General features: G+C 32.6%; 14 protein-coding genes, 1 long non-coding RNA gene and 1 pseudogene across 37 annotated transcripts; 3 read left to right on the top strand and 13 right to left on the bottom strand.

Annotated features, from left to right (window-relative positions):
- Positions 1-31,370: 31,370 nt before the first annotated feature.
- On the bottom strand, positions 31,371-34,750 carry LOC111308345 (uncharacterized). The gene is made up of 2 exons (XM_022906668.2): positions 33,307-34,750; positions 31,371-32,819 (listed from the first exon to the last, which is right to left on the bottom strand). Exons 1-2 carry the CDS (start codon positions 34,372-34,374, stop codon positions 32,427-32,429), a joined length of 1,461 nt encoding a protein of 486 aa, XP_022762403.2. The 5' UTR covers positions 34,375-34,750; the 3' UTR covers positions 31,371-32,426.
- Positions 34,751-36,784: 2,034 nt separating this feature from the next.
- Positions 36,785-40,979, bottom strand: LOC111309084 (serine/threonine-protein kinase PEPKR2-like). 3 transcript variants are annotated; one of them, XM_022907933.2, is made up of 5 exons: positions 40,603-40,979; positions 40,096-40,194; positions 39,059-39,993; positions 38,159-38,455; positions 36,785-37,424 (listed from the first exon to the last, which is right to left on the bottom strand). In XM_022907933.2, exons 3-5 carry the CDS (start codon positions 39,798-39,800, stop codon positions 37,060-37,062), a joined length of 1,404 nt encoding a protein of 467 aa, XP_022763668.2. In that variant the 5' UTR covers positions 39,801-39,993; positions 40,096-40,194; positions 40,603-40,979; the 3' UTR covers positions 36,785-37,059. The 3 variants fall into 3 exon arrangements, with proteins under 3 accessions (XP_022763668.2, XP_022763667.2, XP_089604233.1); XM_022907932.2 differs by having other exon boundaries at positions 39,029-39,993; positions 40,603-40,976; XM_089748107.1 differs by lacking the exon at positions 40,603-40,979 and having other exon boundaries at positions 39,029-39,993; positions 40,096-40,235.
- Positions 40,980-42,168: 1,189 nt separating this feature from the next.
- Positions 42,169-45,177, bottom strand: LOC111308346 (Tetratricopeptide repeat (TPR)-like superfamily protein). Its single transcript, XM_022906669.2, has 3 exons — positions 44,862-45,177; positions 44,516-44,771; positions 42,169-43,534 (listed from the first exon to the last, which is right to left on the bottom strand). Exons 1-3 carry the CDS (start codon positions 44,894-44,896, stop codon positions 42,641-42,643), a joined length of 1,185 nt encoding a protein of 394 aa, XP_022762404.1. The 5' UTR covers positions 44,897-45,177; the 3' UTR covers positions 42,169-42,640.
- A 450-nt stretch (positions 45,178-45,627) lies between these two features.
- LOC111308348 (purine permease 3-like) lies at positions 45,628-47,842 on the bottom strand. Of its 3 annotated transcripts, none has more exons than XM_089742613.1 (4): positions 47,705-47,842; positions 47,401-47,495; positions 46,415-47,188; positions 45,628-46,170 (listed from the first exon to the last, which is right to left on the bottom strand). In XM_089742613.1, exons 3-4 carry the CDS (start codon positions 47,156-47,158, stop codon positions 45,847-45,849), a joined length of 1,068 nt encoding a protein of 355 aa, XP_089598739.1. In that variant the 5' UTR covers positions 47,159-47,188; positions 47,401-47,495; positions 47,705-47,842; the 3' UTR covers positions 45,628-45,846. The 3 variants fall into 3 exon arrangements, with proteins under 3 accessions (XP_089598739.1, XP_089598737.1, XP_022762405.1); XM_089742611.1 differs by having other exon boundaries at positions 47,678-47,787; XM_022906670.2 differs by having other exon boundaries at positions 47,593-47,732.
- A 1,274-nt stretch (positions 47,843-49,116) lies between these two features.
- On the bottom strand, positions 49,117-54,030 carry LOC111308349 (2-oxoglutarate-dependent dioxygenase 19-like). Of its 2 annotated transcripts, none has more exons than XM_089748118.1 (4): positions 53,895-54,030; positions 50,604-50,839; positions 49,607-49,907; positions 49,117-49,512 (listed from the first exon to the last, which is right to left on the bottom strand). In XM_089748118.1, the coding sequence occupies exons 1-4, from the start codon at positions 53,967-53,969 to the stop codon at positions 49,264-49,266; spliced, it is 861 nt and encodes a 286-aa protein (XP_089604244.1). In that variant the 5' UTR covers positions 53,970-54,030; the 3' UTR covers positions 49,117-49,263. The 2 variants fall into 2 exon arrangements, with proteins under 2 accessions (XP_089604244.1, XP_022762406.2); XM_022906671.2 differs by lacking the exon at positions 53,895-54,030 and adding an exon at positions 50,951-52,884.
- On the bottom strand, positions 53,013-55,285 carry LOC111309085 (RING-H2 finger protein ATL54-like). Of its 2 annotated transcripts, none has more exons than XM_022907934.2 (2): positions 53,895-55,285; positions 53,013-53,428 (listed from the first exon to the last, which is right to left on the bottom strand). In XM_022907934.2, exon 1 carries the CDS (start codon positions 55,082-55,084, stop codon positions 53,921-53,923), a length of 1,164 nt encoding a protein of 387 aa, XP_022763669.1. In that variant the 5' UTR covers positions 55,085-55,285; the 3' UTR covers positions 53,013-53,428; positions 53,895-53,920. The 2 variants fall into 2 exon arrangements, with proteins under 2 accessions (XP_022763669.1, XP_089604260.1); XM_089748134.1 differs by having other exon boundaries at positions 53,013-53,496.
- Positions 55,286-62,454: 7,169 nt separating this feature from the next.
- LOC111308070 (acetyl-CoA-benzylalcohol acetyltransferase-like) lies at positions 62,455-63,807 on the top strand (annotated as a pseudogene).
- Positions 63,808-66,965: 3,158 nt separating this feature from the next.
- LOC149519939 (uncharacterized) lies at positions 66,966-68,472 on the bottom strand. The gene has a single exon (XM_089748157.1). The coding sequence runs from the start codon at positions 67,498-67,500 to the stop codon at positions 67,093-67,095; it is 408 nt and encodes a 135-aa protein (XP_089604283.1). The 5' UTR covers positions 67,501-68,472; the 3' UTR covers positions 66,966-67,092.
- A 114-nt stretch (positions 68,473-68,586) lies between these two features.
- Positions 68,587-69,261, bottom strand: LOC111308350 (uncharacterized). Its single transcript, XM_022906672.2, has one exon. The coding sequence runs from the start codon at positions 69,144-69,146 to the stop codon at positions 68,754-68,756; it is 393 nt and encodes a 130-aa protein (XP_022762407.2). The 5' UTR covers positions 69,147-69,261; the 3' UTR covers positions 68,587-68,753.
- A 1,321-nt stretch (positions 69,262-70,582) lies between these two features.
- GCH (GTP cyclohydrolase II) lies at positions 70,583-75,802 on the bottom strand. 4 transcript variants are annotated; one of them, XM_089748150.1, is made up of 8 exons: positions 75,653-75,802; positions 73,821-74,217; positions 73,490-73,711; positions 72,756-73,078; positions 72,455-72,584; positions 71,894-72,190; positions 71,306-71,379; positions 70,583-71,214 (listed from the first exon to the last, which is right to left on the bottom strand). In XM_089748150.1, coding segments are annotated over exons 1-8 (1,497 nt in total). In that variant the 5' UTR covers positions 75,706-75,802; the 3' UTR covers positions 70,583-71,213. The 4 variants fall into 4 exon arrangements, with proteins under 4 accessions (XP_089604276.1, XP_022763670.2, XP_089604281.1 ...); XM_022907935.2 differs by lacking the exon at positions 71,306-71,379; XM_022907936.2 differs by lacking the exon at positions 71,306-71,379 and having other exon boundaries at positions 70,991-71,214; positions 71,849-72,190.
- A 10,276-nt stretch (positions 75,803-86,078) lies between these two features.
- Positions 86,079-89,862, top strand: LOC111309088 (dicarboxylate transporter 2.1, chloroplastic-like). Its single transcript, XM_022907937.2, has 4 exons — positions 86,079-87,090; positions 87,367-87,680; positions 88,548-88,996; positions 89,539-89,862. The coding sequence occupies exons 1-4, from the start codon at positions 86,290-86,292 to the stop codon at positions 89,652-89,654; spliced, it is 1,680 nt and encodes a 559-aa protein (XP_022763672.2). The 5' UTR covers positions 86,079-86,289; the 3' UTR covers positions 89,655-89,862.
- Positions 89,863-90,467: 605 nt separating this feature from the next.
- On the bottom strand, positions 90,468-90,999 carry LOC149519940 (uncharacterized). The gene is made up of 2 exons (XM_089751841.1): positions 90,864-90,999; positions 90,468-90,684 (listed from the first exon to the last, which is right to left on the bottom strand). The coding sequence occupies exons 1-2, from the start codon at positions 90,986-90,988 to the stop codon at positions 90,468-90,470; spliced, it is 342 nt and encodes a 113-aa protein (XP_089607967.1). The 5' UTR covers positions 90,989-90,999.
- A 72-nt stretch (positions 91,000-91,071) lies between these two features.
- Positions 91,072-93,817, bottom strand: LOC149519941 (uncharacterized). 3 transcript variants are annotated; one of them, XR_016330173.1, is made up of 4 exons: positions 92,989-93,816; positions 92,101-92,310; positions 91,903-92,006; positions 91,072-91,775 (listed from the first exon to the last, which is right to left on the bottom strand). It is a non-coding gene; the product is annotated as an uncharacterized LOC149519941 (long non-coding RNA). The 3 variants fall into 3 exon arrangements; XR_016330167.1 differs by having other exon boundaries at positions 91,072-92,006; positions 92,989-93,817; XR_016330158.1 differs by having other exon boundaries at positions 91,903-92,310; positions 92,989-93,797.
- A 5,189-nt stretch (positions 93,818-99,006) lies between these two features.
- On the bottom strand, positions 99,007-101,602 carry LOC111309089 (14-3-3 protein 6-like). The gene is made up of 4 exons (XM_022907939.2): positions 100,942-101,602; positions 99,882-100,004; positions 99,581-99,697; positions 99,007-99,396 (listed from the first exon to the last, which is right to left on the bottom strand). The coding sequence occupies exons 1-4, from the start codon at positions 101,425-101,427 to the stop codon at positions 99,337-99,339; spliced, it is 786 nt and encodes a 261-aa protein (XP_022763674.2). The 5' UTR covers positions 101,428-101,602; the 3' UTR covers positions 99,007-99,336.
- Positions 101,603-102,346: 744 nt separating this feature from the next.
- Positions 102,347-104,782, top strand: LOC111309091 (small ribosomal subunit protein eS6-like). Its single transcript, XM_022907940.2, has 6 exons — positions 102,347-102,441; positions 102,544-102,608; positions 102,831-102,888; positions 102,986-103,094; positions 103,426-103,698; positions 104,223-104,782. Exons 1-6 carry the CDS (start codon positions 102,436-102,438, stop codon positions 104,459-104,461), a joined length of 750 nt encoding a protein of 249 aa, XP_022763675.2. The 5' UTR covers positions 102,347-102,435; the 3' UTR covers positions 104,462-104,782.
- Positions 104,783-104,932: 150 nt separating this feature from the next.
- LOC111309090 (2-carboxy-1,4-naphthoquinone phytyltransferase, chloroplastic-like) lies at positions 104,933-108,717 on the bottom strand. 12 transcript variants are annotated; one of them, XM_089748196.1, is made up of 10 exons: positions 108,670-108,717; positions 108,475-108,578; positions 107,668-107,917; positions 106,764-106,867; positions 106,605-106,676; positions 106,357-106,495; positions 105,740-105,778; positions 105,563-105,673; positions 105,379-105,443; positions 104,933-105,105 (listed from the first exon to the last, which is right to left on the bottom strand). In XM_089748196.1, exons 4-9 carry the CDS (start codon positions 106,808-106,810, stop codon positions 105,405-105,407), a joined length of 447 nt encoding a protein of 148 aa, XP_089604322.1. In that variant the 5' UTR covers positions 106,811-106,867; positions 107,668-107,917; positions 108,475-108,578; positions 108,670-108,717; the 3' UTR covers positions 104,933-105,105; positions 105,379-105,404. The 12 variants fall into 12 exon arrangements, 7 of the variants coding, with proteins under 7 accessions (XP_089604322.1, XP_089604303.1, XP_089604307.1 ...); XR_016330210.1 differs by lacking the exons at positions 104,933-105,105; positions 105,379-105,443 and adding exons at positions 105,870-105,936; positions 106,048-106,175 and having other exon boundaries at positions 105,519-105,673; XR_016330208.1 differs by lacking the exons at positions 104,933-105,105; positions 105,379-105,443 and adding exons at positions 105,870-105,968; positions 106,048-106,175 and having other exon boundaries at positions 105,519-105,673.
- Positions 108,718-117,795: the final 9,078 nt, after the last annotated feature.

A 117,795-nucleotide genomic window follows, 5' to 3' on the forward strand; every position in this document is an offset into this window, starting at 1 on the left:
TAAAATATAATTAAATTTCATATAATAAAATTTAGGAGCTTTGAATTGACAATTTTGAATTTTAATACCTCGTCAAAAACATTTTCTTTCCATAGCATACACATATTGTTATTATTATTATTTTTTGCCCATAACATATTATTACATTTATAGTCTTTATTAGAGTGAAAAATGGACACACTTAAATCACCAAAATCAATGAAAAAGAGAGAGACAAGGAGAGTACGGCAATGGGCAATAAACACAACCCTCCAACCAGAAGATGATGGAGATAAGGATGAAAGCATGGTCTTTCAATCTCAATCCAGTGAAGTTTAGAACACATGATCTACTTCATAACTTGGTGTTCAATGGGGGATCGATCAGGTACTTGCCAATGTAAAAAAAATGTACTCGGGTAAAGTTGTCAAATCCTTGTATCAATTACTCCGAGTGGTTCTATTCGCACTTCAAACCCACTCAATGCATTTCAAAAATTTTATTATGGATTTATCTTTTAATGAAATTATTTAAATATTTATTAGTTAATTAATTTTTTGTTATTCATATCATTTTCTTTTTCTCTTCTCTTCGTTTCCTTTCTAGATTAGCAATAATTTTCTTCTCTTCTTTTCAGCAATAAATTATTAATTATATTGTTGTCAAAATTTATAATATCTTAAATACTACTAAAATGAAAAAAGAATTTTAGAAAAATAACTGTAGCAATAAAGATTTGGGGATAACAATTGAATAAACTGATTTTCGAAAATGAAAGTCCCAAAATTTTTAAAAATTTTTGAAAATTTATTTTTAAAATTTTTTAAATATTTTAAAACATTTATTTTCGAAAACTTTTAAGAGTTTTTAAAAATTCATTTTTGAAAATATTTATTTTTAAAAGCTCTTAAAGGTGTTTGAACATTTATTTTCAAAAATTTTTTTAGGATTTTTACAAATTTATTTTTGAAAATTTTGAATTACACAAAATAATGTATTTAAATATTTTGATAAATTTTAATTTTGAGTATAAAATATAATAAATAAAAAATAATGAAATGTAATGAGTAAATATTAGGATGCAAAAAACAACCATCATTACCTTTCGGAGAAAATTGTATGCAATCTATATTTTTGGCCACGCAGAATGGTTTTACAATTAAACAAATCTCTATTGCAATTGCATGACATGTCAGATTTTGGGGATATTAAATCACTTTTATTTTTGTACACATTGGTCTTTTGTCGTGTCGTTACTTTGCGGTACAATTTTAAATTTAAAAAACAAATTTGAAATTTCTATAAGGCTCTAGTTTTAATGGTATATACCCTATGATTAAGGGAGAGATGGAGTAAGTCTTAGGAATGGATTTGGGAACATTCCTGCAAATTAACAAAAGGAAAGGAAGTGGTCCATTGATGGAACTGCCTTTGTGCCATGAAAGGGAGAAGACATACCAGCTCCGGTTCCATTACCGTACAATGTGTCTTTTACTGTATTTAGTGATTGTGCAATTGCATGTTATATACAATGATATAAGTAATGTCTTTAATTTGTGGACCAATAATTCTTTGTTGCTGTTATTTCTTAGTTTATAATTTTGGGAAATTAATGACTGCTTCCTTAATTTAAACCAATTATATGAATATCCAACTAGTTCGTAATTGTAGCATGCCATGGTACCCCACAAATTTAAGAAATTCCAAGAACTCGTATCTATAAAATTATTGTAACTTAAGAAGAAGGAAAGATATTATAAGTATCAAAATTTGAATTCTAAATTTGTTAAATATTATATTTTTAAAATAATTTTATAAAATTATTGAATTAAATTTTAAATTTTCTTCGTTCTCTTTCGTTACAATAATTTTTTTTTCTTCAAATTTGTCCAATAGTTTATAAGAGACTTGAGAGGCGAAGCAAATAGATATAGACCTAGTTTTGGCTTAATAATTTCACAAGTTATGGCTTAGTTTTGGTGATGTGATATGTTGTTCTCCCTAAATTAGTTTTTGATCAAAGCCATTCGTTTATTATCTTCTTTTTTCTACATTCTGTTTTACGTTATGTTTGGATAGATATTAATAAAAAAAATGAAAGAAAAGAAAAAAAGAAAAGTTTTTTAAAGGAAAAAAAATGATATATGTATCATTTGTTTAGATAATTAAAATTAATAAAGAAAAGGAAAAGAAAAAAAATTCTAACAACCATTGTTTGTATAAATAGTAAAAAAAAAATTCAATATAATTTTTTTTTCAATTATAACCTTTTTTTAAAAATAAAGTAACATATAATATATAAATATATCTTTATACTACTTAACTTTTATAAACAAATCTTTTTAAACAAAATTGAGTATATTTAATACAATAAGATGTATTAGCTAGTAATTAATTTACTCTTAATTTTGTGTTTAATTTAACTTTTTTATTTATTCTAATAATAATTTGGCTTGTTTTGTTATTAAGACTTGAAAAATAAAAAAATATTTATAAATTTTGATGTTATATAAAATACTTATAAAAAAATTATTTTTGTAGAAAGTGTCAATTACATAATCAAATCTAATAATAAAAATATGGCTATAATAGTCTTTTTATAAAAATAAAATTTTTTCAACTTTCTTTTCTTAGCTTTTCCTTAAATTAAGGTATTAAAAAAATGAAGATTATAAGGGAAACTAAAGGTTATTGAGTTTTCACCTTTTGTTTGTTCTTTTAATTAAAAGTTTATCCTTTAAACCAAAAAGTTTTTTTGTTTCCATTACTTTCCTTTATTTTCTTTTTCTTGCATTTCCTTTCCCTTAATCCAAACATAGTGTTAATTAATTAAGGCTATATTTTTGGAACTCTAAAATAATAAAAAATTTATTAATAATACACTTTCATTTTGACTATTCGAAAAGAGATTTAGCGTTAGGACTAAGTCATGGTACATAAGTAGAACACAAAATATACACCAAGAATTTTATTGTCTTTTTTTCTTCCAAAAAAAATTCAAAAGTATATGTTAATAAATATGTATCAATAACATTATATTAAAGTTGTCCCTTCCAATTTTTGTCTCAACCATTTGGAAATTGGTCTTTCAATTTTTAAACAAGTCATATTAAGGGTTAATTAGGATTTAATAGGTAATTGTGGAAGTAATATTTGTAATTAAGGTTAACAATGTTATTATACTGTATACATTTAATTTTATCCAATTAATTCGAACTTATTCGATTTTTATACATGATTTGAACATTTCGATTTAAGGCTCAAATTTATTTATATATATTTTAGATTTAATTACTTTTATTAATTTGAAAATTATAAAAAAAAAAAAGAAAAGAAAGGTAAAATATCAAAAACACAAAAAAAAAAATGCAAGGTGAGAATGGATGGTTGAATTTCAATTGCCAAAGCTTTTCGCCTTTGCTTTCTCTCTATCCCAAAATTAGCATTGCTAAGTTTCATTTCCAGCTATCCTCTATCTTTCCCTATATTTTACTCTCATTCACTTTCAACATGAATTCAGTAAAAACACTTAGCCCAAAATGCAACATACTACATCTTTCAAAATGTAGCAGTTGCTGTTACAACAACACTCAAAAAGCACTAGTGCTTAGCAAATACTTGAAATATCTTATACGAGGAAAAAAAATTCTTCCCAAAAACCATTCAACTATGAAAAAACTCATGGTAAAAAATCCCAACTCCCATATAGCCAAACTACTCAGAAGAAAGAAACGAGCCTAGACTCATTCCCTATCACCTACTAACAACACCATTCCATAGCCATCCCTCTCAGGCACCAACAATCACCATCACCCAAACAACCAAACCCACTTACCAACTGTGTTTGGCTTAACAACTGAACCCCTTACCAAAAAAATAAAACCTACCTAAGTCACCCTCAAACCCATAGAAGTATCAAACCACATTACCGTTTCACCACCATTAAGTGACTAATGGCCACCACCAACCCACAAGCTACCTTACCATCGCAACATAACCCCATTACTAGCCCTAAAACTCTAGCCCTTTTATGGACTATGACCTATAAACAACACACCAAAACAAGTTGAAACCCTATCCAAAAAGACCAACCTATTATCAAAACCTTCATCTTAAAGCCTACCACTAAAACTATTCCCCACAACCCCTAATAGTTGATTGTCAAATGCCCTTTTCCCTTTGTAAGCCAAAAACGTCAAAAAAAAATCCACAATCCTCAATTAAAGAACCTATCAAAAAACTACTAAATACAAGCAAACAAAGAAAAATAAATAAAAAACATAGTCCTCATTGAGTGAAAAACCTAGCTTTATAGCAACTAAAGGATATCCATTTGCATGAGGCAAAGAAAAGCAAAAAAAAAAAAAAAATCAATTTCACCTAAAAAAAAAAAGAAGGAAAGAGGTAAACAATGGCTACCTCTCTTTGGTTGATTGATGAAAATGAAAAGAAGGAGGAGGGCGAGGAGAACATCATGTTTTATTTTGAGACTGATCAGACGGTAAGTAGGGGCTAAACGAAAATTTAAAATTTTGAATTTCAAGTTCAGTTCTAGAACTTTAAAGGGTGATTTAAAAAATTTGAGTTGAGAATGTGAAATTAGGGGTTAAAAAGAGTTCAGGGCTAGTTTCTGAAAGAGAAAACACATCGGCCCACAGTGGCGATAACAACGAGAAATAGTGATGGCAACGTTAGAGGTAACAGAAAAATGGGTTTGGTTTCTTCTAAACAAGAAAAGAAAGAATTTCTTTTCTAAAAAAAGTGGGATGATGAAATGATGTTATAAAAAAAAAGCCTTTATAGGTTGTTTAAAAAAAAAAAGACGGGTTAACCTAACCCTGTTGCTCAAATCGAACTGACAGATCTGATCCGTGATCGACCTAACCCAACCTCCCATCTAATCAAATGATTTTTAGGCCCTCTGTCATTGTTTTTTTGTCTTGGTGTTGACTTTAAGCTTTAGCATCAAGATTATTCGATATAAGTTCTATTTTTTTACTATTTTACATGTCCATTTATATTTGTCTCTTGCTTACATGAATTGAAATAAAAATTGTATATTTGAGGAATTAAAAAAATTATGCATGTTTATTTTAATGTTATATTTTTATATATAATTTTTGCCAATGGAATAATTATTATCATTGTTGAAAAAAAAGGAAAATGTGTTTTAAGAAAAAAAAAAAAAGATTTTGGAAGCCTTGCCTAGATGTTGGAGAGAATTCAAAATCATGTTTTAAAAAATTTAATTTCACCTAGATGTTGGGGAATTAAAGAATCAAAAATTCAAAAAATTAATTAAGTCAAATTAAATTAAATTTAAAATATAAAGTAAAATTTTCATAAGTAAATTAAAAAACAAATAAAATTTATTCTATTTTTAATTTTTAGAAAGGAAATGGTAATAAGTAAATAGGAATAATATATATTGTAGACACCCAATTGGGTCCGGGCCCAGATCAATTGGGCCTGACCCAAATGGGTAAGGCCCATTTCAATCCTGTATATTTTTTTTTCTTCTTTTTTATTTCATGTATTCTATTATTATTATTATTATTATTATGTATATCTTTATTTATTTATTTATTTTTATTCAGATTAGATTTATATGTATTTTATTTATACAGTTATATATTATTATTATTTTTTTGTGTAATATATTTTTGGGTTTATCTTATTTTATTTGTTATTTTTTTTTTTTAATCATCTGTTAATTCTATCTTCTTTTTCCTGAATTATCTGATATTATTTTTAATTTTTAATTTTTGATTTTCTTTTCTAATTATCTAGTTTTTTTTTTTATTTTGATTTTGGAGGGCTGAGATTGAAGGCTGAAGAATCCCATTGGAAGTGGGAATTCAATCAAAAGAGTCCAGTGGGATTCAAAGATTGAATTCCCGTCCAAGGAGGAATTGGGATTGATCAGAAACTCCTGATCAATCCCTATATAAAGCACCTCCTGGAACAGTTCAGAAACACAGAAAAATAGTAAGCAAAGCTACTGATTTGAGAGAAAAGGAGGCGTATAGGAAGCTAGGAAAAGTTTAGGAGTGTTCTGGGAGTGAGAAAAAATTTTTAGAGATTTTTGGCGAAAATTTTTTCTGGAAATTTTTGGGAAATTTCCAGAATCCGACGAAAATTCCGGCGAAATTTGAATTTTCCGATGAATATTCCGGCCAACCTTGAAGTTTCCGGTGACCTACCCCGTTTCCGGTGAAGAATCCCAGAAACCGGCGATCTTCCGGCCAACTTCCGGCGAAAATTCCAGATTTCGGTGACATTTTCCAGAATCCGGCACCGGTGTTCTTTGGTTTTTAGAGAGAAGGGAGAGAAAAGGGAAGAAGAGAGAGAGAGGAAGGAGCGTTCTGCCGAAAAAACGAAGGGGATTACCTTTTATACCCTCCCAAAACGACGTCGTTTTGGCCTTAAGTAACCCAGAGGATCCGCGCGTTTTGCCGAACCCGACCCGACCCGGGCGTCGACCCGCTTTCTGACCCGCGCGTGCCAGCCCACTCCGAGCCGAGCCGAGCCGAGCCAAGCCGCCAAGCCGCTCCCCCGAGCCGTTTTCTCTTCCTTGAGCCGAGCCGAGCCGCGATCCGAGCCGCTCCAGGTTTTTTTTTTTTTTTAATTTCTTTGTTTATTTGTTTATTTTATTTGTTTATTTGTTATTTATTAGATTAGGTTTATGTAATATTCTTTTTATTTATTTTTTATTATTTTATTTTCTTTAAATAAAAATAAAAAAATTCTAAAAAAATATTTTTAGGGAAAAGTTGAAAGTATCAATTTTCCTTAGAAATAAATTTCCAAAATAAAATATTTTTAGGGAAAAGTTGAAAGTATCAATTTTCCTTAAAAATAAATTTTCAAAAAAATATTTTTGGGGAAAAGTTGAAAGTATCAATTTTCCTCAGAAAAAAATTTCAAAAAAAAAATATTTTTAGGGAAAAGTTGAAATTATCAATTTTCCTTAAAAGAAAAATAAATTTCCAAAAAAAGTATTTTTGGGGAAAAGTTGAAAGTATCAATTTTCCTTGAAAATCAAAATTTCAAAAAAAATATTTTTGGGGAAAAGTTGAAAGTATCAATTTTCCTTAGAAATAAATTTTCAAAAAAAGGGTTTTTGAGGAAAAGTTGAAAGTATCAATTTTCCTTAGAAATAAATTTTCAAAAAAAGGGTTTTTGAGGAAAAGTTGAAAGTATCAATTTTCCTTGAAAATCGAAATTTCCAAAAAATATTTTTGGAGAAAAGTTGAAAGTATCAATTTTCCCTAAAAAAAAATTCATTCTTTCCTTCTTTTCTATCTTAATTTTGATTTTGTTTTTTTTTCTTTAAATAATCCGACGACGGAGCCTCTGCAAGTGAAACAGTAGTTTTTCTTGCATACTCTTGAGGTGAGAGAATTTTCTCAATTTTCTGCTAAAAGTATTAGAGTCAATTGAGAAAATTTCCAATAATTAATTACTTGGTAAAATTTTAAGGCTTTTGGATAACACAAATTTAAGCTGGTACCATCTTTTGATGGGCGTTGTGAGGGTGCTATAACCTTCCTCACACGTAACCGAACTCCCGAACCCTGTTCTGGTTAGCAGACCTGAACCTATTCTTCTAAGGACCCTTAAACTTAGGTGTTCCCTAAAAGGACATATTCTTTAGGTGACCAATCGCACCTAGATAAAAAAGATTGGTGGCGACTCCCTAAAGTCAATGTCTAGCGATAGATCCCCGGATCTAGACGTTACGATAGCTTGGCGACTCCACTGGGGACTTTGAGAGTCAGGCCAGCAAATAATTTGTGTTATCCAAAAGCCTAATAAAATTGAACCATTTTTGTATATATGTGTTATTATTCATTCCTGTTTATTTACCTTGTTAATTATGTCATTCATGTGCATGTGCATAACATGAGCTCTATACCCGAGCTCCGTCCCTCTAGGAGGGAGTAAAGTACCTATTGCTTTCGTGAGGTCTAATGCCTCCGCAGTGGCTAGCGAAATACTCCCACTCAAATTGAACCTTTTCCGCTTGTAGCCTGTAATGGGTGAGGATTAGGGTGCCTTACTAGTCTGTGATGGACAAGGATGTAAGGAACAATTTGAGGACCTTTAGACTTTGACCCTAAAACCACATATAGTGAACCTTAATAATGTCTAACCTATAGATAGAGCTATCACTCTTCCTTTTTAGAATTGACCAAAAGCATAGGATTCATCCCTTTTACTTTGTGTGATGTGTGATGTGTAAAATTACTTAGTTTTGTTCTTTTTCTGGGTATACTAACCTTTTTCTTATTTCTTTTGCATTGGTTCATACGCATATCATAAGGTTGCATAAAAGAACATTTGCTTGAAAAACGGTCTTCAACAAATTTTTTTCATGGACACCAATGAACGCCTAGTTTGCTCTTCATCAGTATTAGCACCCTGTGGGACACCTAATGAAGTAAGGGCCCTATCAGAAAAGACTCAATTGAAGATGGGAGATTGCTTGCCAATTGGGTATGAGTCTACTCTGTCTCAAGAAACATCTGTCCTCCTCAAACAGAATAATTTAGAAGATTTGGTTGACATCTGGAAAAAGATGAGTCTGTCAAGACAAGGGCAGTTTTGTCAGAAGCATGGGCATATAGCACACCTTCTAGCAGTGGCTGTTGATGATCAACTAATTAGAGCTGCAACACAATTCTGGGATCCTGCATACAGGTGTTTTATCTTTAACGAAGCTGATATGACTCCCACCATAGAAGAATATTCGGTCTTATTGGGTTTGCATCTAAAGACTCCTGACAAGATATATGTCAAAAAACATAAGTCAGGATTTCGTAAAAGTCTGGCTCAACTCATGGGGATAGACAAGGAAGTTGTGGATTTTCATACAAAGAAGAAACAAGAACAGGTTTGCTTACCTTGGAAGTTCTTTCATGAGTTTCTGATGCAACACATCAATGAAGAACGAGGGTTAGACATATTTGCCTTGGCTATATACGGACTGGTAATCTTTCCAAAGGTTTTGGGACATATTGAGATAGCAGTGATTGATTTCTTTGAGAGTGTGATCAATGGCTGTAATCCTTCAACGGTAATATTAGCAGAGACTATCAGATCTTTGAGTTTTTGTCATCAGAATGGAGGGCGCTTCATAGGATGCATACAACTATTGTACGTGTGGATGAAAAGCCATTTTGAACAAAGAAATGGGGCTTTCTCAAAGATTTATGTCCGTAATCGCTTTCCGATCAAAGAGTTCTGTGAAAGTGGGTGGTCAAAGTAGAAGTCTAAACAAGAATGGATAACTTTCTTGCAAAAGTTGGAAGGTGCCAGGGTGAGATGGTTAGCCCCATGGATGAATCGAGAGCCTATGTTATACCAATGTGGAGATAATACAGTGGTTCCACTTCTAGGTTTATGGGGAGTGACGAATTATGCACCGCTCTTAGTGAGGAGACAATTGGGAGGAGAACAGTTTATTCCTATGACTTATGGGCTTCATCAGTTAGATTTCTCTTATAGTGAGCCTAAAGCATTTCAGAGGATGAATGGGATGATCAAAGCATGGAAAAATCCCCAAAGAGTGAGTCCTGGACCATTCACTGAAAAAGTCACTCCAGGTTACTTGGTTTGGAGAACAAAGAGAAGACAGGAAATGGTATTCACTTATGAAGTCTCTCAACCACTGACAGAAGAAAAGCTTGAAGAGATACCATCAGAGTTAGAGCTGGCAACAAAAGAGTTTGAATTTGAAAAGATCAAGTTAAAGAAAGAGATTCAAGAACTTCAAGAAGAAAAAGCCCAGTGGAAAGGTAGAGCTGAAAATTATGAAGTTAAAGTTCATAAGATTGCTAGAGAACGTGATGCAGCTACTGAAGATCTAGCAAGGTTACACCAGGAGCATAAGAGGCTATGTGTGAGAGAAAGGGCCAAAGGGATAACCATTGTCGAGCTGACTGAGGAAAACACAAGACTGAAGCAAGAGTATGCCGAATTAGAAGAAGAAAGTACTGAAGCACAGGCAGAAATTAACATGCTAAACAGTTATTTGAGCGGGCTAAGTCAAAGGTTGGATGAACAAGGAGACCACATTGCTGCATTGGTTAGAGAACATAGAGAATTATCATACCAAGTCTGGTATGGTAAAAGAGAGAACCTAGGGAGGCAGAAATACATTGAGCACTTAACATCCCAAATTCATAAAGGGGTGCGTAAGGTAAGAGAGATGGTGGAAGAGGCAGAGGCATTAAGACAAGTGGTGGCCCCAGTAGGAGAACATGGACAGCGTCTCTTGAACTTCATAGAAGAAGCCAAAGCTCAGTATGAACAGATCAAACAATTTTATGGCTATAATGCTAGGATGATAAACTTAATGTAGACCAAAGTTTTTTGGAATAAATGAAATTTTTTAGTTGAATACCGTTTTGAGGCAAATGTTCTTTGCATACATGCATTTCTCATTCATTACATTCTCATTCATTGCATTCTCATTCATTACACTTACAAAATAACCATGTGATGATCATGCCAATTTACTGATTCTAAGATATGGTACTCAAGGTTCCAGGATAGCTCCGTCTAGCGAAAATCCTACTCATCGATTCAACACCAGATTCAGAGTAAGGCAAATGGAGCAGGAAAATTCCCAAAGATTTGAAAAGATAGAGAAAGCCCAAGAGAAGATTGAGGGTGAGCTAAGCAAGATTCTGGAGGCTCTTAATAATATGAATAAAGGAAAAGGAGTTGAAGGAAGTACAAGCCAGCAAGAAGTGGCTGACCCATTGTACCCTCCAGGTTTTGGCCCACCTCAAGCTCAGTCTGCTCAAGAGGTCCCACCACAACACTTCGCATATCCAACATATCCTGGAATGCCATCAACTTTCAACCCCGGGCAGTATAATAGCTATATAAATCCTGTCTTCACTGAAAAGGCAGTAGAACCAATTCCTGATCTAGATGATTTAAAAGAGAAGGAGAAGGAAAAGATGAGAGTAGAGGCTGAAGAAAGTTCCAAGATTAGCATGCTAGAGCAAAGGCTAAGGGCTGTGGAAGGATTTAGCTTCTATGGGTCAGTAGATGCCGCTGGGCTCTGCTTAGTTCCTGATGTGGTTATCCCCCATAAGTTCAAGGTACCAAAATTTGAAAAATATGATGGTACAAAGTGCCCCAAAACCCACATCACCATGTATTGCAGGAAGATGGCAGCTCATGCACAGGATGAGAAACTCTTGATGCATGTTTTCCAAGACAGTCTTACTGGCTCTACGGCCAGATGGTATGTTCAGCTGGACAGGACTCGCATTCGCTCGTGGAGTGATATGGCACATGACTTTATCAGTCAATACCGACATATCATCGATTTGGCCCCAGATCGTTTGTCTTTGCAGAATCTGGAGAAAAAGGCAAACGAATCTTTTAAAGAGTATGCCCAGAGGTGGAGAGATATTGCTTCTCAGGTACAACCTCCTCTGACCGAGAAAGAAATTACAGTGCTATTTGTTAGCACTTTAAAACCTCCCTATTATGAAAAGATGATAGGGAATGCAACAAAGAATTTTGCCGATATGGTAATTTCGGGAGAAATCATTGAGAGTGCCATCAAGAATGGCAAGCTAGAAGGGAATGAAGCATCTAGCAAAAGAATCCCAAAGAAAAAAGAAACTGAAGCTCAGGCTGTGAGCTTTGATAGACAGCAACTTAGGGGTTATTCGCCCTACCCCCCACCAGAATATCTACCCTATCACCCCACTGTAAATAACACTTCTTTTCACCCATACCAACCACCATACCCCCAAACCTATCAAACCTCTCATAGACCCCAAAACACCATGTACAGTTCTAACATTCAACCTACCCCAAAACCACAAATTCGCCCAACTAACCCTGCTGGTGGCTCGCGGGAGCAACGAACCACTCGCGAAAGACCTATTTTTGACCCTATTCCCATGACCTATACGGAATTATACAAGGAGCTCTACAATAATCATTTGATTGCTCCAAGTAAATTGGAACCCCTCAAGCCACCTTACCCTAAGTGGTATGATCCCACTGCCCACTGTGACTACCATTATGGGATTGCTGGTCACTCCACCGAAAATTACACTACCCTGAAATATAAAGTGCAACGGTTGATTAAGGATGGGATGATCTGCTTTGATACTGGAGGGATGACTGCACCAAATGTTAGTGGCAATCCTTTGCCAAATCATAATGTGAATGCTATAGGTGAAGAGCATGAGCGCCAGGTGAAGAAAGAGGTGGTAGATATTAAGACACCTCCCGATCAATTGTTTGATGTCTTACGAAAAGCAGACATGATACAACTGGTAAGTCCACATAGTTATCATGGAGCATATATAGCTGGTACTAGTTGTAAGTATCATAGTGGGGCAAGAGGCCACTCCATTGAGATCTGTAAACAGTTTCACCGAGAGGTGCAAAAACTTTTGAATTCATATCAGATGAAGGTCTACGAAGAAAAAGAAAGCTTGAAGAATGCTGAGGTGTGCATGACTGATAGGCCTGAAAAGCTGTTTCCCAAACCAGTAACAATTCGGTGTGGAAACAAACCAAAATCAATCATAGACAAGCTCCTCCCTAGGCCGGTAACTTTTAAAGTCCCGACTCTTTTTCCATACAAAGATGATAAAGCTGTGCCCTGGAGATATGGATGTGACACTGTAGTGCAGGGGCAAAAAGAAAAGGTCTCCAAAGCTGATGCTTCCAATATTACTGGTGTAGGAGGCATTACTCGAAGTGGGAGATGTTACACCCCAGAAATGCTAGAGAAGGCTAAAAGGGAGAAGGCTAAAGAAGGAGAAAGACGAAATAATCCAGAGATAGAGCCTGAAGAAGATCAGCCAAAGCCAGTATCAGAAAGGGAGGTTTGTGAATTCTTGAAGCTGGTAAAACATAGCGAATATTCAGTTGTGGAACAGTTGAATAAAATGCCAGCTCGAATCTCATTGTTATCACTGTTGCTGAACTCAGAGCCACATCGGAATGCCTTGCTGAAAGTGTTGAATCAGGCATACGTGGCACATAACGTGTCTGTTGAATATGTGAATCACTTGGCTGGAAACTTAGTCATGCCAAATCACATTTCATTCAGTGATGATGAGATTTCTTTGGAGGGAAAGAGAAATGCTAAGGCCTTGCATATCACAGTAAGGTGCCAGAGCCATATCATAGCTAAAGTCCTTATCGATAATGGTTCAGCCATCAATGTCATGCATATGTCAACTTTGGCAAGGCTACCCATCGACTATTCTCATATGCGAGATAGTCAGATGATTGTGAGAGCCTTTGATGGGACCAGAAAAGAAGTCTTGGGAGATATTGAGATGCCCTTACAAATTGGGCCATGCACCTTCAATGTAAAATTTTAAGTGATGGACATCTCTCCTTCCTACAGCTGTTTATTAGGAAGACCATGGATTCACATGGCAGGAGCTGTGCCCTCTACTTTACATCAAAAGATCAAGTTCAATGTAGAAGGTCAATTGGTAGTAGTAGTTGGGGAGGAAGACATGCTGGTGACTCAACCATTGAACACTCCATATGTAGAGGCTGCTGAAGAAGCATTGGAATGCTCCTATCGATCTTTTGAATTGGTCAATACTGTAGGTGAAAGATTCCAAAATCAGCCTTTTTCAAATATAGTGGTGAGCTAAGTCATCAATAAAGGCTGGTGTCCAGGATTAGGGCTAGGCAAAAATTTACAGGGAATTAAAGAACCTCTAACAATAGCAGACAATAGCGATAGGGCAGGCTTAGGCTATGAGATGGCAGAGTGGGAAGTCAAAAGGAGGCCATCAAGAAAGACACCAAGACTAATGTTCATCCCACACTTGTATGAAACCTTCAGACCTGGAGGATTCATGAACCCAGATGCTAGAAAAAGTGTGGAAGATGATTTTGCCCAGTTAGCCATTAATGCTGTTGAAGATGAGGTGAGGGTAAATCAAGAAGTGTGGGTTCGTCTCTGTCCACCAGATTATGAGCTGAACAATTGGAGTGTTATCGAGATGCCTTCAACTTTTGATTTAGATGCAATGTAATTGTAGCATCCCAATAGCTATTGCCCAAGGCATTGGGGTGATCTTTTTGTTCGGGCCATTCATCATTTATTATTTTTAATAAAGTTAGGAAGTATGCATTTTCATTCATTTCTTCTTGTGTTTTCATTATTTCCATCTTCCCAAACACATCTTGCCAACATATCCCATTTCATTCAATTGCAGGTCTTTAAATGAACATGAGGATAATCATGATAACAATCAAGAGGTTAGCTTTGAGAATTCAATTAACACTGATGAATTTGATAATGAAGAGAATTTTGAAGAATATGTTATGCCTCCGGACCTAATGAGGATGATTGAACAAGAAAATAAGCCGATTGAGCCCCATCAAGAGTTAGTAGACTTAGTGAATCTGGGAGATGTAAAAAATAGGAAAGAGGTCAGAATGGGCACTTCACTTTTATCTGAAGATAGGCAACGACTGACAGACCTACTCCAAGAATTTGTAGATATATTCGCTTGGTCTTATCAGGATATGCCAGGGCTGAGCACAGAGATAGTGGAGCACAGATTGCCTCTAAGGCCAGAATGTAAGCCAGTCCAACAGAAACTGAGACGAATGAAGCCCGAAATGCTACTAAAGATTAAAGAGGAGGTGAAGAAACAATTTGATGCAGGTTTTCTACAAGTGGCTAAGTACCCAGAATGGGTAGCCAATATAGTTCCAGTTCTTAAAAAAGATGGAAAAGTACGAATGTGTGTGGACTATCGGGACTTGAATAAGGCTAGCCCAAAGGATAACTTTCCTTTGCCTCATATTGACACACTAGTAGATAACACGGCTAAGCATTCGATTTTCTCCTTTATGGATGGTTTCTCGGGGTATAATCAGATAAAGATGGCTGCAGATGATATGGAAAAGACTACTTTTGTGACCATGTGGGGAACTTTCTGCTACAAAGTCATGCCTTTTGGGTTAAAGAATGCTGGGGCAACATATCAAAGGGCCATGGTAACACTCTTCCATGACATGATGCACAAAGAGATCGAAGTGTATGTAGATGATATGATTGCAAAGTCTTGTGGGGATGGAGATCATGTCACCAGCCTCAGAAAGTTATTTGAGAGGTTGAAAAAATTTCAGCTAAAATTAAACCCAACCAAGTGCACCTTTGGGGTAAAGTCAGGGAAGTTGCTAGGCTTCGTAGTCAATGAAAGAGGAATTGAAGTCGATCCCGACAAGATACGAGCCATCCAAAATTTGTCACCTCCTAGCACACTAAAAGAAGTTCGAGGTTTTTTGGGTAGATTGAACTACATTTCTCGGTTCATCTCTCAGCTTACCTACAAATGTGATCCCATCTTTAAGCTTCTCCGTAAAGATAATCCTGGAAAGTGGAATGAAGAATGTCAAATGGCGTTCGATAAAATCAAGCAATATTTATCGAACCCTCCAGTATTGGTGCCACCTGTTTCAGGAAAACCTTTAATTTTGTACCTAACTGTATGTGAAAATTCAATGGGATGTGTGCTGGGGCAGCAAGATGAGGCTAGTCGAAAGGAGAGAGCTATTTATTATCTGAGTAAAAAGTTCACTGAATACGAATCCAAGTATTCTTCATTGGAGAAAATGTGTTGTGCATTAGCGTGGACTACCAAAAGACTTAGACAGTACATGCTCTATCACACTACATGACTCATAGCGAAATTGGATCCCATTAAGTACATCTTCGAGAAGCCTTCTTTGTCTGGGAGAATCGCTAGATGGCAAGTAATGCTCTCAAAATACGACATTATATACGTGAGCCAAAAAACAATAAAAGGGGGTGCTATAGCAGAATTTCTTACAGATCGTGCTACTGAAGAGTATGAGCCGATGAAGCTAGAATTTCTTGATGAAGACTTGATGACTATTTCTCAACTGGAAGAAAGGGAGCATGGAGAAAAATGTTGGAGAATGTATTTTGATGGAGCTGTCAATGCCTTGGGGCATGGAATTGGGGTAATTTTGATTTCTCCAGAAGAACAGTACTACCCTGTAACAGCGAGGTTAAATTTTAATTGCACAAATAACATCGCTGAGTATGAAGCATGTGTTATGGGCCTGCAAGCTGCTATAAAAAAAAGAGTGAAAGCACTGAAAGTGTTTGGAGACTCAGCTCTAGTTATATACCAGTTGAAAGGAGAATGGGAGACGAGAGACTCAAAACTCGTTCCATATCATAAGTATATTCTAGAGTTGATGAAACAATTTGAAGATGTCCAGTTCGATCACTTACCTCGAGAAGAAAATGTGATTGCTGATGCATTGGCTACTCTGGCTGCAATGATTCGAATTAATGAGGACATTGACATTCAGCCCATAAAGTTAGATGTTAAGGATATACCAGTGTATTGTTCTAATGTAGAGGGGCAAGAAGATGGAAAACCCTGGTATTATGACATCTTACAGTATGTCAAGGATCAGCAATATCCAGTTCATGCAACAGAAAATGATAAAAGGGTCATCCGAAGATTGGCTATGAGCTTTTTCCTGGACAGGGATATCCTTTACAAAAGAAGCAAGGATCAAGTACTATTGAGGTGTGTAAATGAGACTGAAGCGAAAAAAATCATTGAAGAGGTACATGATGGAATATGTGGGGCACATACTAGTGGACATATGATGGCAAGACAAATTATGAGAGCGGGATATTACTGGTTGACGATGGAGAATGATTGCATTGACTATGCTCGTAAATGCCATAAATGCCAGATATATGCTGATAAGATTCATGCTCCGCCGTTTGCTTTACATGTTATGGCACCACCATGGCCATTTTCAATGTGGGGCATGGATGTCATTGGTCCAATTACCCCAAAGGCTTCTAACAGGCACAGATTCATTTTTGTGATGATAGATTACTTCACAAAATGGGTAGAAGCAGCTTCATATGCAAATGTGACACACTCTGTGGTTTGCAAGTTCATAAAAAAGGAGATCATCTGTAGATATGGACTTTCGGAGAAAATCATTTCAGATAATGCCAAGAATCTGAATAGCAAGATGATGCAAGAAATATGTGCTCAGTATAAGATCAAGCATCATAACTCGGCACCATACCGTCCAAAAATGAATGGGGCAGTTGAGGCAGCCAATAAGAACATAAAGAGGATTTTGGAAAAAATGACCGAGACTTACAAAGATTGGCATGAGAAGTTGCCATTCGCATTGCATGCATATCGAACGTCAGTTCGTACCTCTACTGGGGCAACCCCATTTTCGTTGGTTTATGGGATGGAGGCTGTACTACCAGTGAAAGTAGAGATCCCCTCTTTGAGAGTCTTAAAAGAAGTTGAGTTAGAAGAGGCTGAATGGATTCGAGAACGTTATGAGCAGTTAAATTTCATAGAAGAAAAGAGATTGACTGCACTGTGCCATGGTCAGCTATACCAAAGAAGAATGATGAGGGCTCATGATAAGAAAACTCGACCTCGTTGCTTTCGAGAAGGAGAGTTGGTTTTGAAAAGAATTCTCCCAATCCAGCACGATAGTAGAGAAAAATGGACTCCGAATTGGGAAGGGCCGTATGTGGTGAAACGGGCCTTTTCGGGTGGAGCGTTGATATTGACTGAAATGGATGGAAATGATTTACCCCATCCTGTAAATTCTGATGCTGTGAAGAAATACTATGCTTGAAAAAAAATGAAAAAATGGAAAAATGAAAAATGAAAAAATAAAAAAAAATGAAAAAATGGAAAAATGAAAAATGAAAAAATGAAAAAAAATGAAAAAATGAAAAAAAAAATGGAAAAAAAGGAAAAAGTGAACAAGGAGGACTCAAGGCGAAAACCCCAAAAGGGCGGTTTGAGTCATAGGGGGTTTGTCTAAGTTGAAAACCTGAAAAGGCGGCTTAGATAAGAAGAATACAGCATCGAATCTGAAAGTCTGCTGATATGGAGGTTAGCAAATTCAGAAGAGTTCCAAGTTGTTAAATACATCAGAGGGTTGAGTTTTCAGAAAAAACTTTGAGATATGTTATCATGATTATCTTATTGTTCATTTTGGGCTTTGTCCCCCATACCTATCCTTGTAATTCTTTCTTGGCCAAAGTTTACCGACATTTGCTAATAAAGAAACATTTTATTCTTTGCTCCTTTTTCTGATGATTGTTTCCCTACCATTCATATCCCTTTCTTCTTAATACCCCATCATGGAAGGAATGTGTAAATGCATTCTCCCTTTCTGAGTTGAAAATAATGATTGATGAATGAATAACAACATAAAAAGATTTTTACATTACATTGAATAAATCGAGAGTGATAAAGGCAGAATCGAGATGTTCAGCTCCTGATTAGGATATTGAATTTGGGAAGAGATTTTTTGTTACAGGAAGAATATGAATGGAAGAAATAATTAAGAGTCACACTGGTTCGATCTTAGAAGAGCAGTGCAATTGGATCCTTGAGGAATCAAAGGGCTTGACACCCAAGAAAGAAAAAAAAAGAGCTTGAGAAACTTGAGTACCATACATTGAACAGGAATTGATTGACCAATATTTGCATAGCATGCATTGAAATTCATATGCATTTGCATAGCATACACTACTTTCAGGAAAGTATAGTGTACAAATTCAAGAAGCAGGGGTGTTCCAACATCCCACATGAAAAAAACAGATATGAAAAGACTTTGCAAGTTTGAGAAGAAACTTGTCAGGTAAGTTCCTAATCCTTGAAATAGGATGTCTCTTGGTATCGGGGTTGATTTATAAGACCTTTGGGCATAATCTCCTGAAATCCCTTCAAACACAACTTTCAACTCCTTCGGACATGATCGTCTAGGAGTATTTACTTTTTCAAAGTTCCGTTGCCTCTGTTTAGAGGAGCAATTTATTTTTCAAAGTTCCGTTGCCTCTGTTTAGAGGAGCAATTTATTTTTCCAAAGTCGTGGTGCCTCTGTTTAGAGGAGCAATTTATTTTTCCAAAGTCGTGGTGCCTCTGTTGAGAGGAGCAATTTACTTTCCAAAGTCCGTTGCCTCTATTTAGAGGAGCAATTTACTTTCAAAAGTCGTTGAGTCTCTGTTTAGAGGAGCTTCGGCCAAAAAAAAAACAAAAAAAAAAACAAAAAAACAAAAACAAAAAAAATCAAAAAAATCAAAAAAATCAAAAAAATAAAAACAAAAATAAAAAAAATCAAAAATAAAAATGTTGAGTTGAGTCTTGATTGGGTGTCTACGTCTTTGCGCAATTTCTGTTTCACAGAAAATGTGCAAAGAGGGGCAGCTGTAGACACCCAATTGGGTCCGGGCCCAGATCAATTGGGCCTGACCCAAATGGGTAAGGCCCATTTCAATCCTGTATATTTTTTTTTCTTCTTTTGTATTTCATGTATTCTATTATTATTATTATTATTATTATTATTATGTATATCTTTATTTATTTATTTATTTTTATTCAGATTAGATTTATATGTATTTTATTTATACAGTTATATATTATTATTTTTTTTTTGTGTAATATATTTTTGGGTTTATCTTATTTTATTTGTTATTATTTTTTTTTAATCATCTGTTAATTCTATCTTCTTTTTCCCGAATTATCTGATATTATTTTTAATTTTTAATTTTTGATTTTCTTTTCTAATTATCTAGTTTTTTTTTTATTTTGATTTTGGAGGGCTGAGATTGAAGGCTGAAGAATCCCATTGGAAGTGGGAATTCAATCAGAAGAGTCCAGTGGGATTCAAAGATTGAATTCCCGTCCAAGGAGGAATTGGGATTGATCAGAAACTCCTGATCAATCCCTATATAAAGCACCTCCTGGAACAGTTCAGAAACACAGAAAAACAGTAAGCAAAGCTACTGATTTGAGAGAAAAGGAGGCGTATAGGAAGCTAAAAAAAGTTTAGGAGTGTTCTGGGAGTGAGAAAAAATTTTTAGAGATTTTTGGCGAAAATTTTTTCTGGAAATTTCTGGGAAATTTCCAGAATCCGGCGAAAATTCCGGCGAAATTTGAATTTTCCGGTTAATATTCCGGCCAACCTTGAAGTTTCCGGTGACCTACCCCGTTTCCGGCGAAGAATCCCAGAAACCGACGATCTTCCGGCCAACTTCCGGCGAAAATTCCAGATTCCGGCGACATTTTCCAGAATCCGGCACCAATGTTCTTCGGTTTTTAGAGAGAAGGGGGAGAAAAAGGGAAGAAGAGAGAGAGAGGGAGGAGCGTTCTGTCGAAAAAATGAAGGGGATTGCCTTTTATACCCTCCCAAAATGACGTCGTTTTGGCCTTAAGTAACCCAGAGGATCCGCGCGTTTTGCCGAACCCGACCCGACCCGGGCGTCGACCCGCTTTTTGACCCGCGCGTGCCAGCCCACTCCGAGTCGAGCCGAGCCGAGCCAAGCCGCTCCCCCGAGCCGTTTTCTCTTCCTTGAGCCGAGCCGAGCCGAGCCGCGATCCGAGCCGCTCCAGGTTTTTTTTTTTTTTATTTCTTTGTTTATTTGTTTATTTTATTTGTTTATTTGTTATTTATTAGATTAGGTTTATGTAATATTCTTTTTATTTATTTTTTATTATTTTATTTTCTTTAAATAAAAATAAAAAAAATTCTAAAAAAATATTTTTGGGGAAAAGTTGAAAGTATCAATTTTCCTCAGAAAAAAATTTCAAAAAAAAAATATATTTTAGGAAAAAGTTGAAATTATCAATTTTCCTTAAAAGAAAAATAAATTTCCAAAAAAAGTATTTTTGGGGAAAAGTTGAAAGTATCAATTTTCCTTGAAAATCAAAATTTCAAAAAAAATATTTTTGGGGAAAAGTTGAAAGTATCAATTTTCCTTAGAAATAAATTTTCAAAAAAAGGGTTTTTGAGGAAAAGTTGAAAGTATCAATTTTCCTTGAAAATCAAAATTTCCAAAAAATATTTTTGGAGAAAAGTTGAAAGTATCAATTTTCCCTAAAAAAAAATTCATTCTTTCCTTCTTTTCTATCTTAATTTTGATTTTGTTTTTTTTTCTTTAAATAATCCGACGACGGAGCCTCTGCAAGTGAAACAGTAGTTTTTCTTGCATACTCTTGAGGTGAGGGAATTTTCTCAATTTTCTGCTAAAAGTATTAGAGTCAATTGAGAAAATTTCCAATAATTAATTACTTGGTAAAATTTTAAGGCTTTTGGATAACACAAATTTAAGCTGGTACCATCTTTTGATGGGCGTTGTGAGGGTGCTATAACCTTCCTCACACGTAACCGAACTCCCGAACCCTGTTCTGGTTAGCAGACCTGAACCTATTCTTCTAAGGACCCTTAAACTTAGGTGTTCCCTAAAAGGACAGATTCTTTAGGTGACCAATCGCACCTAGATAAAAAAGATTGGTGGCGACTCCTTAAAGTAAATGTCTAGCGATAGATCCCCGGATCTAGACGTTACAATATATATATTTGTATAAGAATGATTAAATTAGTTGTTTTAATTTGCATTTTGTATGATTTATTTGTCTCGTGTTGCAAATTAAATATAAAATTGCTTAGAAAAAAAAGAAATTGAAAAACCAAATTTATTTTGAAAGTTCACCTAGATGTCGAGAATGATTAAGGAAATTCAATTATTAATAATTTTCATTTTTCTTAAAAGTAAAAAAAAAATTGAAATCCAAAACTTTGAAACTCCAAAACCAAAACTCTAAAATCTTGAAACTTTAAAATGAAACCATATTCCTAAAAATCCACTAAGACCCTAAATTTAACCTAAACCCTAAATTCGACTCGCAACCCCAAATTATCACCTGAAAATCATTCAAACTCCAAAAACCTTGACCTAAGCCCACACCTAAAACCATCCCAAAATTTTAAGAATATGTATAAAAATCTCACATAAAGTAATTTATTTTTGAATGTTGCCTAGATGATGGGTATTAAGGAAATTTTATTTCATTAATTTTTTTGCACAAGTCCTTAACTCGTAATAATAATAAGAGTAAATAAAATAAAAAATAAAAAATAAGATCTTAAATATAAATAGTTGCACCTAAACTCTACCTAAAGGTTGGGGAGTCTGAGTGGTCCCATATATTTAGGAACCAAATTTCAAAATGACATTTCAAAATGACATTTCATCATCATGCATATCATCCATTGGCATATATGTATTTATTTATTATTACTTACATTCACTTCGCATGTTTATGCCTTTTACTATTGTTTCTTAGTTAATTGTAGCATCTTAATTTTTTTTTTTACGTAAAATGTTTTTTTTGAAATATATTATTCAAAAAATAGATTTTTAAATAAAATTAAATTAACATCTTAAGGGAAACAATTTTTGGTATTTTATCTAAATGTTGAAAGGTCATCAACAATTATCATCTACGAAGAATGTTATTTTCATTTTGAGAAATGTTGTAGTAAATCTTACGTGAAAAGAGTTATCTATAAATTTTATTTAGACATTGGAGAATTTTAAGATAATTCTTTAAGTTAAAGATTTTTTTTATATTCCTAAATAAAAAATTTTAATAAAATTATTTTCTTTGTAAAAAAATGAAGGGAATTATTATTAAATTTCAAATTGAAACCTTTTTATCTAACCCCGAAGATAAAGCATGATTAATTGATACCAATTTTCATGGCACCGTGTGGGATACTAATCCCTCCTCATACGTAACTAACTCCCAAAATCAATTTATTTTTATAGACTAAAATTATTTTTGTGATAAACTTTAAATTTGTTTCATTGCTTTATTAAAAAGATAAACTTTTGAGTGCTAATTATACTATAAAAAAAGATTGATGTTGACTCTCTTTATTTTTCTTGTTTTTAAAATATTTTCATCTAATGGTTTCAAAATCGTTATGATAGCTTGGTGACTCGATGTTTTTTTACGAATCAAGCCAAAATTAATCGTTATCTAAAGTTTTAGGTTTAATGGTTCTAGTTGATATTTAATTTTAATTCACATCATTTTAACTCTTTAAAAAGATAATGCATGTTAGTTATATCCATGCTTTGATTTTGTCATTTTTTTCTTTACTTATATTGGTTAATTTGTTATATTTCTCCATACACTTTGCATAGATACTTGCCTGCATAAGCTCTATACTCGAGCTCTATCCCTATTAAGAGGAAGTTAAGTAGATACACTTTTGTGAGGTGATAACCTTCGCATTTGCTAGCGAAACACTTCTACTGAGATTTAACTTTTTTCGTATGTAGCTTATAATAGATGAGGATTAAAGTGCTTTACTAGTCTATAATGGACGATAATGTGATAAACAATTTAAGAACCTTTAGATGCATAAATTTCCAACCTAACATATAGTAAACCTTAAAAGATTAGTTTTAGATAGAGCTATGTCAACCTTCTTTGTAGAAATTACCCAAATTAAGACACATAGGAAACACTTCAATACAATCTTTATTTAGAGGAACAATACTGCAAGTAAAATTGATTTCTTAAGAGAAAGAAATAAAAAGATAAAAAAGAAAAATAAAAGAGAAATATTTTTTCAATAAATTTTCTTTTGACAAACAATTCGATTCGTCTAGTGATTGTTTAAAATTTACATCTTCAAAAAAGGTTTTCTAAAAAAAAGAGATTTTTTAGTTTTTCCAATAAAAAAAAAACAGCACCAAAAATTTTCAAAAAGGAAGGTTTTTTTTTAATTTCTTTGTTTATTAGCTAAATAAAGGCATAAGCATGGAAAATTTTGGAATTTTGGGCATTTTATCTGCTTGTTTTTCTCTAGGAAATATTTTTTTGAATTTTTATTTCTTTTTATAGAGAAAGGGGAAAACAATTATTTTTTATTTAATCTTTTTACAATTATTTCCATCATTTTTTGTATTTGGAAACAATTAGGTTGTATATACACTTCATTTCATGCATAAATATCTGAATAGTTGTGTCAATTTCATTTGATTTGCATCACATGCATCATACTCCATGAAAACATACTACATGTTAGTGTATTGCATTACATATAAGGTTGTTTCATTAGTCATATGCATAAATCTCATTACTCATGTGGTATGTCATTGTGTTTCATGCATAGGGATTCATAAATAATATGATTTTGATAAAACTTGCATTGTACAAATTGGTTTTATAAAACTTGCATGCACATTTACGGTGATATGGTTTTTGCCATTCATGCCTTGCACATATAAAAACCCATTGTCTTAAGCATATTTGCACTTTACAATATTTTTCAGCATTAATTATCATTGCATCATACATCTATTGACATATCATACAAGCTTGGTTTGATTGAATTTTTATTTCATTTTATTTTATATTATTTTATATTCATATTTTTTAGAATTTCATAAAAGGGTAGACATTTGCTTGGGCTCATATCAAGAGTTGAAAATATGGAGAATCAACTAGAGACATGAATTAGTGCTCTAAAATGCAATCAAGAGAAATTTGGACACGATATTCAAAAAATGAAGCAGTAGCTTGCCAAGTTAACGAAAATGATTAAGGGATTCAAAGAGCTTAATTTGGTTTATCCTTAGAAGTTTTCACCAGTTTCGGGCCAATCAAGTTTAAAAAACTTATAGAGTTATGATTAATAGATTACTGCTGAGTTCAATACTTTTTTTGAACATACAAAGGCCATCAATGGTTTAAGTAACGATCAAGTTTTGGACAAGGTTATGAAAGGAATGAATGATTTGATTGTACAAATGATCGAGATCAAATGTTTGATTTCCAAGATAGAGCCACCAATTCTCATACAACTTTCACCAACTATTTCAAATTCAAGTCTACACTTAAACCCTCTTTATGTCTATTTTCAACCCTATTTTTGAGTGCCTAAGGCTAGGCCCCCAAGTCTTATGCAATCTCAAAGAATTTCATAACTAGACTCATATCTTCAATCTACCATTCTCTAACCACTTGTTTGACCAATTTTTTCAATCTAAAACTTTGCACCACATCAAATACTTGTGGTTCTAGCTAATTTGTTACCCAAAAAATTCTCAAAAAGAAGAAACACATATAGTTAGATTTTATTCCTATCCCATATGGAGAACTTTTTTCCTATTTGATTCAAAAATAACTTGTTATCTTCGTGCTTTCAAAACCTTTAAAGCCTCTAAACCTTAAATAGCATAATTCGAATGCAATATGTGAATTTCATGAGGGAAATATGAGGCATTCCATTAAGGATTACAAGGCTTTTAGACACAAAGGTGCAAGCACTAATAGATGCAAAATAGTTTGATCCAGCAATAATAACGGGTTAATGATCTAAGGATGACAAGAAATGGTTTGTATGATGGTTAATATTGATGAAATTTCTTCTTAAAAAGAAAAGATCTTCAACAGTAGGTTGCTAAGGACATGAAACATTTTGCAAAAAGATAGTCTTTAATTTTTTTTATTTTATGGATGTTTACAAAGAATGCTAAGGACATGAAACATTTTGTAAAAAGATAGTCTTTAATTTTTTTTATTAAAAGATAGTCTTTAATTTTTTTTATTTTATGGATGTTTACAAAGAATGCTAAGGACATGAAACATTTTGCAAAAAGATAGTCTTTAATTTTTTTTATTTTATGGATGTTTACAAAGAATGATATTTTGTTTTAAATACAGTGTTGTCCTTTTAAATTTAATCATATGGATCATGATTTTGAAATTCCCTAACTCTTATTTCTATCCCAATTTGTGCACATTTTATTGAAGGTTTTATCATTCATTTATTGTTCAATCATTCGATTATTCATTTATTTATTCATACATTCGCATATTTACCTAATGAAACCCAATTCATATAAGCTTTAGAGAGAAAAAAAGTTTTTTTTAGATTAATTTTGATAATTTTTTCATAAGATTGAGAGAATATCAAATTGACAGGGTCATATAGCCTAGATGGATGAAATAGAATGAGAACAAAATAGGATGTTACACAAGGTAAAAGGTGTAAGGCGAATGAAAATGATGAAAAAACATTTTCAAGGACAGACTTTCAATATGAGTCATTTGCAATCATGTTTGACTTAAGGTATAAATCTTTTTGATCCCACCAACATTTTTAGTTCAAAACCCTTAGAGAAGAAACAATTAAAAATGACATGCGATCTAGATTCATAAAGAAGTATAGTATTTTAGAAGAAAGAATTCAAGGTGTTGAAAATGGGGTAAATCTTACAATGCAAAAAAACTATGTTTGGTTCTAGATGTGGTCATTCACCTAAGTTCAAGGTTCTAATATTTGAAAAATATGATGAAATCGAATGCCTAAAATACATTTAGCTTGATGTTGTCACAAAATGGTTAGGTATGTTTATAATGAAAAATTGTTCATTTATGTTTTTCAAGAAAATTTGACTAAGGTAGCAACTTATTGGTATTATAGTTTGAAAAATGACCAAACTCGCACTTGAAGAGATTTTAAAGTAATACCAGCATATGTTGGATATGGTCCTTGATCGATTGGCCCTTTAAAGCATTAAAAAGAGTCCCAATAAAAGCTACAAAGAGTATGCTATTAGATGGAAAGAGATGGTATAACAAGTATGATAATTTCTTACTAATAGGGAGCTGAATTTCTTATTTATGGATATCCTTCCTTTTCTCTATTATGATAAGTTAATCAGCAATACTTTATTAGAGTTTGTAGATTTATTATTTACTATGGATAGAATTGATGATGGGATAAAAAGAAAAAGAATTATGGATGTTAATGATGAAAATATGAGAGCTATTTTTGGTGAACAAGCCCAAGAAACAATTGTTGAAGGGCAAAGTGAGAAGCATTTACGTGATACAAGAAAATCTTATAAAAGCTTATTTTCATTGGTCGCCACATGTTAATAGTCTATCCCAACCTTTTTATAATTTGACTCTTTATGCTAGTAACTTGTTTCAACAATTTTACCCTTATGCCTCAATGTCCTGTTCTTAGACTCATTTACCACAGAGATTCACAGAATAAAAGATCAACTTAGATTGTCTACAAAATCGTAAGAGAATGAGAATTAAAATATACCATTCACTTTCAATGTCTTACACAGAATTTTTTTCTCTATTTATCAATAGTCATATGATTTTCACAATTCCTGCAAAGCTTAGAAAGCTTTTTTACCCAATGAGATACGATTCTGGTACTAAATATGAATATCATGACGGTGTCAAAGGACATTCAATAAAAAATTACATTGCTTTCAAAGATACAATTCAGTCTTTGACTGATACAAATCTTGTAAAAATTAAAGAACTGAGTAATGGCTATGACAATTTACGATGATGGAATTAAAAGTCAAGATCCTAAGACCAAACGCCAAGTAACTGCATCTTTTTGCTTGTATATAATTTTAAGAACATTATTGATGACGTGAATTTTGAATTGGCTTGAACATTTACTTTGCATGAATAGATACAAACAATGCAACATATTGTCAATATGGTCATTTGAGGGTTTTTTTAAGTTTTGGACTTTTTAGGATTTTTTTTTCTTTTTTGTTAGAAAAATAGTAAAATAAAAAATTTGTTGGATTTGAATAAAGCCCCACATCATTGATTTTCAAAGCAATAAAAGAGGAAAGTGTCTTGAAAAAGAAAAGGTAAGAAAATTTCCTTTTGAGTGACAAGATTTTCGAAGGGATTGGTGACTATTATTAGAAATGTCTTATACGATACCTTCACACTTCTCTGCGAACACTTTCATGTTTCAAACCATTTGTATGATTTCACTTATCAACTATAATCCTTTAAAAGACACGAACGTGGATTCGTGAACCTTATTTTCACTTGATCATGTTCCTAAGTGATGAATAATATAACAATTGATTTGAAAAAAAGAAGAGAAACTTTTTTTATTTCTAAAAAAAATTTAAACTCCATAATTTTTTTCTTTTTTTTAATGGTGATTGGTGACTATGCATGCCAGAACAATCCAAAAAAAAAAAAAAACTTCATCCTTGTCTCTAATATAAAGATATAAGGTATATATACTACCTTAACTATAATAATTTGTGACTTAGCAATGCTGACAAAATATTTCTCTTTTGAGACTTAGAATGGTAATGTTGAAACAATAGTCCTTATCTTACTTGACTTACGTTTGAATTTATTTGAGACAATTGTGTTAACGTGATTTGTTTCATTTTTAAACTGAGTTTTGAATGTTGAACTTGAAGTTGCATGTTTCTTTTAAAAAGAATTATTGGTTTTTCAATTTTTTATGGCTTGAACTTCAATGTTTTTAATTTTTTTTTTTTTTTGGCTTTAAAGTTTTGTTTTAAGTATTTATGTTCAATTCTCAATGTATATATTTTTTAATCTGATCTTTTTTTTTTGTTATTTGTAATTGATAACAAATTGTTTGTTTAGAGTTCAACACTGGTCATTAGTTAAAGAATCCTCATTAAAAGGATTCAAGAGGTATGAAAATTTTTTAATTAATTTTGGTCATTCTTCTATGTGAATGCCTTTTACTTTTAATATAAGCTATTTTTTCAATTAATAATGAGGTGCTGGCTTTCTTTTTTTTTTTTGTAATTAGTGATGAAAGTGTGGTTTTGCTTTTTAATTTAAAGAAGATTTAATCTAAACTCATTAAAATTGATGTTCTTTTGATACATGAGGTTGTTAGATGTTAGTTTCTTTAGTTTCCAAAATTTATTAGAAGTAAGATTCATTTGATATATTAGGCAATTTTTGAAGTTTATTTTTTCATTTAGCTTTATGGTATTTCAATTTTTGTTTTTATTTTGCTTTATATGTTTCTAGGCTAGGATTTCGTGTTTGCTCTTTGAAAAAGATTTAAATTTGAGTTAAAGGTGAGTCATAATAGTTTTAGAGTTTTAAGTAAAATAGACTTGCAAAATTAGTAAAAACCCATTTCATTGGTTTAAGATTTTATGAAGTCTTTATTTTTGTCAATCTTGTGAGTCTTTTGGCAACAATCGGAGTTATTGATCTATGTTGAGTTGCAAATAAGGCTACTTTTCTTTTGTTGAATTGCCAAGTTTCAACCATTAATAGAAAGCCAAGTTTTTTGTGATCCAATAATGATGACAAACAAACTATTCTTCAATGTATAAATTTGTGAAGTTATCATTATTGACATCAACTAATGTAAATATTCAAAATATAAATAGTTACATAACTTTTTTTCTCCTATACATTATTCAATATTTAAATTATTGATACATAGCATCATTTTACTCTAGCAATGAAGCATAGGTTTGAAATCTAATATCATTAAAAGCTATCATTTAATTATTAAAAATTGACTTTGAAAACATGTTGAAAATAAAAATTTATGTTATTTTGATAATTTTATGAAATAAAGTTATTTTCATTGCTTAAACGATTTAATTTTACTTTGTTTTTGATAAAATAAAATTATTTTTATTCTTAATGTGCTTAATTTATCTTTTTGTAGAAAATCTTAAAAAAAAAATAAGATCACTATAAAATGACATGGAAGCAAGTATCTTTTCATTGGCTAAGAGATAAGATTTGAATGCTTATGTAACATAATGACTTAATAAGGAAGTTTAAAATCTGTCTATATTTAAAAAAAAAAGAAATCCAAACAACTTTTGATTCTCTTAGCATATAATTATAACAAACTAATAAGATATGATTTCAAAGAAAACAAAAAAAACATGTACCACATATAGTAACACCTTTTTCTTTTCCCCCACCTTTTGTGTTTGCACCAGAATATATTGTTTATTGTCTCTGTTATTTAAAAGAACATTTTCTATATTTCAAGTGGATCTCCTTTTAGTAAAAATAAACAAAATTTATAGGTTTTCTTAGGATTTTTTACCCAATAATCAATGCTAGCTATATCTTTGTCACTTAAAAAAAAAAAAAAGCAGAAACATAGATACACAAAGCGTGTTTTAAAATTTTTTGTTCATGTTATATAAATGGTAGAAAATGATATTGAGAGCCAAAAATACATTGGTTGATTTCACGATGTCCTCAAAAAAAAAAAAAAAAAAAGGGTATTATTATCAAAATTTTTTAATCAAATGATTAAAAAAAAGTTACAAAAGATTACAAAATTTTTATATTCAAATCCAAACAACACCTTCAAAATAAGATTCAGCTACTGCCAATCACTCTCTTATTTAGCACCCAATGATTCTTTATTATTGCAATTCATTATTGTTGAAATGGCGCCACCAATTGTCACCCTCAGCAATATTTATTGGCTTTTGACTTTGCGTCATCAAATTTATGAATGCCGAATTATACCCAGGGATTCAGAGCCACCCAGGATTGGACTCAGGCTGAAAATTGGGCAGGGCAAGAATGACCGATGGTGCAAAAAGAACAATATTTAATGACCTGACCTTTCCCTCTCTATAAATAAATAAATAAATATATATATATGTATTTAACTCAAGCATTTACATGATGGATTGGAAATTATTTTCAGATTTTATATTTAAAGTATTAATTTTAAAAAAATTTTCGATTTACTTGTAATTTTTTTATTTTAATATTTATTTAACTAAATAAATATTATTTATATAAAATTCTCTGAATTTATAACTTTCAAACACCAACTCGAAATCAGTGACTATATTTAAAGCATTATTAATTCATACGTCATCGGTATATCACAAACTGTCAGTCTATCACATCATTATTCAAATCAAAGCTGCTTATGTTGAATCATCAGTGACAATCAGTAATGTGAATTATTGGATAAACATAAAATAAAAAAATGGTACAATTTAATTCGTGATGCATAATTTATTTGAATCTTCTAAATACATCACTCAAAAATTTTTTTTTTACATCTCATCATTTTTTTTCAAAAATATTTATATATAAAATGTCAAATTTATTTTTTAGTAATTATAATTTTACTATCTTCTTATTTTTTTTTCATTTTTTCATTCTCCTTTTTTTTCCTCATTCTTTTTCTTATATCCAATCAAATATATTTTTTATATTTTTGAAAATGAGATTTTTTTAAAATGAATTTTCAAGAACCTTAAAAGCTTTTCAAAAATTGATTTATGAAAGTCTTTAAGATTTTTTGAAAATGCATTTTTGAGAGTATTAAAGGTTTTTTGAAAATCAATTTTTGAAAATTTTGAATTTTGTAAAATTTATTTCGTAAACTTTAACCTATTTTCGTATGCATTTAAATGAAATAAAATAAAATAAAATTTGAAATTTTACTTTTAATCAATAGAAGATTTAAAAAATGTAATTTTAGGGTTAATTTGAAAGACTTATAGTTAATTTAGGTTTGAGATTGAAGAAAGAAAAGAAAGAAAAAAAATATTGAGGGTATGAAAGGAAAATTGATTGTTGAGCAATAGGATGTATTTAATAAAAATAAAACATTTAAATTTAAATTTAAAATGTGTTTAATAATAGGATAATAAAATTTCTTAATTTATTTTGTTTTATCCATGTATAAAAAATTATTGTCCGAAACAGAAAATTTAAGCGTGTGAAAGAACGTGATGGAGAAGTGGAAAGTGGGGGCTGGAATCGAGCCACGTATACCTCCATTCTCACCCCACATGGCTGTCCCCCTTGGTTGTTGGGGATTGGCCAGATATGGACGTATTGAAGCCTTAACCGTTAACTCAAATCCTGAACAGTCTATATACCATCAAATTAAAAAAAAAAAAAAAAATCCTGAAGTGGAAGTTTTTCTTTCTCATAAATTTAAACTAAAACGCTACAGACATTCTCAATTTCTAATTATATGAAAGCTTTCATGTTTTCTAAAGCTCCGCTTGCAGTTTGTGAGGTGTCTTTGGACGGTGCCTGGGAAGATTGTTTACTCGCCTTGCTTGCTTGTTTCCATTGCAGCACAAATTTCAATTCAAAAACAATACGCAGAAAAGGTTCAAGGACCCACCCCCACCTTCTTTTGTTGGACTTGAGAGTGTAGAAAAAGAGGTAACATCTCGACTGATGGCCATAGCCCATATACAGATAGATTGCTTTATTTTAGTAGGGTCCACTGAATTTTGGAGGGTCCATTTAGAGTTTGATTATTTTCATGGATGAGAATGCCCTTTCTCTCCCTCTCATGAATCATGATGGAAAACAATTTTCCCACTTTTTCCTTTTACTTTTTGGGTCTCTTGATGAATGATATTTTCATATTTTGGCATTTCATCATTGTTAGGCTTCTCACAAACTGGAGTTCGGTGGACCAAGCTGACTTGAGCTGAGACTGACTGTTACTTCTCATCTCAGAGTTTTTCTTTGTCAATTGGAGTGTGATAATGAGATCCACTGGAGATCAGACCTGAAAAGGAAAAAGGTCCACTTGAGATTGGGCCGACTGAATCAAATGGATTTAGGACAAAGTGCTTGTTTACCAAAAAAGGGAGTGCTTGAGGACCCGAACTTGTTCTTATTGCATATGAACGAGGATTATTATTCATAGGAAAATCCCTATACATGAAAATGAAATTGCAAAAAAAAAAAAGAGTTGTGGAGTATAAAAAAACCCAATTAACTACAATCACAAGTTTTGACGGAAGCTGATTCATGTTTTGAAGCCTCTTCTGACTTATTTGTTTGAACCTCATTTAGAACATTTCTAGCCCACTCGGCAAAGTGGGTCTCATTGTATCCAATTCTACCACTTTTGTAGAGTGACATACAGCGCCGATCACCATCTGAGTAGGGGCAAATTTCTCCGTCGGGGTCTCTCCATGCGCCACGGTGCCTCATCCCGGACCAACTAGCCATCCAATGATACACGTACTGGCCTACGCCAGCAAGTTTTAACCATCCTTTGGGAAAGAATTCCATCACGCTGCTGTTTCGATCCATTAGGAACATGTTGGTCAATTGCGCACCATGTGGTGATATTAGAATATCTGTTAAGCTCATTAGCTTCACCTGGATCAAACACCAACGCTTTTTCTTATCACATGAACTTTTTGGATTCATTTGAAAAAGTAAAAATAATTATTTGTATTGTCATTTTCCTTTAAAAAAAAACTATCCGTTTAATTATAAGGTGAAGTTTATAACCAAAAGACGATCAATGCCATGCATGTTACAAACATGATTCTTGTATCACATACGATTGAATCTTAAATTGACCAAAGCTGAATTTTGTTAGAAAGTGTTGGTGGGGCAGTGGGGGAGAGTATGCCCCTCAAAACACCCTAATAATTCGTTAGTAATTCTTCATTCAGAGTGATACCATTAAAGCATCTCTCTATTCTATACCTTATTTGCATAAGATTCCCTTGAGTGGGATTAGCATGCAATGATGGAGCCACATCAACCTAAATATCCCACTAACTTATTTTAATTGGTTTCAAATGTGTAACGCACAAAAATTTAAAAGAATGCATCGGAGGGCAAAGAAAACACTAACCTGTTCACAAAAGGTGAGATTGTTGGAGTAAACCACCATTAACCGGCAGCCTTTTACTTTCTTGCACTCCTTCTCGAAGATCCCAATCACAGCTGTCACATTCCTGAAAGATCTTGGCCCAGTCCTCATTAGCAAGGTCATTCCGATGTCCGGCTTTTTTTGGTCAACCCTCCTTTCCAGGCTCACATTACAGAACGCCCTAGCCTTACACCTAATAAGATCATAAACTTCCATTCTTCTCTCCCTTGACATCCCTCCCTCGTTGTGTCTCATCACAGCAGCCTTTTCAAAGCAAACTGGCTTATCATCATCTTTAATTTCGTTAAACCCTTCAATGTACGGAACCTTGCCAAACGTAGCCTCCATCAGGGTGTTTAACCAGGTTCCCATCTTGAACCTGAGCTCACCCCAATGGTACAGGATCCATCTAGTGGGAATTTCACAACTATTTTTTCTATGCCAAGCAACAAAAGGTACCACAGCCGACAGACCATGCCATATGTTATCGTAATTGTAATGATTGTAAGATACAAAAGTCAGGCCTTTCATCAGGGTAGCATTGGAAGGAAGAGCTTCAGGCCATGCCAAAGCATAGTAGTTCCAGGAGCCATCATGGTTGTCACGGCCGTTCAGGCAGAGTAAACGACCTTTGGAGGATTCGGATGGAAACTGTTGGTATTGAACCTCACCTTCCTCGCGAATGTCATACAATGAACTCATAAACCAGGTGTGGCCTTCAAGGGCTTTGTTTGCATAACGTAGGTCTTTCAGCGGGAGAAAAGTGACGGAATCGCGAAGCTTTTGAGTCATAGACTCCAGGTCCTTGGTGCAGTTGGGTAAGGCTAAGGTTTTATTGATGACTAATTTTTGCCATTGTTGCAAGAGAGACCATGAAGTCGAAGGGGATGGTGGTGTATGGAGTGATTGGATTTGTAAGAGAATTAAAAGGGTGACACAAATGGCTAGGATGTAAAGGGAGAGTTTGGGAGAGTAAAAAGAGAATGGCAACAAGTTCCTCTCTTGTTTGAAGCTTTTAGGTCTATGTGGTCCAGGACAAGATTTGTTCATGGCTATGAAAAGAAAAAAAGATGGAAATGCAAAGATAGAAAGTGATAATCAGTGAGAAGGTCTATAGTTGATGGTTTGAAGACTTTGATCAGTTGAATGGAAATTGGTGTTCTCTCACTCTTAGAGAAACTGGTGACATATCAACATTCATATCCCACATGTTCTTTCTCTCTCTCTAAGAAAAGAAAATTTATATAAACATAATATAAAAAAAGAAAAAGTAGCTATGAAAATTAAGGAAAAACCCAACTTTTCAAATTCCAAAAATGTATAGCATATATAGGCCAATCAGAATTTTTTTTGGCCAGAGTATCAGGAATGGGTTTTTACCTAACTGAATTCTCATGTGTAATGTTTATAATTTGTATGGAAAATTCAATTCTAATAGTCTGATGCAAAAGTTGATAAGATATAATGCAATTTAAATTATTAACAAAAAATCCAATAGTGGAAATTAATTTCCCACCTGCATGCCATTTTCCAGTGCTTGACCTCGGAAGAAGAAAAAAAAAGCACAAAAAAATATTAAAAAAAAATAAATTCCAGATTTTATGGCAGGAAGCAAGATGCACAGAGATGTGTAAAAGATTAAAAGCTATTACTCTGAAACATATTTCATTTGTATAATGTGTAGGTCACGTGGGTAAAGCTTATTATGCTAAGCTTGTTTTCAGTGATTTGTATAATTTTAATTGTGTTTGCGAATAGAAAATAAAATAATTACTTATAGAAGACAGAAAGCAGTGAATTACAGGGGAAAGAAATCGAAAGAAAAAAAATAGGGCAATGGACATTTTCTCATGGTTAATAAAATGCATAACAATACTGTAACCCCTCTTCGAAATTTTTTTTTTATTAATATTATATTTAATTCCCTTTTTAATTTTTTAAAGATAATATAGTTAGAAAAAAAATTGGAGGATGGAAATAGGGGACTCTGAAAATTAAGGATTATTGGTTGAAAAAGTATTCCAATCCTTTGTTCTGACACATCGTTGTTCACTGACTATATATACAACATAATGTCTGACAAACTGAGAATGCATCATACATAAGTTTTTACTAAAAACAAATGATATAGAATGTAAAACTGAAATGAATAACTAAAATCAAGCAGGTTCTTTACGTAACCAGCTGCAGACCAGATGCCTAAAAGAAAACTAATTCCGTGAAGTTGTATGAAAAATTGAGAAGATTCCAATGAGCATTGAAATCTGAAGTTGCTTCGCCTACAAATCATTTCAAACTTCTATGTTGCTACTACTTCTGGCTGTCATCTGACTCCTTTTCACGAGGGTATGCAAAGTCAACGAGTAATCAGAGCATTCAGTTAATCTAGTAATCCATTCAGTATTGGAGCTTGTTTATATGCTGGCAAAGCTTGATGAAAAAAATATATATACAATTTTCAAGGTTTTCTGACTAAATCAATGAAGAAATAGCATTTTTTGACCATTTAAGCATTTTTCCTGCAGGTTGAGGTGTGGGGAAACTGGAGAGTAACTAATTAAACCAGTGCAGTAAAAATAAATAAATAAATAAATAATCCACCCTGCAGCTGTGGGTCGAGAGATGGAAGAATGGAGGCATAAATTATGGGTTGACAGAATTATGTGGAATCTGAGAGGCAGAGGCAAAAGGAACAAACTACAGATATTCATCCCAAAGACACATGTAAAGTACAAAAATCATGATTGATACATAAAATGCTTGAATATAATAAAATGATAATCATTTTATATTATATTTAATTTATATTTAAAAAATATAGAATTACAAATCCCAAGTGGATTGTGTTACAGAACTTGCTTGAGTGCATGCGAGCAAAGGACAAGAAAGATCGAAACCAAGACCCTAAAGACATATACGTCACCCAAATGTGCAGGACAAAGCAAAGGTCAGGTGCAGAAGTATATCCCAAGATGAGCAGCCTTGTGCTGGATATGAGAACTGCTTGTTGAAAGATTCTAAAACATTTAAGAAATGTGGTGCGGGCAGTCGGGTGCATAAAGCTTTGTATCAGCTCGGAAACAGGCCAAGCGCGCGCGGGCACGTAAGATTCTCCAAGGGCCAGGTGCGAGCATTATAGCGAACACTGTAATGCCCAATCAAAATCTCCCAATCCGTGACATAATTATTATCTTAGTATAACATAATTCATTCCTCCTAAAATAAAAAAAAAAATTATTTTTAATTTATGAGATTAAATTTATATATCTTATTATATTTTTAAAAATTATATAAATTTTGAAAAAAAAAATTTAATCAGTAAATTATTTTATCTTATCAAATACAAAATAATATAATATTATTTAATATAATCTTATTTATAATATATTTTATCATATCTTATCATAATTTTGTGTTTCAAATATATCATATTACCGGAGAAGTCTGTTAAAAAAAATGATTAACTAAACTGCATGCCCCTTACAAGGCAGCATCCATAAACTTCAGTTTCTATTGACATAGCAAATCTGCAAATCATATTCTTCCAGTAGGTCAAGTTATGCTAAAGCCAGATAGCAAATCAATCACATCAAAGTTATACAAATGATTTCCTCAAAAAATAACAGACATTCAGGTCAAACATCCTACCAATTAGACTTATCATAACTGTCTTTAGTATTTGCCATCCGGTTAAACCTTCGGTCAGCTTATTATAAGCACTTTTGAGCATTGGACTCAAAATGCTGTACAGAGGTTGTTGCCCTTAATGTTAGAAGAACACTCTTGTTGAACAGGACCAGTGGGGCCACATAGCCTGGTTCTTTTTGGTTCAGATATCCTCACGCGAGAAATTGAAACAGTTAGAGCATCAACCAACACAGAGTCCTGCACTTCTGGCCTTGTAGATGAACTATCAGATGACAAAAACTGGAATGAATCATCATTGAGAAAGCCACTGGGTATTATCTTCCTTCTCTTTGACACTACCCCAGGTGAGACAGTCAGTTGTTGGGAAGTCAGCCTTCCATGGTTTCTCATTTTTGTCTTAAAAGCAACCATCTCCAATGTTGCTTCAGTATGGAACAATATCCATGGATGCCCTGGAAAATTTTAGTCATAAATACATCAAGAGACAAAATACAGAACTTGGATATTAATTCATGTTTTCTTTCTCTCTTTCTGCATTTAGTTCCATCTTCACAAAACTACAAACTAAATAAGTATATAAACTCTTAGATAATTGCTCCATTTCCCATGGATATATGCACAAACTACAGTCAAATCTAGTGTGTACGGATCGCTTCAAAAGTACCTCGTACTTTAATCAAAGATGTGGTTAAACACAGATTAGAGAGCCTTCCTGCGTTTTGCATAAATTAGTTGATGCCTTTTATCAGATGTTTTCTCTATGTAGAACATGACTGGATGAACAACTGAGCAGCTGGTCTATTAAATTGGAGATCAGAACAAGTTCCTAAAGTAAGATGAGGTGAAACTCTAAGGCAGAAATTAAAACTAGTGGCCCAGAAGACGTTGAGAAGTTGACTTAGGAAGGCAATAATCCATGGATGCTTCAGTAGCATTTACCGTTTGTGGAATCAGGACTGCATGATAAAGCGTGAATAGTGCATGAAACTAAATTGTCTCTCATAAAACAGCCACTAATGAAATGTTTATAAGTGTTTTACATTTATGTTTAGCAGATCAATGAACCTATTCTTGGCAGAGTCACGCTTCAATGCATTAACTGCAGTGTTTTCTACAACTAGATATCTATATTGTGACATGCAGCCTCATATAATTCAGAAAAGTATTGAGAATACACTATGCTTACTTAATACTTCATCAGCGGTTAACCTTGCTGAAACATCTCTTGTCAGCATATGGGCAACCAGATCCCGTGCAGGTTGAGAGATGGACCTCCATGTTCCATTCTCAAAATCAAGGTCAACATTCTTAATAGCCTCAAATACTGAATGCAAAGTATCACCTTGGAATGGAAGCACACTAACCAAGAGAGCGTGAAGGAGGACACCAGCACTCCAGATGTCAACTTTTTCCGAATAATTGCCCATTAAAACTTCTGGGGCTGCATAAGCAGGACTCCCTACCACACCTGTCAAGCTCTGACCTAGAAGAAAGAAAGCAAAATGTTCATTTAGAACTACCCATAAGTGACTGCTGTGATAGAAACACTATAAAACTTAAATGGAAAGGCACCCTAGAAGAGAACACAAAAATAACGAACCACTATTAGACATAGATGAGACAACACACATTTCAGTTCAAACAAATGCACTATTACGTTATGTCGTTTCACTAAAAAGGGGGTCATGCTACAAAGCTGATCATCATCTTAAAAACTTCATTTCCTAGGGAGAAAACTTTGGATGTCTTATTTTTGCAGTTTAGCCACTTCTCATATTTTTATAACTTTCATTTTAGTTTCAAATCTAACATGCATGTCAACATACCCTCAAATTCCAATATGAATTGAGTTAAACCCAAAGCAGTTGCATGCTTGATTTATCCAACATTTTATTTTTTGCATCAATCATGATTCACCACACTTAATCTACTGCTGGACTCAAAGTGGTTCAACTAAAGGAGCAGATGTCAGCAGATGCTGTAACTAGTCGGAAAATAAACATAAAAAATCCACTATAAATTTACAAGGTTAAATGGTCCACACTCCAGAACATACCAGTGAAAGAAATTTGAAAAACAAAATTACCATTTGACATCCTCACAGCTAATCCAAAGTCAGCAAGTTTCATCTGTCCAGAAGCTGTGAGAAGGATATTTTCAGGTTTTATATCCCGATGAACGACACCTATATCGTGGCAATATTTGATAACTAGAACCAGTTCCTTGAGTATATTAGCAGCACAATACTCTGAATACCGCCTCTGTTTAGCCATCTGATCAAGCAACCGCCCCCCAGAGCAGAGCTCCATCACAAGAAAGAAAGATTTCAAATCCTCATATACCGCCTTCAATGTCACAATACCAGGATGACCAGAGAGGTGTTGCATTATCTCCACTTCCTGATGCACAAGCTCCTCACCCTTGCGTAATACTTTGCATGCAAACTCTTCGCCATTCACCTTACTTCGACACAATACAACAGATCCAAACTTTCCACTCCCAATTGTTGCACCCAAATCATAATCTTGCTCAATATTAGTTTTACGACCAAATTGAGTTGCTGCATCAATACACCCAATTTTCCTCTTAATGCCCCTATTGGGTGGTTCCAAAGATGCACTCCCACAAGGTGGGGCAGTGGCAATTCCTTTAACTACACTCATAACGGAGCCAACAGCTACTTTTATTTCATCTTCCTTACACTTCTTTTTCTGCCTTGAATAATCTTTCAGCGACAAGTGAGACCAAACAACTGTAACAGGAGTAAAAGACCTGCGACATGATGGCAACACTTCCAATCCCTTTCTCTTCTTCCGCAGGGCCTCCATTAAACATTTCAAGGAAGACTACTTCCCAACATTCCTAAATGTTAAAACTACTAGCAACCAGCAAGGTATTGGATTCACCAAGTCGATAACATAACTCCAAAATTTCTCAAATCTAAAACTGAACAGCTGAATTCCTTTCAGCAAAAATTAAGTAAAAACTGCTCTATCATAAAGTTAAATATTTGAGCACTTCCTGCATTTCCAGCAAAAGGTATCAATTAGATGACACCATTATTCTATTCATTTAGATATCAATTAAACACAATATCAAGAAGCCATTTAGAAAAGCTTAAACCTTAGACACCAGAAGCCGCTTGCTTTTCGTCTTTCGACCCATATGAACAGACATATAAAAAATTCTCAACGTTGATCGGCTTGGATTTGCAAATACAACCTGATAACATGAGAAATCAAACAATTCATGAACCCAAAAATGACTAAAGAAAAAGAAAAGGCAAGCAACTATCAAAGGAGGGAGAGGATTAAAAAAAGCTTCTTTTATTTGCTGTGAGCTTTATCATTTTTTCTTTTTTTTCTTTTTTTGTGAATGAAGATCAGAGGAACAAGAACCGATAGTTTTTGGACTACTAAAGAATTAATAAGATCTATCCCCGAATTCCCTTTACAAATGTTAGAAAAAAAAAGAAGAAGAAGAAACCCGGAATCTGCAGAAATTTTCTTCCCGTTTCCTTTCTCATCAGCCAGAGAAAGGAAATGGGAAGAAATGGTTAACTGATCAAATCACATCAACCCCAAGGCTTTTAGTTCAGAGAGAGATAATAACAGTAAACCCTTCACTCACCAGAACGTAACACCAAAGGTGCAAAGAGGGTTTTCTCAGGAATCAAACAGATTTCTATGAAAACCAAATACTTAAAAAAATGGTTGTTTCTTGGTTTTGATAATATGAATAATAACAGAAAATTAAAAAAAAGAAATGAATTACGTTCATGGAGAGGAAAGGTGAGGGAAAACAGAGGGGAATGAAAATGATGTGAAGTAGTACTAAGGGGGGTTAAAAGAAGAGGGTTTGATTGGAAGGGAAAGTTTCACGCTTTGAATGCTACTATTTTCTTCTTTCATTCTTCCTTTGTGTCTAAGCTGACCGAAGAAAGACAGAGAGAAAAAAAAAAGAATAAAAAAGAAAAGCACGTGAAAACAACATTTTGCTTCCACGGTGTCTGGTCTGGGTCATGCGCGCGTCTTTATTAACTGCTAATCCAACAGCTTCTTTTTACCCACACCATATCTAGCTGAAGTAAATAGTGTAAAACAGTACAAAGTAAAAAAGAAAAGAAATCTGACTTTATTTTGTTTTTACAGCCCGTTCAGTTTTCCGTTGCTCCTTGTAAATCCAACTCAAAATTTGCACCCCCTCACCCCCAAAAAACAAAAATTCAAAGTAAAAAGAAAAAAATATTCTTTTAGAATGAATAAAATTTTCTTGAACTTAAAGTAATTACTGTATACTATTTGGACAAAAAATTTTAAAAATTAAGATTTGAATGAAGTAACTATCTCCTTTATCGCTTACTCTTATCGAAAAAATATTACTTATATTATAGTTAATTAATTATAATTTAATTTTATGTAAGGTTTATAAAAAATTATAACTGTCCATTTTATCCATTTTCATATAATTTTTTAATTGTAAGTGATTAATTATTGTATTGTAATAAAGAGAATTATAAATAAAATGTGTCAATTTTTTATTAGGATAGAGATTTTTCAAAACTTATTAGATTAGGACTGGAAACCCAATAGAATACCCAAGTTTTTAATACATAATTCACAAAATTATAAATGTGAAAAAAAAAAAAGAAATGGAATTTATTGTGAAATTGTGAAGATGAAGCCTTCCAACAACAAAACAGTGTTTAAACAAGAGTTTTGGTTGATCCAACATGCAATTGCTCAACGCCCATTTGTGTCAACGGACACAGGGTTCCTATGTACAATTTACGTTTCCTCGCGACAAGCATTCTCTTGAATTATTTAAGCAACAAAGAGTTGATTTTGTTCACAAGGCTTGTTTTCAACTCTCCATTGGTTTTCCACAATTCGTGGTTGACTTGGGTCACGTTTCATTGTATTTACGATTTTGGGTTCTCAGTGAAAATTTTGACTCGACCAATGCTGCCTTATAACGTCGAGACGTTTAAGAGGCAACTAGCTTATTTCTTTGGGTTTGGGACATACGATATAAAGCGTATCTTTTGTGTGGCTTCCTTTTTTATTACCTCAAAATAAGATGGCGTGTGAAATCCACCAATTCACACACACACAAAAGGAATAGGTGCTTTTGCAAATTCTAAACGCCAAATCTCGAATAATCCATATTCAAGATTCCAACATAACTCATTGGTAAGTCTAGAAATTCACATCAAATTAAAAAACAAATTATAGTTTCACAAGCACTTAGATATGAAGGGGCAATGATGAGAAAATAACTTAGGCTCTGCAGGGTGTGTGCATTACATAAAATATAAATACATGATCAAAACAGACAGCAGCTGCAAACCCCCTGTTTTCTATTTTCTCTTCATCCATCAGTTATTAAGATAAGCGTATGAGAGCCCACCTTACTGTCAATTATGAAAAAAGGCAAATAGTTTGCTTTCGAGAATCTGTGAATCCTACGTTTCAGAAAATGGAGTCGAAAAAAAAAATACCAGTACCAATAATTGGCCATATCTTGGAACTGCAATACAGTCACCGAAGAACAAGGCAAGTCTGCAAGAATTTCAAGCATGCTTATTTTTTTTCTTCCAGAAGTCCAGCCACCATGGAGGCGTTCTCACAAATTTTCTTTCCTATCCACATTTAACTCCAATAGATTCCTAGTCCTTTGTGGGACTGCAGTTTCTCTGAATCAGAAGCAAATGTAAGTCATTGGCTTTCTCAGTCAACCCAAAATCTGCAAATGCACTCAAAATCCTATTACAGGCATAGATATCAAAGTCTGTGGTGGTGGATTGCTTCCATTGATCAATAACCTCTCCCACTTCTTTCAAATGCCCAAGAATCGTATATGAAGAAAGAATGCATATGTAATTTCTGCTTGTCATTTTCTGTTTGGTCATTCTTAGAGATTTCCATATCTGATCAATTTTATCTTTGTTCCCCAAGCCTGCATACAGCATAACAAGAAAGTCATAAGTTATCCACTCCCTTTGTGTGATGCCCTTCTCTGTTTCAATAGGAGAGCTGGACTCCGCATTTGCAAGACGGCTAGCGGTTACATAAACATTTACAAGGTTGATATATCTCATCCAACCATCATTGCAACTAGAGTCAAATCTCATTTCATCCAGAATCCTTTTAACTTGATCTATGTTTAGAGCTGCAGCAAAAGAACTTATCCAAAGATTGTAAGTAAAGATATCTGGTGCAACTTTCTGTCTTTTCAGCTCTTCTACAACAGAAGAAACCTTCTCCACCTGCCCAACTGACATGTATAGAGTCATGATCTCATTGTACGTAAGGGCAGGAAATGACAGATCTGACTCCTTTATCCTCTCATAAAGTTCTTCCACCTTTTCAGTCAATTTTGCCGCAGCGTAAGAGTGGAGTAGAGCAGTGTACGTTTCACTAGTCTTTGCAGTCGGAGGTAAGTCTTCAAAATAGCGTTCAGCAGCATCAATGCCAAAAACTTTTGCCATCAAGTCGATACGAATTGCATAGTCAGTATCTGATAATTTGTACTCTTCATGGCTAACCATCCATTCTGATATCTGCAAGTATAAATTGGTAAGACAAGAGAATTAACCACGAATTCTAACTGAGAAATCAAGAGCTGCACAAACTATAAGGCATAAACATTTTCATACAGATGCAAGGTGAAACTTTGTTTCTGATATTCACCATTTTGATTGCAATCAACTAAAAGATATTTTAGAAAAGGGGAAAGAAAAAGAAACTAGCCCAGATTTTGAAGGTGCAACTCAGTAAGGAATACCAAGAATAACAGGAAAAAAGATTTGAGATTTCCCTAGAATCTAGATACATAAAGATGTTGGACCTTTGTATTTCAGAATCTCAAAGAGTCACCCTCAACATCAAGAAAGTATTCATCATTACCAAATTTCACTACATGCTCTCTTATAACTGAATAAACACCTGAAATTAATAAACTGGCTCTCACATAACGCCATAGTAGTCAATTCAACTTACTGAAGCAGAGAAAGTGAAGAAGTCTGAAAGAAAAGAGGTAATCCGAGTCTTTTACAAGCAAGCCTAGAAAGAGAGAAGACAAGACTCAAGTATTCATAGTTAACATGACAAGAAACTCACTGCTGTGGTACAGCTAAACATCCCAGCTAGCGACTTGGTGAGCTTAATGAGTTGCTTCGACTGTACACGACACAAGATTAGCCAAAAACATTTATTAAGAAATTCTCTCTCCCGTCATGTGTTTATCAACAGATTAGACCATACCCTAGCTGATAACATTCCTAATCAATGGATTACAGAGACAACAATTGGCCAATCCCAATTACTGAAACCTAAGGAATCAAGCAGTATATCTCTCATGCCAGAATTGATGAAAGTTTCAATAAGGATTTTCAAAGTGAGTAAGAATTACTAATTTCTATGGGTAAAACAAAGCCGCCCCAACACATAAAAATCTTCATTTCATTTTAATTAACTTTAATTACTGCTAAAATATATATATATATATAAAGGATATTTAAAGAAGAAAGAAGGAAAAGAACCTCGAGAGCATGCTTGAAGCGCTGGGATTTTCTAAGGTCTTTAGAAATTTGGCGGAGGTAAGAAATGGAAACTGGGTTGCCCTCACCCACCCATTTCTCGATTACGGTAGTGACGCTCCGCTTCGGAAGCCTCAGCCGAAAAATGCGGCTTCTCAGATCATCGGTTTCCGAATTATTCGGATATTCGTCCACGTATTCAGTGGTGGCGGTGCCCGACGACAACAGCCTCGACCAACTGCTGCAGTTGCTGCCTCTCCTGCATATACATAAATATATTTCACAATTTAAAAAAAAATAATCTGAACTGAGAAATTGTTAAGAAAGTAAGAATAATAAAGATAATTACCATCTGAGACTAAGAAAGAGGGAGCGCGACGCCATCGAAAATTTTCCACAGAGTACAGCCAGGGTCTTGTGTTAAATACTCGGACTACTTTGGCACTTGGCTGTGTTTGGTTCTCCTTTTCTTTTCCTTCCCTTTGGGTGCTTTTCTCTTATCTCATTTTTTTACTAGTAAACTTCAATCATCTTAACAAAACGATTTTGAACCCCTCCCCCCAAAAAATAAAAAATCTTAACAAAATGATTAAAGTACATTAGTTTTTTTTCCCCTAGTTTTGTTTTGATAAGTTTTTGTTGTTGCAAACTCAAATCTTGTGTACAAAAAAGGAATTATAAAAATATGAGATTTAATTATATTGATTTGTATTATTAATTTTAAAAATTAATATATAATAATTTTAAATTTTAAATCTTAAACATTTGCGTCCTTTTTTTTTTTGTTCTTAACTTTAAATTAAAAAAGAAAAAACCTATTAAAATAATCCTTCAACACTTTTGTTTGTTTTTTTGTCTTTTCATTTATAGCAATTATATTCACTCATTCATTTATCTTTAGCAACATCCTAGCTTGCTTAATCATTGGAGATTATTTTTAACTCAGTTCCTTCCTGCCAATTCCTTTATACCATGGATTGATATTACCCTGATTCACCGCAACAGTAAATCAAATAAGGAGTTTAGTGTTGTACTGTTATATCATCAAAATACCAGACTTTCAACCGCCTCATCCAAAAGTTTGATTTTCAAAGTTATCAAAGATCACAAAAGGATTTAGGACATCCAACATAAGCTTAAATTATGGATGAAATATGAACAGCAAATGATACATGGTAGAGACAATTGGTTTAATTTGATGCAATAAGGATAAAGCACATGTTTAGTGTCACGGTCTATATTAACTTATAAAATATTGTTCGTTTTAATTCATAAGGTTTCACGATTTTGTCCAACCAATATGAGATTTATGGCTACTTTTAAGACCATGACACTCAGGCCATTTCTATTTCTGAAGCTTGATTTTTCTTCTTGTTTTCTTGGAACTCGCCATAGAAGTAATACAGAGATCCCCAAAGTGATAAAACAAGGGATATAGCTTTTTCAACTTGGAACTTTTCATGGTAGAACAATACAGCTAAAGATTCTGTCACAGGAAGCAAAGCCCCAATTATTATACCAGAAAGCAATGAGGAGCCGGAGAAAATCACTCCAACAGCTCCCATGAAGAAAAACTGCCATAAGATTGCATTCAACATGAGTACCACATAGTATGTTGATTGTCCTAGCTCATATTCACTTGCCTCTCTTGGAATTGCCTACAATAAGCAAGAGAATTAAAAAAAAAAAAAAAACTTAGCAATATGAAATCAAACATGATAAAGAATTTTTCAGGGGATGAAAAATTTCCCTGATCTTGATAGGAATTGGACATACACTCATAATTAGGGGCATATTTCCTATTAACATATAGCAATAGAAATGATAGGGAAACACCACTGTTAATGATTCAAATAAAGTAGTGTGATAGTGGTCTATTTGAGAGAAGGAAGGAGATATGACCTTGAAGTCTTTGTGAAAGAGCATCCCAGTGATGCAGAAAACAGTAGCTGAAAACGACATAACCATCTGCATCTCCATCACCAAAGAGTAAGTGATGTTCTGCTTTGCTTTCTTGTATGTCAACTCAATGGCTGGCAACACAAAACCATAGAGCGCTGAAGCTCCAAGTGTCATTAAAAACCCCAAGAAATATTGTCGCTTGGATACGTTAGCTGGGCGATCTGAACTTGTATGAAGTGCAAGAACTACTGCTCCCATAGTCAACAAAAAGATTGCGTTGATTGTAAAAGATGTGAACTTCTGCTTAACCAATAAAAAGGCAAATCCAGCAGTGAAGGCCAATTGGGTTGAAATTATAAGAGCTATGGTAGAGATAGGGAGGCGAGCAACCCCATAAGCATACAAAAAGTCATCCACGCCGGTAAGAAGGCCTAGAAGAACACTAGCCAGAAATATAGGAGGTTTTATGAAGAAAACCTCGGTCCCAGGGCCCCCCATTCTTCGACGATACAAGTATGAAACTACGAGGGGCAATAGCATAAATGGCCAGCCGGCAGTTTCTAAACAGCTTGATATCCAAACTCCCTTACCACCTTTGAAGAAGTAGAGCCGCATTATAAGGGGGCCACCGACATGTCCCAAGCCTAACATTGTGCAATTCAACACGAGCAACGATCTTTTCAGCCCTTTGCTCATCTTCTCCTCTTTGTAGGGTACTTGGTGGTTGATAGTTTGAGTATCCATCTTAAGACTACGGTTTATGCTTCACTTGATCTGCATAAGAAAGATTGCGTGAGAGCAAGTGAACATATATATGGTTGATATACCAAGACATGAATGCTATTTTTGAAATAAGTTATTCCATTAATTCCCTTTCTCAATTGAGGGAATGAATCTAGTAAGCAAGAATCAAAATATAATGGATGCAATCACAAACACAGTTAACTAAATCAAATTCTACTTATCATCACCATGAACAAGAATACCTATCTATAATCATCTCTTCCACATACGAGATCAAGATGTCATTCCATCATCAGTGACCATCTCTTGGAATAGGAAACAGGCAATATCGGAAATTCTACAAAAAGATAAACGGTGTAACTAGTAAATTACGCAGTAGTAAAGACAGAAACCTTCTCAAAATATTGTCAATTTGTCAAAATTCATTGGCTTACCGTTCCATCATCAGTACCAATGCAAGCAAACAAACACATGCTTAGAGAAAAGACACAAATGAATGGTATGAGAAGCAAATATTACCCTAAATGGGTCACTTATTCAGCTTACACTGATCAGAACTTCTGAAACTGCCAGGGAGCTTAAGTTGGACTTTTGAGACCTCTAAACCTGATAACTTCCAAGAAAAATATGTGGAAGAGATTCACATGGACGGATTTATAATTGGGGCAGTGGGGCAGCTGCCCCAAATGAAATCCTAAAATCACTTTTAAAAATATTGTGGAATTAGACAAAACTTTATTAGTTTTACATTTTGCCCTCCCTAGGTTCAATGATAAGAAATTGGATTGTGCTGAAGCAATTATTTCCATTCCTCCCAAGAAAATAGTGTTTTTGTTGAACAATGATAAGAAAAACATAGTAATTTTGATCATGAAAAACAGAAGAAGAAAGAACAAAATGGCATTACGTTAAATAGAGAAGAAGACAATGACCCATAATCAGAAAACACAAACCGAGGCTAATTCTTAGCTACTTGAAATCTGAAACAATGAAGTGCCTGACACGTCCGTGCTGACTGCTGAGCATTGAATGACTAGTGACCCAAAGGATTCTTTCCCATAAAATGGATTCGTAAAATTTTCTTTATTATTTTTATTTTATTATAATATATAATTATAAATCCTGATTTTGGTTACTATCATATTATTTTTTATATCTATTTATCTTTATATATATACATATATATACATATATATACATGTGTATATATATATATATAAGTGTTAATAGCTTGTGACTTATTGATAATGTATTAAATTTTTAATTTTGTGATCAGAATTTTATCATTCACAATCTCAAATATAAAAAAACAAAAAATAAAATTAAAAAATTTTAAAAGTGGTTAACTTTAATACCCTAGACAATTTATTAAATTATTGATCTTATTATTGATTAATTATTTATGAATTTAATGATTTTGTTTAATAGGCACCTATTGAAATTGAAACACAACATGTATTATTACTAAATAATTATTGTCCGCAATTCTGTCTCTATCTATGCCAATTTGCTAGAATATCCACTGCCAAAGTATCACAATCACCAGGTGAATTCTTGAATCTTTAGAAAATTTCCCGATCATCTTCTGTCATTAATTATATTCTAGCATTTATTATAAAATTGTAGAAGCATAAATAACATCTATAATTCTAACTTTCTTTTTTTTATCGTAAACACCCTTCCAAGTTCTGATTACTCCTAAATGAAGTGAAAAAAAAATTCCAAGATTTATGCAAGAGGTCGATTTGGATTCTTGCATCTGGAGGAGAAAGAAAGTTAAGTAAACGTCAATTATCAGATTATTTGTAGTAAATTTACACTTTCAAAAGCTGCAAAATTAAAAAAAAAAAAAAAAGGGTTTCCAACTTTATTTATGCCTGGTTTTATTTGGTCGATGATTTTTACTGTAAAATTTTGAATGAAATTTTTTTTTTATTTTAAATTCATCACTAAATAAGGATCCAACAAATCCATGAATTTAAAAAAAATAATAAAAATCATATATTAACAAACACAAGTACTTAAACCTGAAATGGGAATAAGACCATGGAAACAAGCACAACTAGTCCAAACGATCTCACAAACACATGTACTAACTAATGGTACTAATAAATTCGAATATTTTCCAAGAAAGATTTGCCGTCAAGCGTGTTGCTTTGCTGAAGCTCCACATAGTCTTGATATTTGATTGCCCTGTATGCCGGTGGGTTGCTCTCATTGTCCACAAACTCTGACGCTGGGCTAACAACTTCATCTAGTGCCGGTCCATGCTGCACAGCTATGGATATCCTTGTAGCTTTGTTGTTCACCAATGCTCGATGCATTAAACTCTTGTACTTACCATTACTCAAAATCTTTGCCCCATGAACAAACGATTCATATAAGAACAAAATGAAATAATTAAAAAAAAAAACAGAAGTTGAAGATGAGAATTTGAGAGTAGTGCACCTCAATATGATCACCAACGTTAACCAGAAATGAATTGGGGATGGGATCGACGGTGACCCATTTCCCCTCGTGCAGCACTTGGAGGCCACCAACTTCGTTTTGCATTAGGAGGGTCAATAGACCATGGTCTGTATGGAGGGGTACCCCTATTGTCAGTTCTGGCTGTGGACATGTTGGGTAGAAGTTTGCCACCAGGATTTGAAAACCATTTTCCAAATTCAAGGTCCTGTCCTCTGATATTCCTTTCACTAACTCCCTTGCTACTTCCCTGACCCTTTTGCTGTATTCTAAAGCAATTTCACTACGTTCATTGAGAAATTTAAAAAAAAAAAAAAACCTTGTATCAGTCAAGGTTGCTTTTGCTGCATATTGCTTGAATAAATATAATGGCATAATTAACTTTAACTTTTAGTGGGAATTACAAAAATATCCACCTCACACCAGAAAGGAAAATAAGAGGACCATGTAGAAGGCAAAAGAATCCAGCTTAATAGCAGGGGAGGATTTGGTACGTTGGTAATGCGTACTTGCTAGGCTAGTCATTTTTTTCATCATGATTATTGATTAACCATCACTATTAGAGGTGGCAAAAGCTGATCTGACCTGAAAAACCTGTCCAATAGATCGAATCTAAACCCAACTTATCTGATTTGAGCAAAAAAGTTAACAATACAAACCTGATTTGATTCGAATCCAAACCAAACATGAATCACTACTCATGAATATTATTGCTGAATTCTATATTATAACCTCCTAATCGATTCCCAAGTTTTCTTCCTTGTTTTCGCATTCTTTAGTCAACAATTTGATATAAAAGGTTGGGAACTAAACGTAGCACGATAGTCTAGAAGGAAATGGGGTGCTGGTATTCCAATTCCTGAACTTACATATAATATACATGCATGTATACTGCTTTTCTTACCTCTAAAATTCATTCTAAACCTTGTATTATGTTAACCGATGAATGATCGAGTCATGAAGCTACGTAGGATAATACCTGAAGGAAGGTGGCTTGCTAGGTGAGTGGAACTTAGGATGCACAAAGACCTTGAGAAAATCCCTCCAGAATAAAACTTTATCTGCTGAAACATTGAAACTGGTACCACACCTTATTGGGTCCAGCACATGTTTTGCTTCAAATTCTTGTTTCTCGTCCTCCGTTAACTCGAAAAATCCTTTACTCGCATCAATTATTGCCTTCATCAAACTCTCTGGCACCCCATGATTGATCACCTGACATCCACAAAGTTTAAAACCAAAAGCCTAATAAATGCTACTACCATATAAATTAAGGATTTTATATAATATATGTAAATCATGTTCCTCTATATATGCCACATGTACCATGAAGAATCCCCAGTCTTGACAGACTTTCCTGAGTTGTTGAATGATTTCAAAACGCTCATCAAGACCATTGGAAGTGAGAAGAGAGAAATCAATGACGGGGATAGCGTCCTCATCAGGGTCTGAAAATATTATTTGATGATCATGAGGACTTGCAAAATTGGAGATGTAAAAGGTTGGAATTGAAGCAAGACCAGGCAATTCAGCTAGTGCTTTGACACTTGTTATCTTGGTTGGTGGGTGATTAACAGATGCTTGTAAGGATTGGGGAACATAGGGAACCGTCGCGGCCATCCAGCCAGAAGACAGGGAGAGGAAGGTAGACGCCCGAATTGGTGTATTGCAAAATTTAAGTGGAGGATTTCTTTTTACTTTTTTTTTTCTGTTGCAAAAAGATGAATATATGTTTTTTTTTGTTTGACAAACTACACGAATAATTGTGAACAATTTGAGGAAAAACATGAAGTATATCATACGGTAGAGAAATATGAAATGTTAAAAAAATGCCAACCTGATGCAGGTTAGATAATTGCAATCCAATTAACTTTGCTTTAGAATAGAACCTGGCCAATATGCCCTATCCAATGGGTCCGCCCAATATTATATTTGGCTTATCTCCTCAACCACTAACAACATGCAATTTGCAGGACCCGCCGCCAGATTTGCTTAGATTCTACTTGGATTCAGTACTGCAGCCTTTCTATCCAATTCGACAATATCTTTTTGTCGAACAAAGCAAAAGGACGGAAGAACTGTTTGGTCATTGCCCAAGATTTGGTTATCAGAGCAGGTCAGGCTCCTGATCCGCTTTCATGGAAATGATAGGTCAAAATATACTTTTCCGGTTAACAGAATCATATCGTTTAAAAGGTTTTAAATCCATTAAGGTTCCTCCAAATGTCTCAATGTTTACATTTGTAAACATAAAATATTCTGTCTTATACTATATAGAGTTACTAATTTATTTGATCAACTGATTGGCGGATCGATTGGGCGTAGTCCTTCACAAAACCACATCGAACGTAAGCCTACAACGTTCAGAAATGGTCCAACTACTAGTACAAGATTAGAGAGCATCTATTTTTCTTTCAATTTCATCGTCTCCATCCCTGTTGGCTGTAGCAACCAAATGGAGATACGATCTTTTACTGTGTTTAACCTCTATCAAGTTGAAAGCAACTCACAGTATAACTCAATGTGATTGCTCATACATGGTTGCATATAGTTTTGTTTTTGTACTTGCCATGAATTTCTTCTACCTGGATGCAATTATGGAGAGTAATAATCCAGTTAAGGTTTTGAGTGGCAGTACTCTAAACTTTTTGTTTTTTGAAAAAAAAGCGCTTTTTGTTAAATGTCTTCAAATTTCGAGTTGAAATCTTCTCAATGATTTCATATTCACAAAAACCGACGTTACAGAGTCAATGATGATGTGGCACCAGGACACTACATTTTAAAGACAAATTCTTTTTACTTTTCTTGTCGTTTTCAACAGCTAGTGCTGACAAATACGAATCTGGTGACATTGAAGCCGAATCCAGTGGCCACGATTTGACGGTCTTAATCCGGTCAGAAAAACAAAATAATTTTGTAAAACTAACAAGGAACAGTGGCTTTCTTTTGTTGCAGGTAATTGCTCCTATACCCCAACGGCGACAGAAAAAGAAATTGGGACAGGAAAAGTCGTATCTCATTTTACTTGGCCATTTATTTCATAGAATAATGCTTCACCTCCTGCTTGGGAGATCAATCAATGCCATGATCAGTTTATTTGTTTATGATCACCTAAAGAACGAGTACCTGACAATTCAATGTAGGGTTTTTCATTTTTCTATTTTCTTACTTCATAACTGGAGTGTTTTGCTAATTTTGCTTCCCAAAGACTTTAAACTCTTATCTACTTTGGACAACATGTGAAGAATGACTTGCAGTTCCTTGGGGGCTCCTCCATTTCCTTGACAATTTAGAGGATTAAAATTTTCAATTCTTTAAAATTGCACTTGAGATACACTTGAGAGAGATGAGATAATCATAACAGAGAATCATGTACTGGACTCAGTAATTAAGCTAGGGATCAACCATTTATATTGCCTTAGTCACTTTTCTCAACATGCCGGAACTTCAGAACTCACTCCTTTTTCTTCTGCGGACGTCAACGTATTTCCTAAGGGAGTTGGACAATGGACTTGAAACTCATTGGTTTCTGTAAATAAACCCTTTTTTTGGTTGATAGATGTAAATAGACACATTTAAACATGAATCATAGCATGTTTTTGAAAAGGGCATTATTTCATGCTTCATTCTAGTGTCACAGAAAGAGATCTATGCTAAAACAGGAAATGGTGGACATATATCCTCTAGAACGCAACAATTTTCCACAAGGGAAAGCATACTGCCTTCTGATCCTAGGCGGCATAACTTTATCTGATATCCCCCCAGACCAGGGGCTGATTCCCATTGATAATCTTCAACTGAAACCTTTGAAAGATTTGAGTAAGATTTAAGACTGAAGCAAGAATGTCAAAGGCTCATTTACACTGATTCTCCTGGCAACATATAAGACTGATGCTAAAATTGACATTTCTCTTGTAGACCCAAAACAATTTGCCCCTCTCCATGTCTACTGACATGTAGCAAGGACAGCAATCTTTAAACATGAAGAAAACATAATCATTAGTCACAAAAGTTTTACTTACATCTGCATGTTTTCTACAGAAAAAGTGATGCTGCAACAAGCACAACAACTATCCACTTCAAAACATGATCCTCTTTTTGATGAATCTCATTTCTGTGTATTATTATACAAGTTTAGCATCATTTATATTTATCAAGGTTATTAATATTACAGTCTTTCCTTTTTTTTTTTTTTTGAAATAAAAAAGGCTTATAGGAAACCCTCAGCTTGTTGAGAGTTCCCAAGACATCTTAGATTCAGACGTCTCACCTGAAAGTGGATACACGCAGCAACGATCAAAAGCTTCTCACAGGAGGATTTGTGTTGCGGCTCTTGTTGTTGCATATTGGCAACGAGAATTTTCCATTGCAAGAATATGACCTCTTCATGAAAATTTGCCTATTTTGCAAAGACCTACCGATCGAAGAATGACACATCAGTCTCAGCAAACCTTGATTTCCTGCAGCTCTCCTTGAAACAATTCTCACGCTCGATTCTTTCCCCTTACCCAATTCATTATCTGAATTGCCAGTAGATCCCTCTGGAATACCAATAGCAAGAGCCTGGTTGATCTGAGAAGCTGCCAAGGAATCCAAAGAAACCGATCTTCTCAATGGTTGAATCCCATCATCTGCTCCTGAACTTTCACCTTTATTTCTTTCATGTTCAACAGCTAATTCTTCTTCCTCATCTGTTCTAATCCTTATTTCGCTTGTTCCACCATCAGTTTCTCTCTCAGGTTCTCCATCATCTTCCACAATTACCGCTTGGGTTTCCTCACTTACTCCTGAATCTTCAGTATTTCCCTCAGAGGATGAGGGTCCTTTATTAGCAGTGTTTGAGACAATAGGTGCCCGGCACATAGGACAATTGGTATGCGATCTAAGCCAAGTATCAATACAAGGAATGTGAAAAGCATGACTACACTTTGGCAACAGCCTGAGAGTCTCATCTTCTTCAAACTCATTCAAGCAAACAGAGCACTCTGTTCCTTCAACAAGACCCTCATCTCTCTTATACTTACAAACCGCGATGGAATTAATGATAGATGGTTGCAGACCTACGGTGTTGATGTACCAGATATGATGGTCAACGATGGGACCATGATCTTCATCAAGGAATTCATCACGGGTTTCAGTTGTTTCAGGCTGCGATCTCCTCCTAGCATTAGACCGGCGTCTAGAGAACCTGACATAGTAAACATAATAGCATAGAACCAGAAAAGCTGTGGCGAGAACTGAAAAGGTTATGACCAACAACTTGGTAGGTGTCTTTGTATGAGGACTGGGCTCATAAACGTGACTCGGAGGAGGAGGAGGGTATAGGTCTGTGTAAGGAGGGTAGTAAGAACAGTTCTCGGGACAAAATTGGTAACATGCTGGATCACATGATTGGTAACAAACGCCACAGTAGGTTTCATTGCCATAATCAGATAACAACTTTCTATGTTGAAAACCCATTTAAGGGAACCAAAGATCAAACATCAAAACAAAAGCCAAAAAGAGAAAAGATGCCAGGAATCAGGAAGGAAGAAATCAAAGAGGAGAGAGAGAGAGAGAGAGAGAGAAGGGAGGGGGGGGGATTCCCTTGTTGGGTGAAGGAACAAGAGGAGAAAACTAGGGGAGGGGTTGGTGACTTTACAAAGCAGCTTTGGTTTATCGAAGAAAAATTTTGAATAACAAAACCAGAACGGAGAATAGAATAGAATATGACTTTTTCTTTTTTTTAACTTTTCTGCGTTTGTTTTTGACTTTCTTGGTTGCCATGGCGGCCGATATTGAACTAGCAGCAGCATTAATGAGTTAAGTTCACATTAAGTCCAGTCTCAGCCTCTTTTTTTTTTTTTTTTCACCGCCTCTTGCAATATCTAGTTAGTCATATGTATAGATAGTTTAAAAATAACAAAAGAGAAAAATACTTTTAGCTTCATTTCATTATTGCAATTATAATTTAATTTTTAAGTAAATTTATCAATGCATTAAATTAACTCGCAACATCAATTGAATCAATCATTTTAATATCAATATAGATAAAAAAAATTTGAAAAATTATCTCTTATTGAAAAAAAAAAGGTAGAAGGCTGGCATAGATTTTATTAAAATAAATTATAAATAATTAATACACTAATATAATAAATAAAATATGTGATTATAATTTTTAATTATATTTGTGAAATTCAAAAATTTTATCCATAACATATAAAATAATAATTCAATTTTTTTATGTCAAAAAATTAAGTAAAAGTTGAAGGGGACACTCTCTCCTTAGAGAGGGGTATTGATAGTCGGATTTATCATTAATGGTAGTATGGTTGAATTGTTTTCAAGTCTAACATGCCCTTTTTCCGTACTTCTTTTTCTAATAAATTTTTCTCTTTTTTTTTATTTTATTACTATAATTTATCAATTTTATAGTAATATCAAAATTTTAAATCATTTATAAATACATTAATGTATTATACAAATAAATTCAAATTTGGATTTTTCCTGTCATCAAATTCAATTTTGAATTTTTTTTGACCTAAAATAATTTTTTCACAATCAATGGCTACCTTTTGTCTTATATAATCACCTTACCTCATTGTTATAAACCACCATATATCAATTTATTATAAATATGATGAAAAGAAATCTGGTGAAATTATTTGTTTTATGTGCCCTCATAACATACCAGCAAAAATTTCCTTTTTTCCACAGTAAAATAAGCAACAAATCTCTTTATTCAGAAAATATATTCAAAAACTTATTTATAAAAAAAAAAAAAAAAAGAAAGCAGCATTATTCTATTTGTATGACATAAGAAGAAAGGAACAATTAGTTTGGTCAACAAAACGAGTTCAACCACAATCTTATGGATTCAATTTTTAATTATGCTACAAAAAATAAATTGAAATTTGAAAATCGCCTTAAACTTAGAAAATTAATGCATGGTTAAAAAGTCTTAAATTCCAGATTTTATAATGAATATAAAACGACCATTTAAGACAAGTGGGTATTCGTTTTTCTTCCCTTCGGACTAAAGAAAAGATTAAAAAAAAAAAAAAAAGAACAGTCTGTAAATCTTTATTTTGATTAGTTACAACCATTTAGTCAACGATGTTAAAAGAATTAATTTTAATAAATAAAAATAATTAAACAACCAAATAATGCTTATTTATGATAATGCAATTTAAAATAAAAAAAATATTACAAATATTTAAATCTCAAATTTAATAAATTTCACTTTTTAAAAATAATTATATAAATTAATTACTTTAAAAGAATAAAAATAAACCAAATTGACGTTTATTATTGTTCAAATCTAATCTTCATTATTACTTGATTAGTTGATTTTATTTATTTTAATTAAGTTTTTTTAAAATAAGAATTGATTTGAGTAATTACACCAAATTCATTAGATTTTTTTTATTATGTGTTAAAAGTAAATTATTCTTTTGATTAATTGTTTTAATGAATAAAAATCTTATGTTTTAAGACTGAGAATATTCTATCTTTAACCTATATATTTTCATGCAATTTTAACATTATAATAAGAAAAATATAAAAGAATAAAACAGTTTTATTCTAAGGATTTCTTTATGGTATCAGAGCACAATCTGAACTTTTGAAAATTTTTACTCGGAGTCCAACATGACCAGCAGAAAGGAAAGTCTAGTGTCGAAGGTTATCTTTAACCTTAAAGCTAGCGTTTTTCAATCACTGTAGAACATTACTACTTCTATTCGAATAGACTTTTTAGCATAAAAAAGTAATTTTCTAAATGTCTTGAGTGTAAAATTAGAGAAATTAAATTCATAGATTGTGGATTCAATGGCTTCAAACTATATAATTGAGGATGCATCTGTATTTAATAAATACAACCCATGTCATAAAAATTTCATAGTTTGAATTACTGATGGGTCACTTTCAAAAGTAATTAGTAAAGGTTCTGTTATTATTTCTAAAGAAATAACACTTGATTCTATTTTATTTGTCATAAATCTAAGTTGTAATCTATCATAAGCAAACTTACAAGAGATCTTAAGTGTGTTACTAAATTTTTTCTAAATATGTGTGAATTTTAGGATTTTGATTCAAGAAAGATGATTAGCAATGCTAAGATGTATGCATGATTACTCTATTTCCTAAGAGCTAATGATTCTGAAAAATAATATCAAAAGACCTCTTGTGTGGCTTCATCCTTCAGTAATAATAAAGATAGTATTATTATATTGTAGTGCTATCAGTTAGGTCATCCAAATTTTTGTACCTCAAAAGGTTATTTCCCTCGTTGTTTAATCAAAATCCTAACAAATTTCAGTGTGAAGTTTACAAACTATCCAAACATATTTGTATCACATATCCTAATCAGCCTTACAAATCATCCCATCCCTTTTCAATGATACACAGTAACATTTAGAGTCATTTCAGAATAAATAATATTACTAGTTTTAGATAGTTTGTCATATTTATTGATGATCATACTAAGGTTACTGAGGCATTTCTTATGAAAGAAAAATCAGAAGTGAGTCAGCTATTCTAAAACTTCAACAATATGATCCAAACTCAATTCAAAACCAAAATCTAAGTGTTAAAAACCAACAATAGAAAAAAATACTATAATTCAATTCTTGGATCATATATAATAAAACATGATATAATTCATCAAAGCTCATACGTTGACACTCTTTAACAGAATAATGTTACTAAAAGAAAGAATCGATACTTGTTAGAAGTTATAAGATCCCTCATAAAGGCTACCTATATACCTAAGCATTTTTGGGTTGAGGTTGTTCTTACTGCTACATATCTTATAAATAGAATGCTCTTTACAGTCTTGAAATTTCAAAGTCCTTGCCAATCTCTTCTTAATTCGTATCCTCATTTTCAAATTATATTGCCTATTATCATTAAAATGTTTGGATGCACTGCATTTATTTTTACCAAGCAACAAAACCAAAGCAAATTAGATCCCAAATCTATCAAATGCATATTTCTCGAATACTCCCTGAATAAAAAATGATACAAGTGTTACTCATCAGTAATAAAGAAATTTTATCATTCTATGGATGTTATCTTTTTTGAAAATCAACCTTACTTTCCCAAAATTGCCATTTATGAAAAGAATCTAATCACACGGGAATATCAGCTTTAGGAAGATCCTATTATTGAACCACTAAACACTTCTTAAACTCATTTTCACGTCCAAAACATCCACCCAGATCCTTTAACTCTTTTTTAAGTCCAAAGCATCCAACTAGATCCTCTAAGCCCAAAGTTCACATAAAGAAAACAAACAAAGAATTTGATTATCTATTCAGAAATATAAAAAACTCAGACAAATATAGGAGAATTTGTACCTTCAAAACAAAACCAAAAGTCTGAATCGATTTCAAAGATACTTGAAACCAACACAAGTAACACTCTTACTAAATTTGATTCAATTGAATCTTTTGATAATCTTGATGAATAAATTGCTTTAAAGAAAATTGTAAGATCATGTACTCATCACTCAATCCGTAATGTGGTTTCTTATAAAGGTTTATCACATAGTTATCAAGCTTTTGTTACCATGCTAAACAATATACAAATTTTCTATAATACCCATGAACCACTAATATAACCAAAATGAAAAATGACTGCTTTGAAAAAAAATCAAGGCCCTAGAAAAAAACAAAACATGAAAGATTTCAGAACTACCCAAAGGAAAAATATCCAGTTTGGTGTAAATGAATTTTTACTATCAAGCATAATACGGATGAAAGTATTAATAGATTCAAAGCTCACCTTATTGAAAAATGATTTATTTAATCTTACGATATTGACTACGATGAGACATTTTCTCTGATTGCTAAACTTAATTTAATATGGGTATTATTATCATTGAAAACAAATCTAAATTGGTTATTGCACCAACTAGATGTCAAAAATGTATTTCTTAATGGTGACCTAGAAGAAGAAGTTTACATGGAATCCCTCAAGGATTCAAAAACCAAGATAATTTTGGTAAGGTATGTAAGCTTCAAAAGTTTTTATATGGTCTCAAATAATTTTCATGTGCATGGTTTGATAGACTGACAAAAGTGGTAAAAAAGTATAATTTTTCATAATGTCAAATCGATTACACCATGTTTGTCAAACATTCACTTAAAAGAAAATAATCATTCTTATTGCCTATGTGGATGACATTATTCTTATTGCAGACTATATTGAAAAAATTAGCAACCTAAAGAATATCTTATCCAAAAAATTTGAAATCAAAGATTTGAAACACCTCAAATATTTTTTTCGCATGGAGGTAGCTCGCTCAAAGAATGGCATCTCTGTTTCATAGCGCAAGTATGTCCTAGACTTACTAAAGGAAACTAGAATGCTTGGATGCAAACCTACTGACACCCTTATGAATACAATGAATAAAGTAGGAATGGAAGAAGGAAGTTCACAAACAGATAAGGGCATATATCAAAAACTTATTCAGAAACTCATCTACCTCTCTCATACATGATTAGATATCGATTTTTTAGTTACCATGGTAAGCAGATTCATGAACAACTCAACCGAGGAACACTTAAGGGCTGTGTATCAAATCTTATAGTACCTAAAGAAAAGTCATGGCAAAGAATTATTTTTTAAGAAGACATCACATCGAAATGTTGAAGTTTATACTGATGTTGATTGGGCTGGATCCGTTATTGATTGAAGATCAACTACTAGTTATTGTACCTATGTATAGGAAATTTTGGTTACTTGATGAAGCAAGAAACAACCTGTGGTGGCTAGAAGTAATGAGAAAATTGAGTTTAGAGCTATGTTTCATGGCATATATGAGGTAATTTAGCTAAAAAGATTGCTAGCGGAGTTATGATCTTTGCAGAAGAATCTATGAACATATTCTACGACAAGAAAGCTACTATTAGTAAAGAATCTTATTCATCATGATAGGACTAAACATGTGGAGATTGATCATCACTTCATCAAAGAAAAGATAAGGGAAAAATTATTAGATTAATTTATACTCCTACATGCTTCCAAATTATAAACATACTCACTAAAGCTCTGTCTCAAAATAACTTTGAGAATCTTAAGTCCAAGCTAGCCATGATTGATATCTATTATCTAACTTGAGGAGTGGTGTGAAAATATAATCTTTATTATTACTTAATTAGTTTACTTTATTTATTTTAGTTAAGTTTTTTAGAATAAGAAGTAATTTAGATAATTACATCAAATCTATTAAATTTTTTTTATTATGTATAGAGAGTAAATTACTCTTTTGATTATATGTTTTAATGCATAAAAATTTTAAATTTTAAAATTGAGAATATTTAATCTTTAGCTTATATCTATGTATAAAATTCTAATATTATAATAAAATATATTAAAAAAATAATAACTTTATTCTAGAGATTCTTCCTATTACAATTTGCATCGAATTGAAATCAAGGCTTCAAATGTAAGTATGGACTTATTTCTCGAAATAGATTAATGAATTGGCCAAGTGAACGAATAATGACGAAGTCAAATCAAAATTTATTAACGAGGGTTCTTTCTTCAACGCCTTCCTTTTGGTCATCAATGAGTTCATAACCCCCTGAAATCAACCTGCAAATTTGTGAGATTTTTGAAGAGTATATCTAACTTGAGGATTATTCATCTTAATAAAATCAGGGGTTTCCGATTCTAAATACCAACCATATTCTAAAAGTTTTTTTTTTCTCATTTACCCTGATATTATCAACACTACTTCTTTATTATTATTATTATTATTATTATCCAATAAACCATAACGAGTGCCTGACTATTGATAATAAACATTGTTACTTTTTTTTAATGTGCATTCTAATTTATTATTCCTTAGAAAGTGGCATATATTTGGTCAAATAATTTTTCAACTTATAGATAATAAATATTTTTGATCGATAAAGACTAAAGAGGATCTCCTTGTGCTGTACATGTTGTAAGTGATTTACAGCTATTAAGATGAGAGCTTGACATGGAGGATCAACATCTCCTTCAATTGAGATGATTTTGGTGTATGGCTGACTATTGCCAGCATGGCTAGCTAGGCCTGAATGGTGGTTGAAAAGGTTCCTTCAGGAATATGATCCACCCCTGGCCAGGCCCACACTGGGTAGCCAAATGATTTGATTATTTTTAATTTAATATAGTGTTTTGAAAAATAATAGTTAAAGTTCGTTTAACAAAATGGGTAAGAAGAATATGTATTCAACTTTTTGAAATTAAATAATAAATTTTATTTTAATTTAAGTTTAAGATTTTCAAATTAATAAATGTTAAATTAGCTGCCAACTGTTCCACCACATATGTCAGTACAAGCAAACATATGTTTGGCTTTAAATATATAGAAACAACTTGCCATCGATCTTTTCTCCTAAACAAAGAAAGTAGTCCAGATTTTGTTTTTGAATTAATAATTTTGATGTATACTTGAGATAGCGATTGAATTTAAGCAGGGGTGAGCTTGGACGAACAAGTTGTTTCTCCAAATCCAAACATCAAATGCTACTTCAAATCATAGTTTAAGTGTAACAAAGAGTAGAAAAATCCCCTGAACGCTTCAAGTTAAATTTCTTTAGTACGTTAGGAAAAACTAAGGTTGTTGAAACTGGTTTTAATTTTAATGCTTCGGAATGAAGAATTAGGTGCTTGAAACTGAGCCAAATCACTAATGGTAATGACGTTAGACCTAGGATCTTTAACTCCCACGTCTCCAATCCTTGTAAATTAAATTCAAAAGTAACGATTTTGAGACTCAAAATACCGAGAAGGAAACAGGGGATTGCCGCCATTACAAAAGCATTGCTTTTGCAAGGGAAAATTCCAGTTCAAAAATGGAAGTTCACATCCAAACACGAAAGTTGACAAAGCCATCAACTCCAACACCAAATCACCTTGGAGAATTGAAGTTATCATGTTTTGATCAGATTGCTCCTCCAACATACGGCTTATTTGTTTTCTTCTTTCCTGCTGATTGCTCTATCAGCACATCCAATAGAGATGAAAGACTAGAAAATTCACTGTCAAAGGTACTAACCAGCTTTTACCCTCTAGCTGGTAGAATCGATCAATATAGGAACGCCATTGATTGCAATGACCAAGGGGCTGAATATTTGGAAGCTCAAGTCAATGCCAATCTAAATCAATTTATCCTGGACGAGCTAGGCCCTAAATTGGTGAACCATTTAGTTCCTTTCCCGAATGAGCTAGTCTTTACTCCCACAGTCCTGGCAGTTCAAATCAACAAGTTTTGATTGCCGTGGTTTAGTTATTGGTGTCAGTCTTTCACACAAGTTTGCTGACGGATACACAATATTTACCTTCACAAATGAGGGGCTACTTGTTGCCGCATAGGTGTAGATAGAGTGAAATGTTTAAGTTTTGAAACTGGATCTCTTTTGCCTGCAATATATACAGCAAAGCATAAAATTCTAGTTACAGATGATAATTCAGAAAATCTAATCACAAGGAGGTTTATTTTCAAGGCAGCAGCTATATATGCTCTCAAAGCCAAAGCCGTTGCCTTGGCTGGTGATTCAGGACTTAAAGCCAGCAGCCTTCCAGGGTGCAGCTGTTGATTGCCCTCATATGGAAGGCGCGCATTGCTCTGGCTCAAGCAAAACGCAGGTCATTTATTCATTACAAATCTTTCCTCTTTAACTTTCGTGGGAAAACAGCCATACCTACACCACCAAATGCTGGAGGCAACCTATTCAGGAATGTCATTGTCCGATTTACAGCAAATGAGAGGAAGCTGGAGTTGCAACTTGGTGAAACTAGTGGGAAATGAACTAAGGCATGCTGCCAAATCTTTTGCAAAAGCAGAACAGGCTGAGGATTTGTTCTTCTCCGCAACAAATTCCTCAAGAGAGATCCATGAAGAACTAATCAGAGGGAATACAGATATTTGCGCCCATACTAGCCAGTGTAAATTTCCCTATTATGAAGCTGATTTTGGTTGGGGAAAGCCTGGTTGGATAGCGAGTGTACACAAGCCTGTGGAAATGGTTTTGTTAACGGATACCAGGTCTTATAGTGGAATTGAAGCATGGGTAACCTTAGAACCAAGTAATATGCTTCAATTCGAGCAAGATCCTGACAATTTGGCCTATAGTTGTAAGCCTGTAGAAAACCACTCAGTAAGTCACAACTTAATCATAGACTACAGTATATTAAAATCAACCTAGAAGATTTTAGCCAATCACAATGCTAATGTTATAGTTCCTTGATTTGAAGAAGTTTTTTCCTATTTGATACTATGTTAAATGCCATATTGTCCATTGGCATAATATCTTTTAAAATGAGAAAAAAAAAAATCGGTTCAATTTGAGTTTAATTTGATTGGTTCATTCAGACATACTTAAAATATATCATCTAATAAATTTGAATCTAATACCTGAAATCATTTTCTCTATCCATAAGTTTTTGTTCCTTTTTGTGTAAAAAAAGAAAAAAAGAAAAATTAGGCCCAACCCAAAAGGCCAAAAAGTTGAGTTTAAGAACAAAAATCCCAAAACTTTCCAGAAACGGGTTAATTATAAATAATTAAAAGTACGAAACTAAAATGATAAGATATTGTTATTAGCTAGGGAGTTCATATATCAGTCATGCAAAAATACATTGTTATGACAGTAAATGTTTGGCTTGCAAGGAACAACCGACATGCTCAGCAATTTCGTGTTTTTGCTCAATTCTGGAAGTAAGAACGTTCAATACGCAATCCATGGGTTGCCTTTAAGCTTAGTTGAATCAGTTTTAACTTGCAACGAACAGGTCCAAGGCTTATCCTTCTTTCAGGTACAAAGCAAAACCTGAGTTGACCAAATGTCCTAAAGGCTTAGCATCCCTTGGAGTGCTGAAATACTTTTTCGGTTTTTTTTTTCTCCTTTTTAAAGCATTTTTCAGTTTTAAACTAAATTGGCAAGAAAGCAGTCCCACAAGAAAATGGCATTGATAATTTGATCAGGGTTTGTGATGGTTAAAAACCTGCAACGAAGCATATAAGTAGCCATATATTGATCAGCTAACAGGTTTGGTGTGAAATAAAATTGGAAACAATACAAGAGGTCGGTCTGCTTCTTACAAGCCGCAAAATTGCATTGAATTGCCACTTCTTCATTAAAAATCTGAGTTGAGCAATATCTCTCCAGGTTTCCACAATCAAGATGCAGCCATGGCTAAGCCAAAAGGTTTCCCTATGAACCAAGGGCTGGGATTCATCAGCACCAATATAGGAATATGGAGAAAACTTGATGCCAACATATAATTAGTCATATAATCTTCCTGAATTTCTATTTTATCATCAACATTAAGTAGTTAATTTGTGACATTGATTAAATAATTCTCCATTATGTTTAACTGTAGTACTACTGCAAAGGGTGAGAGAGAGAAGGATAGCCCACCAGCGGCTGGTTCAGGTCCTCCAAAGTTCAACTTCTCCCTCTGGTATGAACTTGCTTGAGTTGTGATATTCAATGTTTCAAACCCAAAGAAAACGGTTACTATCATTAGAAGACAAGCATAAAGAAAATCACCATTTTCATGTAGGGCAAAATGCCTTCTGGCCTCTGTGCTGAGTTTCCTGCCCTTCTGGAAGGAAAAATGGGCAAAATTGAAGAGGATTCAAGGTAAAAATTATGCGATAAGTTAAAAAAAAAAAAAATTGCTTCCATTACATCTCAAAAAACTTGAGACAAAATTGTTAAGATTTGGTGAAGAGTATAGAATAAGAGTCTTACAGCATTTGATTAGAATTGGTGAAAATATAATATAGTTATCAGATTTATCTGAAATTTTGAAATGTATTTTCAGGAGAATCAGAGCTGGTAGTAGTACAGGTCGAAAATGTAGCGGGGGTAGTGGAAAAGGTAGCAACCGCAGCAGAGAAGGTATCGGCTCAAGTGACAGAAAAACTTCCAGATGATAGCAAGCTGCAAAAGGCAGCTGTGGTGGTCGAACATGTTTCAGAAAAAAACAGCCCAAGATGCTCACGGCACAACATAATTTCATCCACCAGGTAATGCCTTGCCACTTCAGTTATCTCTTCCTGCACTGTAAGTTACTTGGTATATTAAAAGGAAAATAATTAAAACCTCTGAACAATTGCTTTGCAAAACTCAATGGTTGAACCAGCATAAATATATGAATTCTTTTTCAAAAATTTTGATTGAAGATGAGATGTCTAATATGCAATTGCTTGTGTAAAAGCAAAACAAAAGACATGTAAATTAGAAATTATGGCATTTTGATTCTATAGAGAGGCTGGCAAATGCATTAAGCCCTTTGTTGATTGAAACATATAGCTTGAGGCAATAAAGCATGACGTGGATGGCTTGGAGTAATTGGTTGAACCCATTGTTAGCAAGATCGTGAAGCAAGGACCCAAGAAAAGTAATCCATTTACAATTTTATTTGCCATTTAACCCCATCTGAGACAGAGTCATTGTTTTGCGCCTATGGCTGGCTGTGGGCCATTATTATGTAATTATTATATTTGATATGATATTATATAAATTATATTTAATTATACCTGAAATAAATAAAAAAAATTATTTTTAAATATAAAATATTATTTTTAATATAATTATAAAAATAATTAAATATATATAATTAAATAATTAATTAAAAATAATTTTATATATATTAAATCGGATCGAATTTATTTAAAATCTAATTCAATTTATTATTATTATTATTATTATTATTATTATGACTGGACTTAAAACTCAATTTAAATTAAAAATCAACTTTAAAATATGGAATCGAATTGAAACTATTAGACAGTCATCTCTACTTTTAACCAATACCATAACGCAAAATAAAAAGATGTGTTTCTTCTGATCCTTGTTTATTTCCTTGGTCCAAGTGTGGTCAAGATCAACCCAACATCATCGTTTTTCGTCTCACTGGTGCAAAGACTCCAAATTCCAAGTTTCCCCGGTAAATGGGTCACGGAAAACATGAATCACGAAAAGCAATGCTATCTGTCTGGAAAAGAAACTAAACAGACAAAAGATAGTAACCTTTGTCGTGCAAAACGTTACATTGTACTTTGGTAAAAGCTGTCAAAGATACCAGAAAATCCAAGAAAATCATAACTGAAAAATCCAAATCCAAATGGAATCCGTATCTTATAAAGAAGGGAGATTGATCAAAGAGATCATGTTGACTCCTTTGAATAACAACAAAACTGTCCGTTACAGATCCGCTCTCAAGTGTAAATTAAGCCTAATCATGTTGTTTAGTTTGATAATTTAATATTTTTAATTAGCTAGATATTAAGAAAAACAAAAGCAATTAACGATAATGATAATTTAACAAAAATAAAATGAAGCCAAGCAGAATGTGTCAAACCATAAAATAATCGGCTGTATCTAAAACCAAGCACTCAAAAAAATAGAAAGAAAAATACTAATGAAGGCAACTACAATAATGAACTCTTTGTAATCGAAGAAAACCAGCAATCAGCGACTCTACATGACCAAAACTAGAGCCAGGAGACAAAAGGCAACGGACCCAGTGGTAGAAAACCCGTTGAAGACGGCAGCGTTCTTGGCTGGCGCAGGAGCATCAGATGGTGGCATGGAAATCGATGAAGGAGGTTTAGACACAACAGGGGACTTAGTAGGGGGAGAGTAGACAACGGGAGATGGTGTAGTAGCCGGTGGAGTAGTCTTCATTGGTGAAGGCGCATGAGCCGGTGGGTAGACGGAATGAGTTGGAGCATGGGATATTGGAGGATGGGCCATTGGAGCATTGGCTGGAGGGATGGATGGAGAAGAACTTGGAGGATGAGCAGGCGCCTGGGATGGAGATTGTGCGGCACCAAAACCAAAAACCAAAGCCAATAGCATCACGTAAACAATGCTTAAACGAGCCATAATAAAGAAGAAAACAAAACCAAACAACAGTGGAGAATGGAATTAAAGAACCCTTAAAAAAGTTTACAATCAATTATTATTAGTAGGAGTTGTGAATGCGAGTGTAGAGAAGAGTTTGATAGCCTTTAAATACATAGAGGAAAGGGAGTGGTGAGGGTTTAAATTAGACTCGACGAATTTGTGTATTTGAATTGTATAAACTATTAAAATTTATATCTATATAAAAATATAAAAAAAAAATTATTTTATTAAATTTAAATATAATTATTATTAAAATTTTAAATTATATTATTTTTATATTTTATATTTATATTGTATTATTATATTATATTTTAAATTGTTAAATTTAATTTAAATCTAATTGTTGACGAATTTTTAAAAATGATCGGGATTTGAAGGTCGGTAGCCTTGTTAATAGAAATATTTTGGCTTTAACTATGGTGAGCTCAGGGAGACGTGGGTTTTTGGATTTTCGAGCTTTTTAAAGGGTTGTGCTTCATCCTGCCATATTGTTAATGTTAAAGGCCTTGTGAAATTGGAAAGAAATTAGTAATTACCAACAAATTTTGGAAACAAATATCATCAATTTGATTTAATTAAAAATTTACGGCGGGACCACTTGTAATTGATGGAAAGAACTTCATTGACCGGTTCAACTTTGAAGGTTATATGGAAAAACAAGAAATTCATGCGAAAAATATTGTAAATTATTAGTAAATTTGTTTAATTTATAAGTAAATTGTAGCCCTATACATTTTTTTTATGTTAAATTGGAATAGGATACACCCAGAAAAATACTTTTTAAAAAAGTTATATTTTAAATATTAATATTAAATAAATAAATTATTTTTTAACCAAATTTGATATACAAAACTAATAGTTAGAATTCAGTCTGAACCAGTTCATATTTATTGAAATTAAAATCTCAAAACCCAATCATTAAACGCGCGAATGCGAACAAAAGAAAATTGACTCTTGGCGTTTCTTTCTCATTTTTCATTTTTATTATTATTATTCATGTTGTTCGTGTGCAGAGTAATGCTGAGTTATTTGATTCAGCAGAGACTTTATGAAACGCTTGGAAAATGAGATATAACTTGGAATATTATTGCAAAATTTATTTTATTAGATTAATATATAACATAAATTTTCTATTCTATGTAACATATATTTTAAAAAATAAAAAATAATAAAGGAAACAAAAAAGTGAAACACACTGATCGTGAATGGAGGCCCGCTGTTTACTCAAATCTCTACATCATTAAAGCGGCAGTGATCAGCCCAAAAACAATGGATCCTGAGCCAGAAATTCTGTTCAAAACGGCGCCGTTTTCCGAAGGCTCCAGAGCCACAGATGGTGGAATGGAAATTGAGGACGGAGGGTTTGCTGGAGCAGCGGCAGAAGGCTTTGGAGGGAAGTTAACAGTAGCGGGGGATGGTGCAGCCACTGGTGGAGTCGTGATCGAAGGTGGAGCAGAAACCGGTTGCTCATTCGAAGGCGACGGTGAAGAAGGAACAGAAGCAAAGACGGGTGGAGAAGTTGATGGTGGCAGTGAGCTTGTCGAAGGTGCAGATGCAGGGGATTGTGCCATAGCAGAAACCAACAAAGACACAAGGAAGAAGCAAAGAATGGATGAGTTAGCCATCGTACTGAAATGGAAAAAGAAATAAATCAAGAGAGAAAGCCCACGAAGAGATTAGATTGGTTTTGAAACTGGATGAACTTTTGAGTGCTGATGATCAGTGCAATGCGAAGATAATGAGAAAACGAAAGAGTATATATAGAAGGAGGGATCAGGTGTGGCAACTCGGACGAAATTGCGAAAACACGGTTTTGGCCTTTGCGGTAATTGCGGAGAAAGAGTCCAACTCCAACTAGGTTGGTGTGTTTTGATTCGGTTTCATTCGTACGCGGTAAGGTACCGTTGTTTCTTTTCTGTTTCATTTGAATTTTCTTTTTTTTTTTTTGGTTTCACATTTGTACTGAGGGGTAACCGTTGTTAGCCGTTGGATTCTTTACGATTCGTTGTTGTAACGGTGTGAATTGGCAGATCGAATGGTTGAAAAAACTTACTTTAGAAGATTGGAAATGTGCAATGGTAAAGTGAGAGTTGGGGCCACTAATTTCGGGGTAACTTGACTTGTCATGATGTAAAAACACGAGTTTTGTGTAGTCGGAGGCAAGATACACGGCACGTTCCCAAATCATAGCATTTGGCATATATGGGGCAATTGACCAGCACCACACCAACATATTTTCTAGCTTTTAAATTTATTTTTTATGAAGTTGTTAGTACAAAATAAATTATAATTATATTCAAATATTACATATAAATATTAATTAATAAAATAAATAAAAATAACAAATCTATATATAATTAGATAAATTCATATAGGATGAAATTTGATTATTTTTTAAAAATATTTCAATTATTATATTTTTGTCGAGGTATTTTTTGCTATTAATAAAGTGACTGATTGAGTCACTCCAGCGTTAGGGTCGAAGCAAAATAGCAATGCTATTGGAACGAAGGAGACAAAACGAGAGAGAGAAGAGAAGCCATTACCGTTAAAATTTTAACCGCTGTATTGGTTCATGCATGGAACGTTTGGCATTTGCTTTAATTAATTTTAAAGAAAGGTTAGGGGGTTGCTTTGCGTTAGCATTGGTGCTTCTTCTACTTTGATTTTGTGACTTCAATGACGACTTAAAACAGCATTCCATCTTGGCTGTTGTTGTGGGGTATCCTGATGCAATCCGAACCGTTGAAGTTTTGGTTAAATTTTTTTTTGTATTTGCAACGGTCGGTTCGGAAAGATTTGACGGTTTTTATCTGGTCATTATATTGTCACAGTTTATTTATACATGTCTATTAAATAATATTAAAATATATTTACAAAATAAATACTTATTAAACTTAATATCTCAAATTGAATATTTAAACATTTGAATTTAATACGATTTATTATTCTAATAACTCAAATTCAATCTCGATTCAAGAATGAAAAATGAAGCTCTTCAACTCATTTATATTTTGTTATTATTAACATAAATGAGAAAATGTAAAAATGAATGGAAATATATACTACAAGCTTTATTTTTCTTTTATATTTTATTAACACAAATCAAAATTACAACAATGAGAGACATAATTTAGAAGCTTAACAAGGTCAAGCAGTTCCAAATTCTAGGAATAAACTTGTTTTGTCCAAATTTACACGTTATAGAAAAAGAATGGATGGCTCTTCCTCGGTATGCATAGGAAACCGCATAAATTTTTACTATAGCATGCCAAAGCAAACATTAAATTTGAGATAGAATTTTAAAGCATAAATCTTCGAACCTTTAATCAAGTTCAGAGCTGATGTTCTCTTCCTATTGTCATGTCAGTTGTAATAAAATCATGTCGGCAGTTACCAGCATCTAATGCAAGCCGGATGCAGCATGTCTTAAGATTCAGATGCAGCATCCGCTGCAATCGTGTTACCGTTGCCGCCAATAATGAGACTGTTCAACCTGCCATTAAAGTCTAAGCCATAAACGTGGCCCATTTTAGCGCGTTTCGTCTCCAAGTATCTCTTATTCTCCTTTGTAATAGGAGTTAGTAGCGGAACCCTGCCTGCAATTGCTAATCCATAACCCTTGAGTCCACTGTATTTGGCAGGATTGTTTGTCATCAGTTTCATCGTTCGCACACCCAGGTCCCTAAGTATCTGCAAGGAAGAATCAAATTGTGAGTTTCAGGAGCTTCTTTGAGAGGTAGAAGAAAGTAAAATCCATCATAATAAAGCAAAACAGATGCACCAGTCATATGGTAAATCCTTTAGCAAGCAGCAAACCAGGGCTCCGATCCTTCCCAATTTATTATTGCAAACTTTCTTCCACATGATGTCATAATTGAAGAAAAAAAACAACTATCTGAGTTCCAGCTTGCAACAATTCTATCATTTTCTACATCTAAATAGCTATGCAACTCATGAAGGTTCCAACTTAACATCACAAGTATTTTGTAACCAGTAGAATTTACACAAGCTCCATGTTAATTTTAGTAATAGCAGAACCTATAAAATGATTCAATGATCATATCAGTAAATATTTACCCACTTTTTAGTTTCAAAATTTTCTTTGTTTAGGGTTGATTCAAGGTAACATGACAAACCCTTGGGCCAAATTAGGTCACAGGACTAAACTAATATAGTAATGAGGCACAGCAGAATTAGAAAATTATGTTCATTTAACTCAAGATGGCAGTTGGTGACTACAGAAATAAAATCATTGAATACAGTTTCTCAAGTAGCACCTGGATGCGTTTATCAGAGAAAAAGGGAGAGGAGAAAACAGATGAACCTTTTGAATGCAACTGAATTAGGTATGGTTTTGAAGAGGATGTACCTGTGCACCGATGCCATATTCTCTCGAATCCACAGGCAATCCAAGCTCCTCATTTGCTTCAACTGTATCACGACCAGCATCCTGAAGATTATAGGCACGAAGCTTGTGGCCCAAACCAATACCCCTGCCTTCATGCCCACGAAGGTATACCAAAACACCCCTGCCAGCAGCCTCAATCTGTTTCATTGCAAGGCCAAGCTGATTCCCACAGTCACATCTAGCAGATCCAAATATGTCTCCTGTGAGGCATTCCGAGTGGACCCTCACAAGAATATCTTGCCCATCTCCAATCTCACCCTGTTTACACCATGGAAAAGAATCATGCCATAATCTTCAGGGAAGGATCTTAATCCAAGAAACATAAAGTCTAAAGGAATATACAGAATGGTGCAACCTTTGATATTTATGGAAAAAGAATAGAAGTGTGCTCATAATAAATTGAAATATTTCTGACTTGATGCAGAATAGGAAAAGTATTTATATAGGATTTATATAGATATTAAGGTAAATCAGGTATATAGGAAAGTAAAACTAACTATAAGTATGTGGGTACATTCTTACCTTTACCATTGCTATATGCTCAATCCCATCTAATATTGACCTGTAACAATAGGCCGTGAATGGCCCCCACATAGTAGGTATCCGTGCAGCACCAGCACGATCAATTAATTTATCTCTCTTTCTCCTATACCTGTAAATCATAAGCAGTATTAGAAGTTGTTCTTTACTTTATCATTCTCAAGGAGACTCCATATACAATTGATAATAGTTTTGTCAAGAATTAAGTTTGGGCAACCTAACCATAGAATCCATGAAAAATAAGTAGAAAGCAAAGCTCTGCATATAATACTCATTAATTTACCTGATTAAATCAGCAATGGATATAATTTTCAAGTTCTCCCGCTCAGCAAATTGATGAAGCTTTGGTAATCTAGCCATGGATCCATCATCATCTACAACCTCACAGAGAACTGCAATAGGGTCCAATCCAGCTAGCATTGCAAGATCAACAGAAGCTTCAGTATGCCCAGCTCTTTTCAGAACACCACCTTCCCTGTACTTCAGTGGGAAAATATGACCTGGGCGGTTGAAATCCTCAGGTTTGGAATCTTTAGAAGCGAGGGCCAATACCGTTGTTGCCCTATCATGAGCTGACACCCCAGTTGTAGTACCATGTTTTGCATCCTGCAAAATTGGTTTTAATGCAATACAAAAGTTGAGAACCATTGGAATTGTTGAACTAGATAGTACAGAAGGCATCTTTCTAGAACTAAAATCAATGCATCCCTAATCATATTTCGTTCTAACTATCATAAAAAATTATTCAAAATGGTAATTTGAACTTATCAAAAGTTTATAGGCAATCATGATAATCAATATGTTCCAGTTATCCAACATTTTCAGCATTCATACTCAACCTCCAGTTGGGGGCTATGATTTTCAAATATGTTCTGCTGCAGTAAATACAATTGGACAATAAAAACAATGAATCTGAAATATACATAAGATACAAACTTATTTCTAAATAAGCTATCATTTCATTAAAATGAAATTATCCATGTATCGAACTTATAGATATCAGATAAAATAACATACTACTGTAACTGTGAATGCAGTGCGGAGTTTCTCTTCATTTTCCCTTTGGTGCACCATCAAAGGAAGCTGCAACCTATCCAGATCCTGCTCTTGCATGCTCACACAAACTATCCCAGTTCCATGCTTCACAATAAAGGCCATAGCCTCAGGTGTCGCCAACTGAGCTGCCATTATTAGATCTCCTTCATTTTCTCTGTCCTCATCGTCTACAACCACTACCATCTGCAACAATAATTCAGATTAGTAAAGGAAATGACTAACATGCAGAAAAATAAACATACAAGTATTACCAGCTCATGGGACAAAAAGAATCCCAAGCAGAAAAACTAACCTTGCCTTGGCGAATGTCCTCAATTGCCTCAGGGATGGAAGCAAAACCTTCAGTGGGACGATCCAAATCAAACTCATCATTGTAAATGGGAAAACCATTACTTATAAGAGCAGTATCTGCTGCAAGAGTTCCAAATGCTATTGCATCCTGTTGTGCTTCGATCCCAACTGAATTATCACTGAAGAGAGTACCATTTGTTGAAGCACCATTGCCATTGGAATAAGACAGGAGGCTGCCCTCTCCAGATACAAGTGCAGCTCTAGTTTTGCCAACACTTTTAATAACGAAAGATGATCTACTACCCAATCGTATCAAGGCCAAATCAGATGTGTATCCATTTGCAGAGAATAGATTTGTGCTGTGTAATCCATTAAAGAATTTGAAGCTTTTGGATGCCCTGTGCACAAAGAAAGGTCACTATGAATTGCATACAATCGAATAATACGATAATTGTACAGACTGTATAAGGCTTTAGATATCAGTCAATGTGGTTGCGTCTGGACAAAATCTCTCCAAATCTTACCTTAAAAAAAAACCTTTGGCATTAATTTGACCATAAAAAATGAGTTAATTACACTTTTGGTACTTAAACTTTGAGAAAATGTACAAATTGGCATCTAAAAAAAATAAAATGTACAGTTAGCACCCTAAACTTTCAAATAATATACAATTTGCACCCTGAACCGTCAAATTATGTAACATATTAACCCAACCTCTAATCTCGTTAACCATATCAGCTAATATATGTGGCTTTCAACAAATATTATCAAGTTATGTGTTCATCACACATACTATCAACATATTTTTTTCAATATAAAAAAATATATATTTTAATTTACCTGAACCTTAAAAAATATCTAGGATTGGTCAATCATTTTTTGTCACGAGACATTCACATGAAAGTTTTTACAAAATATTTAACACTTTTATTTAACATATAACATGCATATAACAAAATTATACTAGTTAGATACCAGATAGGCAAGTTAAGTTAACAATATTAGAATTTGGATTAAAATTATATATTATTTGAAAATTCAGAGTGCAAATTATACATTTTATTTTGCTAGATACCAATTTGTACATTTTCTCAAAGTTTAGATACCAAAAGTACAATTAACTCAAAAAATCATAAATTATAGCTAATTTGATCACCTTAGGCAGAAATCAAGCAGACTTGGAACCTTGAAATGCACACAGAAAAAAAAAAAAAGAACCTTAGGAATAATATAGAAATTCAGTGTAATTTTCTGAAAATCGCATACCAAACGAATCAAATGTGAAATAGCAACAGAAACTCCTTTATTAAAAAAAAAAAAAAAAAGGTTTATATTCAAACAAGCCCTGTATAGGCTGTACTTTCATTTGGCTTGCTAAAGTTGGACCTTTTATGTATTTCTTGTTGTACCCGTTTCTTATCAATCAAACACAAGGACATTTCAGCATTCAAAGAAATAGCAAGTAAAATCACCATTTTGATTTCCAGCCAAGGCTAATTCTTGATGCAAAGACAGGAACTTTTGGTCAAAATGGCTAAGGCTTAAGTTCATATTTAGCAATCTCTTACAACAACTTTGGGTTGTTTAAAGACAAAAGTCAAAGACCAAATCTTAGTTAACCACAGCGTCTGTATAATATTGATACGGAAGCATTGACTGGTAAACCTTGAAATTTGATTTAGAAAACCAAATAACAAATGTTGCAGCAAAAGAAATAACAAAGAAGACCCAAACGAAATTTCGCTTAAGCGAAAGGATTCCTACGTGAAAGGCAAGAATTTAGATACAAACTATCCGAGCAAACCCATCAAAGAAATAGAGAAGATAGCTTACTGAGGTCGAGAAACAGCTGCTGTTGAAGGAGAAGAAATGTTGAAAGAAGCCATGAGCAGCCGGAGAAGAAGCTAAAAACCTAATGGGATTTTCGATCTTGCAATTGTAAATTGTTTTTTTCTTTTTGTGGGTGGGGAGGGGGGGAGGCTCTTTGTTACGTTTATGTTGTACTAGTATTTATAGAGTTAGGAAGCAAAATGGATGAAGCAAAGCGTAGGCAGGAAGCAGCGGCGAATTGAATTTGTGTAGATGAGATGCTAACCGCGGGTGAGCTAGCAGCCAGTCTTTGGTAGGTTTCTTACTATGACTGGTCAACGGTCATTGACAGGCTGGAATTTTTGTAGTCTTTTTTTAAAATTATTATTATTATTATTATTATTATTATTATTATTATTATTATTTACATAATAAGTGAGATTTTGTAAATCTTGATTTTTAACCTTTTATGTTTGTTAAGCAATAAATTATTTAGCACTTTTTTTGTTATTAAAAAATTTTTACAAATGTTTTATTTTTTATTTTGCTCTTAAAAAAGATAAAATCTAAAAAATTAATCAATTAAGATAAATTTTGAATATGATAAGAATTATAATTACATACATGATTTATAAATATTTATAAATGTTAACAAAAAAAACTAAGTTATAATTATTTGTAAATTGACAAAAAATCATAGTAAAAAATAAATAATTTGATATTAAAAATTATAATTAAGTTGTCTTTCAATTGTTGACAAAGTAATAACTCAAATGATATAAATACTCATTAAATTTTTAAAAATTACGATTTCGACAGTATTTAATAATGTAATGTTGTTTTTAATTGAGTTAAGTAAATAAAAATTAAAAGGTTAATGATAAATAAAAAATTTCAGAAAAAAATCTTTTAATATGTCAAACCTTGTAATATATGTTATAATTTTTTTTTGCCAATTTAGGTTATAATTTTTGTTTAATGTGTATGAAAATAAACTAATAACATGAGAATTATGTGTGATTACTTTAAAAAATAAAATAAACATAAATCAAAGTAGGAAAAAGGTAGAGGTTTACACTTTACATGATCAAACTAAAGAAGACAAATTCAATATCATCCCTCAATCTTGTGGGATGAACAGTGCAATTCAATAATAATCACTTTGTCAGTACACCCTTGGGCTTGCCATCTCTGGTTTTTGCTACATTTTTTAAGAAGATAAGTTTTTTTTTTTATTATTATTTGGAATACTCATGTATTGATAAAAACTAAAACAGCCAAAAATGGGTATAGCAAGTTGGCAACGTGACATTATGGTAAATCAAATGCCATCGTATCCTTACGTTGGAACTTGGAATAGATATCGATACAGAATTTTCTTTTAGGTGTTAAATTATAATATATAAAAAAATTATTAATGAATTTATTTAAGTGTTTATTTATAATATGTAAAAAAATTATTTATAAATTTATTCGTTTTGTGATAAAAAAAAAGATATTCAATAAAAATTTTGAAAATGATCATTAAAAACTTTTGTTTCAAATTTTTTATTATTTTAATTTTAAAAATATCCATACATATTTTACCTATTCACATGAATTCGAGTTAAAACATCTACATTGTAAAAATTTTATTATAAGGTCATACGTAAACTCTTTCGTGTGTCACGAATTTAAGAAAAAATCATGAATTTATATCGAACATAAAAAGAGAGTTATTAGGGTATATAAGAGTTCACACCATCTCTTTCTTATAAGACGACTTTTGTATGATAAAACTATGAGATCAGACGGTTAAAGCGAATAATACCTCACAAAGATGTGAACCGTGACGATTAGGTTTATCTGAGACATCGGATGAATGGATGTGCGGATCTCAAAGCAGCGTGGGTTCAAAGCTTAAGTCTCGACCCGTGATAAGTGGTATCAGAACCAGTCTTATACCGTTCGATACACGTCGAACGTCTTGAGAGAGATAAACAGGATGATCAACTTTCGTGACGAGGACGTCATGAGGTTGGGTGCGAGAGAATGTCATGGACCTAAGGAGGAGTCTTGAATTCACATTGAACATAAAAGGAGGGTCACTGGGGTATATAAGAGTTCACACTATCTCTTCCTTGTGAGGTGCCTTTTGTAGGACAAAACTGTGAGGACCAGAGTGGACAATACCTCACAAGGGTGTGATCGTGACGGTTAGGCTGATCTGAGACACCGAATGAATAGATGTCCGGGTCTCGAAGTTCGAAGCTTAAATCTCAACCCATGACACGTGTACTCACAAAGTCGCAACCAATCCGGTGATCTCGTTTGAGTGCATTGAAATTTTAAAAAATTTTTAAAATATGTATTATTTGAAAAAAAAATTAAATCGAACACCCGCTGACTTAAAAATATTGGGATCATTAATATGTAATATTAAAAAATGTTAAAATTTGCAATGGATTATTATAGAAATTTCAAAATTTAAGAGAACTTTCACAATATTTATAGATAGTAAATAACAGAGCAAAGTCACATGGCTTTGGTCTTTAAAATAAAGTTATTTTTGTTTTTATCTTTGTTTTTTCAAACCTAGATAAGGAAAAGATTTATCTCTTATACTTTTCCCAATTTATAATAAAATAAATATAAAAAACTTTTGACAATTTCTATGTTATCAGTTTATTACGAAAGCAAAACGTGAGAAAGAAAACAAAGGAGAGAGACGTAAAATGGAAAACCATTCGTTACTTGTGACCGATCATAAACCATTAAAAAATGAAAAAAAAAAAAAAAAAACCAAGTTAAGAAGAAAATAAAAGTGTGATGGTTTATTTTTGGTGTAGTTAAACAAAGGTCAATGGCGAGAGAGAATTCTACGCTTGAGGTGTGTGTTTAAAATTTTTAAATCTTAATTTTCATCTTCTTTTTTTATTAATAAATGCTTGAATAATAAATTAAAATTCTGCAATTTTCTATTATCATTATAACTTAAGTTTTATTTGTGTTAATAGATTGATATACTTCAATATTTGATATAAAATGTTGGATTTTTAATTGAATTTGAATGTTTGTGGTATAGTAAATTAGTTACTTTATAATTTAATCACAATTAGATAATAAATTTATATTTAATATATTATTTGTACATAAATTTTACATATTATTAATGAATTAAATGATGTTATTATATTAATAAGTAATTATCAATTTTTAAAATAAATATATAAAAAATTAATGAATTTAAATATTATTTAATTTATTAATAATATATATAATTTATATATTAATAATGTATCAAATATAAATCATTAAATTATTAGGTGAATGAATGTTAGATTGTTAGATGAGTTAAGTTAATAAATTTAATGATTTAGTTGTTTTGTCTTTTAAAAAATACAAATTGTTAAGAAAAAATAGAAAATATACTTCAAGTACTGTTACTCTGTAATTTAATAATTATAATTACAATGTTTCTAAAAAAATAATTATAATTAAATATTTTAACTTTTCTAGATAAGCTTTTTTTAAAAAGAATAAATTAATACCAACTAATGAAACCTTTTGATGATGTTTTCTCGATTATGTAATAATCATATTATATTATCAAGATTTATCCTGTTAAAATCTCATAATAAAATGATTATGTAATTAAAAAAAAGTTGAAAAAGGAAACAGGCAAAAACAAAAAGATAATGACAAAGTAGGTGATGAAGCTGGGTAACCTGAGAAGGAGAGGGAATCAGGAGAGAAACGATGGGCTGAGAATTGAAAAGTAGCATGCCCCACCACCAATCAACTCCTACTACAGCACGCGACCTTTGAGAAATGCATTCCTCCATCCATTGAGAAGTTGTAACATTGGCGTCGCCCAAGGCGGCTGTTAGCCACCACTTTAAGCTTCCCGTCCTATTTCCCTGAACCTGCTTAGATTTAACTGTTTTCACGTTTATTTCACCATTTTCCTTGACTTTGACCCATTCTTTTCCTTCGAACTGTTGACGAATGGCCTTGAAAGTTAAAATAAAACATTATTTATTAGTGGTTATTTAAAGAATCTGATTAATGGGTATATCGTTTTTATTTTAATTGAAATTATTAGGAAATAATTTTTTATTATTGAAATTAAAATTTTAATATTTTATTAAAAGCTCACACATTTGTTGATAGAATTTCTTATTTATAAACAATTATTTAGATTAACAAAAAATTTTCTTTCATTTAATGTTATTATCAACCAATTAAAAGACAGACAACACATTAATTACAAAAACTTGTCATAGATATAAATTTATTGAGAATTATAAAATATTTTTATTAACTCGATAAGTTCTTATACGTGCTTACGTGGCTCTCAAAAAATAGAATCGTGAGCCATCTCTCCGCCGTTGAGGTATGGATAATGATGTTACCATGACGTGTTTACTAGGGAATAGGGACTGAGCCCGTCAATTTTTTCGAAGGGGTCCAATTGAATTTTATATTTAATTTAAGTTACATCAATTAAAATCTAAGACAGATTTATATTCACAAATATAGTTAATTATTTAACCTTTGACCCGTTAATTATAATTTTTTATAAATATAGTTCAAAACTTTAAAATTTAAATCAACAAAATCTATTGATAACCTTAAGTTAGATTAAAGAAATTCAATATACAGATATATATCAATAGACAAATAACTAAATACACGAATGAAAAATAAGAGAGGATAAATATAAATAACCAAACATAACATTCAATTAGATTAATGAAATTCTATATATATAATAAAATAATAAATTATAATACACTAAAACTAACTTACAAAATGAAAGAATTTCGTGTTTTAGAAGTGAAAATTAATTTATTATATTAATTTATTTGTTTTTTTATTTTAAAAGTTTTTAGAATTTTTAGAATTTTTTATAGTTTTTAATTTTTTATGAATTTTCCAAAATCTTTTTTAAATTATTTTAGAATTTTTAGTGTTTTTGAAAAATTTTTACAATTTAAAAAAATTATTATTTTTATATCTTTTTTGAAATTTTATAAAATTTAAAATATTTTAAAATATTTTGGATTTTTTAAAAATTGTTTATAATTTTTTTATTTTTTTAATTTTAAAAAAATTAAGTTATTTTCGAGGTTTTAGAATTTTTAAAAATTTTTTAGAATTTCAAAAAAAAATTTAGAATTTTTTTAGTTTTTTTAACCTTTTACTTTTTTGAATTTATTTTTTTAAAATTTTTTTGAATATTTTCTAAATTTTTAGTTTAAAGATAATGTGGCATTGATAATGTAGTAATAATTAGACTTTTAGATACATGTCAGCATCTTATTAGATGTTAATGCTATGTCAACAAAGTTGACTAACGATGTTAGTTTGAGGTACCAACATGATAATGGATTTGAAAATTCAAATATCGATGTGGTAAAAAAATTATTTAGATACCAATGTGACATAAATCATAATATTTATAGGCCAAATATGCATTTAACCTTAACAAAATATGTGTTTGATTTATTCGTTTAAATTTCTAGCTTTTAATTTTGTTTGCAATTTTAAGAATTAAATGAATTAAGAACTGAACTGCTAAGTAAAATTCAATGTTTGAAACAAGTAATAATGGAAAATATAACTTTGTTTTAATTTTTATAATTATCCATATTATGGATTATAAATTTTGAGAATCTTTTTTCTTATTAGGATCTACAAAATTGGAGGTCAAAATTGGACACCCAAATTAAAATTTACCACAATGTAAGTTCAATTTCGCATTTTATCCCTTCAAAAAAAAATATATATAGTTGTCATAATGTACTATTGATGTATTATTTTTTATGGCTTTTTTTTTTTCATTCTCTTTTGTTTATTCATACTAAGTTTGTTGGTATTATATAGTGATAAGAAAAGTTTGGAAATGGAATGTGTTGAAATGAATGTTTCATGTCATGCTAAATAAGTATTTATCAGTTGAATTGATGGATCTTTTACTATAAATGAAGGTTCTCTTAAGGGAATTACATATGGGTGTTTGTTTCCTTATTTCCTTTATGAACTATGAGTGTCATGGAATTTGAAGTTCCTTATACACACTATTCTAGTTGACCTCATCCAAAGAATCAACCAAAAGTTCAAAACTGCAATGCACATAGATCCCTAAACAATATGTCATTAGAGGTAGAGTTTTTTTTTTTCTCAATTTGTCTTTTTCTCCCTTTTGTTTACATTGTTAATTTCAGATAAAGGAGAAATCTTTCTCAAGATCTTGGTTTATTTGAGAAGTCCAAGTTAAAATAAGTGTTTAGTTTGTTTTGTTATATAGGAGTTTATATTAACCATTTTAATTTACATATGAATTAGTATTTACATATGAGATGATATTAATTTTATGTTTTTTATTTGAAGCCAAATTCAAAATTTTTATTATTGATATTTTAGATTGATCAAATGATTTAAATCGATATTTATCTGAGTTTTATATAACTTTATATGTGTAAATTGTAAGTCCAATATAGATTATATGCAAGGATTGCACTATTGAAAGTGACAATGAATAGGTATTAATTTTTATTCTTTTTTAAGATATGCTATTTTATTTATCTTTGAAATTTAATCATTTTAATCTTTTTGAAGTGTTTGAAATTATAGACAAAGTTCTATCATTATATTTGTCTTTGAATTTATATTGAGAATGAGATATCGTATATGAAAATTTTCATTTTTCTCATAATTTGCCTGTTAGACTTATATTAAAAAAAATTATAATAAAGTAAAAAATTATTGTAACAAAGTGCGGACAAGTTATTAATATGAGATACTAATATCATATAAATATAACATAAAATAATATAATTTAAAATTTTAATAATTATTATATATAATATGAATTTAATAAAATTAAAATTAATATATTTTATATTTTTAAATTAATATAAATTATGACTTATAATTTTTATATAAAATATAATATAAATATACAAATTTAAACATTTTACATGAGATTCGTTAGGTTCGTTCCTCCGTCCACTGAAAAGTTGTAACATTGACATCACCCAAGGCGGCTGTTAGCCACCGCTCCAAGCTTTCCGTCCTATTTCCCTGAACCTGCCTAGGATTAATTGTTTTCTCGTTTATTTCACCGTTTTCCCTGACTTTGGCCAATTATTTTTCTTTCAAATTGTTGAGAAATTATCTTCAAATTAAAGTATAATCGAATTAAATCGAATCGATATATTATTTAATTTAAATTTAAATTTAGCTTAAAAATTATAATTTAATACTTAATTTGAATTTAATTTAAATTTTTATATTTAAATTTAACTCGAAATAAAATTTAAATTCAATTCGAATTCGTTTGATTAAATTCAAATAATAATAAAAATTTTTTTACAAATTTATTTATTATAAGCAAAAGAGTGCTTACAGCTAAATAAGAAATGGCCCTATTTGAACTTTCAATCAGCTATATTTGCAAAATTACTTCACTATTTGAAAATTGGAACTACCTTTTGAAAACTCAATGCTCTGTCTACGTTATTCACATATTCTTCCTTTGTAAAATTACTCATTTACAAAACTAAAAAATCTATTAATTTATTGTATCATTTTAAAAATATAACTTAAATTTTCAAATTCCCAATTTGCTTAATATGATCTTTATAGTCACCAACATCAAAATTAATGAATTTAATTCTCAATCATATATGCACTGTTAGCCAAAAACAACCAAAATATCAACATTTATCCAAAAAATAACCAAGACAAATGAGGGACGATGGAGAAAAAAAAAAACCTAAATTTCAACATTTATTGAAAAAATAACCCAAACAAACGAGGGATGATGGAGGGAAAAAAACCCAAATTTCAACATTTGTTCAAAAAATAACTAAGAAAAATGAAAGCGTTGGAGTAAAAGTAATCTGCTCTACCCAGAATATTAAAGAGAAGAATATTTATCATGAAGTTTGAAGTTTGGAGTAAGAAGTCCACCTTAACATTGGAGTTTTCAACTTTTTCAGCTTAAGCATGAATCTTGTGATATTGCTTTCCTCCAAGCAGCTTCAACCTTTTTGGTTTTTAGTCGCCGATGGTAGAGCAAAAAGTGAGCATGGGCAGTAGCGTTGGAAGAAAAGTTGTAGTCGATGGTAGAGCAGGGAAGCAAACATAGTCGTTGGGTCTACATCCTATTGTTCTGTGAGAGTGAGAGAGGGAGAGAGAAATAAATTGACTTAAAGAAACTTTAGGTTAGGTTTAAGTGTATATATATAAAAAAGGTGAAATTATAATTTCATAATTAAAATAAAAAAATTTGATTAGGTTAATGAGTCATTCAAACAAAATATTAAGATATTTAAATTTAATTTATTTGATAAATTAAATAATTTAAGTTTGAGCTCGATTCGATAATGATTGAGACAAATTTAAATTTTTTCGAGTTAAATTTGAGTAATTTATAAGCATAAATGTATTATTTACACTTTTATTTCAAATAAAAAGCTTTAAAAATTTTAAAATAATATTTATTAGTGGTTATTTAAAGAATCTGATTAATGGGTAAATCGTATTTTTTATTTGAAATTATTAAAAAATAATTTTTTATTATTAAAATTAAAATTTTAATATTTTATCAAACGCTCACACATTTGTTGATATAATTTCTTATTTACAAACATTTATTTAGATTAACAAAATTTTTATTTAAAAAATATAAATTTTTTTCATTTAATGTTATTAGCAACCAATTAAAAGAAAGACAATAAATTAATTACAAAATCTTTTCATAGATATAAATTTATCGAGAATAATAAAATATTTTTATTAACTCGATAAGTTCTAATACGTGCTTACGTGGCTCTCAAAGCATAGAATAGTAAGCAATTGCTCAACCTTTAGGATATGGATAATGTAGGGACGGCAATCAAACACGTCTCCAACGGGTTTTGGTCCGACCCGATCTTATAGGGTCGGGTTTTTTTATTTTTGAATTTTGGGTTTCGGGTCGGGTAAATTTAGATAATAGTCGGGGTCGGGTCGAGTTCGGGTATGCCTAAAACCCGATCCTATTCGACCCGACATTATTAAAAAATTATTTTTTAATTAATTAATTATTTATATATATATATTTATATAATGATATTTTTAAATATTTATATTTAAAAAATAATATTTTATATTTTAAAAATAATATTTTATTAATTTCGGGTCGGATCGGATCGGGTGCGATTTACATATTGTCGGGTCGTGTCGGGTATTAAAATAATTCGGGTCGGGTCGGGGTCGGGTTTGATGAGCAAAAAATCGGGTCGGGTTCAGGGCGAGCAAAACCCGCCCCGAACCCGACCCGATGTCATCCTTAGGATAATGATGCTTACCATGATGTGTTTACTAGGAAATAGGGACTGAGTCCGTTAATTTTTTAGAAGGGGTCAAATTGAATTTTATATAAATAAATTTTTTATTTAATTTAAGTTACACCAAATAAAATATAGTAATATGCTATAAATTTAAGCCTCTATAACATTTGTAATTTTTATTTAATTTATATATTTTTTCATATTTTTAGTAACATCTATATATATATATATTTAATACTCTAATGAAACTCATATTGCATTTTTTTATATTTTTATTTTTCTATTCTCTAAAATTATTATTCTTCTTTCATAACTATTTCTTATGTCATCAAATTGTTAATTTAAAAAATATATATATTTTGAACGTGGATTGTGGATGGCTTATTTTAGGCCATGGCAGATGTCTTATGCACGATCCAATCTTTCGCAATTGGGGGCGAAGCCCAGGCTGCATGCGATGTAATATAGGATGGTTATACTTCAGATTGGGTAATTTTGGATTGGGCCGTAGACGCTTGAATTTTGTTGCAAAATGTAGCCGACGTCTTTTCCTCTACTAGTAAGGGTGGTTTATACTTTATATACACTTTTAATTTTTTTTTTATTTTATTTAAGATAGAGTTGAACTCTTTTGAAATTCAAGATGAAAGACTCGATAAGATACAACAGATCAATCGCGCAAATCACTGAAAAAAACCCAGTTATGTTGTTAAAAGTAGATAATAATATAAATTCATGTTTTAACTCAATTAATTTATATTAAAATTTAAAATTTAAAATTTAATACTTATAAGTTATTTTTTATTTTATTTTATAAAAGATACTAATATTATATTTTTCTGTGAAAAGTTTCGTTTTTTGTAAGTATTATTATTTTTATTAAATTTAAAAATATAAATTACAAAAATTCAAATTATTATTTTTAGTTAAAACACGACAGAGGAATTAAAGCAATTCTAAATAAATACGGCTCCGAATAAATTAAATTTCAACCAATAATTATTCCATTTCCGAATCAAATGGCTAGAAAAAAAATTGGAAAGAGAAAGGTTGGAAGAAAATATCCTTATCCAGAAAAGAAAAAGAGATGTACCAAAATATATGAAAGTTTTTCCCTCTAAACAAACGGAGCCTCAAATAAAAATAAAAATCTAAAAAGAAACAGAAAATTTTCGCTCCGTCAGAAGGACACAAACCCGACCCGATTCACCACCAATCACCAGTTTCAGTTTAACTACGCTCTTTGGGATTTCCGTTGGTTCGTCCACTCCTTGGACTTTGTCTTTCCCCTTCCTTGAATTTCAGTTTTTCTTCCTCTCTTTTCTCTCCATCCAAACAATGGAGAGCTTAGCCCTCCACTCCTTCTCAACCGCCACAACCACTCCTTTCTCACTTTTCTCCCGGACTTCCCTCCACCTCCGCTCCAAACCCATCTCCAAATCATCCCAACCATCCATTTTCACCTCCTCTCCATTCCCCACCCTCCGATCTCCTCTCAAGTCCGTCTTGTTTTCCCCACTTCCCAAACAACCCAAGCTCCTCCTTTCCCCTATCCGTGCCTCTTCTCAAAACGACAGCACCCCATCCTCAGCCCCTCCTCAAGGAGCCAAACTCCTTCCTTTCTTTATCTCAATTTCCATAGGCGTCATTGTTCGTTTCCTGGTCCCCAAACCCGTCGAAGTAACCCCACAAGCCTGGCAACTTCTCGCCATCTTTTTATCGACAATCGCCGGTCTCGTCTTAAGCCCCTTACCGGTCGGGGCATGGGCCTTTTTAGGCCTCACAACTTCCATCCTGACCAGAACGCTGCCGTTTACGACCGCCTTCGCTGCCTTTACCAACGAAGTCATTTGGTTGATTGTCATATCTTTCTTCTTCGCTCGTGGGTTCGTTAAAACGGGGCTTGGGGACAGGATCGCTACTTATTTCGTCAAATGGTTGGGAAAAAGCACGTTGGGATTGTCTTATGGACTGACTTTAAGTGAGGCCTTGATTGCGCCGGCGATGCCTAGTACTACTGCGAGAGCTGGTGGGGTTTTCTTACCCATTATCAAGTCCTTGTCTCTGTCTGCTGGGAGTCGGCCCGGGGATTCATCATCTCGGAAGCTTGGGAGTTATCTAATTCAAACGCAGTTTCAGGTTGGCCTCATTTCTTGATGAATAGTGATGATCACCTGCATAGTCTATATATTTCGTAATTATAAATTTGAATTTATAGGTGGGAATAATTAACTTTGTACTGTTAAATTGCGGAACTAGACTTTTGTTACTGTAATCTGGATTCTCTGTTTTAATGATACTCTTTCTTTTCTCTGTTTTGAACTCGTCAATATCTGTAGTTCTGTGTATTGTTTAATTTTCGCATTTGCATTAGTAACTTTGATTCATGCATTACTCATGGATCGTCTATGACAGTCTACAGGCAACTCTAGTGCACTTTTCCTGACTGCTGCGGCTCAAAATTTGCTATGCCTCAAATTAGCAGAAGAGCTTGGAATTATTATTTCAAGCCCTTGGGTCTCGTGGTTCAAGGCTGCTAGTTTACCAGCACTTGTTTCTCTACTGCTTACTCCGCTTATTTTATACAAGCTTTATCCTCCTGAAACCAAAGATACGCCAGATGCCCCTGCAATAGCAGCAAAGAAGTTAGAGCACATGGGTCCTGTCTCAAGAAATGAATGGATCATGGTTGGAACAATGCTTTTTGCAGTTACTCTATGGGTCTGTGGGTAAGTAGCAGCTCATCATACCAATTCACGTTTCTTTCTATTTTAACTGAGAAATTGATGTCTTCGTATCTAATGTCTGTGTGTATATGAAATTCCTGTATGTGTATATAAATACCTACATCTTCTTTAACTCCATTTACTTGTTACGCTTTATTTTTTAAGCTGTGCCCCCGCTAAGTCTACTGTCATGTGAATGTTAAAATGATGGTATATTACTTTTGATGCTTATTTGAAAAAAAATATGTGATTATACATATGACATATCGGTTATAAAATCAGGACACCGGGACACGAAAAATAGCTAGTGGAAGTTGTGGATGTATCAACAAAGTCAAACTTCAATCAATGGGGTGCTCCATTGTTTAGGAAATGGTTTATTTTGACAAATGTAGTTTGAAGTTTTGAAGCATGATTGTTCATAAAATGAGTAAACATTTGCCCTTAGTAGGTGCATTTTCTCATCAACATGCAAATAAGATTTTCACTTGTAACTTGTTGCATTTTAGTTTTTCTGAACATATATTGGTCCTGTTGTTAGCAGGCATTTTCGTATAGTGCCATTAAATATTTTACACTTGGAAGTTATCATTTTTAAATGTTGCATGTTGATGTTATATTGCCTTCTATAGTTTAAGGTAATAGAAAACTTTCTGTCAGTTTTGGTTTTTGCCAACATGAATCAGATTCTTAGATTTGACCTGTATGCATGTATTGCTCTAACCATTGTTCTTATCATTTAAGGATAACATCCACGCATGCTCATAGGCTGCAAGTTTGAAGCTGTGATTTTTATGTTTTGATGTTTGTTTCATAACATGTAATTTATTATATTTTTATGTTTTGTCGATATTTCCTGATCATATACAGAGAGAGTCTCGGTATACCCAGTGTTGTGGCTGCGATGATTGGTTTATCAATACTCCTTTTGTTAGGAGTGCTTGACTGGGATGACTGCTTAAGTGAAAAATCAGCTTGGGATACATTGGCTTGGTTTGCTGTTTTGGTAGGCATGGCAGGCCAACTGACAAACCTTGGGATAGTGAGCTGGATGTCTGGTTGTGTAGCTAAGATCCTTCAATCTCTTTCTTTGAGCTGGCCAGCTGCATTTGGTGTTCTTCAGGCATCCTACTTTTTCATCCACTACCTATTTGCAAGTCAAACTGGTCATGTAGGAGCATTATACTCTGCTTTTCTTGCTATGCACTTGGTGGCTGGAGTGCCTGGTGTATTAGCAGCGCTGGCTCTTGCATACAACACCAATCTTTTTGGTGCCCTAACACATTATAGCAGTGGTCAGGCTGCTGTCTATTATGGAGGTGTGTCTCTGTTTCTGCTGACTTTGCATGGACTATGTATTCTCTATCTATTGCTCTCTCATGTTGCTCTCCCATGATTTATGTATTTGCATGGACTATGTATTCTCTATCTATCGCTCTCTCATGATTTATGTACACATGCATATGAGCACCATGCCTTTTTACACAACCATAAAGTCTGCTTTTTATTACTAAATATATTTATCTCCTTTGTGTGTGGGTCTGTACATTTCCATGGTCTTGTGCATGGGTGTGTACATGTACTTGACTTTGATGAGATGGGAAAACAAGAGAATAGTTTTGGATATATGGTAGGCAGATGGAAAACAATGTAATAGGTTTGGATATACAGTAGGGCATTTGTCAAGAGATCATTCTCAAATTGGCCTATCAATTTCCTTGTTTCTCCTTCCTTTTATTGACAAGAATGGTGAATTTTTTTGAAAAACACTTTCAAATCATCCAAAAAAAAATCTTATTAGTGTTTCTTTAATTAAAGACTTGATTGGGCGACTGATAAATTCTTTTACTTTTATTTACAGCTGGATACGTAGACCTACCTGACGTATTCAAAATGGGATTTGTAATGGCCTTTATTAATGCCATCATCTGGGGTGTTGTTGGAGCTGTCTGGTGGAAATTTTTGGGCCTCTACTGATTCAATTACCCTGTGAGTGTCATTCGTCCTTGTTGTAAGTCGTCAGATTTTGGGGAACAATTGAGCTCAATTTACTTAAAAGAAAATTTTTATAGTTATAGCTTTGGCTATTTTTTGTTTTCTCTTTTTATTATTTTAAATGTGAATGAACATTTCGCCAGGTTTACATTGCCGATTCAAATATGATTTTTTTTTTTTTCGAGATGCACTCTTTTTTCTTGTCAATCCATCACTTCTGTCCTTCCATGTCTTGTGTGAAACTCTTAATAGTTCCCTGCTTTGCTATAAAACCTGGCGAGATTTACTGGCTTAGGCAAACTCCAAAGTTGACAGAGTGAAGAAATTGCTGGTCTATTGCCACGTTGGAACTGGTAAATATGAAGATAAGCACGCATCCCAGAAGTCGACTAGTGCATTTTTGCCAAACCACCAGCTTTAAATTGCTCAAAACTATTCTCTTAACTTGAAGATACTTTTTTTATGAAAGAAACTCAAGAAGTGATGCCTCCCCAATCAGGTTATCCCACCTTTAGCCATTAAGGTTACTGCTTACTAACCTTGCTCTGCTGGAAAGCTCCCTGTTTCTATCCTTTAAAGTAGCTTGTTTCATCTACAGCATTGGAAGTCAGATCCCTTCCTTCATATTAGTGATAGAAACAAAGATTGAGCCATTGCTGTAGGTTTTATTTCTAACCATCATTCTATAATCTGTACCGAGCAATTTAGGCCACAAGGAAATACAAGACTACATACATAGATTCACATTTCATATCCACTTGAAATTCATGAATATAGAAAGGTCAAATTGGGCAATCAAGAGTATGAACAAAAACCCACATCCATTTCCGTCCTTAATTCAGGTAACTTTTTAGTAAGGAGCATAAAGATAAATGCTTTGCGTAATATGTTTGAGTTAGATGAGACTGCATGAGCCAAAATGGCGGTTTGGTCAAAGAATATCAAATGGTCAGTTGGGTTGGCGAAGACGAGGCGGGTTACAGGAGCATCAGCATCCATCAGCTCGGCATAACTGCACAGAAAAATAGAAAGAAAGAGGGGATGAAAATGAGAAAAGATAATGAAAAGCTGCGAGAGAGAGAGAGAGGATAGTGAAGTTTAGTGTCAGGAGAGAAAATGATTGAACGGAGCTGATCGGAGTGGCAACTTATCAGATATTCCACCGCCGAAAGCAGCCAGCCGAATGGGTACCTCTTCCTTTTGCGAATCCATGGCTCTCTTCCAATTATAATTGCAGATGTAAGAGCGGAAAAACGGCTATAAATACATTGGAGAAGGCCAGTTTGAGATAGTAGAGGAAATACGCAGCCCAGCATAGCCTCGAACTTGAAAAAAATAAATAAAACAAGAGAAATTTGAGAGTGGCTTTCATTTAATGCTAGAGAGAACCCCCATAATATTAGATTCAACGAATAATCTGCAGTTGAAAAGGAAGCAATCATTCAAAGTCCATGATCAACCTTGTAATATTTACTATTACAAGTGCAGTATCCCTTGGATCGATCCGGTGTTTTGACTGTATGTTCGTTTCTTTTTTTTTCTTTTTTTCCTTGAGAAAGTGAGATGTAGCAAAATTATGTGGCTTTGGTATAATACTGAATGCTGCTCTACTGCTGCAGATTCAGCTTTGCCTCAGAAACAATCATCTTTTAGACTAGGTGTGAAACGAAGATGTCTTCAGCTTCTGTCCCGGAAAATGTGTGGTAAGATGGACCAAATTTACCGAATTCCATATCATGTTCAAAATGAATCCTGGTCAGCACCATAGACTCTAAGGTCCAGAGTTGGTTGTTTCAATCTTAGGAAAATTTCATCAAGAGATTCAGACGAGGAAGCACTGGAGGACACCTTATTTTCTTGAGTCTGACGTAAAGGAAGGAGTTTCTTCGCTTCTAGGTTAGATTTGAAATTTTGATGACCGGACTTCATTGATTCCCATTTTGAGACTAATCCCCCAGACAGTGGTGCTCTTGCATTTTCAGAGTTGCCAACATCAACAGAAATGGTTTCTCTGCTTGTGCTCTTCTTTCAGAGGTTAGATTCACCCATCTTTCCAATTTCAGCGGCACTGTGTGCAGCTCTTGTATCTGTAGCAGCCTTATCCTGATATAACATTTTCAAAAGATAGATAACCATGGATGATTCAATACAATGTGTACCAGCAAAGTCATTGGCATGCTTTAGATATAACCAGACATCAGTTCTAAATACAAGAGTAGAATACACATACTGTGTTATTGCTGCCAGGTTCAACCCAATACTAATGCCGTTGAAATTCCTCTCCAATGGAATCAGGCTCACCGACTTTATGCCCTCGCTCAAGCCAAGACCATTCTGAAAAAGAAACAGAAGCATTTATAACTTGTACTTGCAGAGAACAATGAAGAAATTGTCATTGTGCATGCTGATGGCAATATTTAGTAATTACCTTTCTGCAAGATAATTAGTCCTGATGGATCAAATCCATCTGTGTCACCAGCTTCATCATGAAACTCGAATATCTTCCAGTTCCCAAAATAATCAATGACACGATCAAAGAAGTTTTTCACAAGAGTGTGTATACAACCATGATGAGGGGATAGATTTTATTGAATCCTTTAACAAAGAAAGGGACAACATCATCTATGTTCCCCATTCTCTGCATATAAGTTGATGTTACATGAGATTTCAAGATAATCAAATACTTAAAAGGAAAGGGTAACTCAAACCACATTTCTGTTTAGTCAAAATGACAGATTTTAAATGTCTCCGGGACAGGGACTTCACTGTTTAAGAAACTAAATATTCCAGTACACATGCCACGGTAACAAGCTTTGTATATATCTAAATTATTCAACAAATTTTGATCTTATAAGAACCTATCCCTCTTGCATCCTCCCTTTTCCATTCCCAATGAAATACAGTTTTTATGGTATAAAATTGTTTCATTTAAGAGAAACATACATTTTTTTCATAATAAATATTTTGGTCTTCCTTTTTAAGCATAGATTCCGAGAAGAAAATATCGCACAATTTATGCATCTTAAAAAGATTGGTGTGAGCAAACATTTTGTGAAATGATGAAGTTTCAACACTTTTTATCAACATCAACTTTTTCTCCAAAAGGAGAACATCACTGCAGTAGGCAAAAGGGGCAATATAAAAATAATTGAAATGCCCCATTATCCTGTGCTTATCACATAAATCCCAATTGCAGGGATGCAATTTAAGAACCATAAATTATTTTGCAGAACTGGTGCATAAAATTGAAACGTTACTATCATAATATGGCTGAATGTTGTCAAGAAAAACACAATGAAGTAAAAAAACCACTGACCTTCTCAAAGATTGATTTCCTATTTCCAGGGAGATGGATAAGATTGAGAAAGTTATATGAAATTGAAGGAGCATATCGTGCGACCATCCTGATAGACATTTACGAGTGAGATCCATTGCAAATTCTAAAAATGGGAGGGCAAGTAAAAGTTGCAAAGATGGAAGAAAAAAAGAAGAATTGCAAGAATATCATAAGCAGGCTGACTGGGCTTGTTTGTCTTGGTGTGAACGAGTAGAACATCAGCATTCCAATTTTGAACAAGGAATAATAGGTGCAGACACACATATACATCAGAGGGAAGAAAGCAGCAACTTGCAAATCAACACAATCATTTGATTACACTATGTCCCTTGGCCAATGGTGAAAACTGAATTTAAGATTCCACTCAAATGCACCATTTATCAACTTAAATCCACTGGGGGGATTGAGCAGGGGTTGTTGGACATCAAGAAGTTATTTAAGCTAGGCAGATTTTGACTTGCTGTTAGTAGCAATAAACAAATGAATAATTGACACTACAAGGCACCAGCGTTTCCAACTCTTAGTTTTGAGAAGGATGTTAAGACGGCATATGAAATGTTCGCTGGATTTCTTCCTCACATACAGAGAGAATGGGGTTAGAATAAAACGCTGACATCAAATTGCAAACTTGATTTCTACAGTTCAGTTCTTTGTTCTCACACATGCTCGATGTGTTGGGAATATTGACTCAAATCCCATAAGAGATTTGTTTGGGATTTGTTAGAGATTTATCAAATATTGCTTGATGGACAAAAAGACTTGCAAAAGAAGAATTCTAAGAGAAAGATGATTCTTAATAGATAAGTTTGACTTGCAAGAGAAGAATTCTAAAAGGAAAGAGATTCTTAATAGACAAGTTTGACTTACAGGAGAAGAATTCTAAGAGGAGAATGATTCTTAATGGACAAGTTTGTATGGTTATAAATAGGTGAAGTCTCCACAGGATTTGGTATGAGAAAAAGATGTAAGAGAGTTGTAGGGTTTTGTGGGATAGACATAGGAGTATTGGGGCTCTACGTCTTATGGGTATGTATGTTTGTTTGTGAGTGGACTAGAAGAGACTGAGAAGGTCTATGTATAGGTATGATGTATGAGAACATATGGGTATGTGTTTGGTTGTGTTGAAAGGGTGCACAAGAGTTTGGATTTGTGTTTGTTTGGGTTGAGAATATTTCATAGGACTAGAAGAGATTGAGAGTGTCTTATGAGTATTGATTGTTGAGTGAGGTTGATGATATGATGTATGTTTGTAATTCTCTACAACTAGTGGATCTTGTTTTTCATCCGTGGATGTAGGTTAGTTAGATCGAACCACGTTAAATTATTGTCTCTTGTGTATTTGATTTATTGTTTGATTTTGTTTCCGCTGATGTGATTGGATTGGAAGTTTTTAGTCCAACACGATACCTACCTGTGCTACATGCAGTTTACCCATTTGAGCCTCTGGAGAGTCCAATTTCTCAATATATTACATGCACAAGCATTTCCTGCTTTCCCACAGAGTCCGATTTCATTACGCAAGAGTAATTCATATGATTTAGCATCCCCTTTATGCATCTATAATTTCAACAGTTGACTTCATTTCAGCTCATCAATGACTATTGAGTAAATGGAATAAAAGGACTGTCAAAGGTTAAAGAAGATTCATCCATAATAAAAAATGGAGCATTTTGTGAGTAAATAAATGGAATATTTAAGTTGGAAAGAAATTGAAACAAAGACTGAGCTGAAGGCGTTGGTTATGGAGGCCTGCGCTGTGCCGCAGAATGGAAGTGACTTTTAGAGCTTGCTGTGATGGAGATAAACCGACAAGATTCGATTTGGGTTTTGGGTCGGGTTAGATGTTTGACCTTGCGGTCCTCATCTGAAACAATCTTCCAAGTGGTGGATCGGCGCAGTTTTGGACATACCATTTTTATTGCATAAGAAGTAAATTTGGTTCTTACGTGAAGTTATAAAATAAAATTTTTTAAAAAGTATTAATTTTAATAATACATTTAAATTAAAAATTTTTACATTATCACTCTATTTTTTAATAATTAATAAAATTATAAAGAGGATTGTATTTTTTATTTTTTTATTATAATTAATACAAATATATTTTTATTTATATATTTTTACCTAAAAAACTGTAATTTTATTTAATAAAATTACTTATTTATTTATTAATAATGAACAAAATATTATTAAATAATTTTTTTAACATTCTGTAACATTTTTGTATTAATATTAAGTTTGCTAAATGCTATTTTAATTTCTTTTACAATACTTTTATAGTATTTCTTATAAAAGCTTTAGCCAGGCCAAGAAGACCCTACACCTGTTTTATTATTATTATTTTTTACATTATCATTTATACATTTTCTCTCATAAAAATATATATTTTTACACATGAATAAATCATGGAGACAAAATCTTGAGAAAAATAATATTTTCAACTTTATAATAATTTAAACAATATCATGTGCTAATGAAATGCCTTTGATGAATATGCTAAGCCAAGATGGATCCAAATTTTCATGTTTGTTGCTCAACTACATTGTTTGATATAAGGTACATTATATGTGAATAATTTTTGAAAAATTATCAAATACGATGATGATAGTAGAACTTTATAATTTTATAAATGGATTAAAATGGTAACGTATGCCTTTTATGTTATATTTAAAAAGTAAAAAAAAATTAATTTAGAAAAAAAATGAGATATGTGTCACTATCTTAAGAAAAGATCTTTTTTATTACCTAAAAAGTAGTGAAAGTTTTTCAATATTTTATTTAAGAGTCAATAATGCTTTTTTTACCTAAATTATGATTGAAATTTAATAATTTTAAATTAAATATAAAAATAAATAAAAATTAATTAAAAAATAAAAATAATTTAAACAAATATTAATTATAAATTTTAAGTGAAAATGCATTATTGACCTTTAGATAAAGTAATGAAAGCTTTCACTACTTCTTAAAAAGTGCAGATAATTCTTTACTCACTATCTTAATCATATTTTTAGAGTTAAAAAAAATTCTATTGTTTGGTATATTAAATATATTTTTTTATTTGTTTTAAATAATAATTATAATATGAACATATAATTACATACTTTTTCTGTCTCATTTTTTTATCCATTTTTTTTAATTTATTAAGTCTATGTTTTTTTTTATAAAATCTAAAACTTTTATTTTTTTATATTTTAAAATTATTTTTATGATTTTTTTTATTTTTAGACATTAAAAAAATAGAACTTTAATTTTATAAAAAATTTAAATTTAATATTAAACAGACAAAAGTCAAAATTTTTTTCTTAAACTCTGAAAAGTTAATAATACCTAAATAATTTGAGATGGAGGGAGTATTATTAAATAATTAAAATTAATAGAACGGATATTAATTGAAAATTTGTATTATTATGTAAAGTTTGTCCATATACAAAATATATGAGATTAACTTTAAATTTATTTTTTTAATGTTAATGTAAAATTAGAATTCCGATTAAAATATTCAGTTTAAAATTTAACTTTTTATTTATCAAATAAATTCATTTAATGAAAATTATTTCAATTGAATTAAAATTTTTATTTATAAAATAAAGTTATTTAATTAGTCAATAGCCATAATATATGTTGGTTGAATCTTGAACTCTTAATTCTAATTATTGAAATTTAATTTTTGATAACCTCATTTATCAAAAAAATAAATTCATTTAATTAAAGTGTTTCAATATAATTAGAAGTCTTCTTTATAAATTGAATTCTCTTTTTATTTATCAAATAAATTAATTTAATAAAAGCCTTTCAATTAAATTTTAATATTTTGCTAAAAATTTGATTTTTTTTGTTTATAAATGGAATAAATCTGATATATTTTTTATTAAAATATTTAAAATGATAATTAAAAAATATAAGGAATATAATTTAAAAACTTAGCGGTTTTAAATTTTTTGAAATAATTTATTTTGTATTTAAAATTATCAAGATTGAATTCTGAAATTAAAAGTATAATATTTTTTCAAGAGTGAATTAGTTAATTAAATCTTATGTCTTTGTTTATTGATGCTTAACTAGTTATATTTTTGCTAAAAAAAAATTATTGCGTTTGGTAATTAGTAGTTTTTAAAATGGTTGATTTTGGATGAAGAGAAATACATTACAGTATAAATTATTCGGAACCATTAATGTATAAACTGTTGCTTAAATTATTCGGAATTGGCATTATTACTCTAATCACCATAAAAACAACAACAAATAAAACCAAATAAAAAAAAAGCCTCGAAATTTTCTTATTAAAATACTCTTTAAATTTTTTTTTAATTAATTATTTTCTCTGGTCTTACTTTCTTTCTTCCTGGTTCTTCTCCTTCACCCCTTTCTAAAACCATCTTCCCTTCTATTACTAAAGGCTCCCCAAACCTGCACTCAAAGAATCACTCTTCCGCTAGTTTTGTATTTCATTTAATGCACTTAAAAGATATTCAACACAAGACTCGTCTGCATGCTGTGGAGTACTTGGATACATCGGAATAATAAATGTTGTTTTGACAACCCTCTATACATTCTACTCCAAGCGAAAAATGAGATACAACAATTTGCAGGAAGCTTTGGCCAAGAAAAAAATTCACTAATAATAATAATAATAACCTGTGAAGATATGCCTTGATTGAGAACACACAGGTGACCTTACATTGATGGACAGGAGTGGACATCTAAAAGATTATTAGATTGTTGTCATTGATGCGAAAATAAAAATTCAGATCAACAAACTGATATGGGAGTTTGGGCAATTCTTCTACATCAAAAATGGCAAAGGCAGGATGGTGTTATGCAAAAGTGTCGCCATGTCATACCTTATCAAAGAATGTTTTGTCAGACTAAAAGAAGAGTACGGTTGTAACCTTCTGCTTTGGTCTGAAAACAAGCTCCTCCAAAGCCTCCTCCCGGGACAATGTAAAAGGGAGTGTAGAACACAATCCAATGCTGACGATATTCATTCAACTACTTCAAAAGGGATTTATGTGGCTTCTCAAGCATCAGCATAAATGATATCCATTTTACTACAAAAATAAATTGGGGTCCCGCGGCAACAACCAGAATAAAATTTTAATGACCCTAACTCAACTCAAGTCGTTTTGCCTACTGCTGCTTTTAGCTTTACGTTAATGTTTGTTTTTTCTTGCGTGGACTAACTCTTTTCTGTCTCTTGGTGCTATTGTTGTATGTGAATAACATAGCTCCAGTGTTGAATTTATGGATGACGAATAACGATGAATGGGAGAATTACGTTCTTCCGTCGATAGTTGAGGCACAAGGTCACTACACTTCAGCCTTTTGAGTGGTTAAGGTGACTGGGACAGCTGGCACACGTGGGCTTTACCATGAGCTGGCAAATTCAACTCAGCAATGGGATTCCTATTCCTAACCAGAAAAGTTCAAAACCACTTTCTGCTTGACTAGTGGACAATAATTAAGTCTTTGACTGGGGCTTAAGGTTTTTAACTCTTCCCTCAAATGAGACTTGTTGAATTTGGACTGTACTTTCCAAATTGCAACCCAAAATGAAGAGCTGGTCCATTTGATGGTAAAATCCGAAGGGTGAGAAAAAAGGGACGGGCAAAAACTAGCCATATCCTAAATGAAACTCCTCGGATTTGGAATTCTTCACCTACAAGACAAGGTGATGGAACTAAGAAAGTCCTGTAAACAAATGGATTAACCTATGCAGCAGTAGCATAAAACCCAGGACGACCAGCTTCAGCATGTTGTAATCTCCAGGACAGAACCTTTCATGGCATACATTCAACTAAAAATATAATCTTATAATAATAGCGTTTAGTTTGCAACCAACAGTAGTGTTAAGAACTATTAACCATCAACTCCTTGAGACGAGCATAAAAGCTTAAAACAAGCTAGATCAAGCCAAAGACATATACGGGCATCAATCAAAAAGAAGGCAAGGACAAAAAGGATAAACAGATGCAAGCATATTCAATATAGTGCACAACGCAATAAAATAACAAAGCTATATAAATATAAATTTGATAATACCAAGAAACATCTTCCAAACATTAAGATTAGAAAATATCTCAATCATCAGCTCCCTTACTGTCAAGAAAACAATTACTCCAAGAAAGAGTGCACATAGCCTCACTGCATTTAGAAAGCTTCAACTTGAAATGAAGAACTGGTGAAATACTAAGAAATTTTTAGCAGTACTTCCAAAGTTTATAAATCGAGGCATGATCTACTAAAAACAACTGAAGGGATAGTGGGACCAAGCAACTTCTCCATAAAAAAACAGCCAGAGAAGTTAAAAAACTACAAAGAAGATTAGTAACTTCACTGTTGTTTCTCATCCTCACGTTTGGGAGCTTCTTTGATCTCATCTGTCCCATCATCCTAAATGGATGAACACCAATAATAGTTAATAAGAAAAATTCAATATAAAAAGATGATACACAGATGGCAGAATTTGGGATGAAAACCAATAATAGTTAATAAAAAAAATTTCACCATAAAAAAATGATACACAGATGGCAGAATATTGAAGTCAAAAAAGAAAAAGAAAGGTGTGTGGTCTAACCTGCATATCTGAGGTCCACAGAGTGAGGTTATCACGGAGAAGTTGCATTATCAAAGTGCTGTCCTTGTATGAATCCTCTCCAAGAGTATCCAGCTCTGAGATAGCTTCATCAAAAGCCTGAGGAAAGAAACAAAGCATGTTGACTAAATAGAATTTGAAGACAAAATAAGGAAACTCCAAATGAAGAACAAAAAAGGATTTCTAAAACTATTCAAAAGAATATACATACATACCCCAATGTTTTTGATGAACCAGATGAATATAAAGACAAAACTAAAATTCTGAAGTGTTGTTATCCTACCTGTTTTGCAAGACTGCAAGCACGATCAGGAGAATTCAAGATCTCATAGTAGAAGACAGAAAAGTTCAGAGCCAATCCTAAACGAATAGGATGAGTTGGGGCCAGCTCAGAGTTTGCAATATCCTGAAAAGAAAACAGAACAAAAAGATGCAGATAACATCAATAACGGACTGAAACTAAGGACAAAACACTCAAAAATCAAAGGTAAATATCTTCTATTTATATGTTAAAGTGAGAAAAAAATCAGATCCATACTGATTTCAAGACTTTCAAGACAAAAAATAGCAGTAACACAGGCCCACATAAACAGGAACTGTATCAATTTGTGACATGACTAGAAAAGGCTCAATTTTTTCTATGTTACCTGGATGAATTGAAGTAATCTATGTTACTTTGGCCACGGGTGAGTGTCGAATATGGGTATGCCCAATTTTTCTAAATTTTTCTATATATTTGGAGGATTGTGTACCCCCATATCCATGTCCAAATATGTGCCAGACACGAGTAGTTCAAGGAAAATGAAGAGTGGCAGTAACATAGTAAATGAAAGGAGTGACTGTGGTTCAGATATAAAAACAACTTATCTTGGACCCAACAAGAAATTCAGCCATGCACGCTTAAGTACATATAAAAAAGAAGACTCCAATAAAATTTCCTTAAACCGAACCATGAAATATTGGTAGAAAATAATATAAACCAAATTCGAAAAGCATATTATTAAGACCATTTTTATTGCTAATTTTCATAAATTTTCTATCGCGATTCCATGTAATGTCTTCTAACACTTATGTTTCCCAATCAAGATACGCAATTCAAAGCAGATCCCGATATAAGCGGTAAGAAATAAACAACATATCAAAGGCATAATTACAATTGTAGATCGATAAACTTGATTGCCCCATATCAAACTATTCCGCAATTAAACATCAATCAGATTCATAAAATTAAACACATATTCATCACAATTCACATTTAAAACTAACCAAACCCTAAAATTAAACCAAATCAAGGCAAAAAAATGCACAAGATCGGAAAGGAAACTACAGAAATGCACACAAACCTGAGCAGATTTATACGCAGTGAGCGTATTTTCGGCAGCGGCTTTCCTGTCATCGCCAGTCTTGAACTCAGCCAAGTACCGATGGTAATCTCCCTTCATCTTCAGATAAAAGACCTTGGAATCTCCGTTCCCGGCGGCTGGAACGAGTTTCTCGTCCAGAAGCTTCAAAATTCCGGAGCAAATCTCGGACAACTCAGCCTCGATCTTCGCCCTGTACTCGCGGATGACGGAGACGTGCTCAGCGTTGCCACGTCCTTCCTCCTTCTGCTCGATGGAGGAAACGATCCGCCAGGAGGCACGGCGGGCGCCGATCACGTTCTTGTAGGCGACGGAGAGGAGGTTCCGTTCCTCGACGGTGAGTTCGTCGGGGGCGGGTACGGCGGAAACGACGTTTTCCATGAACTTGACCATCTCCTCATAGCGCTCGGCTTGCTCAGCCAGTTTCGCCATGTAGACGTTTTCCTCACGCGGGGAAGGGGTGGCCATGGTATTTTTATGGATGGGAAAGGAAACCGAGAGGATTTTTCGAGAGATTGGGTTTTGAGCGGTTGAGTTTTGGAAAAAGGAACTAGAAGCGCTGCTTGATGTCGCTTTTTTATGGTGGAGCCGAGGGCTTTTTTTTTTTTTTTTTAAATGAACTTGTTTTTTTTTTTTTTTGTTTACAATAATAATAAAAAATGATAGTCTAAGCTTTATCTAGACTTACAGTATGTTTGAATTAACATTAATAAATATTAATAAAAATGGAAAAAAAATTTACAATAGCAATAGATTAGTTAGAGCTTAATTACTAGTTTATGTATACGTTTAACATTTTTGAGGTTTTAAAATTCACAAAACGATTAAAACATTTACGTTTAACATTTTTGAGGTTTTAAAAGTCACAAAACGATTAAAACATTATCATGTACCATTTTATTTATAATATTTATTAATTTTTTAAAATAAATTATTATTCTATACACCCTGCTATAAAAATTTAAATTATACAAACAAAAGTAAGAAGTTGACACATGTTTATTTGTTAATTAATTTTTTAATATTCACAAATATATCTTATTAGAACAATTGTTCGCTTTTTAACTTTGTGGATGAAATTTTGAAAAATTATTATCATTATTATTATTATTATTATTATTATTATTATTATTCAATACATTAACAATACTTTAATACGAAATATTTAAAAAATTAAAAAATAATAAATATACACAAAAATCTTTTAATCAAACTTGTAGAATTTAAAAATTGAAATAATAATAACACTATTATTCTAATGTTAGGAAATTGGGCCTATTAATGTGAATCAATCAAGTTTTACCGAGACTAGGTCAAGGCCCAAAAGATATTGGCCCATTTAGAAGCCGAGCCACCCGCTTCCGAGATAAGGCCTCATTTTTATTTACCCTAACGTCCTTTTACACTCGTCATCCATCTTTTGAACACTGATCTGCCTCGTGTTTTTGAGCAGCGGCAGATAAAGTTGATCCAAAAATGAAGGTACGAAGCCCCCTGAAAATGAAACGAAAACCCTAATTTGAGGCGCAAAGGTCTCTCTTCCGTGTGTTTTAATTTTAATTCATTTTTGTTGTTGGCGTACAGTTTAATATCGCGAATCCGACTACTGGTTGCCAGAAGAAGCTCGAGATCGATGACGATCAGAAGCTGTAAGTTCCAATTTTTATTTATTTAGTTTTATTTTGTTTGGTTGCTGAGAAAGTCGATAGAAAAACATATGAAAGGAAAAAAAAAAAAACCAGGAATGAGAAATCTGAAGACTCAACTTTTGGTTACAAATAGCACAGACTCTAAGAGTTAACTTGGGTTTGTGAGATTTAGTTGAATGACCTTGTGTAATTAAAGATATTGATGTTCTTTTAATGCGACAGTCGGGCATTTTTTGACAAGAGGATCTCCCAGGAGGTTGTTGGAGACGCTTTGGGCGAGGTATGTAGTTTTTAGCTATTTGCAGTTAATCTTACTTTGAAATAATGATTGATCTGTTCAACTGAATATATGTTTCCTTTTCCATTTATTTTGACAGGAATTCAAGGGATATGTTTTCAAGATCATGGGAGGTTGCGATAAGCAAGGATTCCCAATGAAGCAGGGTGTTCTGACTCCTGGTCGTGTTCGTCTCTTGCTTCATAGAGGTAATCTGTCTGCCGAGCATTCTAAAATATATTTGCATTGTGGAGTTGCTAAATATAAATAAATGGAACATAATGCTTTTCTACATATATTCTTTGTCATCAAACCATCGGCCTTGATGATAATTCTACGTTTACTCTTATTCTGCTTGTGTTGTTTAATCATGCGTGACTTAGTTATTTGATGAGTTGTCTTTCTGCCTTACCTTTTTTATGTCTGTTGCTTGGTACCTCAGCGTCCTGTTAAACATTTGTGGGTTGGAATGTCAGTTTCTAAGACTTCCTGTTTTCCTCTGCAGAACTTGAAGTTGATTCGCTTATATTGCTTGAGCAGGTACCCCATGCTTTCGTGGATATGGAAGACGTAGTGGAGAGCGCAGAAGGAAGTCTGTTCGAGGATGCATCGTTAGCCAAGATCTGTCTGTTTTGAACTTGGTTATAGTGAAGAAGGGTGAAAATGATTTGCCTGGGCTGACTGACACTGAAAAACCAAGGATGAGAGGTCCAAAGAGGGCATCCAAAATTAGAAAGCTCTTTAACCTTTCCAAGGAAGATGATGTCCGGAAGTATGTCAACACATACAGGAGGACTTTCACAACAAAATCTGGTAAAGTTCCTTTTTCTTCCTTAACTTTCTTTTGTAATGAAGATGGTCTCAAGATGCAAGAGACTAGGTGGATGTTTTATGATTCGATTGCTACTTAGGCTTCTCTAGTTATTAGCTTACTTTGAAATGATCTATTTAACAAATAAATTTATCTTCTAGACCATAACACAGTGCTTAATATGCATAGTTATAGGTTGAAATTCTGTGAGGGTTCCTTATGTGATAGTCATTGTATTTTCTCATATGAATGACAGTAATCCATGTGAATGTGCCCAACCATAATTCTAGGTCTCTAGCTTCTAACATTGTTAAAATTGAGTATTGCATTGCATCTGCATGCCTCACTTGTCACCCCATTGCCATAATGGAGTTAAGAAGGGTTTTGGTTTTTTGTTTATTCATGCATGGAGCACGCAGGAACTAGGGTATTGGAGATAGGATCAGGGTTAGAATTAGAGTTAGGGAGAGTCTTGATTTTCTTATTGAAATTATTACTTACTGATAACCCTTTCTGCGGTCTGCAGGTAAGAAGGTCAGTAAAGCTCCAAAAATCCAGAGGCTGGTAACACCATTGACCCTACAAAGGAAGCGTGCTAGAATTGCAGATAAGAAGAAGAGAATTGCCAAGGCCAAGGCAGAGGCAGCTGAGTACCAGAAACTGCTTGCCATGAGGTTGAAGGAGCAGCGAGAGCGCCGTAGCGAGAGTTTAGCAAAGAGGAGGTCCAAGCTTTCTGCTGCTTCTAAGCCTTCTGTTGGGGCTTAGATTGCTTTTGAAGTTTTGATGAACAATGGATCTTGTCAGTACTCAGTTTTTGTAGTGTTACGAGTCGCGATCATTTAGCTTAGTGTTTGATGTTATGTTATTTTGAATACTGAGAGTTGGTTTAGATTTTTGTGAATGTTTCTATCTATTACGTTATTTATGTGGCCCAGCATTACTTGCCTTCTCAATGTGCTCCTCTGGCTTGGCAAGTATGCGGCTTCAGTTGTAATCTTTTTCACATTCAATGAGGCGGAGAGTGCTGCTAAGGATTTTATGTGTATGGATCCAGTTATAAAACAACATGACACGGTTAGAATCTCATTTGTGGCTGTTTTCTTCCGAGAAACTTATCAATACTTTATTCATCCAACGAAAGCATTTTGAAAGAGTACCAAAAAATAGCAGCACAAAAAGAGAACTAAAAAAGCAAGACAAAACAATAGCGTGCTCCAAGGAGACAGCCTATTTAGAGTAGGTGTAATCAAAACAACCGTGAGGAGGCGTGAATATAAAGAAATTGTCTACCTCTGAACGTATCATTTAGCAAGCAGCCTAGCAACGATCAGCCCTGCAGTTATTGCTGCTCCAAATAAAGCATGCAATCGCACACAGTAATATTTTGCCATGAATATCTTCCCTTTGTCCTGTAAGAAAAAGAATTTCTATAGGAAAATGCTTTTTTTTTTTAATTTTGAAGGAAATAGTAAGAAAATAAATGGGCATGCATCTCCACTCTTGAGTCACAGTCCACATAGTTAAAAATCATGTGTCAATGCAATACCATAAAATGTGGCAAGTGATGCAGCTAGTTGTGGGAAAGAGGATCTCACAATCACTATTCTCTTTTGCTTCTTTGGAAATTGGGGGTACACTCTCCATTACCAACATTGAGATTGACATACAAGTTCACTGCTTACCTTGTGGTTCTCTTCAACAAAGCTAACTACCAGTTTCCCAATAGGTATGGTCCGGGCACAAAGAGCTGGATAAAACCAAACACAAACACAACAGCTGCAATAAGCATACTTATGAACTATGTACTATTTGAGCATCAATCACACGAAATGCATTTTCTCTTACCAATTTTTAACTTTTACTTACAATGCAAGTTAGCGGAAGAGCTTTGCATAGAGCAAGAGGAAATAAAAGAGAATATAGTGTCAATATTGCCCTTTTCACGACTACTGAACCTCTCTCAGTGCCCATCTTGACCTGCAATAGGGAAAAAAAAAAGTTTGCCCTCTGTATCACAGAAAAGCCTTGATTGAGTGTACATACCAAAGGTGACATTTTTCCAACAGTCGTATCTTCTTCAACCTGAAATGTACAACATTTATGTTATTAATACAAAACAAATGATGAGAATGCAAATTTTCTTAACACGAAATACCGAGGAAAAAAATTTAACCTGATGAAATGACTACAAAACAGAATAAGGGTTGTCGTCTAGCCTACAAGGACTGATGCAGAAAGAACTGTGCAATTTAAGGGGAGGAAGATTATCTCACTGCCAAGTTTGGCCAAAATTAGTACATTGAACAGGAGAAAGTCGAAATCTAGAAATGTAGCACTTTTGAGTAAACAACCTTGTGCTGCCCAGCAGCATGTAGAAGGAAGTAGTAGCAAATGGACCAAAAGCGGCAAAGCACAAGGGCTCTCCCAAACCTTGGTAACTTAACCGAAATGGTGGGCACAGCAATGGATCCAATGTTAACTATATATCAGAATCTCATAAATGTCATGGTAGCCAGATGATAGAAGAGATAATTAAAAACTAATGTTTATAAATGAAAAGTCATATGCCTGCTGCATGCAGCACGCATGCCCCTCAAATGAGAAAAATTATTGAAAATTGATTTGTATCAATGCGATTATTCCAATTAGATTCACTCTACCTGATATACATAACCACATATGATTGCGCAAGCCAGTAGTAATAATGAATGCATATTTCTTGCATTTACAGATGCCCAAGTCAGCCCCATGAAGCCACGGGCAAGTGACAAGTAGGCAGCAATAAGGGGCCCTGAGCGGCTTTCCAAGCAAAATACAGAATAGTCTTTTTTTCATCAGAACACAGGAAAAGCTAGTTGACAAATAAAAGAAGATACATACATTGACAAGAGGCAAAGAATCAAGTTACCTGCCAACCATATTTACTACTGACTCCTTTTGGTTCTTATCTGCTCCTGTATCGAAATCGTAGACATCATTGCTGCATATCAACAAAATCTGAAAATTTTAACTCCTCAAAGCTTGCCAAGAATCAAGTAATAACTATTTCACCACCACCATAACTCACCTTAAATTGATCCAAGCAATAATAAGAACTGAAGAAGCCAAGAGCATAATATAACGCGTAGCAGAAAACAAGCCTGTTTGCAAATAAGCCACTGCACCACCTACCTGCTCAAAAATACAAACAAGGATAACGCACACAAAAAAAAAAAGTATTGCATTAAGATTGCATAGAAGCACATTAGTGAAATATTTTTATCCAGTGGCAACAAAAGAGAATGAATCAAGAATTTCAAAACTTTGTCTGCGGTAGAGACATCCAAGGTGAAACAGTAATACAAACTTTTCGCTTGACCTGATGCAGGATATTGGTGTAATGCTCTAGGTACTTCTTTTCAAGGCCGCATTAGAACTAAGGGATCAAGTGCATTCTGCCAAAATTAAGGCTCTGTCAAGTTGATTATATTACTTTGTCCGTACTGTTAACCTACCAACTTTTAGTTCTCCTTGTATCATGAATGACTATATTGATCTCTTGATCAAGCAGGTCTGAAATTATTATCTTCCAACTAATAAGTGAATTAGATAAAGGGTGAGCTAGAAATGCAGATTCGGGAACTTCCCATCAAATATTCTGAGGTCATTGTCAAGAAGAATGGATTGACCCTTCATCCTTCAATCCATCATAGTTTTAGTGTTAGAAAAATCAGTACTTTATGCCTGTATGACATACATCTGCCTCAATTAGTTATACAATAATGTCCGATTGCTTTATACATGAAGTAAGCTTAAACTTCTTGGTTTCAATGCAATTTTATCATGTCTAATTGTCTATGAAGATTCCTATAATGGACTCCTCAAAGGCTATCTCCACGACATAGAAGGATTCAAAATCTAAAAATAGCAAGTTGCTTATGGGAATAAACGGGTTCTTTATGATAAAACTTCCATATGTAGAAGTAACTCACAGTTAGAGGAACCAAAGCAACAGAGTAAATCGCTAATTTAATTGCCCTCCATATCAAGGTTGCTCTAGAAACATCTTTCTCCTCTTGATGGGTGCTGTCAGAAATATCTGCTGTACACTTGGGAAATATAAGTTGCTGTCGATTTGGGCACCTGATTTTTAATCTTCTAATTTGGAAAAAATTTTGATCATTGGAGCAGAAATGCAATGACCCTCCGAAAGTTTTTGGAAGACGATCTCCTTCACAGGACCTGAGGAATATGCAATTCAAGTAAATGTAGAGACAAAGGCCAAGGACTCTTTCTCTCTCTCTCTCTCTCTCTCGTCCTTCTTCTTCCATACTAGGAAAAGGCGAAGTGGGGATGCAGAGATAACTGAATCATGTGGGGAAGTGATAGATATTAAAAGTATTAAGCATCTCTCAAACATTATGCTAGCATTTGCAAGCACCTTTGTACATAGGACCATTGTCATAGGAAATCCAGAAAAGATCTAAATAAAACAAAAAGAAATGACTCAGACAGCTCAGACAGTTCAAAGCATACAAAAATTACACAATCCATCCAAAATTTAAGTTGTAAAAAGTCATCCAAAATATGAACAACAGTGCATTCCAAGTTAAAGTACTGAATTGACAAACTCTTTCTGCTTTCTGGGGTGTGCTTTTTGTCAAATTGAAACTGTAGGCTTATACTATCAGAATAAACAAAGTTCATTTAACCACAAACTTAGTAAATTCTACCTCAAAACAAACAGCTAACAGTTTACACCTTCGTAAAAACTGCAGTAGAGACCAAAAAAAATTCACCTTGTAAAGAAACACTGCTTTGCGAAGTTTTCATGGTGTATCCCAACGCCAGGCAGGAGGAGCTAAGCGTTGCCGCTAATGGCTTTAACATGTCTCAACGTTGCCTATAGGCACCAGATATATTGGAAATTAACAAAAGAGAATACAAGAAGATTGAGAAAAAAGAAGAAGACCAAAAATGCCATGTAATCTTACAGCAGTAAAATGGGTCGTCATTGTTGGGCTAAAAGCCTCCAATCCAATCACACACAGCAGAAGTGAAATCAAACAATAAAACAAATACATAAGAGACAACAATTTAACGTGGTTCGGTCCAACTGACCTACATCCACGGATGAGAAAAAAGATCCACTAGTTGTAGAGAATTACAAACTTACATCAAATCATCAACCTCACTCAACAATCAATACTCATAAGACACTCTCAATCTCCTCTAGTCCTATGGAGTATTTTCAACCCAAACAAACACAAACTCAAACCCTTCTGCACCATTTCAACATAACCAAACACATACACATATACTCCCATACACCATACCTATGTGGACCCTCTCAATCTCTTCTAGTCCACTCACAAACAAACATACACACTTATAAGACGTAGAGTCCCAATACTCCTATGGGGTGTCTATCTCACAAAACCCTACAACTTTCTTACATCTTTTTCTCATACCTAACCCTGTAGAGACTTCACCTATTTATAACCATACAAACTTGCCTATTAAGAATCCCTTTTCTTTTAGAATTCTTTTTCTGTAAGTCAAACTTGCCTATTAAGAATCCATTTTCTTTTAGAATTCTTCTCTTGCAAGTCAAACTTACCTATTAAAAATTCTCTTTCTCTTGAAATTCTTCTTTTGCATCTTCTTGTCCATCAAACAATATCTGACAAATCTCAAACAAATCTCTTATGGGATTTGAGTCAATATTCCCAATAATCTCCACCTTGACTCAAATTCCATCAATCATTTGTCTTCATACTAGACATGCTTGGCTCCACCTGCAATGGAAGTCTTACAATCATCTTCTCTTCTCTTGTGTCTTCACGCTTCATACAAACCAATCCTCAATCTTCAAAACTCGAACTCAAACTCTTTTTCTTGAATTGAGCTCCTCTAAGCTTATTTTTTCCCATGTCTTAAACCAAGCTCTTCCTACATCTTAAACCTTTAGCGTTTTCACGTCTCAAACCTTCGATTCTTTTCACATCTTGAATCTTCAACTCTTCTCACGTTTCGAACCTTCAGCTCTGATACCACTTGTTGGGGAACACCACAGCTCTGATACCATTTGTTGGGCTAAAAGCCTCCAATCCAATCACACACAGCAAAAGCGAAATCAAACAATAAAGTAAACACATAAAAGACAACAATTTAACGTGGTTCGGTCCAACTGACCTACATCCACGGATGAGAAAAAAGATCCACTAGTTGTAGAGAATTACGTACTTACATCAAATCATCAACCTCACTCAACAATCAATACTCATAAGACACTCTCAATCTCCTCTAGTCCTATGGAGTATTTTCAACCCAAACAAACACAAACTTAAACCCTTGTGTACCCTTTCAACATAACCAAACACATACCCATATGCTCCCATACACCATACCTATATGGACCCTCTCAATCTCTTCTAGTCCATTCATAAACAAACATACACACCTATAAGACGTAGAGCCCCAATATTCCTATGGGTGTCTATCCCACAAAACCCTACAACTCTTTTACATCTTTTTCTCATATCTAATCCTGTAGAGACTTCACCTATTTATAACTATACAAACATGTCTATTAAGAATCCCTCTCCTTTTAGAATTCTTCTTCTGTAAGTCAAACTTGCCTATTAAGAATCTTCTTCCTTTTAGAATTCTTCTCTTGCAAGTCAAACTTACCTATTAAAAATTCTCTTTCTCTTGGAATTCTTATTTTGCAAGTCTTCTTGTCCATCAAGCAATATCTGATAAATCCCAAACAAATCTCTAACAAATCTCAAACAAATCTCTTATGAAATTTGAGTCAATATTCCCAACAGTCATTGCATCGATTTTCAGCCTGAAGACCAGATAAGCTGACCTTGTGCCAATTGAACCCCCCAACTCTTTTATTGGCCTCAATTAAACCTCAATATATAATTTGATTGACACCTGGCTACATAAAAGCTTTTTCTTTACTCCAAACCTGGTAACTTACCATCAGTCACCTGACATTTTCGTTCAAATTAGATTAATAAATTGAGGGTTCAATTGACATTAATGATAATTTGAAGACTTATTCTAATGTTGTTTGTCCGGATATGGTTGGAAAGATAACCCGAAAACGGGCAAAATCTTCACTACCCAATCCTATCCATCCATAAAATATTTTTCGGGTCATGTTAGCCATGTAAGCTCATGTTTTATCAAAGTGAGTTGTCCAATAATAATTAAAAGATGTTTGTCAAAATAACACTATTCGTCTCATTTTGCATTGCTCTTATTTTATCAGTAGCCAGCATTCTCTTTATTTCCAGTTTCCTGGCTGGTTTTGCCACCTGATTTTCAATCTTCTTTTGAGATAACAGAACCTCAATCAGAATGAAATTATGCAGAGACATATATAGTCCAGGAATAATATTTCTCTCTCCCTCCCCCATCCTTGGGAAAGCTATATAGAGCAAACCGAATGAGGTGACCGTTTGATTTATTAACAACATTAATTAAACATCTCTCAACATTCTAAGCTAGCTTTCACAGTTCACACTTCACAGGGAAGCAAGGGTCGTTGTTGTCATTCATTGCAATGCAGTTGATCCTTGAAAAATTTTAGGATTTCAGATTACTTGTTTGTAACACAACAACCTAGACATATACAAGTGGGTTGGACTAAAATTATGCACTTTTAAAGCTCAATGATGGAGCCAGCACTCGTCAAGAATCGGAGCATTTTCGTCGGAGTAAGCTAAAATAAATTGAAGCACGTAGTGTTAGAAATATTGACTCAAATCTCATAAGAGATTTGTTTGAAATTTGTTAGATATTGTTTGATGGACAAGAAGATTTGCAAAAGAAGAATTATAAGAGAAATGAGATTCTTAGTATGTAAGTTTGATTTGTAATAGAAGAATTCTAAGAGAAAATGAATTCTTAATAAGCAAATTTGATTTACAGGAGAAAAATTCTAAGAGGAGAGGGATTCTTAATAGACAAATTTGTATGATTATAAATAAGTGAAGTCTCTACAAGGTTAGGTATGAGAAAAATATGTAAGAAAGTTGTAGGATTTTGTGCGATAGACATCTCATAGGAGTATTGGGGCTTTATGGGTGTGTATGTTTATTTGTGATTGAATTAGAGGAGACTGAGAGGGTCTACATAAATATGATATATGAGAGCATATGGGTATGTGTTTGGTTATGTTGAAAGGGTGCACAAGGGTTTGGGTTTGTGTTTGTTTGGATTGAGAATACTCAATAAGACTAGAGAAGATTGAGAGTGCCTTATGAGTATTGATTGTTGAGTGAGGTTGATGATTTGATATATGTTTGTAATTCTCTATAACTAGTAGATCTTGTTTCTCATTCGTGAATGTAGGTTGATTGGATTAAACCACGTTAAATTGTTATCTCTTATATGTTTAATTTATTGTTTGATTTTACTTTCACTGATATGATTGGATTGAAGACTTTTAATCATATCAAAGCTATGATGTTCACCATTCAAGACAAACATATATTAGACTATCCATCTAAAAGTTTCACGTTGCAAAACCCTTCATGTAGGATGGATGGTTCATTATGTAGGATGGATGGTTCATTGTTTAGGGCTGACACTATTATGGTCCTGAATTGAAGAATTGAAATCGTAGGATTGGTACTTGGACCGATTATAAGCATATGAATTTTAAAAAATATAAAATGTATATTACTATTATTATTATTATTTGAATTAAAAATATTTTTGTCTTAATATATAATTTAATTTTTATCATTTTTCTGCATCTTATTAATTTTCTTGTTAATTTATTTTTTTCTTAGTGTAAGTCAATAAAAATGTACATTAAAATATTTGAGTTCCATAAATTTTTTTCTTTGTAAACTTGTAGATATTTCTAGTTTAAATTTGTAATATTTTTATTTTATTACAAATTATAATTGATTCTATAAATTTGAATTACGTTATTATAAATTTTATTTATGATATTAAAAAGTTATTATTTAATTATTTTTTATTTTAAAAATTTTAAAATTTAAGATCGATTCAAAATTGCATTCAACTAATCTTGTATGAGTGATCTACAATCTTAAAAATTGATGGATCAATTCACGATCCAAAATTTTTAGGATCGATCTTATATGGATGATTGGCGGTCCCAACTTTAAGACCAATTGAATATGCACACCCTTATAGTTAAGAATGTAAATTGAGTTGATAAAAAAGAGAAACAAAACTTGTAAGGTAAGTAAAAATTATTAGAGCAAAAAAAAAAAAAATGTCCAAAATTTGGCCCTAGAATGATCCTAACCATAAATAGTTTAGTATTTATGAAAGATATTGTGATTGATAATAATCTATAACACCAACACTTTTAAGAGGCGATTTTGATTAGGTGGAATTCGAATTTTAATAATTATAATTTTTTTTATATTCTCAAGTTTTGTAATAAAAAAAATTGACATTTGACTTTAATTTTAAATAAAAAAATCTACATTATGTCCATTAATGTTAAATACATATAAAATATGAAAATTATCGTATTATAATTTGTATCGATACATTCAAATACAAAATATATTTTTTAATTTTTTTTTCAAATTCATGTATATTTTTATTAAAATTTTAATTCATATTATTTTCATATATTTTATTATTTTTATATTATTATATCGTATTTAAAATAATTAAATTTAATTGTAGTAGATAAAAAGAAAGACAGAAACAAACCTTGTAAGGTAACTAAAAATTATTGAAATAAAAAAGTATTTGTGCAAATTTGACCGTAGAATTAGCTTAGCATAAATAGTTAAGTACTTATGAAAGACACAGTTACTGATAACAATCTATTTCATATCTTACCAAATTATTAATCAAACTTGTAAGATCATTAATTCACTGGTAAAATGTATGTTATAAAATATGAATATCTATAACATTAGTTAGAAACAAATTTGGACGGTATCGTAGCTGGAACAATAGCATAAGCAAAAATTGAAGTTGACATACATTTCATTGAATCTAAAGTTTAATTTAATTAATTTATATAAATATTTTTAAGAAATAATAATTAATAAATTTAATATTCAAATTTTAATACTTATAACTATTTTCCTTATTTTCAAATTGTAGCCTTTTTTATAAAAAAAAATGACTTTAATTTTAAATAAAAAAATATGTTTTATGTTAATTAATATTAAGTACGTATAAAATATAAAAATTATAATATCAAAATTTATGCCTACACGTTTAAACATAAAAGTAAAACACATTTTCTAATTTTTAAAACTTTAATTTAAAAATATAAAATGTAAAAAATGCATATGTGCATGAAATATATGTATGTAGTATTGTTCGAAATCATATATATTATAAAATATAAAGTTACCGGATAAAATGCATTATACATGAGAAAATCTTTAATACTTTGTAGTTTACCATATCCCAATAGATGATTAAATTTTTAAATAACAAAAGACTAACATTATTAAAGTTACCACATTCAAAATATAGAAGACTTCATCTTTCTAAACTATTATTAGATATAAAACCAAAACTATTTAATTTGAAAGTATGAATGGGTTTAACTATTAAAGTTCCAATTATCTTTCTTATATAACTTTCTCTTATACTATTTAAAATTTTGTATAAAATCTACAATGTAAATTAAAGAACCTTTTCACTTATACTAGACATAGCCGCTCGTTATATTGGGTGAACTATTTTTCTGTCAAAAGTTTTTATTGTTATTTATCAAGTTTTTATTATTCATAATATATTTATAATTATTTTAATACAAAATAATAAATTAAAAAATAAATAAAAATATTATAAAAATACTAAAAGTAATATATATAGCATTTCATATATTGTGATTATAGTTTTTATTAATTTTTTATACTATATTTTGAACATTGTTTTTTTTTTATTAATTATTTGATCCAATGTGTGATTTTTAATTTATTTTAGTTTATAAAATTTTTTTATAAAAATATTTAAAACAAAATAAAAATAATTTAATTTTTGGTTATGTCTTTATATATTTATATTTATCACATTATGTTTTTTAATTTTTATTCTATTATAGTAATAATATGTAGTTAAGTTCTATGTAATTAATTTAATATGTAATTTAATAAGAGTATTATAATAATTTTCATAAATATCACATATCAAATTATTATGAAGCGATTGTAAAAGTATTTTAATAATTTAATATGTATTTAATTTTATATTGTTTTGAAGAAATTGTAAAAGTATTTTAATAATTTAATATGTAATTAATTTTATATTATGTTAAAATTAAAATTGTAATTTAATAAGGTATTATAGTAAATTTTAAATATCATGCCGTATGTCAAATTTTTATGAAATAATGACAAAGATATTTTAATAATTTAAATTGTGATTAATTTTATATTATGTTAAAATTTAATACTTAATTTAATAGATATATTATAGTAAATGCTATATGTCAATTTTTTATAAAACACAAATATGAGCATTTTTGTAATCATGATATGAGGATAATTATAATAATATTTTGTTAATTATGGTAGAAAGGACTTTATAATAATTTTTTGTCAATTATGATAGGAGGAGTATTTTTGTAATTATGGTTAAAGGAATATTATAATAATTTTGATCAACTATAATCAAAATAGGTGTTTTGTAATTATGAAGGATATTATAATAATTTTCATCAATTATAATAAAGGATTATTTCTGTAATTATAATTAAAGAATATTTTAGTAATTATGTCTAATTATGAGAAAGGCACTTCTATAATTATGGTAAAAGAATATTGCAATAAATTTGGATATGCGTCAATATTATATCAAATAATCAGAAAACTATTATAATAATTTCTTAAGGAATTGTTTTAATATATGTTATTGATTATTGATTAGGTATCCTTTATTTAGGTTAAAATAGTAAAAAAAAATTTTAACTTTATCATTTTATTTAAATAAGTTTTTTTATTTTTATTAAATCTAAATAAATCTTTGAATTTTAATTTGTATCTAAATAAACTTTAATTCTTTAATTTATACTAATATAAGACCTTAACATAAATTAGTATTTTGTTTGAGATAAAAGCATATTTAAAGACAAATTAAAAATAAAGATTTATTTGGATATAATAAAAATATAAATAATTATTTAAATAAAATAATAATATTTAAATTTTTTAAAAAATTATTTTAACCTTTTAAATTACTTAAATAAAATAATAAAAATTAAAATTTTTAAAAAATATTTTAATCTTTAAATTACTTCTAACCCATTTTATTCATTCATACATCACATCGAAAAATTATGAGATTTTTATGTTTTAATATTTTTTTCCCTCGCCATACGAGACATACTTAGAAACATGAATCTAAGTAGTAAAAAAAAAAAAAAAGAATAAGAAAGACAAAAAATTTGCTTTGCTAATGTCATATTTAGTCATTTAATATGTTCTATGTACAATTATGAATATATAGTGTCTCAATTCAAAAAAACAAAAGAAACGATTAGAGTTATTTCCATGGGCCTACTCATTTAATTTGTGTGGACAACTCTAACTTGACTAATCCAAACGTAAATTATTGCGCGATTTAATGGATGGCTGCCAACGCCTCCCAAGTCCTTCACATTAATTATGCCCTTTGATAGGGCAACGACTTCTGCTTTCTATTTATAACCTTTTATATACACAAGGCTGTGAGCCTTCCACGTGGACAAACTTTTTGAATGGCAAATAAAATTGTATGGATTTCTATTTTGATTTTCTTTTCTTTCAAAAGTGAAAATAAAAGGTTTGTTTTATTTATAATTTTTTTAAAAAAATTTTATCGTTCATAAAAAAACACACAAACAAAGAAAAAAACTATTTTTATATTATTTTTGTTTCCTAACCTTTATCCTTTTATTTTTTGTTTATAATAAAATGAACAACAAAATCAAATTTCAATTTTTATAATCCCTTCCTTCATCCTTAAATTACAATATTTTTACTCACATAAATATTTAAAAAGATACTAAAAATTTGATTTTAAATCAAATCTTTATTTCTTTCTTTATTTATACTTAAAATTTAACAAAAAAAAAAATAAAAATATATATATATATAATAAAAATGCCGTGCCGTAGTAGAATTATTCTCTATCTTACCTTTTACTTTTCTTCCATGCATTTGGGGTTTCTAACAAAAATTTCGGGCTGCTGAAAAAGACTATCGATTTGGATTATCCAGCGTGAGACATTTTTTCTATAAAAAGACTGTATGATATTTGACACATTTTTCAATAAAAATGGTAATGAATGGTTTCAACTAATCGGATGAATTAACAAGCTGCTTGGCTTGCTAACAATTAATAAATAAATCGCTTTTTATGACTTTTTTTTTTTTTTGGTGATCAATCAATTTTAAAAATTCACGCTTTAATCTTCAACGCTTACAAATATTAATATCTTAATTACTCAATTATTAAAAATTGACTACAATTCCATGTGCTTTTCAAATAAATAATCTCAAAATGCTGTAACTTAATTATGAGTGATAAAAATAAGTAATTTATTTTTGTTTAGAGTTAGTTTAATATTATTGTTATGATTGCAAAATATTTAAATTAAAAATTTTAACATATAGACCAATTTCAAAAACACACAGACGAAGAAACAAAGAAATATAAAGGGTTCACTGAGTTCCTTTAAAAGAAAATTTTCTATAAAATTGGAGTTTCAATCCTCATCTTTTGCAAGTTTTTTTTTTTAATTTTATTGATTATGACTGCTCCTGTATTAAAGAAAATTTCCAACTAGCTAGGGCCTAGGGATCATCTTTATTCGGCTTTTATGCCAAATCTCATCCACAAATGTATATTTCAATATTTGTATGAACGAAAAATAATGTCCACACACTGGGTCAGTGGCATCAATTATTGTGTAATTTCTAAATGACGACAACATCATTAGGAAAATATCTTTTTTGTTGATATTAGGACGTTGCTCTAAGCTTCTCCTTAATTAGAATGTGGAAAAGTAGGTGTATACTACAATCCGCCAATAACCCACGGGAGGCACGATCCGCTAATCACCAACGAGGGTACATTCAAAGAACATTGTTTTTGTCGTGCTAACA

The sequence above is a fragment of the Durio zibethinus genome, chromosome 2 (genome assembly GCF_047325235.1).
Source record: "Durio zibethinus cultivar Kanyao isolate XHJ-2024 chromosome 2, ASM4732523v1, whole genome shotgun sequence".
Taxonomy (NCBI): domain Eukaryota; kingdom Viridiplantae; phylum Streptophyta; class Magnoliopsida; order Malvales; family Malvaceae; genus Durio; species Durio zibethinus.

Coding starts and splice junctions, on each gene's coding strand:
- LOC111309091 (XM_022907940.2), top strand. Junction 103,095..103,425: donor TCGTCTCTTGCTTCATAGAG/GTAATCTGTCTG, acceptor TTGCTTGAGCAG/GTACCCCATGCTTTCGTGGA. Junction 103,699..104,222: donor GACTTTCACAACAAAATCTG/GTAAAGTTCCTT, acceptor TGCGGTCTGCAG/GTAAGAAGGTCAGTAAAGCT.
- LOC111309090 (XM_089748173.1), bottom strand. CDS start 106,810: ATGCTCTTGGCTTCTTCAGTTCTTATTATTGCTTGGATCAATTTAAG. Junction 106,496..106,604: donor GTAGTAAATATGGTTGGCAG/GTAACTTGATTC, acceptor TTGCTTGGAAAG/CCGCTCAGGGCCCCTTATTG. Junction 105,106..105,562: donor CTCTTCCGCTAACTTGCATT/GTAAGTAAAAGT, acceptor TTTTTCTTACAG/GACAAAGGGAAGATATTCAT.
- LOC149519939 (XM_089748157.1), bottom strand. CDS start 67,500: ATGGCTCGTTTAAGCATTGTTTACGTGATGCTATTGGCTTTGGTTTTT.
- LOC111308346 (XM_022906669.2), bottom strand. CDS start 44,896: ATGGCGTCGCGCTCCCTCTTTCTTAGTCTCAGATG. Junction 44,772..44,861: donor CTCTTTCTTAGTCTCAGATG/GTAATTATCTTT, acceptor ATGTATATGCAG/GAGAGGCAGCAACTGCAGCA. Junction 43,535..44,515: donor GCTTCAAGCATGCTCTCGAG/GTTCTTTTCCTT, acceptor TTATACTTGCAG/ATATCAGAATGGATGGTTAG.
- LOC111309088 (XM_022907937.2), top strand. CDS start 86,290: ATGGAGAGCTTAGCCCTCCACTCCTTCTCAACCGCCACAACCACTCCT. Junction 87,681..88,547: donor GTTACTCTATGGGTCTGTGG/GTAAGTAGCAGC, acceptor GATCATATACAG/AGAGAGTCTCGGTATACCCA. Junction 88,997..89,538: donor GGCTGCTGTCTATTATGGAG/GTGTGTCTCTGT, acceptor TTTTATTTACAG/CTGGATACGTAGACCTACCT.
- LOC111308349 (XM_022906671.2), bottom strand. CDS start 51,424: ATGATATACTTCATGTTTTTCCTCAAATTGTTCACAATTATTCGTGTA. Junction 50,840..50,950: donor AAGACTGGGGATTCTTCATG/GTACATGTGGCA, acceptor TGTGGATGTCAG/GTGATCAATCATGGGGTGCC. Junction 49,908..50,603: donor AGCAAGCCACCTTCCTTCAG/GTATTATCCTAC, acceptor CAATGAACGTAG/TGAAATTGCTTTAGAATACA.
- LOC111309085 (XM_022907934.2), bottom strand. CDS start 55,084: ATGGGTTTTCAACATAGAAAGTTGTTATCTGATTATGGCAATGAAACC.
- LOC111309084 (XM_022907932.2), bottom strand. CDS start 39,800: ATGGAGGCCCTGCGGAAGAAGAGAAAGGGATTGGAAGTGTTGCCATCA. Junction 38,456..39,028: donor TTTTCAAATTTCTTTCACTG/GTATGTTCTGGA, acceptor TCTTTCTTCTAG/GTCAGAGCTTGACAGGTGTG. Junction 37,425..38,158: donor AACCGCTGATGAAGTATTAA/GTAAGCATAGTG, acceptor AAAATTTTCCAG/GGCATCCATGGATATTGTTC.
- GCH (XM_022907935.2), bottom strand. CDS start 75,705: ATGGCTTCTTTCAACATTTCTTCTCCTTCAACAGCAGCTGTTTCTCGA. Junction 74,218..75,652: donor GCAGCTGTTTCTCGACCTCA/GTAAGCTATCTT, acceptor CTTTGTGCACAG/GGCATCCAAAAGCTTCAAAT. Junction 71,215..71,893: donor AATATGGCATCGGTGCACAG/GTACATCCTCTT, acceptor TCTTCCTTGCAG/ATACTTAGGGACCTGGGTGT.
- LOC111308350 (XM_022906672.2), bottom strand. CDS start 69,146: ATGGCTAACTCATCCATTCTTTGCTTCTTCCTTGTGTCTTTGTTGGTT.
- LOC149519940 (XM_089751841.1), bottom strand. CDS start 90,988: ATGCTGGGCTGCGTATTTCCTCTACTATCTCAAACTGGCCTTCTCCAA. Junction 90,685..90,863: donor TGGATTCGCAAAAGGAAGAG/GTACCCATTCGG, acceptor TTTTCTGTGCAG/TTATGCCGAGCTGATGGATG.
- LOC111308345 (XM_022906668.2), bottom strand. CDS start 34,374: ATGAACAAATCTTGTCCTGGACCACATAGACCTAAAAGCTTCAAACAA. Junction 32,820..33,306: donor ATCTCACCTTTTGTGAACAG/GTTAGTGTTTTC, acceptor TGTTTGATCCAG/GTGAAGCTAATGAGCTTAAC.
- LOC111309089 (XM_022907939.2), bottom strand. CDS start 101,427: ATGGCCACCCCTTCCCCGCGTGAGGAAAACGTCTACATGGCGAAACTG. Junction 100,005..100,941: donor CTGCGTATAAATCTGCTCAG/GTTTGTGTGCAT, acceptor TTTTCTTTTCAG/GATATTGCAAACTCTGAGCT. Junction 99,397..99,580: donor TGTGGACCTCAGATATGCAG/GTTAGACCACAC, acceptor TCATCCATTTAG/GATGATGGGACAGATGAGAT.
- LOC111308348 (XM_089742613.1), bottom strand. CDS start 47,158: ATGGATACTCAAACTATCAACCACCAAGTACCCTACAAAGAGGAGAAG. Junction 46,171..46,414: donor TCTTTCACAAAGACTTCAAG/GTCATATCTCCT, acceptor TGCTTATTGTAG/GCAATTCCAAGAGAGGCAAG.